At 40.7% G+C, this 144,179-nt stretch overlaps 2 protein-coding genes across 3 annotated transcripts; one reads left to right on the top strand and one right to left on the bottom strand.

Annotated features, from left to right (window-relative positions):
- Positions 1-35,622: 35,622 nt before the first annotated feature.
- LOC309829132 (large ribosomal subunit protein uL22) lies at positions 35,623-36,251 on the bottom strand. Its single transcript, XM_082664824.1, has one exon. It carries the CDS (start codon positions 36,219-36,221, stop codon positions 35,667-35,669), a length of 555 nt encoding a protein of 184 aa, XP_082520950.1. The 5' UTR covers positions 36,222-36,251; the 3' UTR covers positions 35,623-35,666.
- A 59,074-nt stretch (positions 36,252-95,325) lies between these two features.
- WDR26 (WD repeat domain 26) lies at positions 95,326-138,219 on the top strand. 2 transcript variants are annotated; one of them, XM_082659986.1, is made up of 14 exons: positions 95,326-96,129; positions 97,976-98,075; positions 98,176-98,280; positions 103,828-103,964; positions 106,302-106,399; positions 108,098-108,254; positions 113,421-113,559; positions 119,038-119,178; positions 123,175-123,294; positions 125,464-125,609; positions 125,920-125,998; positions 126,266-126,395; positions 130,635-130,820; positions 133,505-138,219. In XM_082659986.1, exons 1-14 carry the CDS (start codon positions 95,705-95,707, stop codon positions 133,528-133,530), a joined length of 1,989 nt encoding a protein of 662 aa, XP_082516112.1. In that variant the 5' UTR covers positions 95,326-95,704; the 3' UTR covers positions 133,531-138,219. The 2 variants fall into 2 exon arrangements, with proteins under 2 accessions (XP_082516112.1, XP_082516111.1); XM_082659985.1 differs by having other exon boundaries at positions 95,568-96,129; positions 98,176-98,232.
- The last annotated feature ends 5,960 nt before the right edge of the window (positions 138,220-144,179 follow it).

Raw genomic sequence — 144,179 nt, 5'->3', positions numbered from 1 at the left:
GCAGGCTGGAGTCCCCTCCCCACACTTCCCCAAGTCAGCACAGGCCCCCAGTGGGCAGGTCTGTGCCGGATTCGGCTTCGTTTCCCCCCAGGCACATACCCCACAGGCACCAACATGGAGTGAGCAGTCAAACTCACCAAGCTTTTTTCAGCACCTACTTCTGGTCTACATGGTGCCAGATGCTGGGGAGGAGTTGTGACTTCAAATTTGGTGGGATGATAAGATGCAAACATTCTTTTATTTTTGCCATAACTTTTTAAATTGAAGTATAGTTGATGTACAATGTTGTGTTAGTTTCAGCTGTACAGCACAGTGATTCAGTTATATATATATATTCTTTTTCAGATTCTTTTCCCTTATAGGTTATTACAAAATATTAAGTATAGTTCCCTGTGCTATACAATAGGTCCTTGTTGGTTATCTATTTTATATATATGCATATAATCCCATCCTAATCCATCCCTGCCCTGCCCTTTTCCCTTTGGTAACCATAAGTTTCTTTTCTATGTCTGTGCATCTATTTCTGTTTTGTAAGTAAGTTCATTTGAAGATACAGTCATTCTTTTTTTTTTTTTTTTTTTTTTGCGGTACGCGGGCCTCTCACTGTTGTGGCCTCTCCCATAGCGGAGCAACAGGCTCCGGACGCGCAGGCTCAGCGGCCATGGCTCACGGACCCCGTCGCTCCACGGCATGTGGGATCTTCCCGGACCAGGACACGAACCCGTGTCCCCTGCATTGGCAGGCGGACTCTCAACCACTGCGCCACCAGGGAAGCCTGATACAGTCATTCTTAATAGAAAAAGCAGGAGACAGACCTTCAAGATGGCAGAGGAGTAAGACGTGGAGATCACCTTCCTCCCCACAAATACATCAGAAATACATCTACATGTGGAACAACTCCTACAGAACACCTACTGAACGCTGGCAGAAGACCTCAGACTTCCCAAAAGGCAAGAAACTCCCCACGTACCTGGACAGGGTAAAAGAAAAATGAAAAAACAGAAACAAAAGAATAGGGATGGGACCTGCACCTCTGGGAGGGAGCTGTGAAGGAGGAAAGGTTTCCACACACTAGGAAGCCCCTTCACTGGCGGAGACGGGGGGTGGCAGGGGGGGAAGCTTCAGCACCACGGAGGAGAGCGCAGCAACAGGGGTGCGGAGGGCAAAGCGGAGAGATTCCCGCACAGAGGATTGGTGCCGACCAGCACTCACCAGCCCGAGAGGCTTGTCTGCTCACCTGCTGGGATGGGCGGGGGATGGGAGCTGAGGCTCCGGCTACTTCGGAGGTCAGATCCCAGGAAAAGGACTGGAGGCTGGCTGTGTGAACACAGCCTGAAGGGGGCTAGTGCGCCACAGCTAGCCAGGAGGGAGTCCAGGAAAAAGTCTGGACCTGCCTAAGAGGCAAGAGACCATTGTTTTGGGGTGCGCGAGGAGAGGGGATTCAGACCACTGCCTAAACAAGCTCCAGAGACAGGCACGAGCCGCCGCTAACAGCACGGACCCCAGAGACGCGCGTGAGACGCTAAGGCTGCTGCTGCCGCCACCAAGAAGCCTGTGTGCGAGCACAGGTCACTATCCTCACCTCCCCTCCCGGGAGCCTGTGCAGCCCACCACTGCCAGGGGCCATGATCCAGGGACAACTTCCCCGGGAGAACGCATGGCGCGCCTCTGGCTGGTGCAACGTCATGCCGGCCTCTGCCACCGCAGGCTCACCCTGCACTCCGTGCCCCTCCCTCCCCCTGGCCTGAGTGAGCCAGAGCCCCCGCATCAGCTGCTCCTTTAACCCCGTCCTGTCTGAGCGAAGAATAGACGCCCTCAGGTGACCTACAAGCAGAGGCGGGGCCAAATCCAAAGCTGAACCCCAGGAGCTGTGCGAACAAAGAAGAGAAAGGGAAATCTCTCCCAGCAGCCTCAGGAGCAGCGGATTAAATCTCCACAATCAACTTGATGTACCTGCATCTGTGGAATACCTGAGTAGACAACAAATCATCCCAAAATTGAGGAGGTGGACTTTGGGAGCAACTGTAGACTTGGGGTTCGCTTTCTGCATCTAATTTGTTTCTGGTTTTATGTTTATCTTAGTTTAGTGTTTAGAGCTCATTATCATTGGTAGATTTGTTTACTGATTTGCTTGCTCTATTCTTCTTTTTTTATATAAATAGATAGATTTCTTTTTCCTTTTTCTCTGTCAGTGTGTATGTGTATGCTTCTTTGGGTGATTTTGTCTGTATAGATTTGCTTTTACCATTTGTCCTAGGGTTCTGTCTGTCCATTTTGGGGTTTTGGGTTTTTTTGGTATAGTTTTTAGCACTTTTTATCATTGGTGGATTTGTTTTTTGGTTTCCTTCTTCTCTTCTTTCTTTCTTTTCTTTTCCCTTTTACTTTTAATTTTTAACTTTTTTATTGTTTATTTTAATAACTATTTTATTCTTCCTTCCTTCCTCCCTCCATCCCTTTCTTTCTTTTCTTCCTTTCTTTCGTCCTTCCTTCCTGCCTCCCTCCCTCCCTCCCTCCCTCTCTCTCTCTCTCTCCCCCCTCCCTCTCTCTCTCTCTCTCTCTCTCTTTCTTTCTTTCTTCTCCCTTTTCTTTTGAGCCGTGTGGCTGACAGGGTCTTGGTGCTCCGGGCAGGTGTCAGACCTGTGCCTCTGAGGTGTGAGAGCCAAGTTCAGGATATTGGTCTACCAGAGACCTCCTGGCTCCAAATAATATCAAACAGCAAAAGCTCTCCCAGAGATCTCCATCTCAGCGCTAAGACACAGCTCCACTCAACGACCAGCAAGCTACAGTGCTGGACACGCTATGCCAAACAACTAGCAAGACAGGAACACGACCCCACCCATTAGCAGAGAGGCTGCCTAAAATCATAATAAGGTCACAGACGCGTTCCTGCCCAACAGAAAGACAAGACCCAGTCTCATCCACTAGAACACAGACATCAGTCCCCTCCACCAGGAAGCCTACACAACCCACTGAACCAAACTTAGCCACTGGGGGCAGACACCAAAAACAACGGGAACTACGAACCTGCAGCCTGCAAAAAGGAGACCCCAAACACAGTAAGATAAGCAAAATGAGAAGACAGAGAAGCACACAGTAGATGAAGGAGCAAGGTAAAAACACACCAGACCAAACAAATGAAGAGGAAATAGGCAATCTACCTGAAAAAGAATTCAGAGTAACGATAGTAAAGATGTTCCAAAATCTTGGAAATAGATTGGACAAAATACAAGAAACAATCAACAGGGACCTAGAAGAACTAAATAGCAAACAAACCATGATGAACAACAAAATAAACGAAATTAAAAATTCTCCAGAAAGAATCAATAGCAGAATAACTGAGGCAGAAGAACGGATAAGTGACCTGGAAGATAAAACAGTGGAAATAACTACTGCAGAGCAGAATAAAGAAAAAAGAATGAAAAGAACTGAGGACAGTCTCAGACACCTCTGGGACAACATCAAACGCACTAACATTCGAATTATAGGGGTCCCAGAAGAAGAAGAGAAAAAGAAAGGGACTGAGAAAATATTTGAAGAGATTTCAGTTGAAAAATTCCCTAATATGGGAAAGGAAATAGTCAATCAAGTCCAGGAAGCACAGAGAGTCCCATACAGGGTAAATTCAAGGAGAAACATGTCAAGACACATATTAATCAAACTATCAAAAATTAAATACAAAGGAAAAATATTAAAAGCAGCAAGAGAAAAGCAACAAATAACATACAAGGGAATCCCCATAAGGTTAACAGCTGATCTTTCAGCAGAAACTCTGCAAGCCAGAAGGGACTGGCAGGACATATTTAAAGTGATGAAAGGGAAAAACCTACAACCAAGATTACTCTACCCAGCAAGGGTCTCATTGAGATTCAACACAGAATTTAAAACCTTTACAGACAAGCAAAAGCTAAGAGAATTCAGCACCACCAAACCAGCTTTACAGCAAATGCCAAAGAAACTTCTCTCAGCAGGAAACACAAGAGAAGGAAAAGACCTACAATAACAAACCCAAAACAATTAAGAAAATGGTAATAGGAACATACATATTGATAATTACCGTAAATGTAAATGGATTAAATGCTCCAACCAAAAGACATAGACTGGCTGAACGGATACAAAAACAAGACCCGTATGTATGCTGTCTACAAAAGGCCCACTTCCGACCTAGGGACACATACAGACTGAAAGTGAAGGGATGGAAAAAGATATTCCATGCAAATGGAAATCAAAAGAAAGCTACAGTAGCAATTCTCATATCAGACAAAATAGACTTTAAAATAAAGACTATTACAAAAGACAAAGGAGGACACTACATAATGATTGAGGGATCAATCCAAGAAGAAGATATAACAATTGTAAATATTTTTGCATGCAACATAGGAGCACCTCAATACATAAGGCAAATGCTTAGAGCCATAAAAGGGGAAATCGACAGTAACACAATCATAGTAGGGGACTTTAACACCCCACTTTCATCAATGGACAGATCATCCAAAATGAAAATAAATAAGGAAACACAAGCTTTAAATGATACATTAAACAAGATGGACTTAATTGATACTTACAGGACAAAAACAACAGAATACACTTTCTTCTCAAGTGCTCATGGAACATTCTCCAGGATAGATCATATCTTGAATCACAAATCAAGCCCTGGTAAATTTAAGAAAATTGTAATGTTATCAAGTGTCTTTTCTGACCACAATGCTATGAGACTAGGTATCAATTACAGGAAAAAATCTGTAAAAATTATAAACACATGGAGGCTAAACAGTTCACTACTAAATAACCAAGACATCACTGAAGAAATCAAAACATACGAAGAAACAAATGACAATGAAAACACGATGACCCAAAACCTACGGGCTGCAGCAAAAGCAGTTCTAAGAGGGAAGTTTATAGCAATACAATCTTACCTCAAGAAACAAGAGACATCTCAAATAAACAACCTAACCTTACACCTAAAGAAATTAGAGAAAGAACAAAAAACTCCCAAAGTTAGCAGAAGGAAAGAAATCATAAAGATCAGATCAGAAATAAATGACAAAGAAATGAAGGAAACCATAGCAAAGATCAATAAAACTAAAAGCTGGTTCTTTGAGAAGATAAACAAAACTGATAAATCATTAGCCAGACTCATCAAGAAAAAAAGGGAGAAGAGTCAAATCAATAGAATTAGAAATGAAAAAGGAGAAGTAACAACTAACACTGCAGAAATACAAAGGATCATGAGAGATTACTACAAGCATCTCTATGCCAATAAAATAGACAACTTGGAAGAAATGGATAAATTCTAGAAAAGCAACCCTTCCGAGACTGAAACAGGAAGAAATAGAAAATATAAACAGACCAATCATAAGCACTGAAATTGAGACTGTGATTAGAAATCTTCCAACAAACAAAAGCCCAGGACCAGATGGCTTCACAGGCGAATTCTATCAAACATTTAGAGAAGAGCTAACACCTATCCTTCTCAAACTCTTCCAAACTATAGCAGATGGAGGAATACTCCCATACTCATTCTACGAGGCCACCATCACCCTGATACCAAAAGCAGATAAAGATGCCACAAAAAAGAAAACTACAGGTCAATATCACTGATGAACATAGATGCAAAAATCCTCAACAAAATACTACCAAACAGAATCCAAAGGCACATTAAAAGGATCATACACCATGATCAAGGGGGGTTTATACCAGGAATGCAAGGATTCTTCAATATACACAAATCAATCAAAGTGATAAACCATATTAACAAACTGAAGGAGAAAAACCATATGATCATCTCAATAGATGCAGAGAAAGCTTTTGACAAAATTCAACACCCATTTATGATAAAAACCCTCCAGAAAGTAGGCATAGAGGGAACGTACCTCAACATAATAAAGGCCATATATGACACACCCACAGCCAACATCGTTCTCAATGGTGAAAAACTGAAACCATTACCACTAAGATCAGGAACAAGACAAGGTTGCCCACTCTCACTTCTATTATTCAACATAGTTTTGGAAGTTTTAGCCACAGCAATCAGAGAAGAAAAAGAAATAAAAGGAATGCAAATCAGAAAAGAAGAAGTAAAGCTGTCACTGTTTGCAGATGATGTGATACTATACATAAAGAATCCTAAAGATGCTACCAGAAAACTACTAGAGCTAATCAATGAATTTGGTAAAGTAGCAGGATACAAAATTAATGCACAGAAATCTCTGGCATTCCTATACACTAATGATGAAAAATCTGAAACAGAAATTAAGGAAACACTCCCATTTACCACTGCAACAAAAAGAATAAAATAACTAGCAATAAACCTACCTAAGGAGACAAAAGATCTGTATGCAGAAAACTATAAGACTTTCATGAAAGGAATTAAAGATGATACAAACAGTTGGAGAGATATAACATGTTCTTGGATTGGAAGAATCAACATTGTGAAAACGATTATACTACCCAAAGCAACTACAGATTCAATGCAATCCCTATCAAACTACCAATGGCATTTTTCACAGAACTAGAACAAAAAATTTCACAGTTTGTATGGAAACACAAAAGACCCCAAATAGCCAAAGCAGTCTTGAGGGGAAAAAAAACGGAGCTGGAGGAATCAGGCTCCCTGACTTCAGACTATACGACAAAGCTACAGTAATCAAGACAGTATGGTACTGGAACAAAAACAGAAATATAGATCAATGGAACAGGATAGAAAGTCCAGAGATAAACCCACACACATATAGTCACCTTATTTTTGATAAAGGAGGCAAGAATATACAATGGAGAAAAGACAGCCTGTTCAATAAGTGGTGCTGGGAAAACTGGACAGCTACATGTAAAAGAATGAAATTAGAACATTCCCTAACACCATATACAAAAATAAACTCAAAATGGATTAAAGACCTAAATGTAAGGCCAGACACTATAAAACTGTTAGACGAAAACATAGGCAGAACACTCTAAGACATAAATCACAGCAAGATCCTTTTTGATCCACCTCCTAGAAAAATGGAAATAAAAACAAAAATAAACAAATGGGACCTAATGAAACTTCAAAGCTTTTGCACAGCAAAGGAAACCATAAACAAGACCAAAAGACAACCTCAGAATAGGAGAAAGTATTTGCAAATGAAGCAATAACAAAGGATTAATCTCTAAAATTTACAAGCTGCTCATGCAGCTCATTATCAAACAAACAAACAACCCAATCCAAAAATGGGCAGAAGCCTTAAATAGACATTTCTCCAAAGATATACAGATCACCAACAAACACATGAAAGGATGCTCAACATGACTAATCACTAGAGAAATGCAAATGAAAACTACCATGAGGTATCACCTCACACCAGTCAGAATGGCCATCATCAAAAAATCTACAAACAATAAATGCTGGAGAGAGTGTGGAGAAAAAGGAACCATCTTGCACTGTTGGTGGGAATGTAAATTCATATAGCTACTATGGAGAACAGTACGGAGGTTCCTTAAAAAACTAAAAATAGAACTACCATACGACCCAGCAATCCCACTACTGGGCATATACCCTGATAAAACCAGAATTCAAAAAGAGTCATGTACCAAAATATTCATTGCAGCTCTATTTACAATAGCCAGGACATGGAAGCAACCTAAGTGTCCATCGACAGATAAATGGATAAAGAAGATGTGGCACATATATACAATGGAATATTACTCAGCCATAAAAAGAAACGAAATTGAGTTATTTGTCGTGAGGTGGATGGGCCTAGAGACTGTCATATAGAGTGAAGTAAGTCCGAAAGAGAAAAACAAATACCATATGCTAACACATATATATGGAATCTAAAAAAAAAAAAAAAAAAGGTTCTGAAAAACCTGGGGCAGGACAGGAATAAAGACGCAGACATAGAGAATGGACTTGAGGACACGGGGAGAGGGAAGTGTAAGCTGGGATGAAGTGAGAGAGTGGCCTGGACTATATACACTACCAAATGTAAAATAGAGAGCTAGTGGGAAGCAGCCGCATAGCACAGGGAGATCAGCTCGGTGCTTTGTGACCACCTAGAGGGGTGGGATAGGGAGGGTGGAGGGAGGGGGACGCAAGAGGGAAGAGGTATGGGAACATACGTATATGTATAACTGATTCACTTTGTTATAAAGCAGAAACGAACACAACATTGTAAAGCAATTATACTTCAATAAAGATGTTAAAAAATAAATAAGAAAAAGCATAAGTGGTAAATGTGGGCAAGTGAATCTGCTGTTCCGACACCCTGACCTCTGACCAGAGCACCCTGTGGTGTTAGACATGGTCCCATCAGCTGAAGTGGAGGACGATAGGGACACCTGAGTGCCCTCCAGGCCTCTGGTGGTTCCTTAGTGGCAGCACGGAGCTTAGGCAGATGCTTCAAAATAGCCTTGAGCAGCACAAACCCCATCCCCCAGGACATGGCTGGCCTCCCCAGTGTCTCCTCAGAGCATCCCTGCCTCAGGTCTTCCCTGTCTTGCCAGTTCCTGATTCTTGTCCGGTGCTTTCTGGCTCCTATTCTGATACCTCTTCTACTCAGCCTTTGGTTCCTTCCACTCGTACTTCCGGGAACCATCATTCCTTAATCTCACTGTTTTACCCCCTTGTTCCTCAGTCCACAGATCCCTGAGCCTAAGCACCACTGGTCTTGCTATATCCCATGTCATCCTAGGTCTAATGGTCATGGCTGATAAACCTACCAGCCTCCACCCCTCTAACATGGGTGGGACATGCTGCTGGCACGTGTGCATGTGTGGAGCAGAACATGCCACCATCATTGTGACATACATGCGTCGATGGACTGACTCAGCTGAAGTTCACAACGGGATACCCAGACTGTGGGGGGCTGGACGTCATTCACCTGGGAGGAGGGGGAAAGGGGGATTCGTAGTACCAAGCAGTGTGCTTGTGGTGTGCCGAAGGACAAGTCCTCTTAGGCCTTGGATGCCAAACCAAAGAAACAGAGGAATATATTCAACTAGGTCTTCCCTTTACTGTGTTAATTCCTGAAAGATAGCTGTTTCAGTAAAAGCCACTGCCTCCCTTTTAGTTAAGGAAAGCTGCAGGGCACCAAACATACCCAAAGCACACAGAGGCGTTTATGCATTTCCCATAGCTGATTGTGACTACAGGATTCTCAGTTGCAAGTTTCAGAAACCCAATCACATGGTCTCACGCAAAATATGACATATTTGTGGCTCGTCCAATGAAAAGGTACGGGAGGGTAATTGTCATCAGACCTGGATGAGGCTGTAAAACTTGGTCTCTCTCCATCTCCTACCCTGCTTTCATCTTTATTGGCTACATTTAGGCAGACACTTCCCATGCAATGCAGGACAGCCCCCAGCAGCTCCAGGCTCACACCAGTGCAAAGGGAACTTCTCTCTCCCAGGAGATTCAGAAATTGAATCTCATGGCTTGGGCTCCTGGCCTCCGTCACTGGTTGATCTCCGGATCAACCACTAAGGCCAAGAGAAAGGAAAAGACCACATGGTCTGAGAATTGGGAAAAGGACAGTTCTTCAAAAGAAAACCTTGCTATTATCATAGAAAGAGGAAATTGACACTGGAAGGCAAAATAACAAACGTACTCTACAATCCATCCCTACCCTCTCGTTATCTTTATACAACTTTCTTTCCATTTGTACAATTTCTATAATCTATATTCTATATAATATAATCTATATCCTTAACATAATATAACCAAGCCACATACATCCAAAAATTAAAGCACTCCCTCTCCAGTCTTAAACAATCCAAAATTATGTCCTGTTCTTGTACCCAGCTCCAAGACCAGGGTCTCTGGGTCATGTGGACTTCTCTCAATGAGGTCCGGATATAGCACCTAGAGTTCGACATCCTTCGGACTAAAAGATAGACATAAACACTCCCAACATATACAGCAGTGTTCTTGCATACAAGCGTGAACAGAAAATAGGATAATACAATAGAATGTCTCAATTGGAAATGAGAAGGGGAAACAGATGCCACGATCAGCAGCCCTCTTCCTATACTGTGTTCTGCTGGACAGAATGAGTAAGGACTCGTGCGCTAGCAGCGAGTGGGGTCCTTAGCGGCCCATCTGACAACCACGGTTCTGCTCTCTGAGAGGATCCCCTCTGCCCATTGTCTTCCATTCCCACCTGAGGAGGGACACCGGGGAGGATCTTTGAGGACCCACTTCCAGATGGCGCAGGTTGGGCAATCCAGGCTTGCCCCAGGGCTGAGCGATCACAAGCCCTGTTAGTCGTGCTGAGAGTTCTCTGGCAAAATAACTCCCTCAGAAGTGCACTACTTAGTAGTCGTTCAGTCAGTTTGCATTTAGCCATTTCATGGGACATTAACCAAAGCAAGAGAGATTGTCCTTAATCTAGACTCTGGCCTGGGAGTTTGGTTTCCTAGCAGCAGCCTGAGGGCTCTACCCTCCTTCTCAGTTTAACGGCCTCCATTTTCTCCTCTGCGTCAGTGAAATTCAAAACTGGAGCCTGGGATGGGAAGGCTCAGCTAATCTGCTTCTTGCCCTGCAGCTCAGGGGATAATTATTATTTTAATGAATCATTGATGTGCACTCTCACAACCATCTCTCTTCTTCCATAGTCTATGATTAGAAGATTTTTTTTATGTTATTGACAGATAGAGAAGTATTGAAATCACACATGAATTATCACAAAGTGAGCACACCAGTGTAACCAGTGCCAGGTGAAGAAATAGGACAACATCAGGACCCTCGAAAGCCCAACCAGACCCCCTCCCCTTCTCCCCAGGGTCTCCATTCACCTCATTTCTTTTTATTTATTTATTTTTGGCTGCGTTGGGTTTTCGTTGCTGCACGCGGGCTTTCTTCAGTTGCAGCGAGCCGGGGGTACTCTTCGTTGCAGTGCGCAGGCTTCTCATTGTGGTGGCTTCTCTTGCTGTGGAGCACAGGCTCTAGGCACATGGGCTTCAGTAGTTGTAGCACACAGGCTCAGTAGTTGTGGCTCGCGGACTCTAGAGCGCAGGCTCAGTAGTTGTAGCGCACGGGTTTAGTTGCTCCGTGGCACGTGGGATATTCCTGGACCAGGGCTCAAACCCGCGTCCCCTGCATTGGCAGGCGCATTCTTAACCACTGTGCCACCAGGGAAGTCCTCACTTCATTTCTAACCCCATACGTTGTTTTTGCTTGTTTTTGAAGCTTACATAAATGGAACCCTAAGGATGTGTTCTTTTATGTCAAGCTTCTTCACTCAAAATTATATCTGCCAGATTTAGTCCTGCTAGTGACTATAGCAATAGTTTGTTCATGTTCATTGGAGTATAGCGTTCACTGCAATTATTTACCCATTTGCTGTTGATGGGCGTTTAGCGTTTTCCAATTTGGGACTGTTGTAATATTGTTGTGACTTTGGTACATATGCACTCATATATCTAGGAGTGGAATTGCTTGGTAATAAGATATGCACACATTCAATTTTAATGGATAATACCTCACTTTTCCAAAGCACCTATTTACATTTCTACCAGAAGTGTCTGAGGGCTCCAACAGTTCAACAACACGGGTATGATCTGTCTTTTTTATTTTAGCCATTCTAGTAGAATCTATAGTGGAATCCCCTAGCTGTTTTCATTGCATTTCTCTCATGACAAGTGAGGTTTGGCATTTCCCCATGCTTATTTGGATATCCCCTTTTGTGAAATGTCTATTGATCAATCCTGCCCACTTTTCTATTGGATCGTCTCTTGTATGCTGGTAGGAGTTCCAGATATGGGTGCTTTGTCAGTTATATGTGCTGTAACATCTTCTCCCATCCTGTGGCTTGTGCTCTCACTCTGCCATGATGTCTTCTGATGAGCATGAGCATGAATGGCAATCCAGCTCAGGCTCCTTCCTGGTTTTAGTCTTATCTTCTGTTCTGTTTCTAGTCTTCCTGCTTTTGTTGGAACAAACTTCATCATAAAACAGAGAACTCACCTCTTCCAATCCTGCAGGGTATACTTTTACCTGACTCTCAGCTATGAAAGGCAGAAAAGACCTCTTTCATCAGACATATTTTTCTTCTTTTTCTACTTCTACTTGGACCAACTTTGAGAGGAGCTTGTCTCTTTCTCATAAAAACTCACTGAGAACTTTAAGAAGCAGCCAACACATTCTACAGCCTGAAAAGTTCTGGAGAGGGTGTGGAGAAAAGGGAACACTCCTGCACTGCTGGTGGGAATGTGAATTGGTACAGCCACTATGGAGAAGAGTATGGAGGTTCCTTAAAAAAAACTACAAATAGAACTACCATATGACCCAGCAATCCCACTACTGGGCATATACCCTGAGAAAACCAAAATTCAAAAAGAGTCATGTACCAAAATGTTCATTGCAGCTCTATTTACAATAGCCTGGAGATGGAAACAACCTAAGTGCCCATCATCAGATGAATGGATAAAGAAGATGTGGCACATATATACAATGGAATATTACTCAGCCATAAAAAGAAACGAAATTGAGCTATTTGTAATGAGGTGGATAGACCTAGAGTCTGTCATACAGAGTGAAGTAAGTCAGAAAGAAAAAGACAAATACCGTATGCTAACACATATATATGGAATTTAAGAAAAAAAATATCATGAAGAACCTAGGGGTAAAGCAGGAATAAAGACGCAGACCTCCTAGAGAACGGACTTGAGGTTATGGGGAGGGGGAAGGGTGAGTTGTGACAGGGCGAGAGAGAGGCATGGGCATATACACACTAACAAACGTAGTAAGGTAGATAGCTAGTGGGAAGCAGCCGCATGGCACAGGGATATTGGCTCGGTGCTTTGTGACAGCCTGGAGGGGTGGGATAGGGAGGGTGGGAGGGAGGGAGGTGCAAGAGGGAAGAGATATGGGGACATATGTATATGTATAGCTGATTCACTTTGTTATAAAGCAGAAACGAACACACCATTGTAAAGCAATTATACTCCAATAAAGATGTAAAAAACATAAAAATATAAAAATATATATATACACTAAAAAAAAAAAAGATTCCGTTTCAAATGGCACAGGCTCTGAGTCCCAAGAGAGAATAACTAGCTGCTTTGTTAGCATAACAAAACAAGCTAACTTCTCAGCCAGGGATAGACAAACCCTCATTGGCCTTCGATGGTACATTTTAAAGCCTATCACTTGTAAGACTTCACTGCTAGGTACTGGTAACTATGAGGAATCATTCACAATTCAAACCAGCTTATGTGAAAAAAAGGAGGGGGGCACATTTATCAGGTCATGTGACTGACAGACTCCCAGTCTGTCATAGCTGCAAACAGGGGTAAAGCAATTTCATTTAGACCAAGTTTCTCCTATCATTCCATTTTACTTTCCTCTGTGTTAGCATTGTGTGTCATTCATGGGAATTTTCTGGTGGTGCAGTGGTTAGGACTCCACGCCTTCATTGCCAAGGGTGCCGGTTCAATCCCTGGTCGGGGGACTAAGATCCCACAAGGCGCATGGCGCAGCCAAAAAAAAAAAAAAAAACACCAAAATAATCACGTGTCATTCGTTGTATTAGCATGTGTATCATTCATGTGTTCAGGCAGGCAGGCAAAATAGCCACCAACAGCTTTAACTGGCATGCCGTCTTCGCAGACTCCCAGGGTAAGGAGAACGTGTCTCTTCCTAATAGTTCAAACAGAAGTCCTGAAATTGAGCCTCAGATCATGTTCCCACCCATGGAATTCTGGAAGAGTCCCTTCCCCCTCCCTCCACATGCAGAGGAGAACCAGTATGCATCACTGAGGAGGCCCAGTGGATGTCAGGCAGGTGAAAACAAGAGATATTCTCAAAAGTCATTTACCAACTGAAAGCATCTTAATAACTTGGGGCAAATAGTATGACTTGCCTACCCAGAGTCCGTTTCCCCTATTCCTTCTTCCTGGCTGATGACATCTCCATTTTGTTTGCTTGGAAATGTGCCCAGTTTCAGGCCACGTTTAAACTAAGATTAATAAACACATTTCCCTTTTCCAGATTATTTAATGAGTCGAGTCATAACAAACTCTGGTCGATAAGACAGAGAGAAAATCTGCTGGGGAGGTGTGGCTCTGGGAAAGATTTTTCTCCCTTAAAGGAAGAGAGGTCCATGCAGCAAGCTCACTTGCTGTCCTGCCCACCCCTGAGTCCGCTCTTAGTTCCTGCCTCTGGACATCATTACATGAGGATGTGATGCCTGGAGCTGCTGCAGCCATCTTGTGAACCATGAGGGGAAGGCCAAGAGAATAAGCAGACATGTCAATTCAGAGCCCTTGGTGTCATGGAACTACTCACCCAGCTCTAGAACTACCACATCCAGGCTGCTTGTGAGGAAAACAGTATGTATGAAGCCAGGTTTTCTGTTTCTCACAGCTATATACTTCCTAACTCTTCCATGACTATTTGCCACAAACACACATAACCCTCTCTTTACGCAGCAGTGGCAGGCAAGAAAGAAGCAGGCATTCAGTCAACCATCCATTGTTGAGTTAAATCTATCTGTATTGGGCTTCCCTGGTGGCGCAGTGGTTGAGAGTCCGCCTGCCAATGCAGGGGACACGGGTTCGTGCCCCGGTCCGGGAAGATCCCACATGCCGCGGAGCGGCTGGGCCTGTGAGCCATGGCCGCTGAGCCTGCGCGTCCGGAGCCTGTTGCTCCGCAACAGGAGAGGCCACAACAGTGAGAGGCCCGCGTACCGCAAAAACAAACAAACAAACAAACAAAAAACTATCTGTATTATCGCCAAACCATAGTATACAAACAGAGGACTAAGAAAGGAACACAAGCCACAGATGCTCTTCCTCCCCATTTCTCTACCACTCTTTCCCTTTCCCTTGAATTAGGTTGAACCTCATAAATTTGATGATATTTAGCCCTTTCTGACCTACAAAAGAGGGATTTCATATGGTTCAACCTAATATAATCTCTTAACCAGTCAGGATGCCCTTTTACACCCTTTTACAAGGCTGTCTCTACGTTAACAAGTGTAGAAACAGAGAAATTGTTTCCTTTGTTTCCTAGCCACGGTGAATCTTTGGGTAGCATTTGGAAAAAATAATAATAGTAAACAGTGCTAGAAGAGATGCAACAGAAGTGCAGCTGTTGTTGAGTCACCCTGGGGAGCAAGCTTCCTGCCCATCAGCTGGGTTCCCAGACTTGGTCTCTGGTTCCTCTAGACTAACACATTCCAACAGAACTCTCTACAGTGATGGAAACATTCTACTCTGCACTGTCCAACATAGTCGTCACTAGCCGTGTGTGACTACTTGAGTCATATGAGCACTTGAAATGTGGCCTAGTATGATTGAGAAACTGAATTTTAGTGGTATTTAGTTTGAATTAATTTCAATTTCAATAGCCGCATGCTGGCTAGCGGAACCATACTGGACAGTGCAGCTCTAGATTTTAAAAACTGTCTCCACGGCCTCTTTTCAATGGCAGAAACTGACCTTGGTCCTGCTCCATCATTTCCAGTAAAGCTAAATCTTAAGGTAAATATGACCTAAACAGCAGACTACAGAAAAAGCAATAACCAGCCTGAATCCTGAGCTAAGTCTGGGTGGAGAAGCCCAAGGCTGTGTATTGTGCCCTAGTCACTCAATAGGAAGGATGCCCACTGCTGGGCAGGATGTAATACACAAAGGCTGGAAAACCAGCAAGTGTTCTGGCTCACTTCTCCCCAGAAATCGACTTTGGGGAAACTTCAGGCACTAATATCATCTCTTCTGTTTGGAGTTTTATTTAAGGGTGATGAGGAATGATGGTGACCATTCATTCAGTTTGTCCACAAGTTTCTCAGCCTCAACTGGGGTAAAACCAGATCTGTTGCCAGAAATGAAAGTGTCTGTAAATTTCTGTCGTCCTCTTTCCCAGCACAGAACTCTCCTTATTGCAGCAGGGGTCTGAGATGGAGCTACAAGAACTTCATATTCATCCAGTCGTCTATTAGTTTAATGTACTGAGTGTCTCCTACGGACTGAGCACCGTCATATGCCCTGGAGATACAGAGATGAGCAGAACAAAGTCCCTGCATGCATGCAGTTTACTTTTGAGCGGCTCATTCTAGGAAGGCTTTTTGAAAATTATACCTGGAATAACCCTGCAAACTCAACACAGATTCTTAAACAAGTTACCTTGGTGGTTTTCCTATTGAAAACTAGGTTCCTTTGGAGAAGAGCTTAGTATTCTAAGTAATTTGGCATATGCTCTATTCATTTGCACCCCTTTCAATTCCAGGATCTCTCCTGGGCTATCAGAGCAGGCTTCTAGTTTGGGGTTTCATTTCAGAGAACTCCTGAGTTGTGTTGCATGTATCATGGCAAGGAAGGTTGCATGTATCATTAACACGTGTTCCATGCAGGACCTAGGAATAGCTTGATTCCTCAGAACACCCAAGGAAGTGGATGCATGTCTCAAAGGCTCTGTGGTGAGCAGCTCAAGACACCAGCATTCTCTTCTGATCTTTCCAGAGTCCTAAACAAGCTCATGCTTCTAAACTCTGATCAGAAGACTCCAGGACTAGATACCTCTACGACGTACTTAAGACTTCAGGCTTATGCTGAGAAGAGTCCTAAAAAAAGACACGATCAGTATAGATCAAAGGGTACAACTGTGGGACAACTTGACTTACAAATTGACTGCAGTGACTTCCTGGTCAATCTGTGGGTAGTCCTGTTACCGAATTGGTCGACTGGACCTGCGACAGAGTCCTAGCCTGGGCAGAGATGGGGGTTCTTTTTCCAATCGGATTCGCCAATAACAAAACGGATGCTGAGACCGGAACAGCACGAGCTTTATTCAATGGCCAAACAAATGGAGAAGCAGGAACCTTGTTCACAAATCACAGCTTCTCAACCCAATTCAGGCGGAGACATCAAATATATAGAAGGATCGCAGTAAAAGGGAAGGGTGTGGGGGGGGATATTCATGAGTTATCCAAGAACAGGGGTGTGGTTTAGACCTGGAACTGATGCAACTCTCCTTTTCAGTCCTTGTATGGGCTTTTCCAGTTGTTGTCCTGGCAACTGTCAACTGTCATGGTGCTGGTGGGTGTGTCATACCATGCTAATATATCACAATGAACATATAAATGAGGCTCAAGGTCTACTGGAAGTTAAATCTTCCGCCATCTTGGGCCTAACTGGTTCTAACTAGTTCTTGTTTTTTTCTCTCTGCAGCTTCCTCCTGAAACTTACATAAGCGTAATTGGTTTCTATTCAAGGGAAGGGCAGGGGTATGATTCTGGGGCAACAGCCTTCCTAACAGTTTCATTCATTCACTCACCCAAAGAACATTTATTTGGTGCAAACCTGCCCAGAAATGTACTTAGTGCAGGGGGCGCAAAGATTTTTTTTTTTTTTTTTGCGGTACGCGGGCCTCTCACTGTTGTGGCCTCTCCCATTGTGGAGCACAGGCTCCGGACGCGCAGGCTCAGCGGCCATGGCTCACAGGCCCAGCCGCTCCGTGGCATGTGGGATCTTCCCAGACCGGGGCACGAACCCGTGTCCCCTGCATCGGCAGGCGGACTCTCAACCACTGCGCCACCAGGGAAGCCCAAGATTTTAAAATATGTGGTATCTGATCTTAGAAAGCCCTTAAAGAAGACAGACTAATAAATAAATTATAACAGAAGGGAGACAAGCACCAGGAACAAGACACACAGAGACTGGGTACCTTTGGGAGCAGAGAGGAAAAGCTCTGAGCTGAGGTTTGTGGGGAGAGGGTGTCCGAAAAAGCTTCTCAGGGGAAGCCAGCCTGAGCTGAGTCTTGGAGAATGGTCTGAAAATGGTGTGATTTTGCAGTGGTTCTTAACTGTTACAGTGCATCAGAACCAGCTGGGAATGGGGTAAAGCCTGAGCCCATTCCAGGCCAATTAAATAAGCACCTTTGAAGGGAAGGTCCGGGCACAGGTGTTTTCTAAAGCTCCCAGAGGATTCTAATGTGTAGCCAGGGTTGAGACCCACTATTCTTGGAACTAGAGTGACAAGCAAGTGATGCCTCCTCTCTGTTGACCTTCTCGGGTTAGCGTGGAACCAACACAGAATTAAAACTAAACAAACAAACAAAACTGTAGTTCACATTCATTGCAATGAACTAGCACAGCAGAAGCAAACAATTGCTTCACACCCCAAAAATAGGCCCTTGCATTGGCAAGACCAAGACACAAGAACAATTCAGCAATGGATGGTTTATGTGGACAAAAATTATGGCTGAAATTAAATGGTTCTGGAAAAACTTGAACCCCTTAGTCTGGAGCAGATGCTTTACAGATTAAATGTACTTCCAACTTAACCCTGATCTAAGCCTTAAAATCAAGGCAGCACAAAACCAGGGAAAGAAACAGAAGTCCTGGCCTATCCATACACACCCCAAGTCCCACATTCTCTACCCCACTGAGAAAACTTATACTCAAATGCAACCAAACTAAACACCTAGAGTCTGAAAGAAGGAAAATTGGGGAAGGAATGAAGAGAAGGACATGAAGTACAATAAGAGGTTCAAAAAAAAATTTTTTTTTGATTCTGCATGTAACCCAGCATATCCGTCTTTCTACTTTGTGTTATGTATTTTTACAAAAACAGAATTTGCCAGCCGGGATCAGCCCATGGATTATGTTGTTTGAAATCACGGTTCCTGCAGCGAGGGCCCATGGCTAGAGCGCCAAAGAAAAAGGGCGAGACAATTCGATGGGAGTGAACCGTGTGGGTTGCAAGGAGACCTAGCCCCTCCCGGACCCCCTGGCCAAGCAGGTAACAGATGCCCTGCTCTTTCCCTGGCAGGGTGTCAGTCCCCTACTTGGCCAGCCCCCATACAAAGGTGCTAATGGGTCTCCTAACACTCCTTGGCTCTCTTTAAAGTACAGCTTTAATATTTACATCCCGATCTTATTCTTTCTGTACCTGCCTCAAACTGAGTACACCCAATGAAGAATACCTGTCTTTGGGGTGTTCATTTGATAACTTTTCTTCTTAGCGAGAATCCTTGGTTATTAAGAACCTGTTTCCCCATCCTAAATCCTGCACTAGGGCTCCTCAATTTTTTTGTTGTTAACCTTACCTTCCTAGGGTTTGTCGTCTGCGTCACAGGGTTTTTTTTTTTTTTTGCAGGACAGGAGTAAAGAGAGGCTCTCTTCCTATCAGAGAATAAAGATGCCCCATGGGTGATATAAATTCAGAGTCAAAGAGCCTGAATAAAACATTAGATAAACCCAATCTGGTCCTTATGAATTGCAGTGTTCTCCTGCCCTGGGAGGTATGGGTGATACCTAGGGAAACTTTAATAATAATAGTAACACCAATTAGTAGTAGTATAGCTGTTATCATCATTGTCATAATCAATAATAACACTGATACTAATAAGACGACTGCTTTGCCTTCCTCAGATAAACCGCAGTCAACAAAGTTAGTCATCCGCCTTAGTAAATGGGCACATCCTACAAGTTTTGAAGGGTTTCACTGAAGTGGGTGTTGAACATTGGAAACTTGTTTAATGGTATAGTATTCGATATATGCATTACAGCTATAAAGCCTCCTGAGCTCATCTCTGGTATCTCCAAATCCAGAGTCAGCAAGTCGTCCAATAATAATCATAGTAATAACTACCATTTATGAAGTGCTTACGGTATTCAACTGCTAAGCTAAAGCGTTACAAACCTTATCTCGTCTGCAAAACAACCCGAGGGGGTAGGTATTATCATTAACTCCTTTTATAAATGATGGAACTGAGACCTCCCTGGTCGTCCAGTGGTAAAGAATCCGCCTTCTGATGCAGGGGACACGGGTTCGATCCCTGGTCGGGGAAATAAGATCCCCCATGCCGCGGGGCAACTAAACCTGCGCGCCACAACTACTGAGCTCGTGTGCCACAAACTACAGAGCCCGCACGCCCTGGAGCCCGCGCGCCACAACTAGAGAGAGAAAACGCACGCACCACAACTAGAGAGAAGTCCGCGGGCCGAAGCCCGCATGCCATGATGAAGAGCCGGCACCGTAACGAAAGGTCCCTCATGCCTCAACGAAGACCCCGCGTGCCACAACTAAGACCTGATGCGGCCTAAATAAATAAATAAATAAATAAGTAAATAAATGATGGAACTGAGGCTGAAAGGGTTAAAATAACTTACCAAGGTCACACACATGTCATATCTGGTGACATGGAGTGATTTTAGACCCAGATCTGCCACATCTGGATCTCAAGAGACATCAATGTGGAAAGCCTAGAGAGGACTGAATCTGGAACCCAAAGGCTGGCTTCTGGCCCTGCGCAGGCTGCTTGTGTCTCCAAACCTCCATTTTCTCATGGTAAAACGAGGCCAGTCCTTCTGCCCTGCCTGTGTCACAGTTATTGCAGTGACTGAATGAAAAAGGACAGCTCTGAGGGCAGGTACCAAGTCTGTCTTGCATCCCCAGTGTTTTGCACTCAATAAATGTTTATTGCAGTAATAATGCATCCAAAAGCACTTAAAAAGCTGTAGAACATCATAAAGTACAAACGTATGAGATTCCTGAAGCACTAGTGTCTGTGGCCCCCTTTGGTGAGGGCCGGCTCTGCTATTGCAGCCTCCCCGGAGGGTTTGTGGATTCATGGCCAAACCTCAGGCCTCCAAACATTACAAATGGACACCCTCTCCAGTCTACAAATTACAACAGGAAACCATCATCCTGCTGACTTCCTAGAGGATGGCCCCAGGTGTGGTCCAGATTCCTTAGCCCCTTCCAAATGGACCCATCATCCCTAGGGTCCAGCAGAGTCATAATATCTTCACTGGATTGCCAGTAATGACATCCCAGCAACTCTCCTCAGATATGCTCCGAAAAAGAAAAACAAGAACACATTTCTCCTCAGAGAGAAATTCCCTAGATGCTGAGGTACCAAATGCCTATCCACGGAGGTACTTCAACCCTTGTGAGGCTGAGACAAGCCCTGCCCCAGCCTGACAAAAACACTGTGTGAGTTTATGCATCTTGGTTGACAGGACAACTCAGATAAATATGTTCCCGGCCTGTCATTTCTGCACACTTCACAGGCTAACGCCCTGAGAACAAGCCTCCCTCTGAGGTCTCTTCAGCACCACAGGAACCCAGGTCTTCAGGGTGCATAGGGGTTACCCTCAGCCCGTCAGCCTCCATCAGATCAGGAGTGCTGAGAGGATCAGGGCAGGGGAGCAGGGAACACAAGAGACTGAGATGAACACACAAAACCCAAATATATCCCATAGCCAGAACACTCGTATTTGCCCACCACAATACATGGGATGCCCCATCTCCAGGATCCAGGTGAAATGTGCCCCACCCCACTCTAAAAACAGCGCCTCACTTCCCAGGCCCTAAAATAGAAGCCGGGCTGGCGGGAGTGGGTGGGGCCATCAGGCTTTCTACCTTTGTCTCCTAAAACACCCCTAGGGGGCCCAGGAAGGCCTCAAAGGAGAGAGGGTGTCTCCCTAGTGCTGCCTGGGGACAGATCATCTAGTGGGGATGATGCCAGGATAGCAGAGGGTAAGAAAATGTGCTGCAGAGTTTGTAGGCTGCCCCATCTGTTCAGCACTGTTCTGTCCACAGGCGCCAAATGGCCCATCAGCTCCTGCCGTGCAGGCCAGCGCCAGGGCCCAGGCACCTGGAGAAGTCTGTGGAGACCTCTCCCAGGAGGGCCAGGCCACACTGTCTGGGGAGGTGCAGAGGGTTCACGCAGGCCCAGCGCAAAAGGCCAGAAGCCCATGACTCTTCACGGCAGCACTTTTGCTTTGAGATCTAAGAATATGCCGTCTGTGGTCTTGAGCTGGGCTCTGAAAATATAAGGATGAATAGGATGCCACGCCTGCCCTCAAAGTTCACAGTCTCGTGTAAAAACCACAGATGGGGCCAAATGGTAGGGTTTGTAGGTGAATATAAACTGAGGCTACACTGTGAAGGGCTTCACGTGCTAAGCCAAAGCGCCTGGATTATACATGTACGCTTGTGATCTCTAGATTTTGTGGGTTGCAAAAGATGATCCAGAGGGTGAAGGAAGAAAATATTAACTTTTCCATATATTTATCTCTATATAATTGAATACAAAAATAAGATTCATTAATATTCACCATAAGCAACGACTTTCACACCTTCCCTCAGTCCACTCCTCAGTGACGATCATACATCACTGAGGTTCTCTAGGGATCTTGGGGATGTGTGGACATTGGTTCTCTTTCAGCACCACATGACCTACTCCAGATGAGCCTAGGTCAGTGGAATTACAGAGCGGATCCAATTTTTAACTAAACTAACCATTGCAAAAAAGGGGCAAAAGGCTTACATTTTCTTTCTAAAAAGAAAACATGGATTGAAGTAACAATGCAAGACCAAGAAAAACAAACACCAAGAAAAAGGCAGCCCTGACACATTGTTAGTCAGCCACATTACAAGGGAAAACAACGACAGTATAGTCAGATCTCACAGGTCAGCCAGAAAGTTTTTAAGTGACCCAGAAGACGATTTGAAATGTAGCTTTACATTTACTGTTGGTAATGAACCCAATCTTAAGCGTAAATGGTGCCTGAGATATTAGCGAATGACTGTAGAGAAACTGTTGCAATTAACAAAGCATTTTAAAATACTGTTTACATTATCTTTAGTATGTCTTCTCTGAATCTTTATGCATAATGTATTGGTACTGTAATGCATGTATAAAATTACCAGTAAATGAGTATACATCTGCTGGGAGTGCATACTCAACACATTTCACTGCCAACAGTGGGCATTCAAAACGTCTTGGAAGCTGCTGCTCTAAGAGATACAACCCAGAGCTAGCCTAGATCCCCATCCAAACCCCCCTGTACTTCCCGAGGACTTCTTTGGCTTTCATACTCAGCAACAGAAGGAAAATTGTTAAGAAGGGAAGCTAGGCACTGCCATGTTCACAACTTTGTCAAAGACCATCCCGAAGCATAAGACCTACCGGTTTAACCAGACTGTTTCCGCCATGGCCACGTGCCAAAGAGGAAACAGACCCAGCTAAATTCAGCTCTGCAACTCACAGAGATTTGGGGCAATTCACACCAATTCCGCGCATGCAGAACAAAGGCTATGTACTGGGTGCTTTTATTTTAATGTTAATTCTTTATCTTAACATGTATTTGAGGAATATTAACTTTCTATTTATGGTCATGGTTTTCTTTTAAAATCAATTCATGTAAGTTTTCTATGAGTGGGTGTTAGAATACTAAGCAAATAATTTAGCTGGAGTGCAGATTCATATGTCAAAAATTGGAGAGGTGGGATGGAAATGACTGTAGATTAGGAAACACTGGACTAGATAACCTCTATCCAGTGCCCAGGTCTGAAACTCTGACTATCCTTATCTCATACAGATAAACTCAAATACTGTAAAGCTTTTATAGCAAATAATAGGACTTAGACATGTATAGTTCAGCTCAGGTTTTACCCATGTCTTACAGTCCATTCAGGCTGCTATAAGAAAAATACCACAGACTGAGTGGCTTAAACAACAAACATTTATTTCTTACAGTTCTAGAGGCTGGGACCTCCAAAACCAAGGTGCCAGCAGATCCAGTAACTGGTGAGGGCTTCCAGGTTCTTCTGGCTGAGTCCTCACATGGTGGAAAGGGCTGGAGCCTCTTTTATATGGGCACTAATTCCATTCATGAGGGCTCCACCCTCATGACCTAATCACCTCCCAAAGGCCCCATCTCCTAATACCATCATATTGGGGGTTGCAGTTCAACACACAAATTTTGAGGACACAAACATTCAGTCCATAGCACTTGGACCCAAGGAACTCTGGCTCTCGATTTAAGATGAAAAAAATGCAAATCAAAGGATGATGAATGACATGGCTCTTTGTGGTGACAGCTTCTGTGGCTTGGAGGCAGGGCCCCTGATCTCTGAGCCCAAGACCCTCACAGGACCCTCCCGGGAATTCCTAATATCGCTGGGCAGCTTTTTGCTTCTTTTTCCAGAAAAGGGGAAGGGGTGGTTTATTTGTTCTTTTAACAAAGAACATTCTCTGCTGTTCTGCTGTGGAATCTATTACAGAAAGAAATGGCCAAATCCCGGGAAAGAGAAGACAAGCAAACAGACTAATAAGAACGTAAGCTGGAGGCCCTGTCGCTCAACCAGGCTCCATCTCCCAGCAGAACTGTGCAGGTTTGGTGCCCCCTGCTGTCCCCTTCCTGCCTGTTTCTGTGTCCTGTGTTCCCCTGTGTCCTGTGTTCCCTGTGTCCTGTGTCTTGTGTATCCCATGTTCTGCCAGAAACAGACATCCCAACCATGGTGGGCAGGAAAAATCACTGCAAAATGAGCATTTAACAGTGGAATGAGGGCACAGTCTTGGAAAAATGCATCTGAAACATCAACGACGTAAAATCCATGACTGTTAAGAAAATCGAGTGCAGTGGGGTAGCTCTGCATCTCCATCCCTCACCACTGTAGTGAACTGCTGTGTGATTTGAGACGACAGCAGAACCTGGTGAATGTCCTCAGTTAGGCAGCCCCAGTGTCACCTGGGTGTCCCAAGAACACAATTGCTGTCGTGCCAGCCCCTGTGTGCCTTGAAGAATCATCTCTTCAAGAAATTAATAAGGTTCTACACTGAGCTAGGAGGCACTGTAAATAATACAAAGGGTATTTAATACAGACGAGGGGCAAGGGTCCTGCTCTCAAAGGTTTTCCATCTAGGAAAAAAAAAAGATAAAAACATAAATGGCTAAATAATATTAGTCACCATTTATTGCCAGCCATTTACCATTATCTCCCATGTTAACAATGCTGTGCACTAATCATTGCCCAGGTTACAGATGGGGAAACTGAGGCTCAGAAAGGCCAAAGGACACAGGTCAGAAGTGGAAGAGGCAGGTCTCAATCCCTGGCCGCCTAACTCCAAACCCCATGCTCTGCACTCACATCCTCTATGGCTTGATGCTGTCACACAAGGGGCTGGGGGGACTACAGCCACCAACGCTGGTGCACACAGGCACACACTCGCATATCTATGACAGGGTCACCTCGGGACTTAGAGGAAGGTCAATGAGTGAGATGGGAAATAGACAAATGTTTTATTTCTTTTCTTTTAAAAACAATCAAGGTTTAAAACCCACAAATAAACTCATGGTGTGTTGTTAGATAAAAATAGTTTTAAATGCTAATAAAAATTGTTAATTATAAAAAATGTCAATAATTGTTCATTTGGTTGGTGGGTACGTGGCTGTTCATGATATCTGTGTGGCTCCATATTTTTAAAGAATTTTCCTAGATAATATTTTTAAAGAAGAAGGAAAGAAACTGGAAGGGAATAAAAGTCCTCCGAGGATCAGAATATGAAATCATGAAAACCAGTCTACCCGCTTAGCAATCACATCTGAGCTTGACTGTGAAACCACAGGCTCGATCCTGGTGGAAAAAATCCAGCTATTTACACAGCAGCTTTCATCTGGGGACCTCTGAGCACTTCACAAACACAAATTAACGGCACCTCCTGCCACCTCCTAAAAGATGGAGGAGTATTTTACAGGTGGTTAAAGAGAGTCTGGGGAGAATGAAGTGTCTCGTCTAACATCACACTCTGAGATGCACACTGCATTGAGTATGGAGATTTAGAAACTTGACAGGCAGCCCTCTGGCCTCACCCCAGCTGTGATGGTATCCCTGATAAAGATGAACGGGCTACAGCTCCGGCCGCCCCCGTTCTCTTCCTGATGGAGTCTGATGCACTGCACCTTGAAGGAACAGCCCTTACAGAGAGGGCAGCCTCCCTTTCTTCACATTAAGCCTCATCTGAAAATATCCTTCCACATAAATAGAGATCTTTTTCAGGGACAACCCAAACCACATCCTCTGGCTTTTATTTTACACGTCCAGCCAGGCTTTTTTAAGCGCTGGGCTTAGGGTGGAATGAGGCAGCTCACCTCCTTTCCCATTTCCCCTTCTCTTGGCAGACTGGGCGTGGCAGGAACAGGGTAAGCCCTCGGCCTCAGGCCTCCACTGCCAGGGGAGGTCTAGTCTGAGCAGAGCCAGTACAGAGATCACTGGCTCCAGAATCCCCTTTGGAGCCATAGGAAACATCTCTCAGTGTTGATCCTGGAACCCATCACCTCTTACGCGTTCCTCTTTCCTGCCTACCTGATCCCACAGCACCAAGGGCAAGGCATTGGCCAGGACACTATAAGGTTCTGGCCCTTGCCGTCTCAATTGCCTCAGTTCTTAGCCTCCTGACTGGCCTCGGTAGCTCCAGGCTGGGACTGCTATAGTTCTAAAGCACAAATCTGACCATGTTGGGCCCCCACTGAAAACCTGATGCCTCCCCACCAGTGGAGGATGGAATCTACAGTCTGGGGCAGGCAGCACCTGGCTCCCACTGAGCCCTCCAGCCTTGCCTGCTTCTGCTCCCCCTTCCCAGAAGCAGAGCCCCCGCGGAGAATTCCCCATGGAGCATCCAGACACTTCATCCATGTATTGGTCAAGAGGGAGGAATGCAGGGTTCAGTGATCAAGTTTAAGCAAGGCAGGAGGAAGGGGGTGGGCAAGCAGCAAAAAGCCAATGGAGTTCCAAACTGCAGACACCACTGCCTTCTCAGGTCTCCTGCCCCCAGGGAGAGTGGCCACGGCTTCCTGGATTTGCCCCGGGAGACACTGGCACAGTCCACTGAAGCTCTGCGCATGCAACGAGGCCTCAGGATGCTCCTCAGGCCCGGATGCTGCCCTGGGAAGGCCAGGCTTAGGCACTGCCATGACTCCAGCACTGAGACTCCTGGATGAGGGAAGCCCAAAGGCGCCCAGAGGCGCCCAGAGCACCTGCCTCATCACTTGGGCACCTCACATGCACAGCTTTAGAGTCACCTTGTGACCAAGAGAGAGCCATGGAGAATTCTCCCCTGGAGGAGGAACACGATCCGATGGGGGGTTTGCAGAAAGACCACTCTGCCAGTTGCTTGGGTGCAGGGAGACGACCTGGGAGATGATAACAGGAGTCTGGGGGGAGATGGCAAGAGCCTGAACTGTGGCAGGGCCCTGGAGTCAGAGTGAAGGGTGCTGGGTCTCCAGGGCTGGGTGATGATACATGACGTGGGGGAAGCATGGAACCAGAACAGATAGCGGGAACTGAGAGGAACACCCATGGCCAATAAACCAGCAGTGATGGGGGTTTTACTTACCATAACATTTGCCCAGCAGTCACTAAGGGCACTCTTCCCATTTATTATCTGACACATTTTACCACCAGTCTTTGCTCAGATGCCTAGTTCCACTACTAAACTGTAAGTTGCTTTATGATAAAAATCTTATTGTATTGAATTCTCTGGTGGTCCAGTAGTTAGGACTTGGCGCTTTCACTGCTGGAGGCCGGGGTTCAATCCCTGGTCGGGGAACTAAGATCCCAAAAGCCACACGGTGTAGCCAAAAAAAATTTTTTTTAATTTAAAAAAAAACCTTTCCTTTCAAAAAAAAAATCTTATTGTATTTATGTCTGAACCCCAGGGTCTAACACTGTACCTCACATTTAGTATAATAAGTGTTTAATAAATAAAGTCAATAAGGTCTCACCAGCATAAGAGAACATATATAGATATAAAATTAATGAGAGAAGCTGGAAGGTAGAGTTAAACTGTATTTTAAAATGTTGACTTAAAGGGATAGTTGTATATTTGATATTGCAAGTAGTGGGGAGTCATGGAAGTTATATGAGAAGGACAGCAATCTGATCAGAGCTATGCCTAGGAAAACCAAACTGGCCAAGATGTGTTCAAGAGATTAGAGCAGGGAGGAACGGGAAGTGAGATCAGTCAGAAAACTATAGCAATATTTTATCATAAAGAGCTCCTGCTGAGAGTATCACTCATGGCCTATGGCCCCATTCTACAGAGGGCAAGCCAAGTCACTGCCCATTAACTTGAAAATCACATCCCAGGAATTCCAATTAGGACAGACACAAATACAATATAAAATCCAACTGTGCTAGTCTGAATATTTGTATTTGCTGGGAAAGCCTGCTCCTTAAAATGCCAAAAGCATTTACAACTCTCCCAAGTCCGAGCCTGTGCCACCTTGGGAGTTTGAAGAGGCCACATCTGGCTTTAATGACCACTGCCTAAAAAGAAACAGAGAGAATTGGAAAGGAGGGAAAAGCTTGTGTTTGGTGGTAAATGGGAAGGATAGGTTTTATGTCAAACCATCTAGCTTCTATTTTTTAAGACTCCCCATCACCAAACACATTTCAGGCCTGGAGTCTCACAATGCTTACATATAACAGAAAATCAGGGCTAAAGTGGAAACACCTCTCATTTGTTACTCAGGTACAGCAGATGGCCTGCTCCTGATATTCAGGGAAATGGACTTTGCTTTCAGAGAGAAAAGGCTACAAAACAATGAAGAGCCGTCCAGGATGTGCAGAAATGCTTAACCCCTCGTGCACAGGCATCAAACGTGTACACGGACTAATCAACAGCATTCTTGGTCCATCAGGGACCAGGCCTTGTTCTACTTCATATCTCCACAGTGCAGGTACATAGCAAACACCTCTAAATGCGAATGTCTATATAACCAGTTGAAGGAGAAGTCTCGACTCAAGGTATAAATTTAAATTGGTTTCTCGTACTGGTAAGCCTATGAGGTTCCCGCAGTTCAACAAGAATCCAACTGGGAAGCAAGATACCAGGTAGCTGCTTTTGCAGACACCCTTTGATAAAAGAGCAGGGATGGGGGTGAGTTTGAAGTTCAGACTGTGTTATACTCAAAGCCTTTTGGTTCAACAATGGGCCCTAGTTGACAAATCAGGCTGCAGTATCTAGCATCATGGGGGTGTATTACATCAGAGAAACACCAAATATATGCATTTGACAAACATTTATAGAGAATTTATTATATTCCAGGCACTATTTTAATCGCTTTTAAAATATTCATTTAATTTAATGCTCGTAATAAACCCAGAAGACAGGTGCTATTATAAACTTCATTTACTGACGAGAAAACTGAGGCACAGAGAGGATACTTAGCCTGCACAGGGTCACAGTGCTATTAAGTAATAGACTGAAGATTTGAACCCAATCTGTTTGGACCCAAATTCTGTGTCTTAACGCTAACACCTGGCCTCATACATGCCTATTTTGGGGGTAGATTAAAACATGATCATTTTCTCCCTAGTCCAATGCTGGGCATAGTCTGATGGCTAAATCCATGCAAAATTCCAGTACAGAAAAAGGTTTAATGTAAAAATGACTAATTCCATTTCCCAAGGTCGGCTGCTGGACATGGCAACTTGTTGCTCCCCTTCTGATCTCACATTGTTCCCCGAAAAGGGCTAAATCAGGTTTAACTTCAAGGGAGGCCTTAGAAGTAGGGATGGGGCAAACCCCATTCTCATTCATCCTCCCCTGTGCAAATGCCCCCGGGAGTAACACGCACACTGAAACTCAGTCCACTGAGCAGCAGAGTCCATGACTGCCAACAGATCCCTTACTACTGGAGCCAGGAGGAGGGAGGAGGGCGTTACAGGGCAGAACTCTGATGCCTGGCAGAACAGAGGCCAAGCCTGAAGGGGAAGGAGCAAAGACAGTCAAAATGGAATGTGCTCCGTTCAGAACTCTGCCCAGAGTGTTTCACATTCCACTGTTCTGGGACAAAGAGGAGTGGCTGTGTGTGCAGACGATGGGAATGCAGCCCCTGTCCTGAGGACTCACATCAACACCACTTCACTGCTGAGTTTGTGGCTGTGTTTAACATCCAGCTGCCTTTGTCACAAAGGAATTTTATTCCCAAAAGATTCACTCATCCCAAAAGCTTCATTCCCAAAGGATCATAATAAATCAAAATTCTATGAACCAAGATTCCTAAAAATAACCAAACTTCTCCAGACCTTGGGCAACAACATCTTGCCGACGGGGGGCGGGAGAGAGGGTGTATTTTCCAAGTGGCAAACAAGAGTAAGCCTGATTCAAGCCAAGCGCTTCAAGAGATATAACCAAACTTTTAGTGCAACAGGTCACAGGGGTCAAAGTACTACTTTCAGTTAAAGCTCTGACATATTCAAAGTATTATACTTTGCACCCGCAGATTTTTTTGTCATCAGTTGACAGTTCAATTTTGTCGAACACCAAGAGTGCATATTGTGTCAGTATACCCAGTAAATGAAATTAAAGTTCAGAATCTGTTCTGCAAAGTCAGTGTGACTAGAAGGCACAAACAGTAAAAATAAAATGAAATAAGACCTTAGATTCAAACAGACCTGCACTGGATTCCCAATCCTGGCAGCTGTGTAATCTTGGTTAACTTAATCTCTTTGAGACCCAGTTCTCTTGTTAGTAAAATGGGGATAATTATAACTGTCCTAGGGATTTGATCTTCCTGTAAAAGTTAAATGAGATAACCTGTACAAAGTGCCCAGCACCGTGCTGCATACAGGTGTTTCTTTTCCCTGTAAAAGCAATATGCCATCATTGTCAATCTGCAAATTTACAGACGAGTCAACCAAAATGGGGGGAAAATGTATTCAAGGTATTTATTGATTACCCGACACATGTACACCACAATTCATGATATGATGAGAAAACAGAAGACATGCCTGCTTTTAAAGAGCTTACACTCAAGACAGGAAGACAAAATGTTCACATTAGGCACTTAGCAACATAAAAGTCATAACGAACCTCGACTGAGCACTTACAATGTGCCGAGCATGGTGCGGACTTCAGGAATAAGGTCTCATCGAATCTGCTTAACAACCCAATGAAGTAGTTACTGTTATTCCCCATTTTCCAGATGAGGAAACTGAGGCTTAGCAAGGTTCAGTTGCTTACCCAAGGTCACAGAGCTCATATATAGGCTCTGAACTCAAGCAATCTGAATCTATAGATATGACTTAGATACAACAGAGTCTTGGGTGAACTCGGAGGTAGATTAAGGTAGAGTTAGGCTAGTGACACAAGGCTTTTTGGAGGAGTTGAGCTGGGCCCTAGAGGAAAAAATGGGATTTGGACTGGCAGAGGAAGCAGAATGAGTAAATCACAGGAAAAGCCTCCCACTGAAGGCACCAAACGACCACAGGAAGAAAGGGAAACTTTCTTAGGGAGAAAGGAAACTAGGAAGGGAATCCCTTTACAAAATGCTGCTTGGAACCAAGAATTTCAGCTGGCCTGACATATAAGAATAATGTCGGACTTGCATGGTGGCGCAGTGGTTGAGAATCCACCTGCTAGTACAGGGGACACGGGTTCGAGCCCTGGTCCGGGAAGATCACACACGCCATGGAGCAACTAAGCCGGTGCGCCACAACTACTGAGCCTGCGCTGTACAGCCTGCAAGCCACAACTACTGAGCCTGTGCTCTAGAGCCCGAGCTCGGCAAGAAAGAGAAGCCACTGCAATGAGAAAGAAGCCCGGGCACCTCAACGAAGAGTAGCCCCTGCTCGCCACAACTAGAGAAAGCCCGCGCACAGCAACAAAGACCCAACGCTGCCAAAAATAAATAAATTTACAAAAAAAAAAAAACAAAAAAGAATAATTTCTCACATCTTTAAAGAACACACCAGGGCTTACAAAATGCTTACACAAAATCATCCCACTTGGTGATGACAAGAAGTAACATTTATTGAGCAACTTATAATAAAGCAGGCACGGTACTAAGCTCATTCCAGCCTCAACAGGACCCTGTGAGTTAGGTTCTATTATTGTCCTCTCCAGATGAGAAAACAGACGCCAAGGTCAGCTAACATGTGGCAACAGTAGGGTCTGAACCCAGATCTAACCTTGGGAGGCATCATTCAACCACGTGGTCCTCAGAACAGCCCATTTGGTAAGCAGGGCAAGTATTACTGCCATTTTTCAGATGAAGGAAGTGAATCTCAAAGAAAGGAAGTGGCACCTACTCCCCGATATCCCCTCCCCCACCCAGGACAGGCCGCCCAGTCCCCTTCCTCCTTCCCGTGACCAGGTGTAAAATAGGACTCCTCTCGAAGAAGGGAGCGCCTGTTTGCCTTCCCACGACCCAGGGGTCTCCGGCTTCCCCGCGCCCCACCCTCCCGGTAGCCGGTTGCCTGGCGGCCGCCAGGGCCCGGCATTTGTGCCTCTGGGCCGGGCCTGTTATTTCACAGGAGTTGGCACTCCCTCCGCTGCCGCTGCCGCTGCCTCTGCCAGAGAGAGGGGCTGGGTCGGTTTTCCTGTCTATCTCCCCTGCAACAGCTGTGTTTTCAATAGGGACTCTCCTGCTCGTCTCTCCTCGTGGGAGGACCGCACTCCCCTCCACTTATTAAATACCAGGCTCCGGTGTGCAGCCGCCGTGGCAGGGCTGTGCGAGGATAAGATTAGGAGGGGGGCCCCGCCCCTGTGCGGTGGGCGGGCACCGAGGTGGCGCCGGGCTGCGGCTGGCTCTGGACAGCCCAGAGCACAGGCCTCCCCTCGGCCGCCGCTTGTGCTGCTTTGGGGGCTGGGAGGCCCGGGCTGTCAATTTCAGCACCTGGAGACCCAGGGGCTGCAGGCAGCGTGGCCTTCGCTCTGCAGGGAACCCCGGGGCTTCGCCCATGCCTCGAGGAAGGAAATGAAAAGGGGGAGCGAGACAGAGACAAAGGGAATGAGGAAAAGCCAGGGAGGAAAAGACAGAGGAATTCCGGGCCAAAAGACTAACACGGGAGAAAGAGGCCAGTAAATGTGCTGCCCGCCTGGCTTTCAAACAAGTGTGAGGCCCGTGTCTCATACCCTGCGTAACAAATAGGAATTTTAACTATACAACGTTAAGTTTTACACAAAAGGTACTATGTCGTGGCCTAAATAGTGTACTGGCTTTGAATGCAAAATAAAGACCGTTCTCTTATCCTCCTCCCAAAAGGGTGGTGATTTCACCCTTGCAGAAGTCTCCCAGGTTTCCGGGACCAGGTTCTCTCCCCGGGAGGGAGCCGTGTGTCTTAGAACAGATGCTGTTCCTCTTCCTCCCGAGGCTGGCACCTGGCTTCCTTCCCGCCCCGCCTCCTCCCCCTCCCCAGGCCCTACCCCGCCTTCCTTTGCCCCCCACCACTCTACCTGGCAACTCACACATTTTCATCATCCATCTCACCCTCCCCTCCACCTTTTCTATCTCTCTGGCTCTGTTCCTCACCATTCATATGGTTTTTTTGTTTGTTTTTGCTTTTTTTTACATCTTTATTGGAGTATAATTGCTTTACAATGGTGTGTTAGTTTCTGCTTTATAACAAAGTGAATCAGTTATACATATACATATGTTCCCATATCTCCTCCCTCTTGCGTCTCCCTCCCTCCCACCCTCCCTATCCCACCCCTCTAGGTGGTCACAAAGCACCGAGCTGATCTCCCTGTGCTATGCGGCTGCTTCCCACTAGCTATCTACCTTACTACGTTTGTTAGTGTATATATGTCCATGCCACTCTCTCACTTTGTCCCAGCTTACCCTTCCCCCTCCCCATATCCTCAAGTCCATTCTCTAGTAGGTCTCTGTCTTTATTCCTGTCTTACCCCTAGGTTCTTCATGACATTTTTTATTTCTTAAATTCCATATATATGTGTTAGCATACGGTATTTGTCTTTCTCTTTCTGACTTACTTCACTCTGTATGACAGACTCTAGGTCTATCCACCTCATTACAAATAGCTCAATTTCGTTTCTTTTTATGGCTGAGTAATATTCCATTGTATATATGTGCCACATCTTCTTTATCCATTCATCCGATGATAGACACTTAGGTTGTTTCCATCTCTGGGCTATTGTAAATAGAGCTGCAATGAACATTTTGGTACATGACCCTTTTTGAATTATGGTTTTCTCAGGGTATATGCCCAGAAGTGGGATTGCTGGGTCATATGGTAGTTCTATTTGTAGTTTTTTAAGGAACCTCCATACTGATCTCCACAATGGCTGTATCAATTTACATTCCCACCAACAGTGCCAGAGGGTTCCCTTTTCTCCACCACTTCCTTTCAGTGGTTCGAGAGGGGATAAAAGCTTTCCTTTAGGTTTGCCAGTGTTTAAATTGCTTCTGAAAACACCCAGTGGTAAAGACTATGAAAAGGGGACACTCTTTTTCAACTGATTGTTTATGTAGAACTCAGAGGGACTATACGCAGGGGGTGCTCGGTAATATCTAGACTCCATCCACCTGGTCCGCATCCTGGCCCTCCCCCTAACGCTTCCTGGTGGAACAGGGCTGGCTAGTGTAAGGTCACCTTCACTGGGGCAAAGGTTTTGCCCTCTGCTCTCCCAAGCCAGGGGTCTCTGAAGCAGGCAATGTGGGCTTAGCTATGAAGGAAGGAGTGAGCCTCCAGATCAGAAGCTCTCAACTCCTGCTGCACTGCTGCCACCTTTCAGGAGACCTGGGCTTTCTGCTTCCATGGATGCCCCTCTTCTCTTCCCGCTACATCATCCACATGGAGTTTCTACAAGGAGAGGCCCTCCGCTGCCCAGCTGCTTTCTCATAGGTAATTTCTGGCCACAGTCTCACCACTTATTTTATCTTTGCAGATACTCACTTGGGATTCTAATTTCCATTTCATCAAGCCAGTAAAATGACTTGATTCCCTCATGTGTGAGGACTCCAGGGAGACAAGAGCCTCAATCAGGGTGCTGTACTCAGCAGCACTTTGGATTCTGCCCACAAGTGGTATCCCAAAGGAAGACCCTACTCTGGCAAACCATCCTGAACAAGGCCCGGCGTTTCCTAGCCCTTCTTCCTTCTTCCCGACAGTCCCAATGTCCATTTAGGTGTCCATTCAGTTCTGGGGAAAACTTTTGATGTAAGGAGGAAACTTGTAGCAGCACATCTCACTACCACATGGTTTGGTGCAGGAGTAAACAGATGACATAAACAAGTCTAATCAGATTGACAATGGGTTAGGAATGCTGGGGCAAAGACGTTCTGTCTTTCTTTAGAGACATGAACAAAGAAGCACAAAGCCCAAGAGTTGCTGGCAATCATCTTGGGACCATGAGAATCAGACAGAAAAAAATTGGGTCCTTGGGGAAATTGTTGAGCTGCTGGACCAAGCGCTGCCTGCAGCTCACACTGATAATGGCCTTTTTTTTTTTAAACCCAGGAGCAAATAAATCCCTGTATTGTATGAGCCAATTCGAGCCTAGCTTTTCATTTCTTGATGTTCAAGAGATGACCTGAAATCATGTATAGCAGGAATTGGGGGGGGGGGCATGGAGGGATGTAAAAGACATTGAAACTTGAAAGGTATTAGAGGGTTAAATCATGAGAGGCATAGGTTCCTTGTCCTATGCTAAGGGATTGGAGTTCATGTAGGCAGTGGGGAGACCCACTGAAGATTGTTGAGGAGGGGAGGTGGCACGATAGACTCTGTTTAAGGAAATTAACTCTGATGGCAGGATGAATGATAGACTGCAGGGAAGAGAGATTAGAAGCAAGAAAATGTGATTAGTAATGAGTCTGGGAAAAGGACATTTTATCAAGTAACCCCAGATGTCAACCTTGCCAGGAGTGGGGAGGGGTAAGCAAGCAAAGATACTCCTACGGCAACCCCTCTGATCAGTACCGAAGGCCTTTCCTCTGCCCTTAAGGGCATACAGGATACAGCTGAGGGTCCAAATCCTAATATTGTGATGCCTCAGAAGGCTATCCAGTTGTCTTAGAAGTTTCAAATAACAGGAATTTTTAAAATTTTAAAATCTAAGACAAAGTTAATTCTAATTTACTTAAATGTTACTTAAACCAAGAATACTTTTTTTTTTTTTTACTTTCATTTGCATTTATTTTTTGCAGCATTTATTCCCGGGCCATAAGTTTTTGTTTCTTCAATTTCTTCTGGGATATCTTTTTCTTCTGGGCAACCTCCTCTTCTGGTTTAGGAACAATCTGTTCTTTTTCAGTAAGGATCATCTCAATGTGGCACGGAGAGCTCATGTATGGGTTGATCCGACCATGAGCTCTATAAGTCCTGCGCCGCATCTTGGGGGCTTTGTTCACCTGGATGTGCTCAATGACCAGAGAATCTACATCTAAGCCCTTAAGTTCAGCATTACTCTCTGCATTTTTGAGCATGTGCAGTAAAAATTCAGCACTCTTTTTGGGCCACCGACCCTGCGTCCAGCCCCACTGTTTGGCCTGGGCACACCTACCAACTCCACCATTGTAGCGACGGAATGGCACACACTGCTTCTTTAAAGTGACATCCTTCAGATACTTAGTGGCTTTTCGGATATGCATACCCTTAATGGCCTGGGCTGTTTCACGAGTGTTCTTAAAGTGAACACGAAGATTTGAACCTCTCGACTTGCATGATTTTGTGGGATTTTCTGGGTCAAGTGAATAGCGAACCATTTTTAGAGGTCACCTCAGGCCGCTGACCGGAAAAGGCAAACCAAGAATACTTTTAAAGGGTAGGGAAAAGAATACACCCCCAAACAACAAGCTATAACAAAGTGTCTTCACCCCCAAGTGTGTGAATCACTGATCTAAATCATGGTGCTCCCAGGTCCCTTCCTGCTGGGGGCATCCATCACAGCTCGGGTTCCCAGGCCCCCTGGCAGCCGCCAGTGTGCTAGGACTTTCTGGAGCCTGTGCACAGTAAGGGGCCTCCAGCACTCACGTGGCTCCATCCCTTACACACACGAGAAGATAGAAATCTCTCCTGGAGCAATGTAAGCATCTTCACTTTCTCATACTAGACCTAGAGAGCCCCCGTTCCCTGCTGCCCTTGCTGCCCCACCGTTCCAGCGCTGCCTTGGGCTGATAATGCCAGGGCAATGATGGTCCACACCCCCATATATTGCCCCCTGCCTCACAGTTTCCTCCCCAGTGCTGTACCGGTGGCTTGATAACCTGGCTGTTCCCATCCTGCCTCATTCTCCAGTCTTTCCCACAGGCAGACTGCCACCTGCATTCCAAAGCGACTGTTTGATTTACATAATTCCAATAGCTTTCATTGCCAGCTTCCTGTTTTTGTAAACTCCTGGACAATTTTTTCGTTTCATAAGAAACAAGAGCCTTGGCTCACAATCAACCCTCAACCAACCTAGTCCCTCTGCATCAAAGGAGACAGGGAAGCTTCTATCTGATGGTTTCCCTTCTTGTTTTAGAAATAGAAGCTTAAAAAACACCCAGTGGTTTCCAATCCAGAGGGTTTCATACAAGCTTTTGACTTCACTGGTTACTGGCTTCCTGTTAACAGAAAGAAGTTTCAGGCTGAGTCAGAGAAGAGAGCCAGGCCCAGCCATGATTCATTAGTGTTACTAATGACACCCCTGCCACCACCAACGACCACTATCAGTGCTGCCTCTGCTGAGGCTGCTGTGGCCTCCACGTTAGCCTAAACCTAGGAAAGCAAGCAACTGAAGCTGTTTCCCTGACTTTCTCTTCCAGATGGTATAGCAGTCAGCACAGGCAAGCTGGCCTTGGGATAAGGAGACCAGATGGGCCCTGAATCAGGGTGATCGCAGGGTTGCCCAGGAAGGTACCACTGCTTCCAAATAACTTCCCACTTCACCCCACCCTCCCTTTTCGCAGGGCCTGCTGATTCCTCCCTCTGAGTTTTTTTTTTGGTCTTCCTTTAAGATACAAAGACGGCTTAAACAGGCCACTCACACCCTAATATGATTCATGTGATGAACTCACTTTGGAAAACACAGATCACTTGAGAAAAGCAGATGGAAGAGATGCAGAAATGATAACCCAAAAGGCTACCAGGCCAGCAAAGTGACAGAGATGTCAATTACTTCTCAGTGTTGCCCAGGACCAGGCTTGGCTGCCAGGTCAGCAGCTGGGAAGTCACTCACCTCTTCGCCATGACTCTAGTTTGGGGATTTCTCCTAATTTCAAGGTCCTCTCAAAGAGCCCCAGCAAAGAGCAATCCATGCAGAAGTTGCTTAATAAATGCACGAATGGGCTTCCCTGGTGGTGCAGTGGTTGAGCGTCCGCCTGACGATGCAGGGGACGCGGGTTCGTGCCCCGGTCCGGGAGGATCCCGCGTGCCGTGGAGCGGCTGGGCCCATGAGCCATGGCCACTTGGCCTGCGCGTCCGGAGCCTGTGCTCCGCAATGGGAGAGGCCGCAGCAGTGAGAGGCCCGCGTACCGCAAAAAAAATAAATAAATAAATAAAAATAATAAATGCACCAATAAAATGAGGGGGTTCCACTCCTACACTGTTGGTAGGAATGGAGAACAGTATGGAGGTACCTCAAAAAACTAAACATAAAATTACCATATGATCCAGTAATCCCACTCCTGGGCATATATCTGGATAAAACTATATTTCAAAAAGATACATGCAGCACTAAAAAGATTCATAGCAGCACTATTCACAGTAGCCAAGACATGGAAACAACCTAAATGTCCATCGACAGATGAATGGATAAAGAAGATGTGGTATATATATACAATGGAATACTACTCGGCCATAAAGAAGAACAAAATAATGTCATTTGTGGCAACATGGATGGACCTAGGGATTATCATACTAAGTGAAGTAAGCCAGAAAGAGAAAGACAATACTATATAATATCATTTATATGTGTAATCTAAAATATGACACAAATGAACTTATCTACAAAACAGAAACAGACTCACAGATATACAGAACAGACTTGTGGTTGCCAAGGGGGAGGGCAGGTGGGGGAGGGATGGATTTGGAGTTTGGGATTAGCAGGTGCAAACTATTATATATAAAATGAAGGGCTTCCCTGGTGGCACAGTGGATAAGAATCTGCCTGCCAATGCAGGGGACACGGGTTCGAGCCCTGGTCCGGGAAGATCCCACATGCCACGGAGCAACTAAGCCCGTGTGCCACAACTACTGAGCCTGCACTCTAGAGCCCATGAGCCACAACTACTGAAGCCCGCGTGTCACAACTACTGAAGCCCATGCGCCTAGAGCCCGTGCTCCGCAACAAGAGAAGCCACCTCAATGAGAAGCCATGCACTGCAATGAAGAGCAGCCCCTGCTCAACGCAACTAGAGAAAGCCCGTGCGCAGCAACAAAGACCCAACGCAGCCAAAAATAAATAAATAAAATAAATTTATTAAAAAAATAAAAAAAATAAAATGGATAAACAACAAGGTCCTACTGTATAGCACAGGGAACTATATTCAATATCCTGTGATAAACCATAATGGAAAAGAGTATTAAAAAGAATGTATGTATATGTATAACTGAATCACTTTCCTGTACAGCAGAAATTAACACAACATTGTAAATCAACTATACCTCAATTAAATAAATAAACAAACAAATAATAGGGTTCCAAACCATGCTGTAACCATAACGATAAAGAAAGCTCCCAGGTCTTCTTACAGCCAAGTCTATCCCATGGGTTGTCCTGTCTAATCTTCACAGCCACCTAGGAAATATAGCTTCTCCTGATTCTAGAGGTGAAGGGTGAGGATGACTCCATAAGGAAATTTGACCCAGGTTTTCTAACTCAAAGTATCATAATACATCGCAGCATAATTGATGAATTCCTAGATTTATTACAAATCAAGATATAACTCACACAACATAAAAGTCACCATTTTAAAGTATACCATTCGATAGCGTTTGTAGATTCACTGTTGTGCGACCACCACCACTATCTCATCCCATGTGCCAGTGGCACCTGATGGACAGATGTGAAAGTCCTTCCCCAGGCCCATCTGTGGCCAAATGGGCCAATCAGCTCCTCCTCAGGTAGATGGTAGTGGGCAGACGCCAGAAGACACAAGAGAGGAGGCAGCAGCAGAAGCCTCGAGGAAGCAGAAGTTCTGAGGTACCCAGAAAAAGGGAAAGGCGTTGCCTGGTAACCATTTTGTCGGTGCAGAAGATCAGAGATGAACAAACTCCTGCAGCCAGAAAGCCAAGCGCTGACTCTCTGGAATTACATGAGCTCTCCAGTAATTTTTCACTTCCCCGGTGGTGTCCACTCCACCTAAAAAGAGCACGTCCTACTGCTTAGCTGGTATCTCTCTACCCATGGATATCTCATAAACGTCTTCAACTTGACTAAATACAAACTCAAATTCTCCATTTTTCTCCCCAAAGTCTGCTCCCTCCTCCTCCCCCCTTCCACTCCACCTTTGTCCTCCAAACTCGCTGGCCTTCTTTCATCTCCTTTGACTCACGCTGCTCCTCTTGCACCAGAGAATCGGCACATGCTGCACCTCCACTGGGGATGCTGCTCACCTTGTCATTTCCCTGAGCCCCGCTTCTCACCAGTGCCCAATAGCTCTTCAGCTAGAATGCCCACTCCTCCTGGGAGCTCAGCTCAGTGTCACTGCCGCAGGCAGGATCCCTTGGAGCAACAGGGCCCCTTCTAGGCTCTCACGGCTGCTCTAGGCACAGCTTCTTTGTAATAGTACATGCAGAGTGTGATTACTTCACTAACATCTATGGCCAGCTGAACTAAAACTCTACTAGAGCAGAGACCCTGTCTATTTGCCTCACCTTTGTACCCCAGCACCTGGCACAAAGCCTGACACCTAGCAGGGAAATAGATATTTGATAAACAAATGAATTCAACTGGCGGCGGTAGGTATTACCTATCTATTTATTGATATTTATTGAAGTATAATTGGCATATAACATTATGTTAGTTTCAGGTGTATAATACAATGATTCAATATTTGTATATATTGTGAAATGATCACCACAATAAGTCTAGTTAACCTTCGTCCCCATACATAGTTACCAAAAAAAAAAAGGGTTTTTTCTTGTGATGATTAGGACGGAATCCCTCAGAGCTCTCTAAGATAAAGTGGCTGCAAAAAGAACCTCAAAAGAACCACAGGAGTTAAGCTACAGAAACCGTATTTAGTACTATCAAGCTGCTGACCACATGGCTTCAGCTACAAGCAAAGGTTCAGCAGAAATGCAGATTCAAGGACAGGGGTTGTCAGGCAGTGGGTTGATCAAACAGTGACTGCTTTGGTCTACTTTATCACCCTCCCCTTTCTGCTTTCAAAATGTAGGTTGGGGGCTTCCCTGGTGGTGCAGTGATTGAGAGTCCGCCTGCCGATGCAGGCGACGCGGGTTCGTGCCCCGGTCTGGGAAGATCCCACCTGCTGCGGAGCGGCTGGGCCCGTGAGCCATGGCTGCTGAGCCTGCGCATCCGGAGCCTGTGCTCCGCAACGGGAGAGGCCACAACAGTGAGAGGCCCGCGTACAGCAAAAAAAAAAAAAAAAAAAAAAAAAAGTAGGTTGAAGGAGGACCTGAGTATGTGACAGTGGCTACTGTCAGACATATATTCTCTCAGCCTAGTGGTCTGAGAGCATTGGAAGGACACAGGGATAAAGTGGCAGGACTTGGCCTGCTAAGGAGATGTGAGCAGAATTCGTTCATGCTAATCACTTGGACTACACAGCATTTCAAGGGGCTTGGCAATTTTTGAAATTCTGTATGAAAATGATATGAGATCTAATTTTTCAAGTCCTTTTAATCAATTTTATCAATAAAGGATCTGAAATACCAACACTGCTGATAAAATAGAGATTATATGACCACAGCTTTTGACCCAACACCTACGATAAGACATTTAAAAATCGACCCTGGTGACTTTTTTTTTTGTGGTACGCAGGCCTCTCACTGTTGTGGCCTCTCCCGTTGTGGAGCACAGGCTCTGGGCACGCAGGCTCAGCGGCCATGGCTCACGGGCCCAGCCGCTCCGCGGCATGCGGGATCTTCCCGGACCAGGGCACAAACCCGTGTCCCCTGCATCGGCAGGCGGACTCTCAACCACTGCGCCATCAGGGAAGCCCGATCCTGGTGACTTTTAAAGACTAAAAGCCTGACAGACACTATAACTGGTTTTGCAGTTCATCTGAAGAACCATACCTGATTTTACATTGTCCTTTCTCATCAGATCAATATGTTCAAGTTTATTGTCTGTTAAAATGCTGCAGTACAGCAGCTAATTTACATGGCATTTTCGTTCTAGGGCAGTGATAAACACAAAGCAGAGTTAATGAAGGAGCTCTAGCCTGTCCTTCGCAGATTGCAGAGGAAGTATATGAGTCTCCATAACGAGAGGTGCCAGAGGAGAAAGGAATTGCATTCTGTCCTTCCTCACTCTCTTGGCCTCCAACCCCTACATACAGCTTTAGTCCTACCCTTGTTACTGGGCTCCCAAAAAGCACTCGGGAGGGCCAGGTGTGAGAGTGACCTGAATTATCTCTAATACATGATGAAAGCAAATCATTCACAAATTACAATATTTTGATAATAACGTTAACAAATCACTTGTGATGCACCTTGCAACCCATCCGGACACCTTGTTGAGAAACTTAATAAGGACTTGATTGCTTTCCTGGGGGGGAAAAAAAAAAAAAAAGATACACTTGTTTACCAGCCCATGTTTACACATTACCACTCCCTGCTAACAAAGGGGATAATTCTGCTTCTTTTCAACCTCTTTGTAGTTGTATCTCACTTAACACAACAGCTATGCTCCTGGAAACCTGTGTGCATTTCATGTCTTGTGAACAGTGCCAAATTTGAAAGGCACTAAGGGAGCTTCCTATTTAAAGGAATTCCACATTAAGCAAATATCAGAACTATGGCTACCAAGACTTTGTGGCAACATGAAAAATGCTTATGACTCAGTGTTAGGAGGAAAACACCATAATCAAAATTGTGTGTACACAATGATTAAATTTTTTACAAAACAGATGTACATATGACAAATTCTGGAATAAAATTTACCAAAACTGATAATAGCTACATTAGAAAGATGGGATATGGGTTATTTATGTCTCATTCTACTTTGCAAACTTTCTGGAATTATGTTTTTAAAACTGAAAATGTAAAGTAAAAGAATTATGTGCTAGGTCTTATAGAGTTGAACAGTTATTCAATCATGCTATCAGTCTGGATCTTTCCATGATGAACTTCACTTAAGTTCAGGCAAATCTGTATTTCAAAAGGTTTTAAAACCATTAATTTAAACACATTTTAAATTTAACAATTAGAACAACCCTAAAGTCAATCAAAATTTGCTAAGGACAATTTTAAAAGCCAAAAATGGCTTGTAAACTTCCTTTATGCTCTGCAAATATAAAATTTCCGCATGTCTATTACACAGATCAGTCACCTACCCACCTCTTTATTACCACCATATCAAGTTGATATACATAGACTAAGCAAATAACTTTCAACAAATTGATTCCTTTAAAAAATAAATAAATAAATAGAAGAAAGATTTTATTAGTAGGCTTAAAACGCCCTTGTCAACTGATGACAAATGAAACACATTTTATGGGTTGAATTAAAGGCCCTGGGGTTAATGCCCTCCCTATCCAGGGAAATTATTGACTAAATCTTTGTAAACTGATTAGATGGCTCACTCTCCTCCATTCTCATATTGTTGGATATTAGAATAAAATAGTTGAAGTCATTCAATCTTGTCATAAACAGATGGCAATCTTGTCATAAACAATCTGCCTTTCCCTCATACTTGCCTAAAGGCCTCTGCTATAAACTCAGAAGAACAATTGAAACTTTTGGAAGTAATCTCAAAAAGAGATACAATAAAAACTGTAACAGGTACTCCTAACTATTGACAGTACAGTGAACAGACTCATAAGTGCAGGCTTCCCAGTCGAAGCTGACATCCACAGACACCTGTCCAGTCTGTATCAAGGACAGAAGGCCTCCAAGCTCAGAAACACGTGACTCCATGAAAGCTCTGTGACAGCTTAGTCTGAGATCGGCAAAATAAAAATGAATTTCCTGGGATTACGGAAACTGATTTAATTGTGGTTGATGTTCTAAAGAAAAGGAAAACTCCTTTTCTTTCTCCTTTATCTCTATCAGTCTAAGAGGACATACTTTCATAAATTGGAATGAAATATTCTTTAAGTGGTAAATTATTCCAACATCCCTCCTTAGAATTCAGAGGAAAAAAACTTCTTATGAAAATTCTTAGTATATATTTTCAACCTAAAAAAAAACACTTAGAAAAACTCTAAAATAGTGATTCTGTAGAATACATTAATAGACTTTATGTACAAACTACCCAAAACAATAGTAAAAATGATTAAATATTATTCAAAATGCTTTTTCTAAATTCCTTTACTTTTTGTGATAATGTAGTTATTTACTCAGGCTCAGTAAAAATCCATTCTCCTTCCTATAAGACTGAACTGGATAAATCAAATTTGCAACAATAAGACACAAGCTCATTTCATTTTAAAGATATGACAAGCTGCTACTAGGACTAAGGACTGTGCTTTACAAGTTGAAGGGAAATGTGTGTAAACAGTAATATGTTGGTAAACATTTAACAACTGGCTCTCTAAAATAAAAAGAAGTACTTCTTGGTATCATTTGCCAATGTCTGTGTTGTAAATTGTCCTGTCATGGCCAATTTTAACATGACACCACTGAACATAGAATTGGGGAGAGACATGCAATAACGCACAATTATATAGAATTTCCACCACAAAGATACAATACATATATAAAAAACCTCAAGAGCATACTTTTCTTTTTAATAAATTTACTTTTTTATTTATTTATTTTTGGCTGCATTGGGTTTTCGTTGCTGAGCACGGATTGTCTCAAGTTGCAGGAGCGGGGGCTGCTCTTTGTTGCGGTGTGCAGGCTTCTCATTGCGGTGGCTTCTCTTGTTGTGGAGCACGGGCTCTAGGTGCACGGGCTTCAGTAGTTGTGGTGCACGGGCTCAGTAGTTTTGACACACAGGCTCAGTAACTGTGGCTCGCGGGCTCTAGAGCACAAGCTCAGTAGTTGTGGCGCATGGGCTTAGTTGCTCCGCGGCATGTGGGATCTTCCCAGACCAGGGCTCAAACCTGTGTCCCCTGCATTGGCAGGCGAATTCTTAACCACTGCACCACCAGGGAAGTCACAAGAGCATACATTTTTTTTAAAAAGGTCATACAAAGTGATTGGTTCAAGATGGCAGAATAGAAGGACATGCGCCCACTCCCTCTTGTGAGAGCACCAGAATCACAACTAACTGCTGAACAATCATCAACAGGAAGACACTGGAATTCACCAGAAAAGATACCCCATATCCAAAGACAAAGGAAAAGCCACAGTGAGATGGTAGGAGGGGCGCAATCACAATAAAATCAAATCCCATAACTGCTGGGTGGGTGACTCACAAACTGGAGAACACTTGTACCACAGAAGTCCACCCACTGAGGTGAAGGTTCTGAGCCCCACGTCAGGCTTCCAGGCATGGAGGTCCGGCAACAGGAGGAGGAATTCCTAGAGAATCAGACTTTGAAGGCTAGCAGGATTTGATTTCAGGACTTCTACAGGACTGGGGGGAACAGAGACTCCACTCCTGGAGGGCACACACAAAGTAGTGTGCGCATCGGGACCCAGGGGAAGGAGCAGTGACCCCAGGGGAGACTGAACCAGACCTACCTGCTAGTGTTAGGGGGTCTCCTGCAGAGGTGGGGGGTGGCTGTGGCCCACCATAAAGACAAGGACACTGGCAGCAGAAGTTCTGGGAAGTACTCCTTGGCATGAGCCCTCCCAGATTCCGCCATTAGCCACACCAAAGAGCTGGGTAGGCTCCAGTGTTGGGTCACCTCAGGCCTAACAACCAACAGGGAGGGAACCCAGGCCCACCCATCAGCAGACAAGCAGATTAAAGTTTTACTGAGCTCTGCCCACCAGAGCAACATCCAGCTCTACCCACCAACAGTCCCTCACATCAGGAAACTTCCACAAGCCTCTTAGATAGCCTCATTCACCAGAGGACAGACAGCAGAAGCAAGAAGAACTACAATTATGCAGCCTGTGGAACAAAAACCACATTCATTGAAAGATAGACAAGATGAAAAGGCAGAGGGCTAAGTACCAGATGAAGAAACAAGATAAAACCCCAGAAAAACAACTAAATGAAGTGGAGACAAGAAACCTTCCAGAAAAAGAATTCAGAATAATGATAGTGAAGATGATCCAGGACCTCGGAAAAAGATGGAGGCAAAGATTGAGAAGATGCAAGAAATGTTTAACAAAGATGCAGAAGAGTTAAAGAAGAAACACCTAGAAGAATTAAACAACAGACAAACAGAGATGAAAAATAAAATAACTGAAATGAAAAATACACCAGAAGGAATCAATAGCAGAATAACTGAGGCAGAAGAACAGATAAGTGGCCTGGAAGACAGAATGCTGGAATTCACTGCTGTGGAACAGAATAAAGAAAAAAGAATGAAAAGATATGAAGACAGCCTAAGAAACCTCTGGGACAACATTAAATGCAACAACATTCACATTATAGGGGTCCCAGAAGGAGAAGAGAGAGAGAAAGGACCCAAGAAAATATCTGAAGGGATTATAGTTGAAAACTTCCCTAACATGGGAAAGGAAATAGCCACCCAAGTCCAGGAAGCACAGAGAGTCCTAGGCAGGATAAACCCAAGGAGAAACACGCCAAGACACATAGTAATCAAATTGACAAAAATTAAAGACAAAAAAATTATTGAAAGCAACAAGGGAAAAATGACAAATAACATAAAAGGGAACTCCCATAAGGTTAACAGCTGATTTCTCAGCAGAAACTCTACAAGCCAGAAGTGAGTGGCATGATATATTTAAAGTGATGAAAGGGAAAAACCTACAACCAAGATTACTCTATCCAGCAAGGATCTCATTCAGATTTGAGGGAGAAATCAAAAGCTTTACAAACAAACAAAAGCTAAGAGAATTCAGCACCACCAAACCAGCTCTACAACAAATGCTAAAGGAACTTCTCTAAGTGGGAAACACAAGAGAAGAAAAGGACCTACAAAAACAAACCCCAAACAATTAAGAAAATGGTCATAGGAACATACATACCGATAATTACCTTAAACATGAATGGATTAAATGCTCCAACCAAGAGACACAGGCTTGCTGAATGGATACAAAACCAAGACCCATATATATGCTGTCTACAAGAGACCCACTTCAGACCTAGGGACACATACAGACTGAAAGTGAGGGGATGGAAAAAGGTATTCCATGCAAATTAAAATCGAAAAAAAGCTGGAGTAGCAATACTCATATCAGATAAAATAGACTTTAAAAAAAGAATGTTACAAGAGACAAGGAAGGACACTACATAATGATCAAGGGATCAATCCAGGAAGAAGATATAACAATTATAAATATACATGCACCCAACATAGGAGCACCTCAGTACATAAGGCAACTGCTAACAGCTATAAAAGAGGAAATTGACAGTAACACAATAATAGTGGGGGAATTTAACACCTCACTTACACCAATGGACAGATCATCTGAACAGAAAATTAGTAACGAAACACAAGCTTTAAATGACACAATAGACCAGATAGATTTAATTGATATTTATGGGACATTCCATCCAAAAACAGCAGATTACATTTTCTTCTCAAGTGCTCATGAGAACATTCTCCAGGATAGATCACATCTTGGGTCACAAATCAAGCCTCAGTAAATTTAAGAAATTTAAATCATATCAAGCATCTTTTCTGACCACAAAGCTATGAGATTAGAAATCAATTAGAGGGAAAAAAAGGTAAAAAACACAAACATATGGAGGCTAAACAATATATTATGAAATAACCAAGAGATCACTGAAGAAATCAAAAAGGAAATCAAAAAATACCTAGAAACGGGCTTCCCTGATGGCGCAGTGGTTGGGAGTTCACCTGCCGATGCAGGGGATGCGGGTTCGTGCCCCGGTCCAGGAGGATCCCACGTGCCGCGGAGCGGCTGGGCCCGTGGGCTGTGGCCGCTGAGCCTGCGCCACTGAGCCTGTGCTCCGCAACGGGAGAGGCCACAGCGGTGAGAGGCCCGCATACCGCAAAAAAAAAAAAACAAAAAAAACCTAGAAACAAATGACAATGAAATTATGATGATCCAAAACCTATGGGATGCAGCAAAAGCAGTTTTAAGAGGAAAGTTTACAGCAATAGAAGCCTACCTCAAGAAACAAGAAAAATATCAAATAAAGAATCTAACCTTACACCTAAAGGAACTAGAGAAAGAAGAACAAACAAAACCCAACCTCAGTAGAAGGAAAGAAATCATAAAGATCAGAGCAGAAATAAATGAAACAGAAACAAAGAAAACAATAGCAAAAATCAATAAAACTAAAAGCTGGTTCTTTGAGAAGATAAACAATATTGATAAACCATTAGCCAGACTCTTCAAGAAAAATAGGGAGAGGACTCAAATCAATAAAATTAGAAATGAAAAAGGAGAAGTTACAACAAACACCGCAGAAATACAAAACATCCTAAGAGACTACTACAAGCAACTCTATGCAAATAAAATGGACAACCTGGAAGAAATGGACAAATTCTTAGGAAGGTATAACCTTCCAAGACTAAACCAGGGAGAAATAGAAAATATGAACAGACCAATCACAAGTAATGAAATTGAAACTGTGATTAAAAATCTTCCAGCAAACAAAAGTCCAGGACCAGATGGCTTCACAGGTGAATTCTATCAAACATTTAGAGAAGAACTAACACCCATCCTTCTCAAATTCTTCCAAAAAATTGCAGAGGAAGGAACACTCCCAATCTCATTCTCTGCGGCCACCATCACCCTGATACCAAAACCAGACAAAGATACTACAAAAAAAGGAAATTATAGACCAATATCACTGATGAGTATAGATGCGAAAATCCTCAACAAAATACTAGCAAACAGAATCCAACAACACATTAAAAGGATCATACACCATGATCAAGTGGGATTTATCCCAGGGATGCAAGGATTCTTCAATATACGCAAATCAATCAATGTGATACACCATATTAACAAACTGAAGAATAAAAGCCATATGATCATCTCAATAGATGCAGAAAAAGCTTTTGACAAAATTCCACACCCATTTATGATAAAATCTCTCCAGAAAGTGGGCAGAGAGGGAACCTACCTCAACATAATAAAGGCCATATATGACGAACCCACAGCAAACATCATCCTCAATGTTGAAAAACTGAAAGCATTTCCCCTAAGATCAGGGACAAGACAAGGATGTCCACTCTCGCCACTATTATTCAACATAGTTTCGGAAGTCCTAGCCACAGCAATCAGAGAAGAAAAAGAAATAAAAGGAATACAAATTGGAAAAGAAGTAAAACTGTCACTATTTGCAGATGACATGATACTATACATAGAGAATCCTAAAGATGCCACCAGAAAACTACTAGAGCTAATCAATGAATTTGGTAAAGTAGCAGGATACAAAATTAACGCACAGAAATCTCTTGCATGCCTATACACTAATGATGAAAAATCTGGAAGAGAAATTCAGGAAACACTCCCATTTACCACTGCAACAAAAAGAATAAAATACCTAGGAATAAACCTACCTAGGGAGACAAAAGACCTGTATGCAGAAAACTATAAGACACTGATGAAAGAAATTAAAGATGATACCAACAGATGGAGAGATATAACATGTTCTTGGATTGGAAGAATCAACATTGTGAAAATGACTATACTACCCAAAGCACTCTACAGATTCAATGCAATCCCTATCAAATTACCAATAGCATTTTTTACAGAACTAGAACAAAAAATATTAAAATTTGTATGGGGACACAAACGACCCCAAATAGCTAAAGCAGTCTTGAGAAAGAAAAACGGAGCTGGAGGAATCAGACTCCCTGACTTCAGACTATACTACAAAGCTACAGTAATCAAGACAATATGGTACTGGCACAAAAACAGAAATATAGATCAATGGAACAGTATAGAAAGCTCAAAGATAAACCCACGCACCTATGGTCAACTAATCTATGGCAAAGGAGGCAAGGATATACAATGGAGAAAAGACAGTCTCTTCATTAAGTGGTGCTGGGAAAACTGACAGCTCCATGTAAAGGAATGAAATTAGAACACTCCCTAACACCATACAAAAAAATAAACTCAAAATGGATTAGAGACCTAAATGGAAGACCGGACACTACAAAACTCTTAGAGGAAAACATAGGAAGAACATGCTTTGACATAAATCACAGCAAGATCTTTTTTGATCCACCTCCTGGAGTAATGGAAATAAAAACAAAAATAAACAAATGGGACCTAATGAAACTTAAAAGCTTTTGCAAAGCAAAGGAAACTACAAACAAGATGAAAAGACAGCCCTCAGAATGGGAGAAAATATTTGCAAATGAAGCAACTGACAAAGGATTAATCTCCAAAATATACAAGCAGCTCATGCAGCTCAATATCAAAAAAACAAACAACCCCATCCAAAAATGGGCAGAAGACCTAAATAGACATTTCTCCAAAGAAGACATACAGATGGCCAAGAAGCACATGAAAAGCTGCTCAACATCATTAATTATTAGAGAAAAGCAAATCAAAACTACAGTGAGGTATCACCTCACACCAGTTAGAATGGGCATCATCAGAAAATCTACAAACAACAAATGCTGGAGTGGGTGTGGAGAAAAGGGAACCCTCTTGCATTGTTGGTGGGAATGTAAATTGATACAGCCACTATGGAGAACAGTATGGAGGTTCCTTAAAAAACTAAAAATAGGATTACCATATTACCCAGCAATCCCACTACTGGGCATATACCCACAGAAAACCATAATTCAAAAAGACACATGCACCCCAATGTTCACTGCAGCACTATTTACAACAGCCAGGTTATGGAAGCACCCTAAATGCCCATCGACAGACGAATGGATAAAGAAGATGTGGTACATATTTACAATGCAATATTACTCAGCCATAAAAAAGAATGAAATTGAGTCATTTGTAGAGACGTGGATGGATCTAGAGACTGTCATACAGAGTGAAGTAAGTCAGAAAGAAAAAAACAAATACCGTATATTAACACATATATGTGGAACCTAGAAAAATGGTAAAGATGAAGCAGTTTGCAGGGCAGAAATAGAGACACACATGTAGAGAACAAACGTATGGACACCAAGGCGGGAAAGTGGCGGGTGGTGGTGGTGGTGTGATGAATTGGGAGATTGGGATTGACATATATACACTAATATGTATAATATGGATAACTAATAAGAACCTGTTGTTTAAAAAAATAAATTAAATTAAAAAAAAAGAACTTGCTGTATAAAAAATAAATAAAATTCAAAAAAAAATTAAAAAGTTAAAAAAATAAATAAAAGGGTCATACAGAAAAGATGCTCAGGACTTCCCCGGTGTTCCAGTGGTTAAGAATCCGCCTTCCAATGGACACGAGTTCGATCCCTGGTAGCGGAACTAAGATTCCACTTGCCCATGAGGCAACTAAACCCTTGCGCTGCAACTACTGGGCACACAAGCCACAACTAGAGAGCCCGTGTGCCACAACTACAGAGCCCATGCACTCTGGAGCCCGCGTGCCACAACCAGAGAGAAGCCTGCACGCCACAACTAGAGAGAAGCCTAAGCGTTGCAACAAAGATCCCATGTGCCACAACTAAGACCCAACGCAGCCAAAAAAAAAAAAATTAATAAATATTTTAAAAAAGAAAGAAAGAAAAAATGCTCAACATCACTAATTATTAGAGAAATGCAAATCAAAACTACAGTGAGGTATCACCTCACATCAGTCAGAATGGCCATCGTTAAAAAGTCTATAAATAATAAATGCTGGAAAGTGTGTGGAAAAAAGGGAACCCTCCAACACTGCTGGTAGGAATGTAAATTGGTGCAGTCACTATGAAGAATGGTATGGAGGTTCCTTAGAAAGCTAAAAATAGAGTTACCATATGATCCAGCAATCCCACTCCTAGGCATATATCTAGAAGACAAAAACTAATTCAAAAAGATACATGTACCCAATGTTCATAGCAGCACTATTTACAACAGCCAAGAATGGAAGCAACCTAAGCGTCCATTGACAGATGAGTGGATAAAGAAGTTGTGGCATAGATAGAGATATAGATATATATCTGTGTGTGTATAGATAGATAGATAGATAGTATATGAATACTACTACTCAGTCATAAAAAAGAATGAAATAATGTCATTGCAGCAATATGGATGGATCCAGAGATTATCATACTAAGTGAAGTAAGTCAGACAGAGGAAGACAAATATCATATGATATCACTTATATGTGGAATCTAAAATATGATACAAATGAACTTATTTACAGAACAGAAACAGACTCCCAGACATAGAAAACAAACTTATGGTTACCAAAGTTGAAAGGTGGGGAGTGGGGATAAATTAGGAGTTTGGGATCAGCAGATACAAACTACTAGATACAAAATAGATAAACAAGAAGTTCCTACTGTACAGCACACGGAACTATATTCAGTATCTTATAATAAACTATAATGGAAGAGAATATGAAAAAGAATATATATATGTATAACTGAATCAGCTGTACACCAGAAGCTAACACAACATTGTAAATCAACTCTGCTTCAATTTTAAAAAATAGTTTTAAAAAAGGTCATACATAATTAGGAGGTGATAAGTTTTGAGCATTTATTATCACTGATTTAAATATAATTTATTTAATTGTAAGTTATAAAGTTTAATTTCCAATAATGGCCATGTTTAACAAGCAGCTTACAAAATTCCTATAAATTTAACAACGAGTTCTCATGAATCAGCAGGAGCCAGTTCCAGTATACCAGTCCCAGGAAACTGTCCTGGAACTTATTCTATGGCTTAAAGAATATCAGCTTTGGGACTTCCCTGGTGGCGGAGTGGTTGAGAATCCGCCTGCCAATGCAGGGGGCAAGGGGTCGAGCCCTGGTCCGGGAAGATCCCACATGCAGCAGAGCAACAAAGCCCGTGTGCCACAACTACTGAGCCTGCGCTCTACAGCCCGTGAGCCACAACTACTGAGCCCACGTGCCACAACTACTGAAGCTCGTGCACCTAGAGCCCGTGCTCCAACTACAAGAGAAGCCACCGCAATGAGAAGCCCACGTACCGCAACGAACAGTAGCCCTCGCTCGCCGCAACTAGAGAAAGCCCGCATGCAGCAATGAAGACCCAACGCAGCTAAAAATTAATTAATTAATTAATTTTTTAAAAAAAAGAATATCAGCTTTACAGGTAATAAAGAATTTTCTAGCAGGTCAGGAATTTGACAAACTTGAGTGTCTCAGACAGAGAGGGACCCTTTCAGGCTACTACAGGTAAACTTCATAGAAGCAAATTGGAAGGCCCTTGTTCCTTAGTTCAGTAGATGAGCAGATAAAGGCAATAAAATAATTCTGATACATAAAAGTAAATTACAACTGTAGAGGATTTACAGGTTAATTCTTAAACCAGAACTGCTCTGGTTTTATTAATATATAACAAGGATGTCTTTGTATATTAACATCTCTTATATGCTACATAAATAAAACCAGTTAAATAAAACAAATTGAATGAATAATAGTGAATCAGATAATCTCTAAACAATTTATGAGGTCAAATCTGCATGTGAGAGTGGGAGTTGACCATAAAGAATCCCAGTGACAAAACACACACACACACACACACACAAAACATACACAAAAAATGTGATCACTGTGTATAATTCTAGTCCTCAAAATATGAAATCTTGATTCTTTCCTGTAGGTTAATGCCTCCCTAACAAAAATATCTCTATCCCTAACTTTTGTAATATCAATGTCTGAAGATATATCTCTACCTTTGTAAATGTTAAAGTCATGCAAGAAAACTACTGTTTTTCCACCATAAACAGAATGACAGTAAACTCAGTAATTTGGTGATTTTTTTCCTTTAAATTCCTGCTGCATTTTTTTACTTGATAAGCCTGTTTTTCTGAAGCCTGGACTCCCTTGCAAACCTCTTCATAAGTAAAGTTCTTTTCTTTTCTAAATGCTTTTGTCTCTGAGTCTTTATTTGACAGTAGCTTGCTTATTTGACCCTATGTTTTTTTGGTCGTACATACCTACTTAGGTACTGCTACTAGTCATGGCCATGTGGCTCCTGTGAGACCAACCTTCTTGCAGATAACAAATATAAACTCTGAGATAAATACAGAAACAACTCTGAAGACACTGAAAAGCAACCAAAAACAGGTAGATACTGAAAGGGAGTCAACATCTGGATGAAGAGAAAAGCACTGGTGAGTTTCCCACTTTTTTATGACTTTTATCCTGAGGGAAGTCCTCAAATTGCACTACACAGTGCAGCTAAAAGTCAGAAAGAAAACCCCAAAATCTTACTGGCTTGAAAAACCAGAAGACAGAGTTTGAGGGAAACACAGCTGCTGGAAAACAAAGGGAGAAATCCTAAAAAGTAGAGAGCCAGAAAGGAGGAGCCCCAAATCATGTGTATAAATTCTAGCCAGATCCCTGGCACGTGTTGGAACCATACATGTGTGAGGCAGACTTCAAGTAGTCTAGCTAAGACTGAAAGAACTGAGCAGAAAATTGAGCCACCATTCACTGCAAGGAAGATAAAGTTTAGTTTGAATTCAGCCAAGTTAACTTCCTACTATTAAAAAAAATAAAAAATACTCTTCAGGGGAACACAGCAGAACTGAGAATCTCTATAACATATCATTCACAACATCCAGGACAGAGTTCAAAATTATGTAACAGTCAAAGAAACAGGAAGACATTACCTATTCTCGAGAAAAAGTAAAATCAATGAAGGTCAATCCTGAAATGATTCACATATTGAAGTTAGCAGGCAATGGTTATAAAACAATTATTATAAATAAGCTCAAGGACACAGGGGAAAATATGCTTGTATTGAATGAAAAGTATCAACAGGTAACTAGAAACTATAAAAAAGAACTAAATATAAATTCTAGAATTTAAAAATATATATCTGAAATGTTAAAAATTACTGGATAGGCTTAACAGAAGAATGATGATAGTAGAAGAAAGAGTTAGTGAATTTGAAGAAAGATTAATACATTAATTATCCAATCTGAAGCACAGAAGAAATGATTGAAATAATTAACACAGTTTCAGGAACCTGTGGGACATTATCAAAAGATTTAACATGTACAACTGGAGTCCCAGAAGGAGAAGAGGAATAAAATGAAGTAGACAAAATATTTGAGGAAATAATAGCCAAACATTTCTCATAATCGCTATGTCCCCATCTGGACTGCAAGCTCAGTGAAAGCAAGGGATTCCGAGTTATACCTCTTTAGTGGTCCACGTAGCACCTAACAAAATCAGGCTACATAGCAAATTCTCAACTAATACATATTTATACATTCAGCATCAAAAATAATTATTTATTGAGTGCCTACTGTGTGAAAGCATGACAAAAGTTGCTAGAGACACAAAGATGCTTTAGTTACAGCCACTGTGCTTAATGAAGAAGATTTTGAAAAAGATAAAAGGAGAAGTCCCATTGTTTCTGAGGGAGGAAAAGGTTTTCAATGGCTCTTGTTTTTCATTCTTTCTTTCCTTTTTCAATTCATCATGATTTTAGTTAACTTGCTTATAGTGATCCCTGCTAAAAGGAGAATGTAACATTGTAAATCCAGAGTGAGAGGGGATCTCACATCAGAGGCCATGGTTACAGGTATATCATTCCAGAGCCTCTTTAAACAGTCCTTTTCTTTGTTTTTTAAAATTTTTTGGATGCGTCAGGTCTTAGTTGCGGCACACGGGATCTTTCGTTGCGGCGTGCGGGCTCTTCGTTGTGGTGTACAGGCTTCTCTCTAGTTGTGGCTTGCAGGTTTCTCACTAGTTGTGGTTTGCAGGCTCTGTAGTTGTGGCGCACGGGCTCCAGAGCGCGTGGACTCAGTAGTTGCAGTGTGCGGGCTTAGTTGCCCCGAGGCATGTGGGATCTTTGTTCCCCGACCAGGGATCAAACCTTCATCCTCTGCATTGCAAGATGGATTCTTAACCACTGGACCACCAGAGAAGTCCCTAAACAGTCCTTTTCTCCCCAACTTTGTTCAATTAGGACAAAAAAGGGAGACTCTTCTATATAATTTTCACTGGTTTTTTACATTTGCCTTTACTTTTCGGCAGAACTTATGTCCTCTAGACACTTACAGATGATTAAATAAGGACATATTTTTATACTTCAGCAAAATATAGTGGGAAACAGCTGAGAAAGACATTTCTCCACTTTGGAAGAGTACACAGAGGTGTGCATATGTCTCCAGAACCTGGAGAGTGTAAGATCAAAAGAATTTTGTGTGTGTGTGTGTGTGTGTGTGTGTGTGTGTGTGTGTGTGTGTGTGAGAGAGAGAGAGAGAGAAAGACAGAGACAGAGAGATAGAGAAAGAGGACAAAGAGAGAGTCAGAGAGACAGAAACACAGAGAGAGACATAGAGACAGAGAAAGTAGGACTCCAACATTCCTTTCTCTGTGTGAAAGCTTGAAGCACTTTGCTCTGTCTGTTTAAAAACAATCCACTAACAGTCTGTGATTCCGAGAACCAGTCTGTCCACAAATAAACTCAGCAAAACGCCACAACACAGATGTGCTGGTCTGATATGCTCATTTCAAATATTACTGTGGATGTAAGGACATGGTTTGGGGCACAAAGCCCAAACCTAGATGCGTGGAACCATAAATTTAGTAAATCCCCTTGAAATGAGCTGCTGGAAATGTTTTGTTTCTATTATAAAATAGAATTCACCCACAGATATAAGAAGAAATTAGATTTTGGTATGTTTGCAGGAGGCTCTGAGTCCAGGAAGTGGCATTTATGACTTTGGTTATGGATCTGTCTGTGACTTTAGTCAGTATTTTAGTCTCTCTGGTGCCTATTTAGTCAGTCAATTAGGGATAATACTCTTTGCTATCCATTCCACAGCACTGCTACATCTGTCAATCATAATAGCTGTCATTTATTGAGTTACTACTATGCAACAGGCACTGTGATAAACACTCTTGTTGTATTATTTCTAATCCTAACCATCATCCTGAAGGTGGGTGTTATTCAGTTTACAGATGATGATACTGAATCTCTGAGAGGTTTAGCAATTGGAAAAGTCACACCAACTAGTAAGTAGCAGTGCCAGGATTCTACCAGAGACCTGTCACTACATTATGCTAACTTGTTTTTATTTATTAAGCATAATTGCTACATAAAGAACACTCTAGTTATGTGTCTGTGTATATATATATATACATACACACTTAGGGGGAAAAAATCTTAGAAATCTTAGGAACTGTATTCAAGGAGCGTGAACATAGATTAAATATGAGATATGACCTAAATCAACCAGAGACTATAAACAAAGCACAGAGCAAAGGCTACAGGCTGCAATTAAGGACTATGTATAAAACACAAAGTGACAGAGTATTTGAGATGCTTGGGGAATCACTGGAGACTCTTAGTCTTCATGTTGTATGCATCCTAACCTGGATAAAAGCCAAGAGTCCTACACACACAACCCTCAAGACAAAATGGGTTGTGTATTCCCTACCACATGATTTCTAATGTAACTTGAAAATAAGTTTCTAACGTTTGTAAATCAGAAGCATTAGAAAAATACAGTTTCTAAATCAACTATACCTCAATTTTAAAAAGAAAACACTGTTTTTTAAAAGAAAAATACAGTTTCACAAATTAATGATTATTGATTGGTAGGTGGGAATACCTATTATACCAGTCTCTCTATCTTTTTGAAGGCTTAAAATTTTCCATAATTAAAGTTTTAAAAGAAAGAAAAGGGAAAAAAAAGAGAGAAAAAGGAGAGGAAGAAAAAGAATGGCAATCTGCCTAAGATGGAAGAAGAGTGACGCCTGAAAACAAGGAAGAAATTCTAATAAAATAAATGACTTATGAAGGAGCTTCTTTCCCCCAGTTCACCAATAGTTGTAGGATTTCCAGAGGAGAAAACTCAGGGAAGAAAGCAAAAGATCCTCCTGTTAAAACCTGAGAGTGTTCTTACAAGAAATGAAGGACTCTAAATGACCAAGAATAGCCAGTATCTTGGAAGATACACCAGAGTGGCCCAATAGGGAGAAGCTGAGAGTGGCTACACAAGGAGTTCATGAAAAAAGGGCAGGTTTGTAACAGAGGACTGTTTCCAATGAACTTAACGGCATCTAAGAACAAAGTTCAAAAATATTAATAAAATATATTAATATATATGTATACATATCAAAAATATATCTATACTGATTTCTCAGCCCATCAGTCTGTTTAAGCACTTATCAGGGCTTCCACGCGGTTATTTTGCCCTAGTTGATCTTGTTGTTTGCTGCCACTGGCATGAAGTGGCCAATTGTGGCTGTTACGGTTGTTCTTTCATTCAATTCTAACTTGTAAACCAGTGATTTCCAAACTTTTTCAAGTTAAGACACATTACCATTGCTTATTTGATTTTATGAAACGTGTTCCTTCTTTTCTCCTTAAAGGAAAAAAGCTATATGACATATTTTTAATAAAACTAAGCAAAAATAAGTTCTGATAATTCTTTTAAAAATTTTTTTCAATATTAATAGGTATATAAAAATACCCAGCATTCAAAATGGTAAAATTAACAATTTCTGGCATCCAATCAAAGATTACCAGACACACAAAGAAATAGGAAAACTTACCCTTAAAGAGAAGAATGATCAGTCAAGATTAACTGAGCCAGAACTGAACCAGATGTTTTGTGTCCAAACAAGGACGCAAAAATAGTCATTATAGTTGTAGTACATATGTTCAGAATTTAAGTAGACATATGAAAGATATTTTTTAAAGATCCTTAGCAAACGAATCCTAACAATCATCCTGACACACATAGACACACATAGATCAATAGAACAGAATAGAGAGCCCAGAAATAAAACTATGCATATTTCGGCAACTAATTTGTGACAAAGAAGCCAAGAATGTACAATGGAGAAAGAATAGTCTCTTTAATAAGTGGTGTTCAGAAAACTGGATAGCCACACACAAAAGAATGAAACTGGACCACTGTCCTACACCATGCACAAATATCAACTCAAAATGAATTGAAGACTTAAATTTAAGACCTGAAACCATAAAACTCCTGGAAGAAAACATGGGCAGTAAGCTCCTTGACATCACTCTTGGCAATGACCTTTTGGATTTGACACCAAAAGCAAAAGCAGCAAAGCAAAACTAAACGAGTGGAACTACATCAAACTGAAAAGTTTCTGCACAGGAAAAGGAACAATCAACAAAATTAAAAGGTAACCTACAGAATGGAAGAAAATAATTGCAAATCTTGTATCTGATAAGGGTTTAATATCCAAAATATATAAAGAACTCACACAATTCAATAAAATATCCAATTTAAAAATGGGCAGAGGTACTGAATAGACATTCTTCCAAAGAAGATATACAAAAGGCCAACAGAGACATGAAAAGGTGCTCAATATTACTAATCATCTAGGAAATGCAAATCAAAACTACAATGAGATATCACTTTACACCTGTTTGAATGATTTTCATCATAAAGACAAGTGATGGGCTTCCCTGGTGGCACAGTGGTTAAGAATCCGCCTACCAATTCAGGGGACATGGGTTCGAGCCCTGGTCCAGGAAGATCCCACATGCCATGGAATAACTAAGTCCGTGTGCCATAACTACTGAGCCCACATGCTGCAACTACTGAAGCCCGTGCACCTAGAGCCCATACTCCACAACAAGAGAAGCCACCACAATGAGAAGCCTACACACTGCAATGAAGAGTAGCCCCCACTCGCCACAACTAGAGAAAACCCATGCAGAGCACCAAAGACCCAATGCAGCCCAAAAATTTTTTTAATAAAATTTTAAAAATTAAAAAAAAAAAGACAAGCCATAACAAGTGTTGATGAAGACATGGAGAAAAGTGAACCCTTGTGCACTGTTGGTGGGAATGTAAATTGGTGCAGCCACTATTGAAAAAAGTATGGAGGCTCCTCAAAAAATTAAAAATAGAACTACCATATGTTCTAGCAATTCCACTTCTGGGTATATATCCAAAGGAAATAAAAACAGAATACCAAAGAGCTATCTGCACTCTCATGTACACTGTAGTATTATTCACAATAGCCAAGATATAGAAATAACCTACAGAATCAACAGATGAATGGATAAAGATGTAAGATACATATTTTTAAATGGAATATTATTCAGCCATGTGAAAGAAGAAATTCCTTTCACTTGAGACAACATGGATGGACACTGACAGCATTATGCTGAGTGAAATAAGCCATACAGAGAAAGACAAATACTACATAGTATCACTTACATGTGGAACAACAACAACAAAAAGTCAAGCTCATAGAAACAGAAAGTAGAAAGGTGGTTTACCAGGTATAGTGGGGTAGGAGAAGTAGTGAGAAGTCGGTAAAAGGGTATAAACTTTCAGCTATAAAATGAATAAGGTCTGAGGATCTAATGTAATGCATAACATGATGACTATAATTGATAACACTGTATTATAAAATTGAAAATTGAAATTTTCTAAGAGAGTAGAACTGAAATGTCCTCACCAAAAACAACAACAGCAAAAAAGATAAATAAATATGTGATATCAATGTATTAATTAACTAGATGGGAGGAATCCTTTCATAAAGTATATGTATATCAAATCATCTCAATGTACACTTTAAATGTTTTACAATTTAATTTTTGAATTATACCTTAATATGCTGGAAAAAGTAAAATAAAATAAAATACCAAGCTACCAACCAACATCTAAATAATCCTGGTGGGGGGGCGTCTAGAGATGAAAACTACATTACATAAGATAAAAAAAAAATAAGTTGGATGGAATTACTGGCAAAGTAGATACTGCAGAAGAAAGAATTAGTGAATTTGAAAACATAGCAATAGAAACTATTCAAAATGAGACAGGGAGAGGGGAAAAAAAAGAATTTAAAGAAATGAAATCATCAGCGTGCTGTGGAACAACTTCAAGCAGCCTAATATATATGTAATGGGAATCCCCAGAGGACTGTCACAAAGGAGACACGGGGATGCAAAAAAATTTGAAAAATGATGGCTGAAATTTTTCCAAATTGGATGAAAATTATACAGCCACAGATATAAGAAGTTCTATGAATCCCAGCACATGAAATATGAAGAAAGCTACACCAAGACACATCAGATTCTTAGCCCAAAACTAATGTCGAAGGGAAAATCAAATGGATAAATGGATGTCCATAGGCCAAGAAAAAAAAAACTTCAGCCTAAGCCTCGCACCTTTTACAAAAAATTAACTCAATTAACTCAAAATGGAGCACTGATTTAAATGGAAAGAGTAAAACTATGAAAATTTTGAGAGAAAATCTTCAAGATCTAGGACTAGGTAAGACATGCTTAGACTTAATATCAAAAGTATGATCCACAGAAGGCAAACTTGATAAGTTGGACCTCTTAAAATTAAAAAATTTTTGCTCTGTGAAAGACTCTGTTACAGACTGGGAGAAAATATTTTCAAACCACATATTCAACAAAGGACTTGGTACCAAGATGATACAAAGAACTCTCAAAACTCAACAGTTGACAAGCAAACAATACAATTAGAAAATGGGGCAGGGGGAAGAAGGATGGACTGGGAGTTTGGGCTTAGCAGATACAAACTGTTACATTTACAATGGATAAACAGCCAGGTCCTAATGTATAGCATAGGGGACTATGTTGAATATCCTGTGATAAACCATAATGGAAAAGAATATTAAAAAAAATAATGTCTATATGTGTATAAATGAGTCACTTTGCTGTACAGCAGAGATTGGCACAGCATTGTAAATCAACTCTACTGCAATAAAAAAAAATTTTTTTAATAAGTAAAGTAAAACTCACGCTCAAAAAAAAAGAAAGAAAAAGAAAATGGATTAAGAATATTTCAGTGGGCTTCCCTGGTGGTGCAGTGGTTGAGAGTCCGCCTGCCGATGCAGGGGACGCGGTTCGTGCCTCAGTCCGGGAGGATCCCACATGCCGCGGAGCGGCTGGGCCCGTGAGCCATGGCCGCTGAGCCTGCGCATCCGGAGCCTGTGCTCCGCAACGGGAGAGGCCACAACAGTGAGAGGCCCGCGTACCGCAAAAAAAATAAAAAATAAAAGAATATTTCAGTGAAGGGAATTCCTTGCCAGTCCAGTGGTTAGGACTCTGTGCTCTCACTACCAAGGGCCTGGGTTCAATCTCTGGTCAGGGAACTAAGATACCACAAGTCGTGCAGCATGGCCAAAAAATAAATAAAATAAAATTTGCTTTTTAAAAAAAGAATATTTCAGTGAAGGGGATATACAGGTGGCAAATAAGCCAATGAAAAGATGTTAAACATCAGCAACTAGGGAAATGCACATTAGAACCACAATGAGACATCACTTTACAATAGCATCAAAAAAATATGAACCAGTAGGAATAAATCTGAAAAAAAATATTCAGAACAGGTACAGTGAAAACTACACAACACTGATTAAATTAAAGAAAAACTCTTTTAAGAAGTAGAGGGAGAAATAGACTTTGTTCTTGGACCAGAAAAGTCAATATTAAGACATCAACTCTTCCCAGATTGCTCTATAGATTCAATACAATCACAATGAAAATCTCAGTGGTATTTTCTGTAGAAATTGACAAGCTGATTTTCCAATTTATATTAAAATGCAAAGAACTTAGAAGAGCCAAAACAACTTTGAAAAAGAGTAAAGTTGGAGGACTCACACTACCTGACTTCAAAGGCTATAAGAGTCAAAAAGTGTGGCTTGGTGTAAATAAGGCAAATAGATGAGTGGAACAGAATAGAGAATCCAGAAATAGATCCATCCATACATGGACAACTAGTTTTTGACAAAGGTGCCAAGAGAATCCAGTGGAGAAGGAACAGTGCTGGAACAATTGGATATCCATATGCCAAAAAATGAACTTCGATCCATACCTTGCACCATATATAAAAATTAGCTCGAGATGGAGCATAGACTTAAATGTACAACCTAAAACTATAAAACTTCTAGAAGAAAATATTGGAGAAAAATTCTGTGACATTGGAGTAGGCAGAGATTACTTAGATATGACACCAAAGTGTGACCCATAAAAAGAAAATTTAATAAAATGAACTTTATCAAAATTTTAAACCTCAGCTCTTAAGAGAATGAAGACAACCCAAAAGGTGAGAGAAAATCTTTGCAGAGCATATAACTGATAAAGGACTTACGTTCACACTATATAAAAAACTCACTATATAAAAAACTCTCGGGACTTCCCTGTTGGCCTAGCAGTTAGGATTCTGGGCTTTCACTGCCCAGGTTTGATCCCTGGGCAGGGAACTGAGATCCCACAAGCTGTGCAGCGCAGCCAAAAAAAAAAAAAAAAAAACTCTCAAACGTTGACAAGAAAACAAACGACAATTTTTCTTAATGGGCAAAGGATTTGAACAGATACTTCACCAAAGAAAATATACAGATAGCAAATAAAAACCAAAAGATGCATTAGGGAAATGTGAATTAAAACCACAACGAGATCCCACTACACAGCTATTAGAATGGCTAAAACATAAAAGATTGATCATCCCAAGTGTTGGAAAGGATATGGAGGAACTGGAACTCCCGTACACTGTTGGTAGGAATGTAAAATGGTGCAATCACTTTGTAAAACAGTTTGGCAGCTTTATAAAAAGTTAAGCATAGCACAGATGATTTTCAGGGCAGTGAAACTATTCTGAATACTATAATGATGGATACATGTCATTATATATTTTTGTCCAAACCTAGAGAATGTAAAACGCCAAGCGTGAACCCTAATGTAAACTATGGTTGAGTGATAATGGTGTGTGAATGCAGGTTCATAGATAGTAAAAAATGTACCATTCTGGTGTGGGATGTTGATAACAGGGGAGGTCGCGCGTGTGTGTGGGCAGGGAGTTTAAGGAAAGTCTCTCAATTTTGCTGTGAACCTAAAACAGCTTTAAAAAATAAAGTCATTTTTTAAAAAATGTAATGAAGTACTGATACATGTTACAATATGGATGAACCTTGAAAACATCATGCTAAGTGAAAGGAGCCAATCACAAAGGACCACATGTCAGACTTCCCTGGTGGCGCAGTGGTTAAGAATCCACCTGCCAATGCAGGGGACACAGGTTCGAGCTCTGGTCTGGGAAGATCCCACATGCCACAAAGCAGCTAAGCCCGTGTGCCACAACTACTGAAGCCCATGTGCCTAGAGCCCATGCACCACAATAAGAGAAGCCACCGCAATGAGAAGCCCATGCACCACAACGAAGAGCAGCCCCTGCTCACCGCAACTAGAGAAAGCCCGTGTGCAGCAACGAAGACCCAATGCAGCCAAAGATAAATAAATTAACTAAGTTTTTTAAAAAGTAAGTTGTAAGTGTAATAAGAATATGTGATTGGAAAAAAAAAAAGCTAAGCATACTCCTACCATGTGATCTAGCCATTCTAGTCCTCTCTATACATCCAAGAATAATACAAAGACCTGTACACAAATGTTCATAGCAGCTTTAATAGCCAAAAACCAGAAATGATCCAAACATCTATCAACAGGTGAATGGATAAACAAGTTGTGGTATATCCATAAACTGAATATTATTCAGCAATAAAAAGGGATAAATTGATACATGAAAAAGATGGATGAATCTAAAAAAGATTATTCAAGTGAAATAGGACAGAAAACCAGAAAAAAAAAGAGTACATGCTATATGATTCCATTTACATAAAACTTTAGAAAATGCAAACTAATCTGTCATGACAGAAAGTAGTTCAGTGGTTGCCAGGGGTGGTATGATGGATTACAAAGAAAACTTTAGAGGTGATGCGTCTGTTCACTCTATTGATTGTAGTGACAGATTCACAGATGTAAACACATGGCAAAACTTATCAAATTATCCAGTTTAAATAGGTGCAGTTTATTGTATGTCAATTATACCTTGATAAAGCTGTCGGGTTTTTTTTTTTTGAGATGACTCAAAGATCAAGAAAAATATGGGTCATCTGACACTAACAAGCTCACCTCCCTGGTGTGCAGGGGAACGGAACCAAGGGCCTCACCTCTGCTTTCTCTGAGCTCAGTACCAGAGGTTTTTACAAGCTCCAAACATGCCTGCAGGATCTTAGTTCCCTGACCAGGGATTGAACCCGGGCCAGGGCAGTGAAAGCACCAAGTCCTAACCACTGGACCACCAGGGAATTCCCCAAACATGCATTTTACAAAGGCAATGAGATCAGCCTGGTTTTCTCCTCTGCGACCTTAGTAGCCTTCGTCACCGCTCTCCACCATACTTAAACCAAAGCTAAGAAACACGAATGTGTGCTTTTGAAACTCCAGCTCTTCCCCACCCCTACTGTGAGAAAGACTTAAAATCAATAATTCTAAGAACAACAGCACAACCAGATCTATTTTGCTGTGTGCACAGAGTCCAACCAGAGGAAAGCCCCGCCAGAGATTCAATTTGTATTATTTCTGCTCTTTATTAAGAACTATTTGCCCCTATGCCATAGTATAGACGAGAACAAGAAAACACCTGGATATCACGGAGGGTCGCTGTGTATGTTACAGTTAGGTTTGGCTGCAGATAATAGAAAGTCCAGTCATTCACATAGGTGGGAGATTATTCTCCTACTTTATTGAGGACAAGAAGTAAGTAGTCGAACTGTTTTGGCAGCTCCACGTAAGTCATCAGGGTCTCAGCCTTTTTCTGTCTCCCCAAGCAGGTGGTTTCCATCCTCAAGGTTACATGGTGTCTGCTGGAGAGCTTTGATCCGAGCAGTAGGAGAGAAGAAGGAGGAAAGGAGAGGTACCCTGATTGTCCCGGAAGGTAGAAGGGTGCTACCTGGAGGAAGGAGAGGTGGATCACCAGGTGGTCAGTGCCTGGCTCTGGGAGTCAAAACGATGGTGGACACCGGAACCGATCCTGGCAGAGCACTCATGCTGTCTTGCGCCTTGAGGTACTCCCCAAAAGAGTTAATCACTGGAGCTGAAACATGTTCTCTGGATATAAAGACCAACAATTGAGTGGGGTGCTATGATTTTCTTTCCCGGGAGAGCCGCTTCAAAAGAGTTCCACTCCTGTGTCCTGGTCCCATCCTCAGGGACTGTGTTACAAGGACAGCAGGACCTCTCTCCTCCCTGTAGACCAAACCTGGCCCTGGGAGACTCCCCTGGGGCTCTGCCCCTGAATGTCTTGCATCTTCCTCTCAGGTCACTCAGCCCCCCGGTGTTTCTGGGCTACTGGTTGGTAAGCCGGGTGAACGGGCACAGTCAAGTGAGAGGAATGTCTGCTGTCCTGAGCACATACTTGGAAAGTGGTTACGTGCAACACATTCGTAAAAGTATGTTATCTTTGCAGGGGTAGTGGGAAAGCAGTGGGAGGTCTGTTCAAGAATGGAAGGAAATGTTGGTATCGCACAGTAAGAGGCATAGAGAAGCTAGTCAGAAGGTAGCCGCTTTCATCAGACCGGGCTTTCCTGCCAGCCAGCCCCAGGCCACATCCGCCCCCAGCCCTGCTCTCTGATGTTAGAGCCCGGGGAGCTTCTGCCTCACACCCCGAGTGGCCTCACCACGCCTTGTGAAACTTGGCTCCTGGCGCCTCGCACCTGTGAGGCATCGGAAACTCGAATGAATGGTTGGCTCTCCAACCACTGCTGAGCATGACCTTGGGAAGTGGGCAGCCCACACCTGACAGGAGCACTGCTTCCTTCACTCCTGTGACCACCAAGGGAGCTGGGAATTTTTCCCAGCTTCAGCACTCCGGCCAGACAGCTCCCTAGGACCAGTTTCTACTCAGCTGCTGGGCTCCTCCACCACCATTAGTGAACAAGATCAGAGGGAGAAATGGATACAGCCACTATGGAGAACAGTATGGAGGTTCCTTAAAAAACTAAAAATAGAACTACCATACGACCCAGCAATCCCACTACTGGGCATATACCCTGAGAAAACCAGAATTCAAAAAGAGTCATGTACCACAATGTTCATTGCAGCACTATTTACAATAGCCAGGACATGGAAGCAACCTAAGTGTCCATTGACAGATGAATGGATACAGAAGATGTGGCACATATACGCAATGGAATATTACTCAGCCATAAAAAAAGAAAGAAATTGAGTTATCTGTAGTGAGGCAGATGGACCTAGAGTCTGTCATACAGAGTGAAGTAAGTCAAAGAGAAAAACAAATACCATATGCTAACACATATATATGGAATCTTAAAAAAAAAATGGTTCTGAAGAACCTAGGGGCAGGACAGGAATAAAGACGCAGATGTAGAGAATGGACTTGAGGACATGGGGAGGGGGAAGGGTAAGCTGGGACGACGTGAGAGAGTGGCATGGACATATATACACTACCAAATGTAAAACAGATAGCTAGTGGGAAGCAGCCGCATCACATGGGGAGATCAGATCAGCTTGGTGCTTTGTGACCACCTAGAGAGGTGGGATAGGGAGGGTGGGAGGGAGACGCAAGACGGAGGGGATATGGGGATATATGAATACATAAAGCTGATTCCTTTTGTTATACAGCAGAAACTAACACAACATTGTAAAGCAATTATACTCCAATAAAGATGTTAAAAAAAAAAAAAGATCAGAGGGAGTCCAGCCGTACTCCATGCCCTCAAAACACGTGAAAGTACTACAGGTCCTTGGACACAAAACCAGGAGAGGGTAGGAGCCCTGGAGGGGAATATCCTGGACTTCTGGACCTCCTGCCCAAGTGGGGTACTTCAGCCACAATTAAAGTAACACATCCATTTTGTTTAAAATTAATTTCAAAGAGAACTAGAAGGTGTAAAGTAAAATAAGTCTCTCCTCCCCCCACACCTAACTTCACTTCCTAAGGACTATGACATGAAGTTTCCGGTATATCTTCACAGAAATTTTCTATTCAAGTGTATTCTGTTGAATGCATTTGCAAGAATTTTACTTATAAATAATTCAATTAGTAATAATAACTAATGTATAAAGTACATGTTATTTACATTGAAATCATAACTGGAAAAACAAAAATAACTAAAAGTGATCGAAGTGGACCTTGGATCCTTCCAGAGTGCAGTTTTTGAAGTGACCACCAGGTGTCAGAGTTATCAATAGTATTCCCCAAATCACACTGGAAAGTTACAAGAAGGGGAAGTGCCCGGCTGGAAATGAGATGGCGAGATCCTAAACAGGATTATTTGGCCCTTCGGCCCAATATTTTGTCTACTTAGGGTTAGGTAGGGAGAGAGTAAAGGGAGCTGCGGAAAAAACTATTACATTCTCCGACCATAGATTCCCATTCAGTTGGGTACCCCTGGATCTTTGGCCATGGCTCACGCGCCCAGCCGCTGCGCGGCATGTGGGATTTTCCCGGACCGGGGCACGAACCCGTGTCTCCTGCATCGGCAGGCGGACTCTCAACCTCTGCGCCACCAGGGAAACCCCGCACTCCTGGGTCTTCAGAGAAGCTGTCAAAGCGCTGGTGAGTTTCACGTAGGAAATGTAAAAATGGCTGGGCAGAGTCGGGCCTCCTATAGTTGTGAGGCTACTTTTGGAATCCAGGGCCATCTCTCCTCTCTTCAATCAGGAGACCAGAGAAGGGGTGACCACAAGAGGAGGACACACACACGAGAAGTGTTCAGCTATGGCCATCCTTGTTTTAAAAGGGAAAATCCAGTTCTGTATCAAGAGCTCTTCCTACCTAACCTTGAACATCATGGTCTCCTATTCACTTCCAATTTGATCTCCTCATGTATACTTCCTTTACCAGGCCTGACCCGGCTGTTGTCCAGAGCCGCTGGCCTAGAAAACATCCGCCCTCCATGCTTGAGAGCTGCGGGCAGGGCACCTGCCATCGCAGTCTTGAGGCTGTGGCCCAGGGGTAGTTACACTCGTCTTCCTCCAGGGGCCCAGCCACTTCTCTGGCTCCCCCCATCTGGCTCTAGAGGAGTCAACATCCTCTGGAGGATTCCAGACGCCACCCATGGCAGGCCTCATCCTTCTGGAATCACCAGCGTCCACCCCAGCAGAAAGGGGGATGTTGATGCAGTCACAACACAGACTTGTGCAAGGAGGATGACCTAGGCTCCTCCTCCCTGGGAGGGCACAGCTGAAGGGTGTCAAAAAGGAAGGAGAACCCTTGCCACGTGTCCCAGTTGGCACTTGTCTAGGCTGTTCCCTGGACCACATCCCATTTCTGGCCATGGGTCCAGGGAAGGGTTCAGACCCACTACGTACCGGGACTTGTCACTGGTGGAACTTTACTGTGAATAACAATGCCAAGCTTGTGGAAGAGGTAGGAAGTGGTGTAAGGAGAGGGGAGAAGGAAAGAAGGATTCAACATTTCATGGACAATGTTATTGATATTTAAATACTTCTCAAGACCTGTGATTTCCATGAATTTGGACAGGCAGATTAAGGGGACTTTTTATGTGATCTGAATGACATCATCTGCTAAATTGGTACATCCTATATAGGCCAAATGAAGCAACAGTAATGATTTCAGTCACTATATACCTTAAGTGCTATATACATAATTTAAAATGATACACCTGTGGTACCATACACATAATAAAAATCCCAGTTATCATTAAAACATAGGTAGTATTCATATTCAAATATGATCATGCATTATGTTTGATGTTTCAAACAGAATATACAAGCCAAATGGTTCATTGAAAAACAAAAATGGATAAAACAATGTTTATATCAGGACCCATGTTAATTTACCATGACTAGTATATTAACTGTTGCTTTGATGTGGCCAACACTGGTATGGCAACTGAGGGGTTTTTTTTGTTTTTTGTTTTTTACATTATCCTGTTACATATGATATAAGAGGGATGGAACAGAAAGAATCTCTCATAATGCTAACCATAGCCTGACTGTTTCAAAGACAATGCTCTCCAGACTAAAGCCAAGGATAGGGACCATGAAGCTCCACCCTAATCTCTCTGGGTTTATCTCCCTCAAGGAGACCCCAGTCATTGTGACTCCTGGATAATCCTGGACCCACTGGATCCCCGTAAGTCAAAGAGCCTCCCACATCCCTGAAAAGTCTGGCTATCCATCACATGTTCCACCTCATTTGGCCACTCAAACAACAAGGGTTTCACAAGTCCAGGACAGACTTCACTGGTCAAGGTGTATCTTGAGATCCCCAGACTTCTAGGTCCTCTGGAAAAGGAACAACCAATGGGGTCCCCAGGCTGGGAAGGGAAAGGATTCAGGCCCCTGCCTCACCAATGCCTGCTTACCACCCGCCCCCTCCAGTTTAATCATGCTTTGTGTCGGTGAGTCACAGAGGAGATGGGGCCGGTTGCGTATGGTCTGGCCATGTGTGTGGTATTCTAATGACAATGACTCCTCCCCCTACTTAATCCTTCTTCCCAGCCCTGCACTCAGCCAGGCAAAAGGCCGGATTCAGAATCTCCTCACGGGTACCCAAGGCTGTTTCCCTTTGATAAAGCGAGTAAGGAAATCGTTGATGTGAACACACAAAAATAGAAGACTTCCTGAATCAGACGTGAGTTTGGGTGCAGGGTAAGGCCAAGCTAAAAGCTCAAACTCACTGACCATAATTATCCCTCCCGTAAGTGCGGCCTTCCTTACCTGTAGCCAAGCAGCTTCAGAGGCTGTGACAAATAGCTGAGCCTGTCGGAACTCCAGAAGAAACATTCCTCATCAGGCCTCCCAGCCCCAGCTTCAGCGACAGGGCACCAGGAAAGTAAACAGACTAAACCCATCGCAACAAGAGAGAACTGGTTCTTCTGCTCTCCAGACACTGTTCATGACACTTCAATCAAGTTCAACACAATATAGCTGAATTATTTTTAACCTTTATGGAGGCTCCTGGCTTCACTAACGAAATATTAGTCAGCAGAGTCGGTATAAAAATCTCTTTGCGGATTTCCCTTGTGGCGCAGTGGTTGAGAGTCTGCCTGCCGATACAGGGGACACAGGTTCATGGCCCTGGTCCGGGAAGATCCCACATGCCGCGGGGCGGCTGGGCCCATGAGCCATGGCCTCTGAGCCTGCGCGTCCGGAGCCTGTGCTCCTCAACGGGAGAGGCCACAACAGTGAGAGGCCCGCGTACCGCAAAAAAAAAAAAATCTCTTTGCAAAACTTATCAAGCGTATACCACAATGTCACAGTGAAAAGACATATCCAAAGTTCTTCTGATCATGGTATTAGATCCTTCCACAAGAGTTGCAACTTCCAATGCCTTACAGATGCCAAATAGATCTGCTTCCTAATATCACCTTGAGCTGTATTCTTTCGACCTGTATAAAGGTAGAAGCCACTGTTAATGCCGATAATCCTGCAGGAGTGTGGACTCAAGTCTTTCTGGAGAAACCAGAAATCCAGATGTTTATGTGTAATCTCCCAATTTTTAAATATGGACTACTAGCTTAAAAAAAACACACTTTGCTACCTCCCTTCAGTGACTAAAGGCAGTATGACTGGGAGTCAGGAACCCAAGTTCTGACACCAACTCACTGTCTGTCCCTGGGAAAGACACCTAACCGTCCTGGTCTGCAGTTACCTTGTCTGAAAAGTTTAGACACCCAAAATTCCTTTCAATCCTAAATTATTACACTGTATAGTTAAGTAAGTGTTCTAGATGGTCAATTTTCCCAAGAACAACCAGAAACAAAATTAAAAGGAAAACAAAACCCCACAAAAAATAGATCACTGTGCCATAGCGGGGTCTATTACGATGCCTAGACATGGCCTTGGTGTGGCCAAGCCACTTGGTTAATATATCCACAAGAATGTGAACACTTTTATCAGACCAGATCTCCTCCATGATGGCCACCCACCCACTGGGGAAGATAAAAATTGTATTATCACCATGACTGTGGCAGGGAACACCTCTCTATGAAACAGAACTCTCTTGGGTCTTTTGAACCCAAACCCAAGGTTTCAAGGGAACATTTTGAGTTGGGAAACACAGCTGACCAGCAGGTTGCCCTGAGCCATGACTCCTGACTTTCAAGTTCATGCTCAGCCTACCTGCGATGAAATTTGGAGTTGCCAAATTTGGAGTTGCCTTCAGTATCAGCCAACTGTACTCGGAACAGTTTTGTTACATAATCCTCAGCTGTGCCCCACGTGTGTACATGAGCACACGCTCACCCTGTACAAAAGCCCACAGATCTTCAGATACAGCACCTTTTTTTCCGCACAGGAAGGGAATAAAAAATATTAAGCTGGAAAATAATGAGGGACGGGTAAATTAAAGGCCCTTTCCCACTGTAAATGTTAAAAAATAGACACATTTCAGAGCAAATAAAAGTATTCACATTCTTTTGGTTATATTAACTGTGGCTTGGGCAAACTGCAGGCCCAAAGAAGAGAAAGCCAAGTGGATTACAACTGGGCAGTTTCTTCACACAGGCCACCTTGACACAGGTAGCTTGGCTCCAAGTGAAGTGGGAAGGGGTATTCCGCAGGCACCTACATTCCTAAGGGCTTTTGTGCATCAGTTGTGAACAACAGGGCCTTTTTATTTTGCTATTAGTGGCTGCCAATAAATAGTATGGTGTAAAGAACCTTTGACTCCTAAACCAGCTGTGACCTATCGCTTCAGTTCTGCCTGCTAGAGACATTTTCTTCACTGTGCCCCACTGTTGCCCTGGCTTTAGGTAACCAGTGTTTATTCTAAGTCAGCTTGCTCTTACCCTAAGGCCTTTGTATTATCCGTTTCCTCTTCTTAGAATGCTCATTACCCTGACCTTCACCAGGTAGTTCATTCAGACCTCAGCCTCCAGGCTGCCCTCAGAGAGGCCCTCTCTGGCCATCCAACATAAAGTACACACCCATGCATTCTGTGTCACATGACCCTACTTTAATTCTCTGCCTACAATTCCTACCACCTGATTTATTTCCTCTTTCTTTCTTTCTTTCTTCTTGCCTGTCTTCTCTCACTGGTATATAAGCTCCATGGCAATAAGGATTTTGTGTCTTTTTCAGCATGGCTTTGTAGCAACCAGAACAGTGCTTTGCGTATAGCAGTTGCTCAATGATTATTAGTTGAAAGAAAGATGGATGCTTGGATGAATGGAAGAATCCATCCAGCAAATACCTGTGAAGCATTTATGGTGCACTGGGAATAGATGAAGAATGAAATCCTCCTTCAAGGACTCCACAGTCTACCAGGGAAGACAGATGTTTATACAGTGCAATACTGTGAGAGAACTGCTTTTAGAAGCATACCGTGCCTTCTACCCAAGGTGAGTACGAAGACAATCTCTAAGGAAAGTTAAGAGTTGGCCGAAAGGGCAAAGGTGAGAAAAAGCGTGGCAGGGAAGTCACCCTGTTGAGAAACATCACAAGAAAGGCACCAAATCTGAAAACAGACCGTGGGTTCCAGGAGCCCCAGGAGGTCTAGGATGGTTGGTGCCACAAGTGACAAAATGAGGGAGACGGGACCTCGAAAGAGAGGTCTGGGCCAGTTCTTAAGGAGCCTTGTAGACCAGCCCCTGGATGTTAGATTTTAATCCTCTGTGCAATGGGAGCCATTGAGATGTTTTTAAGTAGGGAAGTGACATGAGGGTTTTATGCTTTATAATGTTGATGGCAGTGAAGGCAACTAGTCAGAGAAAAGAACAAAGCATTCAGGAGGCTATTGTCCAATCCAGGTGAACAAATGTCAAGGATCCCAACTAGTGGCAGTGGAGAAGGAAAAGAGAAGACAGATGTGAAAGCTATTAAAAGGGTAGAATCAATAGAGCTTAGTGACACATGAAACGTGGGAGGTGAGAGAAAGGATAGGGTCAAAGGGAACTCCAGGCTGCGGTTAGTGTCATCAAAATTAATGGTTCTCCTGCTTCAGGCCTGGGAAGCCCTAGGTTCATTCTGTTTGTGATGTGACTGGATCTGAGTCTGCTCGCTTACATGAGCTCATGGACACTTGCCCAGGTGGCTATCTACGGTCCTAGCACAAAGGTTCATTTCCCTGCTTAACAAATAAATTTGTATAGAAGTCCCTCTGATGTGTGTGCATCCAATCTACAACGTCAATTATTTATTAGTTTGCAAAGAACACGTTATTATTTCGATGCACGGCCATTTTTGGAGGCACACACTTATCCATCACCACAGAAGCATGACTATTGGTCTAAATATAGATGTGCCTGTCACCTCAGAGAAACAACAGACCAGAAGTCATGATTCCACTTATTCCAAGGAAATTTTAAAGTGATAAAATTGAAAAACAAATCAATGTCATGTTTTGAAGTCTGTAAATCTGATCTACAGATCCCATTATGATTACCTCACCACTTCTCTTGAGGTTAATTGTTAATTTAGCCCCCAGACCCCTCGAAAGCAGCCCTCACCCCCACCCCAAGATATTGCTTACAGCCCTCACAGGCTATCTCACAGGTGCTGAAAAACAAGTAGAGTAGGCTCCTGGCCAGACACCCTTCAAGGATCCCCAGTTTATTCCTTTTCTCCTACTCTAGCCCCCATCCGCTGCTGCCACCTGAGAGGCTATATAATGTGAAGAGATTGGGCGCTGGTGCCTGCTAGCTTGAGTTTGAATCCTGGATTTACCACTTATAAGCTGTGTGACCTGAGGCAAGTTATCTAGCCTCTCTGTGCCTCAGTTTCCACCCTTGTAAAATACGAATAATATTATCTAATTTACCTCATGGGGTAGTTGTGATGATTAAATGAGTTAATGAGTTAATGTTTATAAAGTACTTAGAACAGTACCTAGCACGGTAACAAGTAACAAGCACTCAATAAATGTAAGCTATTATTCCTACTACCACTGCTCCTGCTGGCACTGGGGAAGCCTCTGGTGACTCCTGCCATAAGGTGCCAAAGCGACAGACAGGAGTTCTGTTATAAGGTAAGGGACAATGTCCTCCTTTTGTAATATGATATCAAAGGGGTCACACAGCAGTACAGCGCAGGCCCAGTGCTTTCTGAAATTACCAGTAAAAGAGTTCTTTGCATTTTTCACTTGCAGCCTTCCCTCCTCACACCAAAGGACTGAGACTTGAGTCCAGGAGCACCCAGGCTAGAAGACACATGAGTGACAGACACCACGCGATCTCCCCCCCTTGGAGCAGGGCTTTGTTACAGGGTCAAGTGGGTCCAGCCTGGCTTCCACTCCCGTAGGATGAGCTCTGCCCAGGAGAATCCTTCGATCCTCGCCTATATTTCCTTCTGGAGCCACCCACTTCTCAATCCCTCCAAAGGAAGCATTTAAATCTGATCCTTTAAAAGAAGGAGACCAGCTGTATTGTTAAATTATTTGTAAGTAAAAAGCAAACATAAACTGTAAAAACATGCTAAATTCAAGACTAAAGAATAGTTCTGATATGGACTTTTAATTTATCTTTGATGATAAAGTACCTGTCCATAGTCTTAACATTGGGACAGGCAGAGGAAAGTCAAATTTTGAACATGATGCCATTTATATTAGCATAAAAAAATCCAATACATGGAACAGAATCGAGAGCCCAGAAATAAACCCACACATATAAGGACAATTAATTTACGACAAAATAGCAAAGAACATACAGTGGAGAAAGGACAGTCTCTTCAATAAATTGTGTTGGGAAAACTGGACAGCCACATGCAAAAGAATGAAACCAGACCACTATCTTACACTAGGCACAAAAATTAACTCAAAATGGATTGAAGACTTCAATGTAAGACCTGATACCATAAAATTCTTAGAAGAAAACACAAGCAGTATGTTCTTTGACATCAGCCTTAGCAATATTTATTTGGATCTGTCTCCTCAAACAAGGGCAACAAAAGGAAAAATAAACAAATTGGAGCTAATCAAACTAAAAAAACCTTTACACAGCACAAGAAACCATCAAAAAAAAAAAAAAAAAGGAAAAGGCAACCTACTGAATAGGACAAGATATTTATAAATGATATGTCCAACAATGGGTTAACATCCAAAATATATAAAGAACTCACACAACTCAACAGCAAAAAAACAAACCATCCAATTAAAAATGGGCAGACAAACTATTTACAATAGACAAGACATGGAAGCAACCTTAATGTCCACTGACAGTTGAATGGATAAAGAAGATGTGGTATACATATACAACAGAATACTACTCAGCTCTAAGAAAAGAATGAAATAATGCCATTTACACCAACATGGATGGACCTAGAGGATATCATACTAAGTGAAGTAAGTCAGACAAAGACAAATACCATATGATATCACTTATATGTACAATCTAAGAAAATCATATAAATGAACTTATTTACAAAACAGAAATAGACCTAGACATAGAAAACAAACTTATGGTTATCAAAGGGGAAAGGGTGTAGGGGAGGGATAAGTTAGGAGTTTGGGATTAGCAGATACAAACTACTATATATAAAAGAGATAAGCAACAAGGTCCTACTGTATAGCACAAGGAAACATATTCAATATCCTGTAATAAACCATAGTGGAAAAGAATCTGAAAAAGAATATATATGTGTACACACACACACACACACACACGTATGTATGTATAACTGAATCACTTTGCTGTATACCAGAAACTAACACAACATTGTAAATCAACTATACTTCAATTTTTAAAAAATGGGCAGACAAACCGAATGGACCTTTTTCCAAAGAAGACATGCAGATGGCCAACAGACATATGAAAAGATGCTCAACATCACTAATCATCAGGGAAATGCAAATCAAAACCACAATGAGCTATCACCTTATACCTGTCAGAATGGCTACAATCAAAAAGGCAACAAATAACAGCTGCTGGCAAGGATGTGGAGAAAAAGGAACGCTTGTGCACTCTTGGTGGGAATGTAAATTGGTGCAGCCACTACGGAAGATGGTATAGAAGTTCCTCAAAAAACTAAAAATAGAACTACCATATGATCCAGCAATTCCACTTCTGGGTATATATCCAAAGAGAACAAAAACACTAATTTGAAAAGACACATTCACCACAATATTCATAACAGCATTATTCACAATAGCCAAGGTATGGCAGCAACCTAAGTGTCCATCAACAGATGAATAGATAAAGAAGATGTGATACTGAGATAGATGATAGATAGATAGATATACACAATGGAATACTACTCAGCCATAAAAACGAAGGAAATTTTGCCATTTGCAACAACATGGATGGGCCTGGAGGGTATCATGCTTAGTGAAATAAGTCAGACAGAGAAAAACAAATACTGTATGTTATCACTTACACGTGGAATCTAAAAAATAAAACAAACTAGTGAACATAACAGAAAAGAAACAGACTGATATATAAAGAATAAACTGCTGGTTACCAGTGGGGAGAGGGAAAAGGGGGAGGGGCAAGACAGGGGTAACGAATTAAGAGGTACAAACTACTATGTATAAAATAAATAAGCTACAAGGGAATATAGCACAGTGAATATAGCCAATGTTTTACGACTATAAAAGGAGTGTAATCTATAAAACTTTTGTATCACTATGTTGTATACCTGAAACTAATATAATATTGTAAAACAACTATACCTCAATTTTTTTAAAGATATATGCACCCCTATGTTCACTGCAGCATTACTTACAATAGCCAAAATATGGAAACAACCTAAGTGTCCATCAATGGATGAATGAATCAATAAGATGTAATACATGTATACAACGGAATACTACCCAGCCACAAAAAAGAATGAGATGTTGTCATTTGTGACAACATGGATAAACCCTGAGGGTTTTATGCTAACTAAAATAAGTCAGAAGGAAAAAGACAAATACTGTATTATTTCACTCATATGTAGAATATTAAAAAAAAAAAACCACAAATGGAGAAATAAAACACATCAAAAACAAACTCATAGATACAGAGAACAGATAGGTGGTCACCAAAGGGGAAGTGGGCTAGGGAGTGAAGAGGGTCAATTGTATGGTGACAGATGGTAACTGGACTTTTGGGGTGAATCACTTTGTAATGTATACAGATGTTGAATTGTACTGTTGTACACCTGAAACTTATATAATTTTTTAAAATCCAATACATAGGAACCCAGCAATTCCACTCCTGGGTATATATCAAAAAAAACAAAAACACTAATTTGAGAAGATACATGCACTCCAATGTTCATAGCAGCATCATCAAGCAATGTGGATGGACTTGGAGGGCATTATGGTAAGTGACATAAGTCAGACAGAGGAAGACAAATACTATATCACTTATATGTGGAATCTAAAAAATACAACAAACTAGTGAATAAAACAAAAAACAAGCAGACTCATAGATATAGAAAACAAACTAGTGGTTACCAGTGGGGAGAGGGAAGGGGGAGGGGCAATGTACGGGTAGGGAATTTTTAAAAGGGGTTACTATGGTATTATATGAAATCATGTGTGTGAAACTCTTGAAAATTGTAAAGCACTATAGAATTTAAAGAATCCTTCATTCAATTAAAAAAAATCCAATACATAAGAATAAATCTAGTAAAAGATGTACAAGATCTACCCAGAAAATCAAGAAACATTACTAGGAAAAATGAAAGACCTATATAAATGGAGAAATATGCCATAGTCCTAGATACAAAGATTCAATATTACAAAGATATTTGTTCTCCCCCAATCGATCTACAGATTTTACTTACTTCCAGTCAAAATCTCAGAAATTTTTTTGTGTAAACTGACAAGATGATTCTATTTTTCTATGAAATGCAAAGGGTCAAGAATAGCCAAGACAATCTTGAAGAAGAAAAACAGTTGATACATTTACACTACCAAATGGCAAAACTTATTATAAAATTATAGCAATTAAGGCCGCATGGTATTAGCACAAACTTTTGTCAATTAAAGCATAGAGTGGGGAGCTTCCGGGAAGATGGTGGAAGAGTAAGACGCGGAGACCACCTTCCTCCCCACTGATACACCAGAAATACATCTACACGTGGAACAACTCCTACAGAACACCTACTGAACGCTGGCAGAAGACCTCAGACCTCCCAAAAGGCAAGAAACCCCCCAGGTACCTGGGTAGGGCAAAAAAAAATAATAATAAACAGACAAAAAGATAGGGACGGGACCCGCACCAGCGGCAGGGAGCTGTGAAGGAGGAAAGGTTACCACACAGTAGAAGCCCCTTGGCGGGCGGAGACTGCGGGTGGCGGAGGGGGAAAGCTTTGGAGCCGCGGAGGAGAGCACAGCAACAGGGGTGCGGAGGGCAAAGCGGCGAGATTCCCGCACAAAGCATCAGGGCCGACCGGCACTCACCAGTCCGAGAGGCTTGTCTGCTCACCCGCCAGGGCGGGCGGGGCTGGTTGCTGAGGCTTGGGCTTCGGTCGGAGCTCAGGGAGAGGACTGCGGTTGGTGGCGTGAACACAGCCTGCAGGGGGTTAGTGCGCCACGGTTAGCCGGGAGGGAGTCCGGGAAAAGCCTGGACCTACCGAAGAGGCAAGAGACTTTTTCTTCCCTCTTTGTTTCCTGGTGCGCGAGGGGAGGGGATTAAGAGCGCTGCTTAAAGGAGCTCCACAGACGGGCGCGAGCCGCGGCTAAAAGCGCGGGCCCCAGAGACGGGCATGAGCAGCTAAGGCTGCTGCTGCCGCCACCAAGAAGCCTGTGTGCGAGCACAGGTCACTATCCACACCCCCATTCCTGGGAGCCTGTGCCGCCCGCCACTGTCAGGGTCCCGGGATCCAGGGACAACTCCTCCGGGAGAACGCACGACGCACCTCAGGCTGGTGCAACGTCACTCCGGCCTCCGCCACCGCATGCTCGCCCCGCACTCCGTGCCCCTCTCTCCCCCCGGCCTGAGTGAGCCAGAGCCCCCGCATCAGCGGCTCCTTTAACCCCGTTCTGTCTGAGCTAAGAACAGACGCTCTCAGGCGACCTACACGCAGAGGCGGGGCCAAATCCAAAGCTGAGCCCCTGGGAGCTGTGTGAACAAGGAAGAGAAAGGGAAATCTCTCCCAGCAGCCTCAGAAGCAGCGGATTAAATCTCCACCATCAACTTGATGTACCTGCATCTGTGGAATAGCTGAATACACAAACGAATCATCCCAAATTATGGAGCCGTGTGGATGAAAAGCTCTTGGTGCTGCAGCCAGGAGTCAGTGCTGTGCCTCTGAGGTGGGAGAGCCAACTTCAGGACTCTGGTCCACAAGAGACCTCCCAGCTCCACATAATATCAAATGACAAACATCTCCCAGAGATCTCCATCTCAACACCAGCACCCAGCTTCACTCAACGACCAGCAAGCTACAGTGCTGGACACGCTATGCCAAACAACTAGCAAGACAGGAACACGACCCCACCCATTAGCAGAGAGGCTGCCTAAAATCATAATAAGGTCACAGACACCCCAAAACACACCACCAGACACGTTCCTGCCCAACAGAAAGACAAGATCCAGTCTCATCCACCAGAAGACAGACATCAGTCCCCTCCACCAGGAAGCCTATACAACCCACTGAACAAAACTTAGCCACTGGGGGCAGACACCAAAACAACGGTAAATACAAACCTAGAGCCTGCAAAAAGGAGACCACAAACACAGTAAGCTAAGCAAAATGAGAAGACAGAGAAGCACACAGTAGATGAAGGAGCAATGTAAAAACACACCAGGACCAAACAAATGAAGAAGAAATAGGCAGTCTACCTGAAAAAGAATTCAGAATAATTATAGTAAAGATGATACAAAATCTTGGAAATAGAATAGACAAGATGCAAGAAATATTTAACAAGGACCTAGAAGAGCTTAAGATGAAACAAACAACGATGAACAACACAATAAATGAAATTAAAACTACTCTAGATGGGACCAGTAGCAGAATAACTAAGGCAAAAGAATGGATAAGTGACCTGGAAGATAAAATAGTGAAAATAACTACTGCAGAGCAGAATAAAGAAAAAGGAATGAAAAGAACTGAGGACAGTCTCAGAGACCTCTGGGACAACACTAAATGCACCAACATTCGAATTATTGGGGTTCCAGAAGAAGAAGAGAAAAAAGAAAGGGACTGAGAAAATATTTGAAGAGATTATAGGTGAAAACTTCCCTAATATGGGAAAGGAAGTAGTTAATCAAGTCCAGAAAGCACAGAGAGTCCCATACAGGATAAATCCAAGGAGAAACACGCCAAGACACATATTAATCAAACTGTCAAAAATTAAATACAAAGAAAACATATTAAAAGCAGCAAGGGAAAAACAACAAATATCACACAAGGGAATCCTCATAAGGTTAACAGCTGATCTTTCAGCAGAAACTCTGCAAGCTAGAAGGGACTGGCAGGACATATTTAAAGTGATGAAGGAGAAAAACCTGCAACCAAGATTACTCTACCCAGCAAGGATCTCATTCAGATTTGATGGAGAAATTAAAACCTTTACAGCCAAGCAAAATCTGAGAGAGTTCAGCACCACCAAACCAGCTTTACGACAACTGCTAAAGGAACTTCTCTAGGCAAGAAACACAAGAGAAGGAAAAGACCTACTATAACGAACCCAAAACAATTAAGAAAATGGGAATAGGAACATACATATCGATAATTACCTTAAATGTAAATGGACTAAATGCTCCCACCAAAAGACACAGTTTGGCTGAATGGATACAAAAACAAGACGCATATATGTGCTGTCTACAAGAGACCCACTTCAGACCTAGAGACACATACAGACTGAAAGTAAGGGGATGGAAAAAGATATTTCATGCAAATGGAAACCAAAAGAAAGCTGGAGTAGCAATTCTCATATCAGACAAAATAGACTTTAAAATAAAGACTATTAGAAGAGACAGAGAAGGACAGTACATAATGATCAAAAGATCAATCCACGAAGAAGATATAACAATTGTAAATATTTATGCACCCAACATAGCACCTCAATACATAAGGCAAATACTAACAGCCATAAAAGGGGAAATCAACACTAACACATTCATAGTAGGGGACTTTAACACCCCACTTTCACCAATGGACAGATCATCCAAAATGAAAATAGATGAGGAAACACAAGCTTTAAATGATACATTAAACAAGATGGACTTAATTGATATTTATAGGACATTCCATCCAAAAACAACAGAATACACATTTTTCTCAAGTGCTCATGGAACATTCTCCAGGATAGATCATATCTTGGGTCACAAATCAAGCCTTGGTAAATTTAAGAAAATTGAAATCAAGTATCTTTTCCGACCACAACGCTATGAGACTAGATATCAATTACAGGAAAAGATCTGTAAAAAATACAAACACATGGAGGCTAAATAATACACTACTTAATAACGAAGTGATCACTGAAGAAAACAAAGAGGAAATCAAAAAATACCTAGAAACAAATGACAATGGAGACATGACGACCCAAAATCTATGGGATGCAGCAAAAGCAGTTCTAAGAGGGAAGTTTATAGCAATACAATCCTACCTTAAGAAACAGGAAACATCTCGAATAAACAACCTAACCTTGCACCTAAAGCAATTAGAGAAAGAAGAACAAAAAAAAACCAAAGTTAGCAGAAGGAAAGAAATCATAAAAATCAGATCAGAAATAAATGAAAAAGAAATGAAGGAAACAATAGCAAAGATCAATAAAACTAAAAGGTGGTTCTTCGAGAAGATAAACAAAATTGATAAACTATTAGCCAGACTCATCAAGAAAAAAAGGGAGAAGACTCAAATCAATAGAATTAGAAATGAAAAAGGAGAAGTAACAACTGACATTGCAGAAATACAAAGGATCATGAGAGATTACTACAAGGAACTCTATGCCAATAAAATGGACAACCTGGAAGAAATGGACAAATTCTTAGAAATGCACAACCTGCCAAGACTGAATCAGGAAGAAATAGAAAACATGAACAGACCAATCACAAGCACTGAAATTGAAACTGTGATTAAAAGTCTTCTAACAAACAAAAGCCCAGGACCAGATGGCTTCACAGGCGAATTCTATCAAACGTTTAGAGAAGAGCTAACACCTATCCTTCTCAAACGCTTCCAAAATATAGCAGAGGGAGGAACACTCCCAAACTCATTCTACAAGGCCACCACCATCACCCTGATACCAAAACCAGACAAGGATGTCACAAAGAAAGAAAACTACAGGCCAATATCACTGATGAACATAGATGCAAAAATCCTCAACAAAATACTAGCAAACAGAATCCAACAGCACATTAAATGGATCATACACCATGATCAAGTGGGATTTATTCCAGGAATGCAAGGATTTTTCAAAATACGCAAGTCAATCAACGTGATACACCATATTAACAAATTGAAGGAGAAAAACCATATGATCATCTCAATAGATGCAGAGAAAGCTTTCAACAAAATTCAACACCAATTTATGATAAAAACCCTGCAGAAAGTAGGCATAGAGGGAACTTTCCTCAACATAATAAAGGCCATATATGACAAACCCACAGCCAACATCATCCTCAATGTTGAAAAACTGAAAGCATTTCCACTAAGATCAGGAACAAGACAAGGTTGCCCACTCTCAACACTCTTATTCAACATAGCTTTGGAAGCTTTAGCCACAGCAATCAGAGAAGAAAAGGAAATAAAAGGAATCCAAATCGGAAAAGAAGAAGTAAAGCTGTCACTGTTTGCAGATGACATGATACTATACACAGAGAATCCTAAAGATGCTACCAGAAAACTACTAGAGCTAATCAATGAATTTGGTAAAGTAGCAGGATACAGAACTAATGCACACAAATCTCTGGCATTCCTATACACTAATGATGAAAAATCTGAACGTGAAATCAAGAAAACACTCCCATTTACCAGTGCAACAAAGAGAATAAAATATCTAGGAATAAACCTACCTAAGGAGACAAAAGACCTGTATGCAGAAAATTATAAGACACTGATGAAAGAAATTAAAGATGATACAAATAGATGGAGAGATGTACGATGTTCTTGGATTGGAAGAATCAACATTGTGAAAATGACTCTACTACCCAAAGCAATCTACAGATTCAATGCAATCCCTATCAAACTACCACTGGCATTTTTCACAGAACTAGAACAAAAAATTTCACAATTTGTATGGAAACACAAAAGACCCCGAATAGCCAAAGCAATCTTGAGAATGAAAAACGGAGCTGGAGGAATCAGGCCCCCTGACTTCAGACTATACTACAAAGCTACAGTAATCAATACAGTATGGTACTGGAACAAAAACAGAAATATAGATCAATGGAACAGGATAGAAAGCCCAGAGATAAACCCACGCACATATGGTCACCTTATCTTTGATAAAGGAGGCAGGAATGTACAGTGGAGAAAGGACAGCCTCTTCAATAAGTTGTGCTGGGAAAACTGGACAGGTACATGTAAAAGTATAAGCTTAGATCACTCCCTAACACCATACACAAAAATAAGCTCAAAGTGGATTAAAGACCTATATGTAAGGCCAGAAACTATCAAACTCTTAGAGGAAAACATAGGCAGAACACTCTATGACATAAATCACAGCAAGATCCTTTTTGACCCACCTCCTAGAGAAATGGAAAGAAAAACAAAATAAACAAATGGGACCTAATGAAACTTCAAAGCTTTTGCACAGCAAAGGAAACCATAAACAAGACCAAAAGACAACCCTCAGAATGGGAGAAAATATTTGCAAATGAAGCAACTGACAAAGGATTAATCTCCAAAATTTATAAGCAGCTCATGCAGCTCAATAAGAAAAAAACAAACAACCCAATCCAAAAATGGGCAGAAGACCTAAACAGACATTTCTCCAAAGAAGATATGCAGACTGCCAACAAACACATGAAAGAATGCTCAACATCATTAATCATTAGAGAAATGCAAATCAAAACTACAATGAGATGTCATCTCACACCAGTCAGAATGGCCATCATCAAAAAATCTACAAACAATAAATGCTGGAGAGGGTGTGGAGAAAAGGGAACCCTCTTGCATTGTTGGTGGGAATGTAAATTGATATAGCCACTGTGGAGAACAGTATGGAGGTTCCTTAGAAAACTACAAATAGAACTACCATATGACCCAGCAATCCCACTACTGGGCATATACCCTGAGAAAACCATAATTCAAAAAGACTCATGTACCAAAATGTTCATTGCAGCTCTATTTACAATAGGCCGGAGATGGAAAGAACCTAAGTGTCCATCATCGGATGAATGGATAAAGAAGATGTGGCACATATATTCAATGGAATATTACTCAGCCATAAAAAGAAACGACATTGAGGTATTTGTAATGAGGTGGATAGACCTAGAGTCTGTCAGAGTGAAGTAAGTCAGAAAGAGAAAGACAAATACCGTATGCTAACACATATATATGCAATTTAAGAAAAAAAATAATGTCATGAAGAACCTAGGGGTAAGACAGGAATAAAGACACCGACCTACTAGAGAATGGACTTGAGGATATGGGGAAGGGGAAGGGTGAGCTGTGACAAAGCGAGAGAGAGGCATGGACATATATACACTACCAAACGTAAGGTAGATAGCTAGTGGGAAACAGCCGCATAGCACAGGGAGATCAGCTCGGTGCTTTGTGACCGCCTGGAGGGGTGGGATAGGGAGGGTGGGAGGGAGGGAGACGCAAGAGGGAAGAGATATGTGAATATATGTGTATGTATAACTGATTCACTTTGTTATAAAGCAGAAACTAACACACCATTGGAAAGCAATTATACTCCAATAAAGATGTAAAAAGAAAAAAAGCATAAAGATACACAAATAGACCAACAAAACAAAGAGAGTTGAGAAACAGACCCACACATGTACAGTCCTCTAGTTAGGATAATGATAGCACTGCAGGACAGAGGAGAAAGGAATCTTTTCAACATGGTGCTAGATCAGGAATTTTCTAGCAGTCCTGTGATTAGGACTCCACACTCTCACTGTGGAGGGCCAGAGTTTGATCTCTGGTCGGGGAACTAAGATCCCGCATGTCCCACGCCATGGCCAAATAAATAAATAAATAAACAATAACTAAAAAATGGTGCTAGATCATCTGGGTATCCACATGGAAAAAAATTAACGGGGGCTTCCCTGGTGGCGCAGTGGTTGAGAATCCGCCTGCCAATGCATGGGACACAGACTCAATCCCTGGTCAGGGAAGATCCCACATGCCGCGGAGCAACTAAGCCTGTGCGCCACTACTGAGCCTGCGCTCTAGAGCCCGCGAGCCACAACTACTGAGCCCACACGCCACAACTACTGAAGCCTGCGTGCCTAGAGCCTGTGCTCTGCAACAAGAGAAGTCACTGCAATGAGAAGCCCCCACACTGCAACAAAGTGTAGACCCCACTCACCACAACTAGAGAAAGCCCGTGTGCAGCAACGGAGACCCAATACAGCCAAAAATAAATAAATAAATAAAATTAAAACAAACAAACAAATTAACACTGACCCCTATCTCACACTCGTCACAATCCTAAATTTTCGAAGGAGTGTAGACATAATTTGGAAAAGCAAAACACTGAAACTTCCAGAGGATAACTTAGAATATCGTCATGCCCTTGAGGCCAGGGGATGACTTCTAAAGCAGGACACGAAAAGCACAAATCATAAAGGGAACAACTGATGAATTGGATTTCATTAAGAACTTCTGTTCATTAAGACACCGTTAAGAGAGTGAGGGCAAGCCACACAGTGGGAGAAGAAATATGCAGTACATACATTCAACAAAGGACTCGTATTCAGAATATATAAAGAATTCCACAAATCAATAAGAAAAATGAAACACAATTTTAAAAGGGAGAGAGAGGAGCAAAAGATTTGTAAAAGGCACTTCTTTAAAGAGAATATACACATGGCTCCAAAAAAATATTTTAAAAGGACTTAGCGTCATCAGTCATCAGAGAAATGCAAATTAAAACTACAGTAGGGTACTACTGGGGTCCTGGTAAAGTTCTATTTCATAGGTGGTGGTTTCATAAGAAAAACTTCACTGAGTTGTATATAAGGATTTGTGCACGCCTCTCTGTATATTATACTTCAATAAAAATTTTTCCTTAAAAAAAGTGAGATTTTAGAAATATATCAACCAAATGCAACGCGTGGATCCTGTTTGGACCTTGCTTCACACGAGCCAACCATTAAAAAAGAATATGTGACACAGCTGGGGGAATTTGAAGACTAACTGCATATTTGATGATAATTAAGGGATTACTAAGTTTTTTAGGTATGATGATGGCATTGTGGCAATGTTTTCAAAAAGAGTTCTTATCTTTTAGCGCTACATAGTGAAGTATAAATACATATATTATAAATAAAATAATAGCTTGGATTTACTTCAAAATAATCAGAAGAGGGAGGATGGATGAAATGGGAATCTCTGTACTGTTCTAGCTTTGTGTATGTTTAAAATCTTGCATAATAAAACCTTTTTTTTTTTTAAAGCTGTGGCATAGCCAAGGTTTTATGCTTTGGGGCTATATATGACTCCTCTTTTCTACCCCTCTGCAACCTAACCAAGTAATATTATGTAGTGACGATGGAAACCAGAAACATTGAACCCTTAGGCTACAGGGACCTCAGAAGTCATCTAGGCCATTTCCTCGTTACCAAGCAGAGTATCTGAAACAGGAGAACCCACACCACATCTGCTGCAGAGACTAGCATAGGAGACATAGTGTGACTACTCTCAGAGAAGCAGTTAAAAAAGAAACTTTCCAGGGACCTGGATGTGGCAGAGCAATCATTTACCCACATTCTTCAGGGCACATGCCAATGTGAGGTCTCTAAGCAGCCTGGCTGCCCTCCCTACAAAAGTAAACTCTCAACAGGAGCTCTGGTAGCCTCCCTGAGCTGGCCCTTCCTGTCCTACCACTGGATGCTATGCATATGCTGTCTGACCTCATCTCAGTTAGATATCTATCTTCCTTTGCCAGCTGACCTGGCTGGAGCTGTTAAAGGAGTAAAGCAATGAAGTATGAATTCCTGTATAAATCAAGGCTGGTTCTTCCTTATTCCACAATCCTAGACGAGTACAGGCTTACACAGTTTAGAAACCCTCACTAGATAGATACAAGTAGTTGCAAAAACAAGCTGGATGAGGCCTCCTGACTTAATGTGTCTCCCAAGAAGCCCTCTAGGTTTGGAGCTTTCCCGCTTTGAAAGAAAATTAAACTCATTGATTCCTTCTGGCCCTCATTCACTATTTTAAGATGAAGTCGTTTAAATGGATAAACAAATCTCCAGGTTACACCTAGTTTTAGTGTGCTATCCCTTCTATGCAAAACGCTGCATTTCAACAAGGACTTATTGGAGAAATGAACTGTATCTTTGATAAGGAGCTTTCAGGCACTCTCAGTGGTAGCTTCTGGAGGGAGGAAAACCTTTTACTGGCCCTCACATACTCACTTATCTACCACTAATTAGGCCAATGAGATGATGAGGGCTTCAAAGGTGAGGGACCATGTTTTCATGTACACAAAAAGGGCAAAGTTGAAAAATCAATTTATAGGACTTGTTTATTTCTTCTTTTGGCCCCTTTAAACAAAGGGGACTTTTCAGACTGATACCAGTTCTGAAGCCTGTGCATCCAGCTCTCCCACACACCAGCTATGTGACCTCAAGTTTTCTGTACCTCAGTTTATCAACTGTAAAATGGGGGTAATAATAGTACATACCTCATAAGGTTGGTGAGAAGGCTAAAATAGTACAATGCATGTAAAGCACTTAAAACAAAGGCTGGTTAGTGTTAACTCTTCGTATTGTTTGATTATGACGGAAGCCCTGCCATGGACATGTGCCATCACAGGAAAGAAAGGATAAGAATGGAAAGAGTGGACACTAGGAAACAAAAGGAAACGAGCGGTGTTGTTGAAACTCTGTGGCTAAACCTTACAAACACACCTATTTCTAGCTATTTTTATAATATATGTCAGTAATTCAGGAATAGAGAAAAAGATACTCCGAGATAAAGGGTCAGAGGTGTATAGCAAGAAAGTGGACATCCTTGTGTTTCAGATATGTATATAGAAAGGGTACTCTTAAGTGAAGATACAAACCCCATTAGTATTAAAGGGACTGCAAGTCCTGTGGGTCTTGATTTAGCCAAGGACCGCTCCACAAGACACAAAAAGAAGCTAAGAGCTACTGTTTTGCTCTTTTGTTGTCAACGACTGGCATTCACGAGTTCATTAAGCTTTTTTATCTTATTTATTTTTTGGCTGCGTTGGGTCGTCGTTGCTGCAAGCAGGCTTTCTCTAGTTGCGACGGGCTACTCTTCGCTGCGGTGCACGGGCTTCTCATTGCAGTGGCTTCTCTCCTTGCAGAGCATGGGCTCTAGGCGAGCGGGCTTCAGTAGGTCCGAGGCATGTGGGATCTTCCCGCTGCAGGAATCGAACCCGTGTCCCCTGCCTTGGCAGGCAGATTCTTAACCACTGTGCCACCAGGGAAGTCCCTCTTTCTTTTTTTTTTTTTTTTTTTCTAATTTAGGCTACTATGTCACATTTGCATATACATTTAGTATTATTTAGTAAAGAGCACAATTTTGAAATAAAATTAATTGAATAAATGCAGGGACCCTTTAAACAGTTTTCTTTTCAACTTTATGAATGTCATCTACTACAGTCTTTAACATTTTTAATTTTTAAAAGTCTAGTCATTAGACCATTACCTCTATATGGGCTGTGTATACATAATCAGAACACATATTTTCTCATAATAATTAGCATTTGTTTGTTAACAATCATAATTGTGTTTTCCCGTTATTATTTACTATTATCATAGTGCCAGAGGGATGAACCACATATAGGAACCTGAGAAGAAGGAAGACTGCCCAAAGGGCCTGCTGTCCACTGTCCACGGACTCTAGGGGCTATTAATTATTTATCTACTTTGCAAAGTTAATAAATAGGAATGTCTTTTTGCCCTTTATTCCCCAGATGAATTTAACCAAATGAGAGATGGGTGTGTGTGTGCGCGCAGCATCTACAGTCTGAGAATATAAGAGGTGCAGGTAATGGGAAAGAAGGAGATGTTTAAAAAGCAAATAGGGCTTCCCTGGTGGCACAGTGGTTGAGGGTCCGCCTGCCGATGCAGGGGACACGGGTTCGTGCCCCGGTCCGGGAGGGTCCCACATGCCGCGGAGCCGCTGAGCCTGCGCGCCCGGAGCCTGTGCTCCGCAACGGGAGAGGTTACAACAGTGAGAGGCCCACGTACCGCAAAAAAAAAAAAAAAAAGCAAATATATTTAATGTCATCAACTATACACAACACTGCTTCCTCTGGCATTTTTTATTATGATTAATTTTCATGAATAGTTTGATTGGTTTTGAGTGTGCTTTTAAGAACATGAGTGCTTTAAAAACATGATACTTATTAATACCAAAAAAAGCAAAATCCAAATAACCCTTATTGACACTTAAAAAATACTTACATATGGGCTTCCCTGGTGGTGCAGTGGTTGGGAGTCCGCCTGCCGATGCAGGGGACGCGGGTTCATGCCCCGGTCCGGGAAGATCCCACATGCCGCGGAGCGGCTGGGCCCGTGAGCCATGGCTGCTGGGCCTGCGCGTCCGGAGCCTGTGCTCCGCAGCGGGAGAGGCCACAGCGGTGAGAGGCCCGCGTACTGCAGAAAAAAAAAAAAAAAAAAAAAAAAAAAAAAAAAAAAAACCTTACATATAGTTAGAAAATGCAAACCCTGCAGAAAAGTATCAAATGGAAAAATAGGAACCTCCCTCCTCAACCACCGAAGTCCTTCCACCCAAAGGTAAACCACTGTCTTATGCTCCTCTATCCTACCAGAAAAAAATGTATGTGTATATATTCATTTATTTACCCAAATGAATTACATTATGCATACTTCCGTTATAGGCATCTTTTACTTTATATTTCTTGATACTACTTCCACAACACCACATGGTGATGACCCCATTCTTTTTGCTCCTACAAACAGTGCTGCAGTGAATATCTCTGCACACACAGTGAACATCTTTGCACACCCATCTTAGTGTTACATGCGTTTTGTTACAGTGCAGCAAGAACAAGCTACTCCAAGCAGTCTAACCCAGCTGTGTGGCGGGAAAAGAACAATCTAGTTTTCTTGGAGAAAAGGACGGTATTCAGCTTAGAGGACAGTGAATACTTCCACCTGTTCACTTCTGAATATAAGGCTCCTGTCTCTGCACTTAGATCCACCCAGTGTGCCACCCCTTCTCCCCTCACAGGAGGACACTAGATTCTTGTGGCATGAGTGGAATGTTTGTAGAAGGGGGAAAATAAGCAAGCACTGGAGAGACATATATGGAACAGTGGGTAAAACTGCCAGGTAACTGTGCCCTTCACTCTACTACATAGGTATTGGAAACTCCCCGTCCATGGAAGACCAATATAAAGACAATATTCAGACTTGTCTGGCTAGAGGTACACAGGAACACAGTTGAGTGGCAGAGTTGGGGTTAATAAGTGACTAGAGTCCACAGCTCAGACATATGAGTAATTATAAAATCTTCTTATATCTTTGAACTTCATTGCCTCAAATCCTTTTTGAAATGATGGAGGATTTAAGTTATATTTTGAAACCTTTCAAGATAGTCTTTTCCCAACGATCTGTTATATTTGATATGTCATTTGACTCACAGATCAATTCTCTGAGGCAGGTAGGCCAGTGCCATTATCCCCACTTCATTCATGAAATGAGTGCAGGGCAGCGAAGTTAAATGACTTGCCCAATGTCAATCAGCTGACTAATTGTTTGTTCCCCAAACAAAGAAAAGCTAGGAATGAAGCTAGAAATGTAAACACAAATATGTCCCTCTCCAGGGATACCTGAGATTCTGAAAACTACCTCTTCAAATAGAAATTGAATAAATTGAATAATATTGATGATGCTAAGTACCAGGTTGAGACACCAAACTTAAAACTTGACAGAAGAACAATAGTCTCTTCTAGTTTTTTTACAAAGTCTTTTGAGAAAATTTGGTTTCATGTTTTATTATAAACACCTATACTATCTCAGCTTTTTTTAATATAGTAGCTTTTAATTTTTACAGCTAAGACACTGCCGTGGACAGAACTTGTGATTTGTCATTTAGATATCTAACACCAATTTCCTGAGTTGCCTTTTTGTCAGTCAGGAATGTCCTAGATGAGTGTTTTGGAAACTTTTTTGAGAATGGCCTACAGAAGAGATATATTGTACTTTGTAAAGCATAGATATATATCTGCCATTGAAACAGAACTTCCACAAAATAATAATGACCTTTCCTATGGGTGACTGACTTGGATGTTTTCTACTCTTTCTCACTTTTCCATTTCATTTTTTTAAATTGTAATCATGACCAATACACTGATTTCATGACTCACAGATAGGTCAGGACCCACAATCTAAAAGCACTGGCTTAGACGAACAATACACAGATCCTACCTCAAAGAATTTATACTCTAGTTGGGAGATGCATATGTGCATAACTCACAGATATCTTGTAGTTGGAAAGTCTTTAGACATCAATTAGTTCAACTACCTACTCTGTAATATCCCTGAAAGCCTTTGCTTGAATATCTCTAGGACAATAAGTTGCCTCTTATTTGGAAGCTAGCACAGGCTTGGTCATATAAAGATTTGGTAAAATAGCACAGAAACAAGATAAATGAATCAAATACCTGAATATATATTCAATTTTTTCCCCCCTAAAAGACAGCTTGGACCTTTATTCATAAATGCATCTCAGTTTTTTCCAGGATGAGGGTGAAAAGGGGAAGGCAAATCAGGGGGACAGCAATCTAGAAAGGCTCCTCTCTGATAACTTGAAGAAGGGGTTTTACCAAGTTAAAAAACATTGCAAGGGCTTCCCTGGTGGCGCAGTGGTTGAGAGTCCGCCTGCCAATACAGGGGACACAGGTTCGTGCCCCGGTCCGGGAGGATCCCACATGCCGCGGAGTGGCTGGGCCCGTGAGCCATGGCCGCTGAGCCTGTGCATCCAGAGCATGTGCTCCGCAGCGGGAGGGGCCACAGCGGTGAGAGGCCTGCGTACCACAAAGAAAAAAAAATATATTGCAAGCAGACTTCAATATTGGAAGGTTAAATAAATGATCCTCAGAAGGAGGGCAAGGAGGCTGGAAGTCAGGAAAGGCTCCCCCGAGGAGGTGAGAAAGGAGCCAAGTCTTGGATCAGAAGGATGAAGAGAAGGTAGGAGGTATGGTCAGACGCAGAAGAAATGAGCCCAGCACATTTGGGGGACAGCAGTGAAGGGTTCAGAAAGGGGGTAGGAAAAGACAAAGTCAAAGAGAAAGATTGAGGTCAATCTACAGAGAGCAAGATAAACTCTGGATTGTATTCTCTAGGTAATACAGTGTTACTGAAGGTTTCTGAGTGTATGTAGAGTGGTATTTCAGAATTATGCATCTGCAATGGACTTGAAACCTGGCTCTAAAAAAATCCAGAGTTCAGACAACAGAGTCTCCAGCTGTACTTTAGAGAAAAATGTGTGCACACGTGGACTTCATAAATTCAGAATTCTAGTAACAGCAGTCTCGGTCTCATAAAATATAGAAAAGCTGGGGTATATATATTGAGTTTAGACACCAGTTGAGACCAGTTTCTTTTGCCTTTCATCCTTTACTTTTGTTCATGAAGTGTAAGCCGTGTCTGTGGCTACCAGTAAGTCATTGTTTCCTTTATGAAAGCTACAGATTTTATTCAGAAGCTTGTCCTCAGCACTGCTATGGGCCTCATAAATTATTACAAACGACTTTGCAAAATTTAATTTTGTATAAACAATAACAACGCTTTTAATAAGAAGTCTAAAGTTAACGAACAAACAGGGATCTCTGAAGTGTTAACTATCTAGTAATTCAGGCTCCTCTGGATATGGTGGCAGTGCCCTACGAAACTTAGCTAGAACTCAGGTCTCTTTCAGGTGAATAATAAAATTGAATGTGAGTCACCTTAAAATTACACTGCCACCTGGAAGCACATTTAAGAGATGAGACTAAAAGCTAAATCTCTGTCAGATCTTGCAGTGGTCTTCCTCTCCCTTCCTCTAGCCTGTGGATCAGTAAAGCTCAGGATTCTTTAATAATTTCTCATAAGCATTATTTTTTAAATTATTTTTCTAAATTTGAAAAGTAACCAAAGACCTCAAAGTTACTTTGAGCTATAAAATTTGCAATTTCAGAGCTATAAGATGCATTAGGGACTTCCCTGGCGGTCCAGTGGTTGGGACTTCGCCCTCCAATGCAGGGGGTACGGGTTCGATCCCTGGTCGGGAAGTTAAGATCCCACATGCCTCGAGGCCAAAAAAAAGCCACAAAACGTAAACCAGAAGCAATATTGTAAAAAATTCACTAAAGACTTTTAAAATGGTCCACATCAAAAAAAAAATCTTCAAAAAAAAGATGCATTAGTTGAGTCCATGTTTTTCCACAGGAAAACTTCTTCAGAGAAAGATTGTTTAAATTTCTGAGAAAATGTCTGTACATATCGGTGTATATGCTATCGACCACACACCGGTAAATAATTGTTTGGGGTAATGGAGACTATTCACCAATGATCAAGATTCAGCCCAGCTCTTCCTTGCCGCTTTTCTACATCCACATAAACGAGTAAATTACAGCGACGCTGAAGCCTCACAGTTCACCTTAAACATTGCAAGCCTGGATCTCAAGTTGAGTATGAATTCTCCTTAAGGTGCATGTTTTGGAGGCAACAGCTCAGTCTGTATTACTGCTGCCTAAACTGGGCAGTGACTCAAGAGGCAGCTGGAAGGAGGTGCTGGGCAATAGCTAAAAAAAGAGTGAAAGCCCCTCAGCAAAGTCCCGCCTCACTACACCCACAGTCTTTTTCTGACTCCTTGGCCCCATCAGATATTGCTCTTATCCATTATCCCACCTTCCTGGGGTAGAGCACAGAGTCTCCTAGGCTCATCATCTCAAACCTCCTGCGATGGCCCGGGCACGACAACTGTGTGTGGCACTTGGCTGTGGAAGTTCGAGTTCTTCACACTCAAACGAAGAGCTGGTCAGTCCTGGTTACCATTAAGTGAGTCGACAAGGACTGCCACAGCCCTGTGCCTGGGAGTTCTCGTGACAAAACCTCGCCACCTGCTCGACCCCATCCTCGGCCAGGGATGGAAATCTGCAGTCCCTCCGCACGCCTGGCGTTTCTAGGTCACCCTGGGGTCCACACGCACACACTCGCGCACGCGATCGCCGCCCTCTTGTGCACGCCCGGCTTCGGAGGGACGGAACAAACTTACTTCTCGCCGACGCAGCCCAGCCAGGGCGCTGGGGGCGAGACCTAGCCGGCCAGGCCGGAGCTCCGGGGTGGATCGGGTCGGGTCGGGTCGGGGTCGGGGTCAGCCCCAGCCGGCCCGCCGGCCTCCCTCCCCTCGCGCCCAACCGGCCCCCGGCGCACGTGCCGGGTGACAGGCCCCCTATAGGTTCCATACCTGCCACCGGAAGTGAGTGAGGAGGGCAGTATAGGCATTTCCTGTGACGCGAGCGCCTGGACTCCATTAGGCAGCAGCTGGGGGAAGAATCAACACACCAGGGAGCAGAGCGGAGCGGACCCGAGGACAGAGGCGGCAGCTGCCTCCGCTGCCGCCCGCCGCCGCCGCCGCCACCGCCGGGGCTCAGCCCAGCGGCGGGCCCCACGCCCCCGCAGCCGCCCCGCGGCGCCCCCCGGCCCGACCCCCGGGCCGCGCACCCCGAGCTGCCTCCGGGAGGGGGGGGGGAAAGGGCCCGGATCCTCCTTCTCCCCCTCCTCCTCTCCCTCCTCCTCCCCCTCATCTCACCCCTTACCCTGACCCCTCCCCGGCCCCCCCTCACCCCGACCCTCTCCCCGGCCCCCGCCTCCCCTCCCCCGCCTCGCCCCACCGGCTTCCCACCACGGCCTCTCTCGGCGAGGAAACTCTGGCCTCCGCTTCCTCCTCCTCCGACTCGGACACCGGCGGAGCCTCCCCGCCCCCGCGGAAGAAACCCCGAGCCTCGGCGGCGGAGGGAGCAGGAGAGCCCGGGGCTTCGGCAGGCAGAGCAGGCCTCTCCCCTCCGTCCTCGTCGTCCTCGTCCTCGTCGTCGTCGTCCTCCTCCTCCTCCTCCGTGGTGGTAGTGGTGGGACTCCCCCCGGCTGCCCCTTCCGCCGCCGCTGCCGTCCCCCACCGAAGTAGCGGCCACAGCCTGGTCAGCGGCAGCATCATGCAGGCCAACGGGGCAGGAGGAGGAGGAGGAGGCGGCGGCGGCGGCGGCGGAGGAGGAGGAGGGGGCGGCGGGGGCCAGGGACAGACCCAGGAACTCGCCTGCCTGTCGGCCCAGAACGGGGAGTCGTCCCCCTCGTCGTCGTCGTCCGCGGGGGACCTGGCCCACGCCAATGGGCTCCTGCCTTCCGCCCCCTCCGCCGCCAGCAACAATAGCAACAGCCTGAATGTCAATAACGGGGTCCCCGGCGGGGCCGCCGCCGCAGCCTCCGCCACCGTTGCAGCTGCCTCCGCCACCACCGCCGCCTCCTCTTCCTTGGCCACCCCAGAACTGGGCAGCAGCCTCAAGAAGAAGAAGCGGCTCTCCCAATCAGATGAGGATGTCATTAGGCTAATAGGACAGCACTTGAATGGCTTAGGGCTCAAGTAAGTATCCCTTCCAGGCAGCTGGTGTGGACAGACCGAGGGACGGAAGCTGGCGGGAGGGGAGGGCGGGGGGTGGCTGGAAAGAGCTCAGGCAAAGGGAGAATTACTGCTGGGCCCAGGATACAGGAGGACGCAGCTCAGACAGGCTGACCGGGGAGGAGGAGCCCACCTGCAGGGAAATAAGGGGAAATCAATCAGTCTGACAAATTGTGTGGTTGGGGGTTGGGCAGGGGGCGTAGAAACCCAAAGAGTCACCCCTCCCCGTACACCTTCAGAGCGTAATTGTCTGTCAATAAAGACAGATGCGGGAGTGTGTCTGTGTGTGTGTTGGGGGAAGGGTGGATTAGAGCTGGTGGAAATAATGAACCTTGGAGGATTTGTTTTTCAAGGGTACCTCAGAGGCATCTTTGTGGGACACCTCCCCCCCGCCCCCAGCCATGACAGACAACCCAGGCAAACTACCAATCAGGAAAGACAATCACTTACAAGTGTTATGGGAACTGAGGGGCTGGGATAATTTGGAAGGAGGCTGCTGAATAAATCTGATGGGAATAATGGAGTAAGTTACCATGTTGATGTCATTTAAAGGCCCTTGTGTGTGTACAAGAGGCCTGCCACTAACTTGTCTGAAATCCCACTGTAATACCAAGAAGGCGACTGCCTCTGAAAAAGGGACATCTGATCTGGTGAATCATTTATTTTCAAATACAATTTAGATGACCTTGTGTACCTAAAGTAGGGTGAAGGTAGACGACCTTGGCCCCAAACCCCCGTTTTGTATACACACAAAGGAAAACCAGGGGTGGTGGAAAGTAGGATTGGTGGGAGTGCCGTGGAGCTTGATGGAGGATGAAGCAGAACCAGAGAGAATTAAGACTAGAGAACAACATGCAACAGTTTCCAGCTTCAAAGCATAGATTAAAATAAGCTCTTAGTATATTTTGGATTTATAGATTTGTTCTGGGGAGAGGGAGAAAAGAGCACTTTTTAAAAGTGACATAAGTATTTTGATTCTCAGGCAGATTATTGCACTGTTTTTTGCTGAAAAATAAATGGAGCTGAATAAGAAAGCATTGAAACATAAGCAAATATGTAAGACTGTTAAAGATTCTTAGATATCAAAATATCTGATGGAAGAAACCACATGTGGTGAATCGTTTAAGCTCTGAAAGAAGTATATCGAAGGAAGATTTCACTTTGTTCCCTAAGGAAAAGCATTTCCTAAATGCTAACAGAACATATTACTGAGACAAGAAGCAAGCTGACAGCAGCAGGAGGAAATAACTCGTGACTGTTTGGAACCTACACCATAGTAAATTTGCTATTTTTAGTATAGAGAGAAAGCGAATGATTTTTTGATGCTGGATTTATTTCAGTTTTAAAGATTGACCTATTAGAATTTCTTTGCAAACATAATATCTGGATGTAAGGCTTTTACCTAATACAGGTCATCTCCATCACCTTGTATGTAACTAACAGTTTTTATCTTTCCAAATGTAGTAACGTGATTAGTATGTAGATCATGGTTTTTCACTTTTTTTAACCGGTTTGTTAGAACACATTTTTAGAAATTTTATACTTCATTAAAGACATTAAATGGAAAAGGAGGAAGAATTTATTTTGATTCTGGTTTCAAGAACGTTTTTGACTTGACTAGATGTAAACCTAGGTGGCAGTTTAAAAATCAAGTTTGTTTAGCCAAGCACATCAAAGCTATTTATTTCTTTTTCCTTCATCATGAGGTTAGCTTAAGAACTTTTGCAACTGTTTTCATAGACAGTAGTTTATTTGGAAGAGTAAACCCTAAAGTTGGTCAGGTCTTTTTTACACTGTATCTCTCCTGCAGCCAGACTGTTGATCTCCTCATGCAAGAGTCAGGATGTCGTTTAGAACATCCTTCTGCTACCAAATTCCGAAATCATGTCATGGAAGGAGACTGGGATAAGGTAAAGTAGGGCATATAGAGCTGTGTAACTGCTGCTAAAATTGTATATTTGATGTGCATTTTGTGACATTTCTGTTTTTCTCTTATACCAATTTTTGCAGGCAGAAAATGACCTGAATGAACTAAAGCCTTTAGTGCATTCTCCTCATGCTATTGTGGTAAGAGGCGCACTTGAAATCTCTCAAACGTTGTTGGGAATAATTGTGGTAAATACACTTTTGTTCTTAGTTTCACATTTATGCTTATTTTAGTAGGTTATTGATAACTCTAGGCTTCTGCCTCTTATAAAAGATAAGGCCTTAACTTTCAAATAATTAAACTTGTAAACTAGGATGAGTGTTGATGTTTTAAAGTTTGAGTTTTATACTTTTAAAATCATGTTTAGTAAATGTGTCCTTTGAACCTTTGAGTTTATAAATTAAGCTTTTGCTAAATTATGTTGAAAGATCTTTATGCTTTTGGTACTGTTAATAGGAGTTTAATATTTATAGAATCAGGAATAAATTATACTTTTATTATTTAAAATACTGAATGTGCTGGTAAAGAAAACATGTTTGGGTGTATATATATCCATATAGCCTTAAGTAGCTGACACATTCATTATCTTTTTTTAAAACAAATCTTTGGGAATTGTAGTTAATTCAAACCAGCTCCATTGGTGTGCTCACCATTTTCCATTCTTGCATTCCAGTTGTGTGAATTGACAGTGTCCAAGTTTGTATAATAGATATCACTCTGGTGGAGGTTTAGTATGCAAATTTGACCATTGGGCTCTGCTTACCGGCCTTATTTCCTGACAAGATCAGTTTAGTAGTTTAATCTGTTAGCCTCTTTCATAAATCTTAATGAATCTTTTATACTAATAGGCTTTAATTCTTCAGTAGATGTTGGTGAGGGAGAGGAGGGGATGAGTTTTTCCTAAGTCCTTGTGATTGGAAACCATGAAGAATCAGCTGCTGGCTGCTGGCTTTTTAACTTCTAGCTGATTCATTTGTTGTCAAAAGCAGTTTCCTGTCTGGTGGGGGAGGGACAGAAGGCAAATAGGAAGTGAAGTAGGGAAATCAGCTGTTTGTTAAATATTAGTAAATGCCTGTTACATTTTGATTTTTTTTTTAATTGGGTCAAACATTAATCTTTCTGCCTTTGTGTATAGACCTAATAGACTCTCCTGTTTCAGTTTTGGGGTTTTTTTTAAAAAAATCTTAATTACAAGAGTTTTCAAATTCTTAATATAATTGTTTACAAAAATATCCTAGAGAATGGACTTCAGGTGAATTAAAGGAGCAACCAATATGAACAAATACGGATTCAGTTAAATTGACGCTCTAGTGTTTTGTGGGTGGTTTTTTTTTTCCGTAAATACTAAAATTTTTAACTTATTATCAGGCATCTGATTCAATAGTAACTCATGGAATAATCAGTTCCATGGTAAATTTTTAAAATGAAAACACAGAAGTTAAACATCTATATTCAAAAGGATTGCAAATTTTCTAGTAATTAAATTTTCCCCAACCCATATGTTTGGGTTTTTAAAAAAAAAAAAAAAAACCTAAGTAAATTTTTATTGGGCAGTTTTTTGTAAATTGTTAGCCCTGACAGAATGGAAGGTGACCCTAATATAAAGACAATTACAAGGCCAAAATAAGAATTGGGTTTCCTTTCCCACTGGACAAGTTAACAGTGCTTATATGGTGACAGTAGAGAACTTGCCCATGGACTATTTTAAAATAAGTGTGTGATTTCTTGGAGGATCATTATCCTTTTTTAAGCTTCATCCAAATTATATCTGTAATTTAGCAGTAAAAATTATTAATTAGGCACACTTTTTTTCTTATTTGTTTATAGTAATTTGAGGCTTGTGTATTGGGTTTAGATTATAACTATCTCATTAGAAATCGTCTTTGTAGATAATAAGGAGGAATCCTTTCTTTGTACAGCCTGTTCAGTCTGTAGAACATTCTAGGATCTAATAAGAGATGAAGATTAAATCTCTGGCTGAGCCTCACACCATCAAACTGTTTAGGTATTTATACACAGAAAGGGATTCCAACTTTATCTCACTTTAAACATTAATGAATCAATTGCTTTTAAAGATTCAGGTCAGCATTTTTTCACCTGTGTTTAGATTTACTCCTCTCCCCCACTCCATCTCCAGAAGATAATCTAATGTAAACGTAAATTTGTCATAATACCTTAGAAGACAACTATTTGGCTTTTGTTTAACATAATTATTTTAATTGTATGCCCAGACACATTTGATAACTTAGTCTAGACTAAAGTTGTATTTTCTTTTTTAAACCTGAATGTTTCTATTGACCCAATCCACTCCCCCCTTTCAACCCCCGTTATTTTTAAATGGTTTCTAGTCAAATGATACTAGGAATAGCAGAATTTTTTCCAGAGTTTCTGGAAGCTGAGCTTATGAATCAACATATTTTAGTTTGGGTTCAGATATTCTTAGCCATGTCTGGGGAATTTGGGTGGGTATTTGAGATCAATAACAAAACTTTTATATGTCTAAAAATGTCTGATTCTTATTTTAATAGAATAGAAACATGCTTAACAAAAGTGTTCAAATATTGATCTACAGAAATTTACTAGTATATTTTAAAGTCAAATAGGGAGGAGTTTTGAAAACCATGGTTTAAATATAATTCATTTCTACTTTCCTCTGAGTCATGATTTAATTGCTATAACTTGGTTATAACCTTATCTCAGAGCTGGTCAGAACCACTGCTAAGTTAGCTAGGAGCTAACTGCCCTTGATAACCAGACTTCCTGTGTATCATAACTTCTGAGTTTCAGAGCTTCACATTGAGTTCAGTATAATTATATGGGAGGAAACAGTAAATCCAAATATTGGGTAGGGTGATGGGGGACAACAGCAGGATTTACCACGTGCACTATCTATCTTTCAAACTATCCTACCTAGTCACTTACCAATTTCAAGTTTTTATCAGATAGTAAAAGAGAAAAAATTACTGCTAGGCCCAAAGATGCTGAAACATTTTTCAGAGATCAGGAATGATCTCTTACAGAGGTCTAGTTAGGAGTTGGGGAAGGATACAAAGGAGAGTTTATTATCTCAACCTGTTTTCTTTTTTTCTTCATTTAAGAAGTTCATGATCTTTCAAAAAAAAAAAAAACCATAGTAAAGCCCTGTCCCCACCTCAGCAAACTTCAGTTTTGCCTGATTCTTTAAATTTTTTCAGTACATAATTAACGTCTTTTGTGACAGATGTTCATTTTCTTGAAACTGTATTTACATTTTTGTGCTTTAAATTTGGGGAAGTAAAATATAGCTTTACTTTCTCCATCTTTATCATATGTGTCAAATACTTGAATTGAACTGATCTTTAGGAGAATAAACAGTTTCTCAACCAAATCTCTAGCTATTCTTGGCCAGTAGCTTATTAGTTGCCATGCACACTACCAGGAATTGGTATCTGTTTGAGGGTATTCTTTGTCTTAATCTGGATAAAATGACTCATAGGGAAATGTTCTTGCGCTGCTTTTATAGCATTCCATGTATATACAGAAATACGTGTGTATATTGGCTTCTCTCAAAGTTTTACTCTGCGTTCCTCTTCTCTCCTGCCCTGCCTTTGCTCCATAGAAAGAGAGTAACATGTTCTAGTAGGATCTTGATGGGAAAGTAAGGGGGAAATAGGAAATAGCAACTAGGGCACTGTCCCTACACACGTTGGAATGGGGAAGGTGGCGTGCATAGGACTTAATGATTGATACCCCCAAAGTTAAGACTTGCCCTGAATAAAAACAGACAGAATTTTCCCCCAGATTCCCAATTATTAAGAAAATTCAGTGAAGAAATTAAATACACATGCTGCCAATGGCATTTAAACAGAAAAATTCTGCAACTAAATGATACTCAAGTTTGATTCAAAAATCCTAGGTAAAGTGAAACTCTTAACATTATATTGATAAATGGAAGTATATGAACTCTTCATAAAGAGTTGAAGTTTTTTCAGAAGATAAAATGGTGAGAATATCCATAATAACTTTGAATATTTGATTTTTAGATTTTGTTCTATTTAGTCTTTTGTTTTTTGTCACCTGATGGACTTTAAAGTATTTTTTTTATTTGACATCTAGAGTTTAACGTTAGGTTACATGTGCAGTAACGTGTTTTCAGGGCATCTCGGTAACCTATTTCCGAAACATTCATTAGTAAATCTAACTTTACGTGTAAAATTTGTTAAGTGTAATTTTTCTAGTTATAGGAGCTTACCTCATAGTTTGAAATTTTTTCTTTTGTTCTTTAGCTATCGATTTAAGATTCGATTATTACCAAACATAAGCAATGTATCTTGTAAAAGATGTATTTAAATGTATGCCTAACTTACATGGGAGGGTTTGTTTGGTTTACTTTCTCTAGAAACGATTTTTATAAGCTTGTAGGTTATGCCTGCCTCCCCAATACTCCCTAAAAGAAAATCTTACAGAGCAATTCGTTATACTCTTAATTTTGTGAATAAATGATAATTTCTCCACACCATTTTTGACAGCAGTTTATTTTTAATGTCTTTTAAAGTAAGCATCTTAATGAAGAAGAAAAGGCTGTCATTTGGGGTTTTCTTTTGAATGCATTTGGAATCTTTACCTCTATGTTCCTTGGAATCTCTAAGTATGACTAACATTTCCTGTCTACTAAATTTTCTACCTGCATCAGTTGACTTGCTCAAGTGCCACAAGTAACAGATTTGATAAATGAGTCCCTCCAAGCAGTGGTCTTTAATTAGGTTTAAGGTTTAAAAGAAATTGCAAGCTTAATATTCGTAAAAGCTCTTTTGTCTAGCAAAAAGCTGCTAAAACTGCGATGATCACTTTCAAGTCAAAAGTAAAGTAACAGAGTAAAGGAACATTAAAAGTATTAAAGCTGTACACATTTCAGAAAAAAACTAAATGTGAAAGGGCTTCACAATAAGCTGGAAATGGTTTGTCCTTTTGGGGGAGAAGAGTTGATAATAATTGTGCTTCATAGTGAAATGCATCAAGATAGTTACCAATACACAAAGACCTTTGAGTTCAACCTTCGATTGTTCAACCTTCGATGGCATCCCTTTATTGCCACCTAGAGACAGTGAGTCCATCAAGCTCATGCTTGTCCACTTTAGTCATAGGAAACTCAGTACTTTGCACACCAGCCTGTAATCCAGTTGCTGGACACCTTTTCTTACCTTTGATAAGCCAAAATATGACACTTTGTAACTTTGACCCAGTGGCTCCAGTTCTGCTTTCTGGTCTACTTAGTCCTTCTTTCACATTGTGGCCTTTAAGTAATTCCTCCATTAACTGGTTTTTCTGCTGTCTTTTTAAAACTTGTTGCATGAAACCCCCCAACAGCCATTATAGAAGTCAGACTTTTTAAAAAGCAAATTTAGAATACTTGGAATAGTTCTAGCTTTTCACGCAAGAAGTAAAATTCTAGGTGAATGTTTTGAGGGCAGAATTAATTTTCTCCTGTGTTGATGCCTTGGTCACTAATGATCTTTTCTAATTTGAGATTATTTGTTCAAAGCAGACTTTTATTAATATGTGAAATGGAGCAATAGGGTCACATTTAATCTGCTGTGACCCTATTAAATCAAAATATTTTGAGTCTTTTTAAAACTTTATAACAATTATTTTTAAAGGGCATAGTAGAATGGTTTCTACTGTTCTGTTTAGGCACAAACATTTTCTGAAACTTCCATCAACTTTTTTCCCCTGACTGCTGCTTTCTGTCATGTCAGAGGATGAAGTTTTTGCTGCTGCAGCAGAAGTACCTGGAATACCTGGAGGATGGCAAGGTCCTGGAGGCACTTCAAGTTCTACGCTGTGAATTGACGCCACTGAAATACAATACAGAGCGCATTCATGTTCTTAGTGGGTAAGAAAGCTCAGTTCTTAGCTCCAGGTTGAGGAAGGAGCTATTTTTATCAAGGTTACCATTCCAAAGTTGCATTTCTTTTAATATTTTCCCAAGATGTGAGTATTGCTAAATTCTTGGGTAATATTTGTCTGGGTAATTTCACTTATGTGTGTACAAACTATTTTTGTCATCCTAGGAAGCTTTCCATATTGAAATAGAGAGATGCTTAAGTGGGTGAAGGGAGAAGAAATATGTATTAACAGTGAAATGCCATTTCATGATCTTCTATAAAAGCCCTGTGGCATAATCTTCTATTAAAAAAAAAGCAATAAAGTTTCTAGTGTTGATGCATACAGACATTTTTTTTTTTAACATATACTTGTCATGTACCAGGTCCTTGCTAAGCGTTTCATAGACACAATCTCATTTTATCCTCGTGTCGATCCCTTAAATGTTAGAGTGCCCAAACCCTTGGTTTTGGACCTCCCTCCCTTCTCTGTCTACACACACCTTCTAGGTGATCTCATTCTATACTATGCCTTCACATACCATCTACATGCCAGTGGCTCTTAAACTTACCCTCTCATCTGAACTCAAAGTGTATATACCTGATAGCCTACTTGACAGTCTCCATTTGGATGTCTAAAAGGTATCTCAAAGTTACGTGTTGAGAACAGAAATGCTTAATTCCCATTGTCCCTCCACCCACCCAGCCCTCACAAACCTGCTCCTCCTCTCGTTTTCCTCATCTTCGTAAACGGTGAGACCTTCTACCCACTTCTTCCAACAAAACACTTAAACCTCATCCTTGCATTTTTATCTTTTAACTGTGACAAGTATTGTTCACGTAAGGAAATGGCCCAGAAATGACAAGATGTCGAATTGACATGGTTTCTTCCTCTTAGTCCAGTGTCCTTTGAGTTATACCACATGACTTCCCATAAACAGACACGCGTTTGAAACCTTAGGGTATAATGTGTATTTTCAAAAGGGAGCAGAGCAACCATGGGTAACTTTTGGAAAATTCTAAAAGTAAACAATTTTTCGTAAAATTGATAATAACTCCCCAAAAGTTATTTTGGAAGCCAAATTTTTGCATTGTCCAACTTCTTTTATAGGGTTTTGTGAGTGTAATTACTTACATATTAAAAAGTAAGTTCTCATCAGCTAAGGCACTATATATTTAGTAAACAGCAAGAGAACAAGTAGTTCTGCTGTTGGGTAAGAGGCTATTACATTATTTAGATGCTAAATGTAATATGCTAAATGCAATATGCAGTTAAGAAAAGGAGGTGGTGATACTCAAGTTAACTGAGAGGTTTCTGATACTTACATGACCATTTATCAAGCTCTACCTATATACCAGGTAGTAGACCAAGTACTTCATATACTCCCTCTTATTTAATCCTCACTACCCTACTTAATACCCTTGTTACAAATGAGAAGAACAGATTGTCTGAGACCAGAGTACTAGGCGAAATAGCAGGAGAGTTACTTGCCAGGTCTAATCTCCAGGTTTGAATAATTCTTTCACTTCTTTTACTTTTAAAGCCTGTTCTTCTGAGAAGAGCCAGAACCAGGTCAGGGTCACACTTCCAGCAGGGGGCCCTCATGTATTCTCCAGAATCCATGAATTTAGCATTTATGCCTCCTTCGGCACATATAGTGAGTAATAAAACAGTTCCCAAATATTCTGCTTTGGGATCTCAGTACCTTTCACAAGATGACACAAGGATGATTATCCAATTATACCATTTCTTGAGTGGCATTTATGAAAAACTTTTGAAGGTATGTTGTTTTTGTTTAGTTAACTGAGTATGAGTATCTTTGAAGGTTTTTTTTTTTTTAGTTTCGTTTTGTTTATTGAGGAGCAGTTAGGTTAGCATACTGGTTAAGAGAAAGTTCTGCAGCTACAATGCCTGGGTTCATTTTCTACTTTGCTGCTTAACCCTAAGCCAGCTACTTAAGCTTTCTTTTTCCTCATTTGTAAAAATAGAATAATAGTGTTTACTTCATACAGGATTGTTATGAACATAAAACGAACTAATATATGTTGAGTGCTTAGTTAAGAACAGAGCCTGGCACCCAATAAGAGCTACATATGTATAATGATACATAACAGTAAATATAAGGAAGCATTTTGTTAATAGATAGCATAACAATAATATCTACTATTCTATTGTTATATTCAGGTGCCAGGTTGTATTAATGAATTGGGTCCACTGTAGAAATTTCTTCCTGATTTATATTTCTTAGTAAGAACTAGATATCCAAAGTATAATCAGTACTTTTCAATTATGTTTAATTCAGAGAAAAGGGTTTGATATTTGGTGCTTTCTCCTGTCATATTTTTAGGTATCTGATGTGTAGCCATGCAGAAGACCTACGTGCAAAAGCGGAATGGGAAGGCAAAGGAACAGCTTCACGATCCAAACTGTTGGACAAACTTCAGAGTAAGAGTCTTGAATTTTGATGTTTCTGTATTTTCTCTTAGAAATGATACTACGAATCAATTAGGAAGACTTGTGTCTAGACATACTCTTATCAAGTGGTTATGTAAGAGGAGTGAGGGGGAATCCATTAAGAGGCCCTTTATTTATTTATTTTTTTGATAGGTCTTTATTTTTTTTTAAACACCTTAATTGGCATATAATTGCTTTACATTTTTATGTTAGTTTCTGCTTTTTAGCAAAGTGAATCAGCTATACATATACTTATATCCCCACATCCCCTCTCTCTTGCGTCTCCCTCGCACCCTCCCTATCCCACCCCTCTAGGTGGTCACAAAGCACCGAGCTAATCTCCCTGTGCCATGCGGCTGCTTCCCACTAGCTATCTATTTTATGTTTGGTAGTGTATATATGTCAGTGTAAGAGGCCCTTTAAACCAGAGACTTCAAATTCCACCATGGAGTCTAAGAAGCTAACTTCAGGAGTCAGTAACAGGATGCTGGTCCCAGAGCAAGTCTCCTTTCATTTCTTTTATGTAGTGATGCTCCGCTTAAGATTCTGTTTAGGGGAGAAATGCTGTGGTTAGAGAAAAAAACATGTAAACCACAGCTTTAAGCCACAAGTGTTTTAGATAGAGGGAGACTTCGTTTTATTGCTCTTCACTTTATTGCGCTTCGCAGATAACTGCAGTTTTTACAAATTAAAGGTTTGTGGCAACCCTGAGTTGTCAAATGATAGTTAGCATTTTTTAGCAATAAAGTATTTTTTAATTAAGGCTTGTACATTTTTTTTAGACATAATGCTGTTTCACACTTAACACACTACAATGTAGTGTAAACACAGCTTTTATATGCACTGGGAAACCAAAAAAATACTTGTAACTCGCTTTGTTGTGATGTTCCCTTTATTGCGGTGGTCTAGAACTGAACCCACAGTATCTCCGAGGTATGCCTGTTTGTTGTTGATTTCAACAGTAAGGCACAGATTTCTTTAGGTAAAATGTTTTACCCTCCTTCCAAATATTTTATATAACTTCCAAATTAGAGTAGGGGTTTCATTTTTGCCACATCTTTATAATGAAAGACCCTCTTTCCCTCTCTGGTTATACCATATTCTGTGTTTTCATGTTGAGGTGGGAGTGGAGATCCTAAGAATCAGAAGACCATGTGGTTGTGGAGGTGTAAGCCTTGAAGGATTGGAATAGATAGGTATCTATAATCAAAACTCCAGTTATATTCCCTTAATTTTCACACTGTCCTTGGCATTAGAAGCAATTTGATGGGACCTGGAACTTGTTCCAACATTTTGGCCCGCTCTTCGTTAAGTGGGTATTTTTCCTATACTTGCAGTGATGCTTCATCTCCCTCTGGGACACAGTTATCTCTAGATTTTCTTTTCATCATCAGTGCCCTTTTATTTTTTGCTGAGTTGTTGTTGTTGTTCTAGGGGATCCACATGCAAATTAAAGCCCTCCTGCCCAAGTGTATGCCATTCTAGTGGCAACCTAGCTGTAGGTGCTGACAGATATTCATGAAGCTTACATGTTATGTCGCCCAGAACTGCTCTATTTAAGGGCATGGTATTATTACAGTAAGGGCAAGTACAGCAGAAGATGAGTCAGATGTCCTAAATAAAAGTAAACTGTTTTGTTTTTTTAATTTTAATTTTTATTTCTCTTTTTAAAAATATCTTCTATTAAAGCCTATTTACCACCATCAGTGATGCTTCCTCCACGGCGTTTACAAACTCTCCTGCGGCAGGCGGTGGAACTACAAAGGGATCGGTGCCTATATCACAATACGAAACTTGATAATAATCTAGATTCTGTGTCTCTGCTTATAGATCATGTTTGTAGTAGGTAAGAGAAAAACTTTTTACATTCTAAAGTAGGCTAACCTTTTATGGTCTCACTTATGAACTTTATTAAAATGTTTTTTTAGAGTTTTATCCTGTCACCATAAAACAATTCATGTTTGCTTTAGCATTCACAAGTACAGCTAGAACTCTTGAAGTTGACAATTAAGAGAAATTTGTATATGTTTATATAGGAAACCAGTCCTTGAGAACTGAAGCTGCAAAGCCTGTTTTGCCTTTATTTGCCTGTGGGTTTGGTTGGTCATTTTCTATATCTGGCCATTTTTTTAAGAATTTGTAAGTGATACTGTATAAGAATGCCAGTGATTGAAGTGTTTACTGTCCTTGGATGTCGGAGATCACTTAGTGATTTTTTTTTTTTTCCTGGACATTATGGCTGTTTTAACTATAGCCCAGATTATTTTCTGCTCGTAAAGGTCATGGAAATACTTTTTTCATAATGAAAGTTCTGCTTTTTAGTTGAAAGTGACCTTTCAACTAGACATGTTTAGAGCAACAGGTACTAACTTTCTGGTTTGGGTTTTATCATACCTACCCATCTACATAATTTGACTTTGAAGAATTCGGGCTTCACTTTCCATGTTAGGAGTGTTTTGAGTAAAAAAGTCCCTACTATTTGAACAATGATCTCCAAAATTTCAGCAGAGCTTTAATTTTTAAGATACTGAAAAACAAATTGTGAAATCTTTCAAACTCCAGGAAGAAAATTATTTGGGTCTGGTGAACCAGACATAACAGCTGCAGTGCACATGCTCAGTTTCTTTTATCAAATATCCTCAGAGAACTACTGAAAATAACATGCATAGGAAGAACAAAAATGTATAAGTATGAGAGCTTTGGAAAAACAAGGAATTTCTGAATAACTACAAAACTCATATGTGTGCATACATGCACTGCGATTTAAGATCATCGTTTACTTGGGCATAAACTACTTTTAAATGTAGTTGGATTCTCACTTCACCCTCCCCCATTGCAATTTAAAAAATAGTGATAATTGAACTATTGGCCATAAATTACTTAAGTCTTAGTTATCTTAAAGTATTGGATAATTACGTGGTGTACTTAAAGAAAGTGATTAGAGATCTTTTTTCCTTTATCCCTTGTTATTCTTTAACATTGTTCTCTGATTTGCTTAAGAGAATTTTTAACTCTTTTCATTTAAGTTGAATAGAGGTAGGAGGAGATAATAGATTAAAAGGCTATCTGGTTTCATATTTTATAGCTCCTTTAGGGAATTTGAGATCAATGTTAAAATTAAGGTGATTGTGAACCCGAATTTTTTTTGGTTCATGAATTTATTGGTGGTGGAATACATTGAAAGGTATATATGGTAGACTTCATGGTTCAGGAGGTGTCAGTAAGCTGAGAGCTTGCCTTCCTGTTTGGAAACTGCAATGTTATGAGCACATGACCTACATTTTTCTTAAGTGCTTTAATTTCTATACCAGTACCTGTGAAAGTAAATGATGGACAGTATTTAGTCTGACTTTTTCCAACCCTCAGATCAGGGATCAAACTCCTATAAACCTGCATAGAAAGCACTCTGAAGTGTTACGTAAGAATGAAAGAGTTCTTGCTCCTCAGAAATAACCATTGACGATTGGAAGGTCTTCCCTATAATCTTCTAAAAACAAAACAAAACTTTGATTCTGTGCTCTTCCTGGTTATTACTGCCCATGCCCCCCCCCCCCCCCCGCCGTAGAGCTAACTTCCTAAAATAGTTGCCTTCCTTACTACTTCTTCACCTTTCAGATCTCTGTAGTATTAGGGTTTACGCAGCCAACACAACACCAGAACTGTTCCTAATGTTGATAAAGAACAACATCTTTATTAAATCCAATGGCTACTTTCCAACCTACATCTTAGCATTTCTATAGCATTTGACTGCTTTGCCGTGAAGCTTTTCCTTTTTCCAGACTCGGTTTTACTCCTGGCTACTCCTCCAGGAAAGAGGCTCCTCCGCTTTCCCTGTCCCTTTAATAAGTTTGTGTTCCAGAACTATGTTTCTTTTCTCACCCTACTCTTCCTGTTTAGGTTATACTTACATGATTCTAATGACCCCTAGGTCTGGGCTAGAGCTACAGAACTATCTCCTAAGCCTTAGACCTTAATACGACAATGTGGATATTACTCAAGTACCGTAAGTGCAACATCTCAAACAAGAATTTCCCTCTCCTCTCACTTATCCCTGCAAAGTCTGTTTTTCCTATTGAATTCCCTCTCTCAGTGAAAGGCTTCCATCTACCCAGTTTCTCCAAGGAGTCAGCCTTGACTTTTCACTCTGGGGAGACACTAAGTGGGGAGATAGATGTCAGGCACTAACTAAGTCAGTATATATAGTCTTTAGAGTGAGTTGTGCCCTTTATTGCTGAACTGGGAAAATAGAACCTAAATTTTATGTAATTGCTGGTGTTCCTGACTCATCTGAATGTCTTCAAAATAAAAGTTGATATTTTTTATTGTTTGTTTTATTCCCTTTTAGAAACTACATTTTAGCACTGAAACTAGAAAACTGTATTTTCGGAATTAAATCTTAGCATTTAAATCTAAATACCGGCCTTCTTTAATCTCTGGAGAATAAAGAATTGATTATGAAAATATGAACTATAACTTTTTTTTATCTTGATCAGCACTGAAGAAATTTCATTAGATTGTATATTATTTATATTTTTCACAATTCATGCATACATATTTTTGGTGAAATTTGATCAGTAAGGGACAGGAATTTTCTTGTTAAGTAATTCTGTGGGATTTTTTCCACCAGCAAACGGTGGAAGAATATTTCCACAGATAGCTGCTTATAAGTATTATTTTTTAGTAAAGGATCATAAAATATTTATAGAGTGTTAAGATTTATAAAATGTTAAGGTTTAAAATGCTTGATTAAAATGCTACTTTTCTTCAGTTTGATTTGGGAAGGTACTGATATTTTTAACAAATCTTAAAATTTTAAATTTACTTGAAAACAAAGACATAGCCTTTTAATAAACTAGGGGTTGTCAATTAGTCTTTTTAAAAGATTATTTAAGTAATAATAAAATAATGACAATTTAAATACCACCTTGACATTCAGATACAACTGACTGTCAATAATCTGGTTGCCTTGCACCCTGTAATTTTGATTATGAATCATTCCTTCCTTAAGAACATTTTGCTGCTCTGATTTTAGATATATCTTCATTCATGATCGACTTTAGCCATTTGAATTATTGTGTATTTTATACCTAGATATAAAGTGTTTCTCACTGAATAAATATTAACTATTACCCATAGGAGGGGGAAAAATCATTTTTGATTTAGAAGTACTTATTTGATTGAAATTTTATCCAGCAGTGTCTTGAAAAATATGATTTGAAAAATGATATTTGGAAAGAAAACTGACCCTGGAGTCAGCCATAGGTTTATAATCCTAGTTCAATTATTTATCAGTTTTATATATGTTAAGTTACTTGCTCTCCTTGAGCCTCCTGAAAATGGGGCTATTACTTGCCTTGCAAGGTAGTTTTGAGAATTAACGCTACTGTGTGTAAAGCATGTAGCGCAGTCCTTGGCATCTAATAGGTGCTTAATAAATGTAAACTGGAATTGACTATGTTTCAGTTCAGATATAGACTAATATTTTAATATTAAAGCAATTTATAGTTAGTCTAAACGTTTAAAGCAGTCTCCAAGTAGCCAACTGCTAAGGTACATTACCATGTGTGCCAGATAAAGAATGTTAATTTAATTTACATATTGCCAGTCAGGCTGGTGAATTGACAGAATATGTTCTTAAATTATAGATTGGTTGGGGGAAAAAAATAGAGAAGACCATTTTTTTAAAACAGACTTAGAAGTTACCCATTAACGTTTAAGTAACTTTTTTACAATACCGATCTGTACTGTCCCAACAGTAGCCATTAATTACATGTAGCCATTTAAATGTAAAGGAAAAGTCATTCAAATTAAAATTAAATGAAAAAAATCTAAGTTCCTCAAGTGTGCTAGCCACCTTTCAAGTGCTCACTAGCCACATACAGGTAGGGTTATCAGATTGGACAGTACAGTTATATAACGTGGGTATTATCACAGAAAGCTCTATTGGACAGTCCTGATGTAGAAACTGGAAAAGGATAGAATGGTTTTTAAAAGTGAGTGCTTAATGAGAATAGTCATTCTTAGGATAACTTTATCCTCTTTAACTTAGGAAAGTTAATCATAGAATTCTTTACCCTTAATGTATAAAAACTGCAACTTACAAAGTACTGGCTAAGCGTCAGACTCAGTCTAAATGCTTTACATTCATTATCTCATCCTTGTAAAAGGAATTCTATAACGCAGGTACCCTTGTCTGTCTTTATTTTATGGCTGGAAAAATTGAGATTTAGAGAGATTAAATAAGTTCCCAGAATCACAGCTAGTAAGTGGCCAGGATTTGAACCTAAGTCTCTCAGACTCTACTGCTCCCATTCTTAAGGCTTTACTCTTGACCACTACAGCCTCTACCATGTATTGCTCTTCTCCTGTGCTGTCCCCAAAGTAATACTGGTAATCACTTTTGAATAGCTGTTACATTCCAGCAACTTCAGATGTGTTTCTCATCCTTATAGGAACCCTAAGAACCTTGTTACGTATATATTCATCTCATTTTATAGATGAGAGAACTGAGACTCAGAGGAGTTAAATGACTTGGCAAAGATAATAAAGCTTGTGACCCAAAATTGTCTGGCTACAGTGCCTGTTCTGTTTGTTATGCCAAGTTGCTTTTATATAAATGAAAATGTACATTATTTCTTCTAGAACAACCTGATGCCAGCCCACTTATACAGACAAACATGAAGCCCTGGTTGTTAATTTTTATTTATATGAACTGACTTAATCAGACCAAAAATTCTCTTTAATCTTGAGGGCGGGGGGAAAGGATAAATTGTAAATTGAAGCAGACTTTAGGTTACTGATTTCCCCTGAGATTGCCTGACTAATGTTATAATATTTTCTTTTTCAATATAACCAATATAAACGTGATTCTTAGGATTTACAAATGCATTCATATTTTATTTTGAAAGTTTTTGATCTTCAAAGAAGTTTCATCAGTTGTTTAACCTTTTTCATTATTATTACTCTTAATCTATTTTAAAAGAATAATTATTTGTGGACTTATTTGTTTTAGGAGGCAGTTCCCATGTTATACTCAGCAGATACTTACGGAGCATTGTAATGAAGTGTGGTTCTGTAAATTCTCTAACGATGGCACTAAACTAGCAACAGGATCAAAAGATACGACAGTTATCATATGGCAAGTTGATCCGGTATGTACTCCAGTATGAATGTTTAGATTGCAAAAAGTAGTTTTTAATCTAATTGATTGAGTACATATTTTTAAAGTATGTGTATATAAGTAGCATTCTTTTCCAAGAGCATTTTTTGTCATCTTTGTCATGTCTTATCTCTTTCTGTGTTGTTTAGGTAATATATACAGATTAATATTATCAAAATTGTTGAGCGTTATGTGCTAGGATTGTACTTGGTCTGTGCGTGCATTATCTAGTTTTATCCTCTGAATAACGCTGTGAGATTCTAATATCTCCTGTTTTCCGATGAGGAAACCTAGATAAAAGTTAAATGCCCAGGCCCTCACAGCTTATAAATGGCAGAGTTAGACTTAAATCCAGGAATACTTTTACTCCAGACCTACTGCTCTTAATGTCTCTGCCAGTTTATCTTTGTTAATACTTGATTTACAGATTAATACAATGTCCATTCTGTCACAGGTTAGAAAAGACTCGTTACCATTTTGCCTTCTGAAACCCTTCATTATCTTCTGTAATTTGTGGAACCTCTGTTAAACACCCCCCCCATTTCTCCCCCCCCCCCAGTGATACATACGAAAAGTATTGTATTCTGGATTTAAAATTCTAAGTTCTCTCTAAAATTAGATTTGTCTTTGTTTATAACCAGGTGACCTACAGATTCGTAGAAATAAGTGTTTCCATTTCTTTCAGCCAATTAAACATTTATCGAGCAATCAAGGAAGTACGTGACTTCAAATAGGTTAGGGAGATGTATTTGGTATAGGAGTCATTCACCTAAAATGAGAAATTATAAGTAATCTTATTTTAAAATTTAGAATTAGAATATGATATTAGCCCACAATAAAGTTTTGAACTCTTATGTTGAAAAAATAGAGAAAGGGAGCCATAAAAGGAAATATTTTAAAAAGAAGAGAATCAAATTTGACAGCATACATCAATTCTTGTGTACCTGCACTATGCTATGAATGAAGAAAGGTAAATAAGATCTACCCTTTGTCTTAAATAAGGCATTCTTTCCCTTTTATTGTACCATGTACTCCTCTGGCAGTCTGAACCCTGTGGACCCCCTCCTCAGAATAATGTTTTTAAATGCATAAACCAAAACACATAGGAAGCCCAAGTATATATTATATATTAATTACAAAGGAAACCCAATTATATTGAAATATAGTTATCAAAATAGTACAGATACAGTATAGTAATAATGCTGCTTTTTTATTAACATATTCAGTAACAAATTCTAGCAGCAGATCTGATAGCTATAAGAATTTTGAATTAGTGACAAGCATAAATAATATTTTGAGATATCTGCAACAACTATAATATGATGTGAAAATATTTGAGATTTCCATTATTAACAGTCACCTAATATGACCTAATATAATACTTGATACTACCTTGCTTGTTAACTGCCTGCATTCAAGATTGAAGGAAATACTGAACTTCAGTCTGTGGTTAGTGAAAATAAAGGTGTGCATTTTCAAGTACAAGGACTGCTGCTTCTATCCCTGGATGACTCCTTTAGATCTCAGGTTAAGAACCTCTGTGAAAGGAATGCACAGTTTAGAAAGGGGAATTACATACATTGAAATAAGAATCGTACAGTATATGTAAAGTATTGTGAAAGCACCAAGTAGCTTCACAGGTTAGGAGTACCTCATTTGAGGCTTGCTGTGCATAGCACAGGTAGAGACAGGAAAAGGAAGAGAGGGACCTTCCCTTCCTTTCTCCCCACCCCCAAGTAAGAGAATAGGATGACTAAGGCAAAGCGTGGGAAACATGACTAGAAAAATAGGTTGGGATCCAGTCATAGCCTTTGAATACTATTATGAGGAGCATTTTTGTTCAGTAGTTATTTGCAAGATGTCTGAAAAGAAAGCAACAATATCAAAACTTTTTTTATTTTGTTTTTTCTTCTAGCAGCAGTGTGTAAGAGTTCCTTTGGTTTAGCAAGTATTTATTGAGCACCTGCTGTGTGCCAGGCCTTTTGATAGAGAGAAGTCACACTGGGCTCCTGATAATATAGTGTACTGGAACTGGAAAGCAAGGGAAAGTTAAGACAAGTTAAGTCTTGGGTGAAGGAGAAGTAAATAATTATTTAGGCAAAACCAGTTACACCTGGTCCTTGTGTGAAAGATAATGTGGCTGGACATTTGGGCAAAGAGATTTTGTAGACTAGGAGATGAGGTTAATGAAGTAAGTAGCAACCAGGTCGAGGAGGATCTTGCACACTAAGGAGTTCAGACTTTTATGCCAGTGTTTCCCAAAGTGTTTCTGTGAGAATACTGCAAGATGTTAATAGGTGTTATATGTAAAGGGCTTTTATGGCCAGATTAGCTTGGGAAATGCAGAGTTAATGCTTACATTCATAGACTTTGGTATCATGATATTTTATTCTGTCAAATACTATTTGAAAAACTTCTTAAGAAAATTGGTGCTCTTTTGGAACATGTGTTTTGTGTGTGTGTACTTTTAATGGATAGAAAAAAGAATGTATAGAGAACCTTAAGGTTTCAATTGATGTGATTCCAATGCCTAGTTTCTTTTAACAGGTTTTCTTACCTTTCCTCCAAAAAGGAATTTTACCCATTCCCCTGCCCAAAATCCAAGCAAAGTTAAGTGGGTTCCATGAACACAGTATTACCACTTGGAATATCTTACTATAGAGATATTGTACTTCAGAAGATACAATATTAATATTCTCATTTGTTTTCAACTTCTTCTTTTACAATGGTCCCCAACCTTTTTGGCACCAGGGACCGGTTTCGTGGAAGACAGTTTTTCCACGGGTGGGGGCGGGGGGGAAGATGGTTCAGGCGGTGATGCAAGCGATGGGGAGCGACGGGGAGTGACGGGGAGCAGCAGGTGAAGCTTCGCTGGCTCACCCGCCGCTTGCCTCCTGCTGTGTGGCCCGGTTCCTAACACGCTGCAGACCAGTGTCGGTCCAGGGGTTGGGGACCCCTGTTTTACAGCGTTGTATTTTTTAATTAATGTGCATGAAACAGTTTTTGGTATTTTTTTTATTGGAGTGTAATCGCTTTGCCATGTTATGTTAGTTTCTCCTGTACAACGAAGTGAATCAGCTATATGTATACATATATCCCCTTCCTCTTGGACCTCCCTCCCATCCCCTCCCCCCATCCCACCCATCTAGGTCATCACGGAGCACCAAGCTGAGCTCCCTGTGCTATACTGCAGGTTCCCGCTAGCTGTCTGTTCTACACATGGTAGTGTATTTATGTCAAACATAATCTCCCAATTCATCCCACCCTCTCCTTCCCCACTGTGTCCACACGTCCATTCTCTACGTCTGCGTCTCTCTTCCTGCCCTGGAAATAGGTTCGTCTGTACTATTTTTCTAGATTTCACATATATGTGTTAATATACAATATTCGTTTTTCTCTTTCTGACTTACTTCACTTCGTATGACAGACTCTAGGTCCAGCCACATTTCTACAAATGATCCAATTTCAGTCCTTTTTATGGCTGAGTAATATTCCATTGTATTATATGTACCACATCTTTATCCATTCATCTGTTGATGGACATTTAGTTTTTGAGTTAAACACTTCTGTAGTAGTATTGTTTGTCATTAGTTTAGAAGCAAATCTTTGTGTAGATCTAAAGCACCACTATGAATGAAAGTTTGTTCCTAGAAGATCTTGAACTAGTCCAAAAGAATTGACTTGCTTATTAAATTATGCAAGCCACTTTGACCTAATGATACTGTGATAAAATACTCCATACCTATTGTCATCTTCCCGAAGAAGAATCAGAAGTAATTACATTGTGAACTGTTGAATTTTGTCAAACAAATTCCCAGTCTTGTTTTAGCAGGCTAGTTCCAGACCCATTTCTAACTGCTTGTGGGTCATCACCATTGGAATTTCCCCGAGGCTCAAAACTGGTCTCCATAAGTCTTTAGTCTAGCCAAATTCCTGCTTCCTCTATTCACTGTCTGTATCCATCCTTATCCCCTAAAACAGAAATTTAGAGGTTGTCTTTGAACATTTCTTGTCTCATCCTGTCATGTCAGTTTTACGTCCCATGTATATTTTGATCTGACCTCTTTCAGTCCTGACCATGTTAGTTTAGGGCCTCATTTTTTTGTCTTAACTATATGGCTGCTGTGCTGGCTCATTAGGGGTGTCCTTATCCTGTGTCTCTTCGTTCTGATTCATCTTCCACACTGTTGTATGAGTTCTGTTCCTAAAACCAAGTATATTATATATTCCCAAGCTTAAAAATCATAAGTGGCTCTTCACTCACAGGATAAAATTTAACCCTTTAGCCTAAAATAATGGTGTCAGGTTTTCCAGTCTTGTCACTTGCCACTTCAGTGTTTGCACTATATATAGTTCATCCTGTAAAGCTTCAGAGTCGGGCACCTCAGGTTCCCTGGTATCAACAAAGGCAAGTTTGTAACCTATCTGAACCTTCAGTTCCTTCCCTGAAATACAGGGGAGGAGAATTAATACTTAACCTTTTAGATTTATGAGGTTTAAATGAGATATTGTTTGTGGATAGTGCTATTACTGATCAGCACTAAATAAGTGATAGCTCTGCTGGTGGGAATGTAAAACGGTTCAAACACTTGGAAAACAGTTTGGCAGCTCCTCAAAATGTTTAGCACAGCGTTGGCATATGACCCAGCAATTCTACTCCTACATATAGACCCAAGAGAAATAAAGACAGGTCTGCACAAAAACTCATACATAGTTGTAGCAACATTATTCATAATAGCCAAAAAAAGAAACAATCCAGATGTTGCAAAATACAGTGTAGTCATAAAATGGAATATTATTCAGCAACTAAAAGGCATAAAATACTGTTATATTCCACAACATGGATGAACCCTGAAAACATCATGCTAAGTGAAAGAAGCCAATTACAAAAGACTTAGATGTTGTATGATTTCATTTATATGGAATGTCCAGAACAGGCAAATCCATAGAGTAAGTCGGGTTGCCAGCGCTGGAGGGAGGGAGAATGGGGAATAACTGCTAATGAGTATGGGGGTTCTTTTTGGGGTGATGAAAATGTTCTCAAGTTAGATAGTAGTGATGGTTGCACAATCTGTGAATATACTAAAAGCCACTGAATCATATACTTTAAGAAGGGTGAATTTTATGGTAAGTTATATCTCACTAAAACTGTCTTAAAAAGGAGGGGGTTAGCTTCTATTATACCTGTTTTCAGTTTCCTTGAAAGTCTCATAAGGACAAGGTCTGTGTCATCTTTATTTCCATCTAGCATACAATGCCCTTGTGTGTAGTAGACGCTTAACAGATACTGCAGCAAGAACGAGTCTTTATGAAGCAAGCTGTTAGAGCTTCAGTTGGGGGGGAAATTGGTGAAATCTGTGGAAATGTCCTCAGATTTAAATTATATTATCAAAGTTCATCTTCGCAGCTATTTAAGTTCTTGGGACTTTAGGAATTGGAGTTAACTAAGTTGTCTTGTTTTCCCTCCTAGGATACACACCTGCTAAAACTGCTTAAAACTTTAGAAGGACATGCTTACGGTGTTTCTTATATTGCATGGAGTCCAGATGACAACTATCTTGTTGCTTGTGGCCCTGATGACTGCTCTGAGCTTTGGCTTTGGAATGTACAAGTGAGCAGATTTCATCCTTGGTTTAGTCTTTAAAGTATAGTCATACTGCATGTATTCATTATAACTTTATTCATGATCTGTAGACCAGCATCATTCAACCTAAATTACCATGAATGTATCTCTTGTAAAAGATAATTCGTCAAATGGAACCCAGGTGTCCAGATTTATACTAAATTTAAATATTATGTTGAGCATAGTAGCATTTTTGAAAGAATGATCAGCAGGTATTTTTAGGGATGTTGTACTTCGTAGTGTATAATTTGTACTATTTACTGTAGTACTTTGTACCTCAAAAAAGACTTTACAGTTGTTTTACAGTTGCACAGTGGTACACGAAACTTACCTTTCAAGTGTGAAAATATCGACATTATACCAAATTTTCCATTCTGATGGCAATTGCACCATCTCCTTGCCTATATTTAATGTTCCAATCTCGTTTAGTAAATTTAAATTATGTTTTCAGTACTTATTATTAAGGGTTTTATTACGGTTTCTAAATGAAAACTTGAACACTTTATCTAGGGTCCCATCCCATTAGAAAAACTCAGCACTGAGTTCACTCCATTATCTACAGACTCTATTTGGAAACCTTGTAGTTATCATTTAAAATTATTTTTGGGCTTCCCTGGTGACGCAGTGGTTGAGAGTCCGCCTGCCGATGTGAGGGACACGGGTTCGTGCCCCGGTATGGGAAGATCCCACATGCTGGAGCGGCTGGGCCCATGAGCCATGGCCGCTGAGCCTGCACATACGGAGCCTGTGCTCCGCAACGGGAGAGGCTACAACAGTGAGAGGCCCATGTACCGCAAAAAAATATATATATATATATATGCACATAATTATTTTTTAAACTTCTATAAGGTGACTGGTTAGGTGATTTTGCGGGAGGGGGTGGTTGTTTTGGGTTTTTTTTTTTTTTTTAATAATGTTTCTTTTCTTTTTTTTGTTTTTTTTTGCCGTGCTGCGCGGCATGTGGGATCTTAGTTCCCCGACCAGGGATCGAACCCCTGTCCCCTGCAGTGGAAGCACTGAATCTTAACCACTGGACCACCAGGGAAGTCCCGTTCTTTGGTTTTTTAACCTCTAGGCAGGTGAATAGTTCAGGCTGTGGGTTTGAGTGTAGAAGTGTAAGTTGAAAGGATGTGGTTTTGAGTTTGAGGACCTATAAGTAAGTTGATTTTTACCAAGAGAGTGAAGCTAGAGCTCCATAGAAATGAATCATACAATAAGATGGTATAGAGGACAGATGAATACTAAGATGTACCTGAAGATGATGTGCCATAAATCTAATTCTACAGTAAGATTTCTGTTTCAACCCAGCTTTTTATTAAGAAAATTTCCAAACACTGAGAAAGGTTGAAAGATGAGTACAGTGATGACAGTGATGACCTGTATTCCGGCCACCCTAGATTCAACAGATGTTACTAACATTTTGTCACATATGTGTGTACATACCTACATGCATGCATACAAATGTACGTGCTTATATATATATATATATATATATATATATATATATATCTCCATATCCAAAACATCTGGAAGTAAATTAAGATGATATTTTACTCCTTAATACTTAAGCACGTATCTCCTAAAAAATAACATTCTCCTACATAATCAAATGCCATTATCTTATCTAAGAACATTAACTTTAATTCTCTCATGTCTAATATTCATTTCATAATTAAAAAATCCTCAGTTGTCCCCAAAATGTCTTTATGCCATTTTTATCAAACAGGTGTTGAATCAGTGTTGTATTTCTGATTGGGCTCGGGGGGTGGCAAAACACAGAATAGATTGGATGGCTTCTCAATGAAACAGGCTTGAACTGAATCTGACCTAAAAGACAATTTTTTTTTCCATTAAAGTTGTTTTTCCCCCCCTCAAAGGGAGGAGAGGTACATAGTCATAATCCTATAATAGAGACTCAATTTATAGTGCCTGTGTAGTCTTCCTTTGAGTCAATTTTGAATTTCTGGACAGTTCAACTATGTTCTAGCTTAACTGTTTTACTGTGCATTACGTTACATAGACTTGTTCTAAAAGAGTGGTTCTTTTAAGTCAGTTTTCAAATTGCTCCTTTGTGTTTTTAGGTAGATTCCTAATTACAGGTTTCCCATGCTACTTGAAAAGTAGAGTATTCCTGTGGAATGTTTCATAAGCTGAAATGGCGTAAAGCAGCGGTCCCCAACCTTTTTGGCACCAGGGACCGATTTCGTGGAAGACAGTTTTTCCACGGACAGGGTGGGGGGGGGGTGTGGCGGGTAGGGGAAGGGGATGGTTCAGGCGCTAACGCTAGCGATGGGGAGCGGCAGATGAAGCTTCCCTCGCTTGCCCGCCGCTCACCTCCTGCTGTGTGACCCAGTTCCTAACAGGCCAGGGACCGGTACTTGTGCGCAGCCCGGGGGTTGGGGACCCCTGGCGTAAAGTGAAGAAGCAGTTACCTTAGGACACATCTTACTAATGGATGCACAAAAGAAATCAAGATAAAGCACAGATGCTCACATAGTTCAAAGCCATGGCAGCTTGATGCTGAGATGCTGAGCACAGTTCCTGGGAAGGAGCTTAGCGATGCCACTCTCACTCTTCAGGGTGTGTGCTGCCTCTGTGACAATTCATTGCAAAACACTGAACACTACTTTCCCTTTTCACGGACTTTTTTTGTAAAAGCAAAAATCCTCTTCAGATGTCTTTTGGTTAGCAAAAACAGGTACTAATGTAGGTCTTTGTGAAAGCCACTTGGCTGAAAGTGAACTATTGAAAAGCAGGGGATACCTGTAATGGCCTCATACACTCATGGTCCTGAGCATAACAGAGAAAAAGACCATTTCTGCCTTCAGAACTTAGTGTATTAACACATTTGTGAATAGAAAATGCTGAGGATTTAGCTGTTTCATGTGTATTCGTGTTTCTAAACTTTTATTTTTTACCTGTTTATATCGAGCAACCCAAAAAAACAGTGACTTGAGAGCAATAAACAATATGGGAGAAGGATTTAAGATTGCCGAATTTTTTTTTTCTTTTTCAGTGTAAGGAAGACATTCTGGTTTTTGTGCCCTCTTTGCTTTTATTACTTGGCCCCATTTCCTGATCATGCACTTTTTTTTTTTTTTTTTTACTTTTGATTACCCATTTCTCACAGGAAAATTATGCCCATGTACTTTTTATTATACCAAGGGCAGCTATTATCTCTCAGATCCTGTTTCTAATCCATGAACAAAATGGAATCAAGACTAAATTAAATGGTATGTGTCTACCTTCTAAGTTGGATAACTTAGAAAAAATAACAGGAGGATATCTGAGGGTTGTAATCAACTAAATAGTCTTGATTAGTTGGGAATGCTTTAAAATGACTGTGCTAAACAGTACAAAAGTTCTTCATTCTTTTCTGTTACTTTTAATTGAAATAAAGTTATATATCAGAAAAATAATTTTTGTTTTTCTCTCCCCATTTTTCCTACTACATTTTGAGCATCTTGAATATGAAGTTTAACATAATTTAGATTGCCTACAGTCTTGGCCTAGTTTAAGGGCATAGTTTTTCTGCCTATTAATCATGTTCTTAAGGAGTTGCTAATTGCATGAACTGTAATTTTAGAATAAAATTTATAAAGAACTATGAACTAAGGAGAAGTGGAAACTCAGAAGGAATAGGTATGTAGTACTGGGCATTTCATTTTCTTACTTGGGAAAAATTACATGTTTTAATTTATGAATGTAATTGATTTAAGACAAGAGTTCTATTGGAGTTTATCTCATCTCTTCTTTGGATCACATACGCCAGGCTTTGTTTGACTCCTGAGTTTTCCTTCAAGTCCTTAATTTCTCTTCTGAGTGCTATAGTCTCTTTCTATGAGGGCAATTTAAACAGTTTATTTCTCTAATTAGAAGTATTAAACTAACCAGATATCCCAGTTACTATCTTTTTTTTTTCTTTGTACATTTCCTTTAGAAGAGTATCTTGAAGATCTCATCCACAGTTTTATTTCTTTGTAGACGGGAGAGCTAAGGACAAAAATGAGCCAGTCTCATGAAGACAGTTTAACAAGTGTGGCTTGGAATCCAGATGGGAAACGCTTTGTGACTGGAGGTCAGCGTGGGCAGTTCTATCAGTGTGTGAGTATTTAGTGCCCTCTTTCAAATGTTTGCTTATTTAAAAGCAAACTTAGTTTTGTAAAAATAAGGAATTCATTTGACTTGATATCTTTTATAAAATATACTATATGAAGACCTACTTTGCCATCTTTCTAGAAAAGCACTGTCCAATAGAACTTTCTGTGGATTTTTTTTTTAAACCATTTCAAGTGCTTATACAAAATATAGGCTTTGAATTTAGTAAAACATTAAAAAAAATTGTCCTACTAAACATTTTGTTCTTATAAATAAGTTCCTAATGTATAGGGACAAAAAGGTTTAGTATTTAATTTCTTTGGGTTTTTTTAGCCCTTTGGAATTTTTTGTATCCAAAAAAAAAAAGCTGAATTTCATGAGGAGACTGTCTTTAAATATTTGAGGAATAAAAGTGATGATGAGTGTTACCAGAAAACTTTGCGGTCTTGATTGGAGGTATCTTCTAATCATTACCTGCCCTGTTAATCTTGGAGTGTTGGGATAATAAAAATTAATAGGTAAAAAGTCTTATGACAAGGTAGATTGTGATACAAATCCCGTGTCATCACTCTGTATCTAGATTCCACATCTCATATCACTACCTAGCGTGGTTCTAGTAGGCCCGTCTAGATTTTTAAAACTAAAATAAGATAATAAATCCCATCAAATCATTCAATGTAGGTCATTTATCATAAAGACTTTTATGTAGCCACTACAAATTATCAATTTCACTAAGCTGGCTGCTAGACTCGTGGAACCTAGTGTCATATTCTCCCAGCATGGTTGTAAGCCATTTCTTTCTTTTTTTGTTTGTTTTTTTTCCAGTTGTCCCAACACTCTTTATTGATATACCCATGATTTTCCAGTTCTTTTTTTTTTTTAATTTATTTATTTATTTTATTTTTGGCTGTGTTGTGTCTTCGTTTCTGTGCGAGGGCTTTCTCTAGTTGCGGCGAGTGGGGGCCACTTCATCGCGGTGCGCGGGCCTCTCGCTGTCACGGCCTCTCTTGTCGCGGAGAACAGGCTCCAGATGCACAGGCTCAGTAGTTGTGGCTCACGGGCCTAGTTGCTCCACGGCATGTAGGATCTTCCCAGACCAGGGCTCGAACCCGTGTCCCCTGCATAGGCAGGCAGATTCTCAACCACTGCGCCACTAGGGAAGCCCCTAATTCTTTTAAAAAGTTATTTCAAGTGGTCAATACCATTGTTATATACTAATTTAGCATTTTATTTCTGGACTTTCTCTCCATGGGCTAATACTTTACTGCATTGATTGATTGATCTAATTGACATATAACATTATATTAGTTTCAAGTGTACAACATAATGATTCAGTATTTGTATGTATTACAAAATGATTACCACAATAAGTCTAGTTAACATCCATCACCATACATAGTTACAAGAATTTTTTTTTGTTATGATGAGGATTTTTAAGATTTACTTTTAGCAACTTTCACATATGCAATACAGTATTATTAACTATAGTCACCATGCTGTACATTTTAGCATGTAAGCCATTAGTTCTTAATTCCCTGTGTTCAAGACGCATATATGTTTCTGCTGACTTTGCCATCCCATACATTGTTTAAACCTTCATGATACAGGACTTTGGTAGTTCCCTAATCTGTAAAATGGGAATGGGAATGCCTCTCAGAGCTCTGAATGTTCAATAAGATAATGATCCTAAGAGCTTTGCTCAGCACGTTACAGACTTGGTGACTTTTTAAAAAATGTCATAACAGATTCCTAAGTTCTATAAAGTTATAATTAATGTTTTAGTAATTGTTTTCCATATCATAACTTGTGAATATTACAGGACAAGTCCCAGTATAGTGAATTTTAAAGGAATGTTTGAATTCTTTTCCAAAAGTTGTGAGACCTTAAAACTTAAGGATTCTTTCTTTCTTTGTATTTATTGTACTTATCTGTGCATGGTAGGTTATTGAAGGGAAGATAGATTTACTAAGATTCTCCCCCTCCCCCTTAGGTATTGTAATGAAATTTGACCTATATTCAAATTCTGATGATTAAAAACACTTATGGAACAATTAGGTTGAGATCAGTCTCAGGAAAAGACAAACATTACAAAAAGATATGCTAAGAGATTCTTTTGTTTTTGTTTGCTTTCTGAGTGCTGTTAAATAATGGAGTTAATAGTAATTTTCTCCTCAGGATTTAGACGGTAATCTTCTTGACTCCTGGGAAGGGGTGAGAGTGCAATGCCTTTGGTGCTTGAGTGACGGGAAGACTGTTTTGGCATCAGATACACACCAGCGAATTCGGGGATATAACTTCGAGGACCTTACAGATAGGAACATGTAACTATATTTTGTATCCATTAAACAACAGTTATCTGATTTATGTTAAAATAAAAGTGTAGTGGAACTTACTTCTTCAGAAAAAGTTTTTATTATGGTTTTGGTTTTGGTTTGATTGGTAATTTGGGTGGATAGTCAGGTGGTGCTTAGTAATTATTAACTCAGAATCTTTTTATTGATTGAAATATAGTATATAATAGCGAATACAGACAAAATTTGTGATACTTAAGCTAGAACATTTTGTATTTTGATAATTTGAATGTGTTGATTCTTAGTATGTTTCTTTTGACAAATTATTTTTTGGTTACAGAGTACAAGAAGATCATCCCATTATGTCTTTTACTATTTCAAAGAACGGCCGATTAGCTTTGTTAAATGTAGCAACTCAGGTGAGTTTATTAGCATAATTCTCAGAAAAATTTAGCTTAAAGTTTATTGTGATTTTTAGTATATATAAACAAGTATTTCTGTGAATTCTTAAATTTCAAATGTGTTTGATCCTTAAGTTTGTAGAGTCAACTCGAAATTTTTCAGTTGGCATTTCGCATAAATAGAAAATGAAAATGTTCATCAGGCAAAGGGATAGTCACAGGTAACTTTTTAAAATTGTTTTGAGTTGAGTTAGAATAAATACCTGAATTCTCTTTTGCTTACAGGGAGTTCATTTATGGGACTTGCAAGACAGAGTTTTAGTAAGAAAGTATCAAGGTGTTACACAAGGGTTTTATACAATTCATTCATGTTTTGGAGGCCATAATGAAGACTTCATCGCTAGTGGCAGTGAAGGTAAATTGTGTCTCTGTTGGTTCACATATATTGATGGACTGAAAGTTCTATAATTCTCTCAACTTGTGAACATAGTCATGTTTCCAAACAAATTCAAGATGTTAAATCAAAAATTGTATGAGCTGTTTATCCAGTGCACTGTTAATTTCCTTTTCTTGGAATGATTTGAGTCCTCCTATTGTCACAAATTAATAGTGCCTATTTTGGCTTATGTGGAGGTGTGTTTAGTGCATGTGGGAAATCAAGATTTAGTTAAATCTTTATTCTCTTGTATGTTGACTTTTTTTTAATAGATTTATTTTATTTATTTATTTTTTGGCGTTGGGTCTTTGTTGCTGCGCACGGGCTTTCTGTAGTTGCAGCTAGTGGGGACTCCTCTTCATTGCGGGGTGTGGGCTTCTCGTTGTGTTGGCTTCTCTTGTTGAGGAGCATGGGCTCTAGGCGTGTGGGCTCAGTAGTTGTGGCGCATGGGCTTAGTTGCTCCGTGGCATGTGGGATCTTACCGGACCAGGGCTCGAACCCGTGTCCCCTGCATTGGCAGGTGGATTCTTTTTTTTTTTTTTTTTTTGCGGTACGCGGGCCTCTCACTGTTGTGGCCTCTCCCGTTGAGGAGCACAGGCTCCGGACGCGCAGGCTCAGCGGCCATGGCTCACGGGCCCTGCCGCTCCGCGGCATGTGGGATCCTCCCTGACCAGGGCACGAACCCGCGTCCCCTACATTGGCAGGCGGACTCTCAACCACTGCGCCACCAGGGAAGCCCCACTATTTTTTCATGAGACTGATGGTTTTCAGATGTTAGTAGGTAGTATCTTAAAAATCAAGGTTAATTGTTTTACCTGATCTTGGACAAAATTGACTATAGTTAGATCTTCAGTGTTTCTTTAGTGACCAAAGAAAATAATTTAGGATTCTTATGGTCTCAGAGAAGCTGAAATTACAGAATTGTGTCTACTACCTTTTTGAATAAACTTCTCTGGTCTAATAACATCGGTATTTCAGGCAGGCATGTGCCTAAACTAGTCAGTCTGATTTAAAATAGAAATTGTTTAAAATATGCAAGCACAAGTAAGTGAGGCAGTATTAAAAGTTGGTGTACGTTTTAAGGTGATGAAACATAAATAATGGCAAATTATTGAAAATTTTCATTCAACACATTTTCTTGAGTACCCACTGTACTGTTCTAGTACTGTAGCAGCAAATTATTTAAGTCATTTTTTTAAAAACTGAATCTCGTTTTCCAAGGTAGACCAAGGAACTGGATTATGTTGGTAAACACCTGGTAATGTTCAATTACTGTGTAAGATGTTTCTGTTACCCATTTCTTGACAAAAAACTGATCTCAGTAGCTAAGAGGATCACAAAATGACACATGAGTTTTTCCTTTGTGTGTAAGATATTTAAGGATTAAGACAAAGAGACATTTAGGGATTTAGATTTTAACATGAAGCATGTGAATTTATCTATTCTTTTTTTTCCCCCAAAAAAAATCAGTCAGATAAGATTGAGAAAAGAGAAGAGTGGTTTACTAGGTAACAATTGGGAGTTCACTTCTTTCCCATCAAAAAATCTTTTTTTATCTGTTAGTTTAATCATGTTATTTTTTTCTAGGTTCTCTATTGGCTTCTAATTTGATATGATCTAAACATATTAATAAGCCTTTTACCTGCTTTTTAGCTCTTCCTACTCAAAGATCTCTTTCCCCTTGCTCTATTTAATCCTGCTCCTGGGGGGTTTTTTTGCCTCTTAATTATGCCTCACAATCCCCTATAGCTCTTTCTAAAAATAATATGTAGCCTAGAAGTGCTTTAAAAATATGTGTTGCTACCATTATCCCTAGTGATGCCAATCTTTTTTTTTTTTTGCGGTACGCGGGCCTCTCCCGTTGCGGAGCACAGGCTCCGGACGCGCAGGTTCAGCGGCCATGGCTCACAGGCCCAGCCGCTCCGCGGCATGTGGGATCTTCCCAGACCGGGGCACGATCCCACGTCCCCTGCATCGGCAGGCGGACTCTCAACCACTGCGCCACCAGGGAAGCCCCAATCTTTTTTTTTTTTTTTTAAGACCAAACTAACTTTAGAATTAAGCCTGATGAATAATGTAATTAAGCCACACATTATATTCTGCTTAGGGATAAAATGAAACATAACTATGATGGAAAGAGATTAGCATTCTCATGATTCAGGTGGTTTAGAATGGTTCTAAAAGTGTTTTCAACACCAAGTGGATATAGCAACTATATTATCTCCCAAGATGACCACAGTAATCCATTTGTCATTTATTGTCAGAAATATATTCCAAGAACCTTCCAAATCCCCAAATATATGAATGTCAGTATAAAATAGAGCAATTAGGAAACCTTTCCCCCTAAAAGTTATGCCATTACTCCAGCCTTTTCATTGTGCTGGAAATATATAGAAAAACTTATGTTTTACCTCTGCATAGGCACTGGATTCCCTAAACTGATACAGTAAGCAGAGCTTGATCATAAAGCCTGTCATTCTGACCTTGACTACATCAAATCTTAATTTTTGCTGACTGTTCAGCAAATATCCTCCTCGGGTATGTGTTCGCAAATCCAAATGTAGGCAGATTTCAGTTGCATTCACACTTTTCAAGCCTGTAATCTTTCTTTGTGGACTTGCTCTGTCCAAGGGGAAACATAGCTAGTCTGGGCTTTTTTTTTTTTTTTCCTTTTGCTAATTTTATTTTATTGAAAGAAAATTATTTTCAGAAATGATTGAAGAATAAGTACCCTCTAGGAAAGATAAATTCAGTACTTCAGTGAGTGCCTTTTAGCTTTTGCTTCACATACTCAAAAAAATGTTCAGAAACAGTTCCAACTTTTTATCTTTGTAAGTTGAAACCAGGGCATGGTTTTTTTTTTTAACCACAAGTTTATTACCTTTTCACCACTCTGAAGTTTCCTCAGTTGGCAGCACATCCACTGAAAGTTCCCACATTGATCTCATAGTTGATTGACAGATCTTCAGATAGGACACTTTTCTGATTTACCCTGGGATTCTGCCTTCTGCTGAAAAGCCATCACTTCTATTTCTTTAACTCTTTGTGGTAGTACATGGTGTTTACTACGTGCTAGACTCTGTTCAAAACACTTTTTCATGTACAGACTTACTTTATCCTCATAACATGATGAGGTAAGTACAGATCCCCGTTTACAGAGGAGTTGCAAAGAGTGGGTAATGTGCCCAAAGTTACACGGCTGGTCCGTGATACAGGGAGCGTGTGGACTGGGTAGTCTGACTCTACAGCCTGTACTGTGAACTTCTACTCTGTACTAGTCCGTTGTTTTGTTTTGCTTTGTTTGTTTTTGAAGATTATTTTATCACAAAGTTGTCAGGGTTTTTGTTTTTTATGGTCACTTCATGAGATTACAAATAGACTACTACGAAGTCATATTATTATGCTGTCTAGCCTCACAAGTAAACTCTTGAGCAGGGCCTCCTGGATTTCAACCCCAGTTTCACCATTTACTGGCTGTTAACCATGAGCAGATTGCTTCTTCAGTCGCCATCCATAAAAGATATAAGCATAGTGCCCACCTCATGATGATGGTGAAGATTAAATAATACACTTAAGGGCTTCCCTGGTGGCGCAGTGGTTGAGAGTCCACCTGCCGATGCAGGGGACACAGGTTCGTGCCCCGGTCCAGGAAGATTCCACATGCCGTGGAGCAGCTGGGCCCGTGAGCCATGGCCACTGAGCCTGTGCGTCCAGAGCCTGCGCTCCGCAACGGGAGAGGCCACAACAGTAAGAGGCCCGCGTACCACAAAAAATAATAATAATTAAAAAATAATAATAATAATATACTTAGTACATTATAAGCACTCAGTATTTAGCTATCGTAATTGCTATATTTGAATTTGGATACATTGCTTTTCTATCACCTCTCATTTCCATAGAATCTGTCTCTATCCTAGATTTGTTTATATTCAAAGATCTTGACTGTGATTATATATTATGTATTACAGGATATTACAGATAGATTTTGTGGTGACTTGCAAGCTAGTCAGTCATCAGTAACAGGGAAAAAAATGTGTATTTTATTAAAATGGCTTTTTTCAAAAGGTAGTTTGTTAAATTATTCACATTGTTTTTGTTGTCCTTTCAAGTTCTAATAAGTTATACGTTCTGTGTGTAATGAGCAGTAAATTTAAAATCAGTTGGTTTTGTTAATATGTAACAACTCCTTGACTTTTCTCTGAATTACTGTTTATTCAGATCACAAGGTTTACATCTGGCACAAACGTAGTGAACTGCCAATTGCGGAGCTGACAGGGCACACACGCACCGTAAACTGTGTGAGCTGGAACCCACAGATCCCATCTATGATGGCCAGCGCCTCAGATGACGGCACCGTTAGAATATGGGGACCAGCGCCTTTTATAGACCACCAGAATATTGAAGGTAACTATCATACAGTATCCCTGTGTTTTCTCCAGATGAAACGTTGCCCTGCTTATCATAAAGTTGTAGCATTTTTAAGCGGTACTTTATTAAAAGTGTAGGATACAATCAATTTTTTTCCCTCATTTAGAGATTGTACACTATATCTCACTCCGCAGAAGTTTAATCTAAGACACAGCAGTATTTTGTTCGTTTGTTTTATCGGTGACACTGGGGAGAATAAGCTGCAATGTGCCACCTCATTTACATCCAGTTAGTATTGCCACTTTCAAAATTTTATTGAAAATCTTGCTTCATCAAGCAAGAAGTATTTTATACTTTCATACCCATGAAAACTAGCTAGTATATGAAATTTGAACTATATGAAATTTGAACAACTTTAGAATGATCTTGATTATGGTTTTACCCTTAAAAATAAATATCTGTTAATACCAATAGAGAAAAAGAAGGGAACTAAAATTTATCATGTACCTATGTGCCAGGCAGCCTGCTAGGCCCTTTATATACACTGTCTTGCGTAACATCTTCATAGCCCTGTAAGAGAAGTAGAAGTGTTTTTATCCTCATTTCTGTGGATGTAAAAACTGAAGCATGGCAAGACTAGTTAACTTGTTGAGAGCTGCCAGGTCTTCAAATCTAGGTCTGAAAGGTTTTTTCCACTACTTCCAGATACTTGAAGAAAGCCCAAAGCCAAAAAGCTTAACAGTTAAGGACATAGCTTAATTGAGCAAGATACTGGTACTAGAGAGAGGAGATAACGAGAGCAAAAATATTTAGTTTGCTTAGAAAGAAGTAATTTACCTAGAAACAGAAACAGATTTTTTTGTTCAGTTAAGTTATTCTTAGAAGAGGAGGGTTGTCAGGGTAGCATGTGTGGTTTAAAAGCGTATTTTCTGTGCTTTTGTCTTTGTGGTTCAAACTGTAAAAGACTTGACCAGATCTCACTGGTCGGTGAGGATGTACAGCCAAAGATGAGAGTAAAAAACACGAAGAGCACACAGGTCAAAAAGCTTGAGAATTACTGTTCAGTTATTCAGAACCTTCAAGGACCTTTTTGTATCTGTACATCACTACATGACATTCTAACATTCCTCTGAAATCAGCTAAAACTAAAAATATTGTTGATCTCCGATTGTTCGTTGTTGTCCTTTTTTAGGTTTCAAGCCCCACTCTCTTAGATGTTTTAGAGATCTATAACTGAGATTATATGTGCTTTTCTAATTTTATTAGTCATTTTGGAAGTTATTTCTTCAAATAAACATTTGATTTGAAGAAGTAGGAAAACATTAGGTATATAGTAACAGATTTACCTTGTAAGTGGATTTATTTTAGACATACCTTTAAGGGTGTGTTTATGCTTCTACTGTGAAACAAAAGTTACACTGCTATTTGGTAACTTAGCTATTGTGGATACTCATTATTGTGGGTGAGCCAAACTTGGCCCAGTTGTAAGCACTGGTTCTAATTCAGCAGTTTTCAGTTGTGCTTTGCAACATAGGTATAGCCCTAAAATTTCATTTATACCTAAAATAGGAAAACAGCTTCTGTATAACTAGAAATTTGGGTAATGCCTTTTATGCAGGCATCTTCTGGGTTCTTTTTCCCACACTTGAAAACTTGTTTTTCTAATTAATACCTGTTTGGAATAGACGTTTTGGAAAAATATAGATGAGAAGCTAAGGAAATGACATTCAAAAATCATGATATCCTAAGATACTATAAGTCATTGAAGTAAAAATATTTCACTTAACTCAATTTCAAAAAAGAGAATTGCTGACCTTTTATTATAACAGTAAAGTTCCAAACTGCATTTTTTTTTTTTGAGGACTATAGATAGAATAGGATCAAGTACTAATAGAATAGTACTAAATAGAATAGGATCAAGTACTAATGCATGCTACAGCATGGATGAACTTTGAAAACAATATGCTAAGTGAAAGGAGCCAGACACAAAAGAGCACCTACGGTGGTTCCATTTACATGAAATGGTCCGGAAGAGGCTAATCCATAGAGAAAGTAGACTAGTCGTTGCTTAGGATGGGGGGGTGAGGGTTCGCTTACGACTGCTAATGGTGATGAAAATATTCTCAAATTGATTGTCATGATGGTTGTACAATCCTGTGAATATACTAACACCTATTGAATTGTCCACTTTAAATGGGTGCATTGTAGAGTGTGTGAATTTATATCGGTAGAGCTGTTGACACATTACCCCTCCCACACACACACAGAAGTGTAGGGTGATATTGCAGAATTTCAAACTGAGCCACTGAAAGGAGAATTAAATACATAGTTATGATGCACAGTTTATCTTGGACTGCCAGATCTTCTTTATTCTCTTCTATTGTAAACTACCATGAAGATTTTTCTATTCTGCATAAGTATTTCAAGGTTCATTTTTAAAGTATGAGATTCCAATATGATTGTTCTCTTGGGTTCTCCAATTTTCAAAATAATCCTGAGTTTAGACTGTAATATATAGCCTAAGATGTGACGTGGACACAGTTCTAACGATAATGATGAAAGTATCAAGAATTTGCCTCGATGTGATTGTTTTCTAATGTTACGATATTTTGTAATGGCATGATGCTGATTTTAAAACTTTCTAACTGGTAACTTTTTTCTCCCCCTCCCCTCTTCTTCCTCTTTTCCCCCAATACACATTTCATCTTGTCTTCATTCAGAGGAATGCAGTAGCATGGATAGTTGATGGCGAATCTGGAGCAGACGACTTCTGTTTAACTTAAAATTAGTCGTATTTTAATGGCTTGGGATTTGGTGCAAACAAACATGATTGATAGCTGGACAGACATGCTCGTCATGAAAAAAGAACCATTTCTGAAGCCCGACTGGGGCCAAACATTTACACCTTGCTTCATAGTAACCAGTTGAGATGAAGCACGTCGTTAGAACGTTGTTGGACACCATGTTGAATTATCCCCCCATCGGTTGTGAAGAACTGTGCTACATTCAGGCTTACCCATTGAACTCAGTATATATAATTTTTTCCCTCCTGCCTTTTGTCGGGCAGGATCCATTCTTGTTGCTCTTCTGTGTAATGAAGTTTAAATGCTTGTTTGGAAAACTTTATTTAACAGTTTAGAAGGCTTGATAGAAAGAGTGCATTAGTCTGAAGAGTATACATTGGATAGGAAAGAATTTCCTTCTTTTGTTTCTCCAAATCTTTCCGCCTTATTTAGCTTGAGATCTTTGCAGCTTGGTTCATGGATTCTAGCCTTGCCCGTTGCGCAGTATATACTGATCCAGATGATAAACCAGTGAACTATGTCAAAAGCACTCTCAATATTACATTTGACAAAAAGTTTTGTACTTTTCACATGGCTTGTTGCCCCGTAAAAGGGTTAACAGCACAATTTTTTAAAAATAAATTAAGAAGTATTTATAGGATTAAAGTGACTTCATTTGTATACATTTGGAATCTAAACCAGCTTAAAAAGAGTTTCCTCTATGACTTAGATATGCAGTATAAACTGATGCTCTTCTGGAATACCACATGAGACATGGTCAGAAACAGTGCTTGGAAGGACATCACACAGGAAGTTCAGAGTAGCGCTTTGAAGATTTTCCCCCTTTTGTTTTATTCCTGAAGGAACATCAGTACCTGATCGTCAAGAAATTCAAGATTCATAACGAGAATTTTAAATTTATACCAACATGAGAGATCAGTAGTCAGTCCAGGTTTTCAACAAAGCTTGTTCCAAGTTGTTCTCAACTTGGGGAATCATTTTGGTGTGATCTAGCAAGAGAGTAGAAGTCAGCAGATATAACCACTTTGGAAATTCATAGTATAACTGAGCTTGTTAGAAGAATTCAGCAGGTTACAGACATACTTAAACTGGGTTTAAAACCTAGGAGTCATTTCTCTAATTGCCCTTAATATTTTGACATATAGGGATACGTAAATTTAAAGAATATTTCTTCTCAGATTTTCAGATATTGCCATACTGAACCTCATTCTAAACTGGTGCTGTGGATAGTCTCCCTCTCCCCTCCCCTTTTAGTTTAAGGAAGGGTTTCCTTCATGGAAAAGCACTTTTAATTTTGAGAATTTCACGTTTAAAATAAGCCAAAAGCCTGATGTTCACGTTGTGCTTTTAAACCCCGTAACAGCTGATACAACATACTTAGTCTCCTTGGAAATTCCCTCCCCTCTTTAGTAGAGGATATAAATATGGTGACCATAGCTGTTACGTTGGGAAGAGGAGTGGGAATACCCCCAAAATAAGATTCTGGTGAAGAAAAAGTCTTACACTGTTCCCTTTCGGCCCAGCCAAGTCTACAATATATTATTACCATGAGTAGACTCCTTCAGGATCCACAAAGAAGAGAAAGGCTTGGATGTTAGGAGTTCTTCCATCGGGGGATGGGTGGGTAGGGGAAGGTAGCAGGGAGAAATGGGTAAAGTCAGGGAAGGGGAGAAGAAAGAAAAACACAATTGGCCTTAAAATAGCTCGGATTCTCCCAGAAAATGATAGATCGTGGTCAGCAGATTATTTTATCAAATTGGTAATGTAAAAGATTTCTTTAAGCTCCATTTTGCAGAGACCACCACTTAGAGAATCAAGAATTCCTGTTTTGATACTTCTAAGTTAAAATAACTATGTTACAGTTTATCTGGTACTTCATTTTTCGTAACTAAAATTACTTTTTACTTTAAGCTTGAATAAAATCTTCATTGGTAACTGTATATAATTAAGTGGCAACTTCTCTTTACCTCAGTACAGTTAAATCCATTCATATTTTAAGTGATTCATGTATACCCTGAAGCCATTAATACACCCCAATCTCTATGGTAACATCACTAACAAAATGTGGGCATAGAAACTCCACAGCTGTTTACAAATTTGGTTACAGTGTGCTATGGTACATGTGTAACATTCACGGAGATTTGTGCCCATTCAGGGGCAATTTGGCGCTCAAGTCTACTATACTTCACCCAGCCACCCCTAGATCTGAGTTTTCAGAGTGCTTCTGAAGTACAGTTAAAAACACTTTAAAAAAGTGGAGTAAAAGAGAGGCACATTTTACAAGAACATAACTCCATTAAAACGGAGTAACAACTATGCAAAGGTTTCTATAGCAGCTAGGTGAGTTTGTGTTCCGAGTCTGTCTTAACTGGCAGCTTCCTATATATACTGGTACTTTACTGTGCCAATTTGCTGTAAACGTCTACTTCATGCATGTGCCATGCAGCGACTGTGCTAGAAAGGTAAAATAAACGAAGATACCTAGGATTTTATGGTACAAAGAACCTGATAGCAGGATGGTCTAACTCATAGCTCTTAACTGAAAACTTCTGACAGTGCTGTAGTCTCTATATAGGCTTGAGGTGAGAATATACAGAGTGAGAATACTACCAAGCCAGCTGCAAGATACTAACAAATGTATAAACTGAAAAGTACCAATACTTTTTGCACATAGATCAAAATAGAGTGGAGAATTTTGGCTCCAAAAATCAGGTTAGTAGGCTCATTTCCATGTGCTTAAAAATGTTTTTTTGTTGTTACTATTCATTGATTAAGGGCTAGAGCACGTATGAAATTAAATGTCTTTTTCCTCCAAATAACTGGTTATTAGTAGTACAGTGTTGGATTTGGGGATTCTTAAGACTGGTGTGTGGGTGGTGAATTAGAGTTGGGGAATTAGCTGGGAGGGATGACAAAGTTTCAGTTTGGGTTTTTGTATGTTATTAGTGTTCATTCTAGCTAGCTACATTTCTTTTGCTCTTATTGGCCAGGTAAATGTTATATTTAACCAGGTAAGTAGTTTAAACAGGAAATTTTTTTTGCAAATGCCCCTACACATTGGCCCATTTCAGTGGGTGGGAGAACAGAAAGGGATTACCTAACTTTAAAAATAAACTTAAGTAATTAAAATAACTTGGTAATTGAAAGGAAAAAAATCAATTTTTATCAGTATTTTCTTAATTTGAAATCACACTAGTAGTAGTATGGTAATTTTTATTATTAGGAGTGTTCTCCCTCTGGAGTGGCATTTCATGACATTAATAGAAAACCCTTTTTTCCCCCACCCCTCCCCATCTTGAAATTTTCTTTTTTAGGATGTTGGTTCCTGCACACAAGAACTGACCCTATCACCTCTGCTCACAGTGGTAAATATAACGTACATCTCTTGAAAGGGAAATATCCATGTCAGTTTCTTTCACAGCAGAAGAATGGCTACTTTTGAATGGGGAGGAAAGAAGACATTTTTCTTAATATCCTTTTTGTCCCATCTCTGAAGTGTATAAATATCTTTATTTCGTTTTAATTTCTCATTTAGATTTTAGCAACTTCTCTTTTGGGGTTGTTCTCCAAAATACTACTTCCATTTCAAAAACCATATCGGATTTAATTTAAACCGCTAACTTTAAAAGAAGAGGTGAATCTGCATTTATACTTAAGACACTTTCTAAAAACAGGGTGAACTTAATCGAAAATTTTCAGTGTTGTTAAGCTATTGTTATAGTAGCTGCCCTATAGTTGCAAAAACAAAAACTATAAAAACCCATCCCTTATCTACTTAATCCAGATAGCCTGGATTTAATGAAACTAAGAGAATAAAAATGTGTGCGTGTGTGTGTTGTGTGTCTGTGTGAAAGAGATTACTTAATTCATAAAAAGTCCTGGAAACAGCTGTCCTGGGTTCTTGTCAGTTTCACTAAAAGTCTCGTGCACATGTGAAGTGCCCTCTCTGAATTGAAGGTTTGGTTAATACTGGTATATTTTTATAAGACTGAAATTGTGTCCCCATCTTTAACTTAAAACATTTTCATCATCAGGGTCAATGTGCTAAAAACTGAATCGGAACATTTTTAGGCACAGATGGAAAAAAATGTTATTGGCTCCTTGAAAATGTGTGTGTGTGGCGAGGGGAATAGATCCACAAAAGCATGTATGTACTTACAAACCAAGCTGTAGAGATCAAGAAAAGAACTTAAGTGTTGATCTCAAGATTTCTAAATTGTCAAGATTTACATGGCATTGTGGTGGAACTAGTTAAAACTTAGAGCTTTTGATATATAATAACTATTTGCTATGGACTGATTAAATGTTTCAAAGGATTGTGTTCTTAAATATTGGGGTTTTTTTTTTTAACTGCCTCTCAGATTATATTTAGTAGTTTAAATTTCTTTGCTTTATTATTTCATTAAAGCATAAGAAACTTCAGGTCTCTGATATATTTATTTTCACTTGTTCTACTAATTATTTACAAAACACCCTTTGTTAACTTTTATTTTATAAATGTGTAGTATATTAAATGTCTTTAAATTTTTGTTCAATTGAATCTACATTAACTTTGATTTGCTTTCCTGGGATTTTATTTTTTAATACACCTTTTCCATGTCAGTGCATAGCACTTAACCAATCGTTTGTATTCCCTTTCAATCCAATAAACAGAATGAATAATTAAGTAATTGTTGCTGTGTTAAATCTCCTAATAGGCATTAGCCTGAGTGTCTAACTAGTACTATTTTTACCTAAAACAATTGATTTGCTGAATTTGACATCCATAGATTTACCTGGAGTTTTTTAGTGGTGTCTAACAGAGCACTGCTTTGCCAGTTGAGATATCTGTTTTTTTAAAAGCTGTTGTGTGTAATCATGGATTAATTTAGAAAACTCTCAGGAACATTTGCATTTTTAAAGGAATCATAAGCCGCATGTTCAAAAACATTACTGCGTCTGAAATTATGCATTTAGGCAGTGGATATGCTGACAAGGGGAGAAAATATATTTCCAGTTTGAAATTAAAATTTATTTCATAACAAATAAATATATAGTTATTTAAAGATATCCTTGGAGAAAGCATTCAATGTATACAAACCTATATAGTACATTTGTATTTATGAAAAGAAAAGAAAACCAATTGCCCATCAGGGTGAATTATTACAGAAGTAGGCTTTATGATTTTTACTACTAAGAGTGGTGGTCTGCACAGTAACAGGAAGTGCAAATGTGAAAAATTAGTACTTGGCAGGCAATCAGTGGAGACTCAGGATAGCAGATCCAGTGATGAGGCAGAGAGAGGTAATGCTTCCACACTACTGCTCACCACCTTAAAGGTACGGTTTGCCACTTCCTCTGATCAACAGGCAAGAGAGAAGTTTTTTCTACTTGAAGTCTTTAAATACAGCTATACTTTGCAGACTTAGCTTAAAGTTTCATGCCAGATCCCAGCACCAGGTAAAGAAAATTTCCCAACCTTAATAAATCTTAAGAGAGTTGTATTTTAAAAACACAATTCAATTCCCTTTCATTTAAGCAAAAGAAAAGTTGATGGTCTTCAGTTACATCATTTCATGACTTCTACTTGAAATTTTTCCCAGAAAAACTTAAAACTGTTAAAGAACATTCAACAAACAAAATGACCCCATCATCCTATCACTACTTCCAAGAATCTTAGGTGTCTGCCATTGGTTTTGTGGCAGTGGGCTCTCCTCCCTCAAACCTGATGAGCGTGCGTAACATGGGCTTGCTGTATAGGAAACAGTACAATCACGTAATTAACAAAATGTTAAATCGGCATGTAATGTATAGCTAATGCTGGAAACGGAAGAACAAGAACAAATTTTCAGCAAGTTTTAATTTCCTTTTCTGATGCGAGGATTAGTGGCTTCTTTGGTCACTGTATTAAATTGATGCAACTGGAGTCCCTCATACACAATTTAAGACTTTTAACATCTTATTCAAGACATAATTAGCCATGGTGATAGGCCGTATCTAGAATTCAAATAAATGAATGTGCTAATGTTCTTCATTTAAGTTCTGTGTGGCTTTTTCCTCATTTTGAATATAATTTTAAAATGCAGCTACACATTGAATTGGGAGTTGTATACCAAATAGCTTCCAAATATTGAATAACTTTTCCCTCATTCCCAAATGGAAAAATACCAGTTTGTGGCCTATGAATTCAGAAAAGGGGTCTTGATTTTATTATCAATGAAAAACTTGTTCTAAAAGTTCTTTCACACTATGTATAAATGGGCTCTCTTTCCCGTTAATGGATTTGCATGAAAAAACTTTTCAGTTAAGATTTTTTCTTTCTCCCCTGTTAATGGGTTTGCATGAAAAAAACTTCAGTAACATTTTGTGTTCTTGTCCACAAAGAACTGATACTATTCAACTGGTTTGGTTTTAATTTCCTTTCTCTTTCTGTGCTTTCTCCTAGTGTTTGTATAAATAACTGGAGTGCTTATTGGGTACCAGGCGCCTTATATACATTATTTAAACTTCTATCTCTGTAAGCAAGTATTGCTCACTTTTTTTCAATGATAAACTCAGGCTTAAGGAGACTGAAATACAGTTAATAGATGATAGTACTGGGATTCAAACCCCTGTTTGATTCCAGAGCCTGTGCTTTTAACTCCTAAATCCAAGGGCACGTGAGACTCAACTGAAGGCTTTTTTAACTTTTAGATTTCGAAGCCACCTTCCAGATCACAAGTCAAATTTGTTAACACGTCAGGTAATTGTATGTTGTCAGCTGACACTGATCCACACTGGTGGGTTTTGAAAACCGTGGGACTATGCTATATTATTACTTCAGCAATGAGACCAAGAATCAAAAGCAGGAGCAAGAATGGTAATGAGAGGGACTAACCACAACGCACACACTATTTGGTCGTTGAGTAACATGAGTACAGAACAGGTATTCCTTTGGGCTAATATACTGGGTGCTTGCTTTAGGCCAGTCACTATGGATGAGCCACTCATTCCATTCTCATTTAATTCTCAAGGTACCTTCATGGGGCAAATACTCTAATTTCCATTTTACAAATGAGGGAAGTAGGCTTAAATAAATTAACTGGTATGAAGGAGCTGGGATTCTAAGCCAGGTGCCCCTGAGCTTATGCTATTAGCCACTGCACACATAAACCTCCCTTGGTCTGTAGATGGCCACTTACACCCTAGATTAAAAATTGACTGTTAAAAACTTGTCAAAGATAGGTAAAACATTTAAGGGCACACTTCTTTACTGATTCTAGTTAACTGTGTAGTTCATAGAAGAAAATGACACTTGAAATTGTACAGATTTTTCTCCATACAATTAAAGCAATCAATAAAACAGACTCATGAAGTTTCATAGAAGATAGAAGCACAATAAATTTGAATGTCTTTAAATTGTTTTGTAAAGTAGTGGGTTTGGATTTAAATATAAATCCTATCACTTGGTGTGTCACTTTAGACAAATTACTTATCTGTCAGAGATCCCTCATCTATGAAAGAAGCTAACAGTATCTTCTTACCAGACAGCTTGTGATGGGTGAGAATGCACATAGTAAAATCACAAACGATTTTTTTTTAAGAGTCTATGGCAGTCAGCAAAAGCCAGATACTGGAGGTTCTACACAACAAATGATTGCTATGTCCAGTGAAACAGTTTCTTCAACAAATTGCAAGGAAAATAATAGGGAATTTAGTAGATTAAGAGACTTAAGGACATTAACCAAATGAAATGTACAGATCTTTGCTGAATCCCAATGTGAACAAACCGACTGTAAACCTTGAGCCAATGGGGGAAATTGGAGCACCCGTTGTATATTTAGTACTAAGTAATTACCAATTTATGTATGCTGCTGGGACTGTGTGTGTGTTTTAAGAACCCTTATCTTACAGAGATATGTGTAGAAATACTACATATGTACTGATGTCTGGTATTGGCTTCAAAATAGTGTGGGGGAGGGAAGGTAGTAGGTTACAGATAAAACAAGAATGCCCGTAAGTTTGATTATTGTAACTGGTAAAATAGAAGATTACCAACTGACACGGATTAGTCCTGTTATTGTCTTCTAAAAAGTTAGTATCTTTATACACAGCTACACCAGAAGCTAGCCTTGCCCTGCAGGTCACTCTGATACAGCAGATGCAGTGGCAGCCAAACTTGTTGCTTTTTAATTGAACTGTCAAGTTCAACCCTCGCCTGCTTTGCATCCAACCTGTGAAATAGGCTGCTGATCAGATAAAGTGATAAGATCAGGCTCTACAACTTGATTCCACTCACATCCTCTCCTTCAGAGATTATCAATTTGAATGAACTGAGCTGTGAAAACAGACGAAGGATTCAAGCTCCTTCCTTGTTCAAGTGCCAGCCTCTTGCCCAAAGAATATATGGTACTTAGAATAGCAGACTGAAGATGAACCAAGTCCCCTGGATAAATAACAAAGTGGGGATTCTGACGAAGCACCGGGTGCTTAGAAGGGAACCAGGAATCAGAGAGATGGCTGGAGAGTGATAGTACAGCAGTGTGTAACTCCGCACCTTTACTAGTCCTCTCAACATCTACACACAAGGTGCTGCACTGGAGAACAGCAATTTCAGTATTTGTTCGACTGACTCACATTCTGACTATGCGCTAATGTTGAATGGGAACTAATACAGGTGAAACCAAGACTGTTCCATAACGGATGTAGCAAACCAAATACACAGCAGGGGAAGCCACCGTCAAACCTCTGAGCTCCCAGCTAGCTGATTCTGACCACTCACCCACCACCCACCCCTCAGCCAGCCTCAGAGGGAAGCCATTGAAAACAAAAACAGCTTTTATCAAGGAATTTATTCTAAAGAGCAACTTGAGCTCTTAGTGACCAATCCCTTTAACATCTATGTCCTGACGGTGATTATTACTGTGATTACTGCGGTTCACAATGCTAACCCTAAGGCTCTGAATGACCCTCAGTCCTTAGATTATATTTAGAGCAGAACAATTTGACTACTACCTTGTACAATTTTCACGGTAAGTATGGCTTAAAACCAAAAGGCTTCACTGACAAATGCTCAGATAGAACAGCCCATTCTTTGAACAGCCTTATTAACTGTAGTTTCACTACACCAAGAATATTTCCATCTTTGTTACACTACATTGCAAAATAGTATTTTTGGCTTAAAGTACACAAATTCAGGTGGCAGCAATCTAGATAATAGGCATAGAATTTCAAGACTTCCCTTCTCTATCTTGCTGCCTGTTTCCATGTATTAGAACAATTTTACTTACATGCAGGGGGTAATTAATTATACCTAGTACATAATACTTTTCATCACAATTACTTCTGACAAAATATTACTTGTGAGGAAAACTGACTTCACAAGCCTCCAGTACACCAAATACAGCGATTTCCTTTCCTAACCTAGCATGTCTTAGAACATTCCATAATGTGACTGCCTTGAAAACAGATGGTAGACTTTGATTATGTTGCTCCATTGCTTCTTACTTCCCTGATGTAAAGGACATTAGTTAGACTTCATGCTGAAAGAGCAACAGAACAACACAATCAGATTTATGTATTCATTCAACAATCATTTATTGTTTCCGTGTGCAAGGCATGGACTGCGTTAGGTGCCAGGAGCAATAGGAAAATGATACAAATATGAATAAGAGGATACTCTGCCCTCCAGGAGTGTACAGTCTAGTAGGAGAGATTAACTGCATACAAATAACCGTAACACCAGATAGAAAGTGGTAAGTGCCACAGAAGAAAAAGTTCCATGGGGAGCTTTCTTATCCCTCAAATTCAAAGTGAGCTCAGATGAGAGGAAGCAGATTTGGATTATTATTCCATTGTCATCTGTGTGGCATGAAAAGGTGGCTGTCAGGCTTTGATGAACCAAGCTGCACCTTAGATCTTTCTTCCTCGGCTCTCTCAGCTGAGTCCAGTGATTAGCAAGTGCACCTGCTAACCACTGAAGGGATGGAAGGAAAAGGTCAAAGGAAAATGACAGAATACACAGATAAAAATATTCTGCATCCAGGAGCATGCCATAGTAGTCTGCACTGGCTGGGCCCAGGGTGCTACCTTCACAGATGGACAGGGACGAGAAGTGATAAGGGAGAGAACACTGGACTAGCCAGGAGGATTCCAGATGTCTAAGATGAAGTTAGACCAAATGATCTCTAAGGGTCTCTGCAACTCTCCAATCAGTTAAAAGCACAGAAGATTAATCTTCGGCATCTTAACCACAGCTTTTAAAGTCAGTGCTTTTTCCCTCTTTTCATAATTTGTAGAAGGGCCCCTAAAAAATCCAAACAAAAAACTAGAGTTACCCCCTTTCCTGCCTTTGATTACAGACAAGCAATACAAGAAAGGTGGTTTTGTTTTTAACCACTGTTAATGTTTCAGAAGTAAAGAGCTCCTGTCTTTCGTTATAAACAAGGCACCTTTCTGATCTGCTCAGCCTCACCAACAGACGTGCCTGATGGTATGTAAACTGACAGCCAGATGCTCTCAACTACACAGGTTTCTATTTTGGTTACTAAGAATACTTGTATATTCCAGACCTTGTAATAACCTATAATGGAATATAATCTGAAAAAAATAATTGAATCACTATGCTGTACAT

This window comes from Grampus griseus (assembly GCF_964374135.1).
Source record: "Grampus griseus genome assembly, chromosome: 1".
Taxonomy (NCBI): Eukaryota; Metazoa; Chordata; class Mammalia; order Artiodactyla; family Delphinidae; genus Grampus; species Grampus griseus.
The sequence above is the reverse complement of the archived record's forward strand: the minus strand, read 5'-3'. Positions and strand labels throughout refer to the sequence as shown.

Bases quoted from the DNA above. Each gene is read 5' to 3' on its own strand.
- LOC309829132 (XM_082664824.1), bottom strand. From the start codon at position 36,221: ATGGTTCGCTATTCACTTGACCCAGAAAATCCCACAAAATCATGCAAG.
- WDR26 (XM_082659986.1), top strand. From the start codon at position 95,705: ATGCAGGCCAACGGGGCAGGAGGAGGAGGAGGAGGCGGCGGCGGCGGC. The intron at 113,560-119,037 runs GTATGTACTCCA...TTTCCCTCCTAG, and splicing joins TCATATGGCAAGTTGATCCG to GATACACACCTGCTAAAACT. The intron at 125,999-126,265 runs GTGAGTTTATTA...TTTTGCTTACAG, and splicing joins TGTTAAATGTAGCAACTCAG to GGAGTTCATTTATGGGACTT.